Source organism: Solanum lycopersicum, chromosome 10, assembly GCF_036512215.1.
Source record: "Solanum lycopersicum chromosome 10, SLM_r2.1".
Taxonomy (NCBI): Eukaryota; Viridiplantae; Streptophyta; class Magnoliopsida; order Solanales; family Solanaceae; genus Solanum; species Solanum lycopersicum.
Window position 1 is genome coordinate 11,078,855 of NC_090809.1, and position 134,734 is coordinate 11,213,588.

General features: G+C 33.5%; 5 protein-coding genes and 3 long non-coding RNA genes across 11 annotated transcripts; 4 read left to right on the forward strand and 4 right to left on the reverse strand.

The window, feature by feature from the left end:
* Positions 1 to 2,681: 2,681 nt before the first annotated feature.
* On the forward strand, positions 2,682 to 9,810 carry LOC104649538 (uncharacterized). Of its 3 annotated transcripts, XR_003244066.2 has the most exons (5): positions 2,855 to 3,130; positions 3,213 to 3,283; positions 3,582 to 3,617; positions 5,162 to 5,310; positions 6,637 to 9,810. It is a non-coding gene; the product is annotated as an uncharacterized lncRNA (long non-coding RNA). The 3 variants fall into 3 exon arrangements; XR_743462.3 differs by lacking the exon at positions 6,637 to 9,810 and adding an exon at positions 5,939 to 6,623 and having other exon boundaries at positions 2,682 to 3,130; positions 3,582 to 5,310; XR_743461.3 differs by having other exon boundaries at positions 2,683 to 3,130; positions 3,582 to 5,310.
* A 794-nt stretch (positions 9,811 to 10,604) lies between these two features.
* Positions 10,605 to 11,885, reverse strand: LOC138339072 (uncharacterized). Its single transcript, XR_011212102.1, has 2 exons — positions 11,572 to 11,885; positions 10,605 to 10,945 (listed from the first exon to the last, which is right to left on the reverse strand). It is a non-coding gene; the product is annotated as an uncharacterized lncRNA (long non-coding RNA).
* Positions 11,886 to 18,620: 6,735 nt separating this feature from the next.
* On the forward strand, positions 18,621 to 36,262 carry LOC138338702 (uncharacterized). The gene is made up of 2 exons (XM_069289783.1): positions 18,621 to 18,892; positions 35,689 to 36,262. The coding sequence occupies exons 1-2, from the start codon at positions 18,621 to 18,623 to the stop codon at positions 36,260 to 36,262; spliced, it is 846 nt and encodes a 281-aa protein (XP_069145884.1).
* A 12,714-nt stretch (positions 36,263 to 48,976) lies between these two features.
* Positions 48,977 to 50,844, reverse strand: LOC101266170 (cell number regulator 6-like). The gene is made up of 4 exons (XM_004248498.5): positions 50,684 to 50,844; positions 50,223 to 50,337; positions 49,890 to 50,155; positions 48,977 to 49,423 (listed from the first exon to the last, which is right to left on the reverse strand). The coding sequence occupies exons 1-4, from the start codon at positions 50,780 to 50,782 to the stop codon at positions 49,184 to 49,186; spliced, it is 720 nt and encodes a 239-aa protein (XP_004248546.1). The 5' UTR covers positions 50,783 to 50,844; the 3' UTR covers positions 48,977 to 49,183.
* A 9,896-nt stretch (positions 50,845 to 60,740) lies between these two features.
* Positions 60,741 to 64,325, reverse strand: LOC104649537 (uncharacterized). Of its 2 annotated transcripts, XR_011212104.1 has the most exons (3): positions 64,139 to 64,325; positions 61,860 to 62,009; positions 60,741 to 61,358 (listed from the first exon to the last, which is right to left on the reverse strand). It is a non-coding gene; the product is annotated as an uncharacterized lncRNA (long non-coding RNA). The 2 variants fall into 2 exon arrangements; XR_002028689.3 differs by having other exon boundaries at positions 60,741 to 62,009.
* A 29,309-nt stretch (positions 64,326 to 93,634) lies between these two features.
* Positions 93,635 to 94,413, forward strand: LOC138338703 (uncharacterized mitochondrial protein AtMg00860-like). The gene is made up of 2 exons (XM_069289784.1): positions 93,635 to 93,983; positions 94,235 to 94,413. The coding sequence occupies exons 1-2, from the start codon at positions 93,635 to 93,637 to the stop codon at positions 94,411 to 94,413; spliced, it is 528 nt and encodes a 175-aa protein (XP_069145885.1).
* Positions 94,414 to 94,628: 215 nt separating this feature from the next.
* Positions 94,629 to 95,720, forward strand: LOC138338704 (uncharacterized). The gene is made up of 3 exons (XM_069289785.1): positions 94,629 to 94,780; positions 94,865 to 94,946; positions 95,430 to 95,720. The coding sequence occupies exons 1-3, from the start codon at positions 94,629 to 94,631 to the stop codon at positions 95,718 to 95,720; spliced, it is 525 nt and encodes a 174-aa protein (XP_069145886.1).
* Positions 95,721 to 107,207: 11,487 nt separating this feature from the next.
* LOC138338705 (uncharacterized) lies at positions 107,208 to 107,930 on the reverse strand. The gene is made up of 3 exons (XM_069289786.1): positions 107,627 to 107,930; positions 107,447 to 107,524; positions 107,208 to 107,329 (listed from the first exon to the last, which is right to left on the reverse strand). Exons 1-3 carry the CDS (start codon positions 107,928 to 107,930, stop codon positions 107,208 to 107,210), a joined length of 504 nt encoding a protein of 167 aa, XP_069145887.1.
* Positions 107,931 to 134,734: the final 26,804 nt, after the last annotated feature.

Here is a 134,734-nt window from a genome sequence, read left to right on the forward strand (position 1 = left end):
GTTGCATTGTTGTAAATTGTGTCTTGTTGTCAAAATGATTATCTCCTCATTTTTATTTGAGCATATCATTTGCATTGATCTGAGACATGGTTGTGATAAGTGTTATGTGATAATAGGATGTATCATTTTGAGGATCATATCGTGCGCCGTGATGAATATTATATTTCAAAGGACGTATCGTCATCGCGATGGTTAGTATTATCGAGGATCGTATCACACTCCGCGATGGATGCATGGACAAATATGTCCACCATGGGTCCCAAGAGACAATGTGTGTATTTGTATCATAGGTCAGACATGCATCACTGTATTTGACATTGCATTTAGTGGCATTGCACATTTTGATCATTGATGAACTTGAAATTGAGTTTTGTTGATCTTGTAAGTGATTTTCTGTTAAACTTGTGACTGACGAATATTGAGTTGTTATTGAGAATTGTAATTTGTTGGAGTGTTGTTATTGAGCCGGTTGCTTGTGAACTGTTAGGATGAGCTGGTTTTATGCAGGTTGTAGTGTGGAGGTTCAGATAGGGTGTAAGGAGTACCCGTATTTTGTTCTCTTATCTTGTGATTAGAGGTTTGCTTGTTGGGTACCGTGTGGTTTGATACTCACCCCTTGCTTCTACAAATTTTTGTAGGTTACGAGCCTGGATCTTTGTGATACCTTATATTCTCTTCCTTTCTGAGGCATCTTGTGGAGAATTATGAGGTAGTTGTTTGTCATCTCAGCGAACCTTTCTACTCCTGTTTATGACTTTGTTTTTACTTGAAAGACAACTTCATTTTAGACTTGTGTGTTTTATTTCAATTATAGTATTTACATTAGAGGCTTGTGCACGAGACAACCAGTTTTGGGGTTTGAATTAAGTTGAATTATTATTGAACTTTTGTTTTATGTCCACACTTAATTATGACTGAGTTTTAGATTGACTTGTCTTTATGGGATAAGACGAGTGTCATCACATCTATTATTGGATAATGATAAAAAATTGATGCCGTAAAATTATTTATCGCAAGTCATGCGCCTCGTAAGGTGCGTGACATACAATTAAAAATACTTTAAAAAATAAACGTTGTCAATTGAGTGAAATTGGACCGCACTTTTTGACTGAATAAAAGAACTATAGACTCCCTGTTGTTCTTAGTAAGCAAATCAATTGATGGAGACTTTCAAAATATAAAGTATATTTTTTAATTATATCCATGTCTTTTGCTGCCCTTTTTATATATGAGAAAACAAAAATTAATTTGATAATATAGAGTTAAATTTACACTAGGTTATAATTATATATTTTTTGAAAAGAAGCGTTATGTAATAATTTTGCCAAATATAATATGAACTTATTTCAATTACGATGAAAAACAATATTTTTATAGCCTAGAAAATTATTTATCTTTTATCTCCTTTTTTTGATTTTTTTTCTTATTCTTCTCATAAATCAATTTAATTAATAATTTAAAAAATTCTATCATAATTATTAATCTAATTATATATCTCGTGAGTTACAAAAGATCCCATCTTTTTATTTTGAGGAAAGACATAAATTTATCATTGAAGTTGTTTTGAATTTTCAAAAAGACCCTTTAACTTTGCGAGTGTCCTATAACCCCACAAAACTATCTAAATCTATGATAAATATAACATTTTGACTAATTTTTATACCACTCGTGTTGTCACAACATATGGGCGAGTGAAGGACTGTTGATACAGCTTGCTACCAAGGTAAAATTGTCATTTGGCACTTCCAATTTGCCTTATTGAAAAAACTATTAAAACTCATGTATTATTTAACTTTATTAAAAATAGTTTTTAATTTTTTAAATCTTTTTTCTCAACTTCCCTACCATCATTAGCTTACTGATATTTCTTGAGAATCTATGACTTCATTTTTTTTCTTTTTCTATTTTATCCTTTTTGATGTTTTATATTTAAACTAATGTTATTCAGTTTTATTTTTAAAAAAATAAATTAGTTCAGTGATTTTTTCTCTCTTACAAATCAAGATTGGAATCTGGAGTAGTTAAACTATGAAAAATTCAATTAGAAAGTAAGAGTTAGAGAAAGTGATAATTTAAATGTCAGATTTTGACTTGGTAATATTTGAGTACTTAAATTTTAATTAATTAACGATATTTATTTTCATAAATAAATTAATTGATAGTAATTCAACTGAAAATTAACAGTGCTGTTGCGAGATCTTCTCAGTCACAATGGATTTGATGTTGCTGCAGCACAAAGAGAATGGAAAAGAACAACTCAGTTGAGATGAAGAAGAAAGAGAAAAAGAAAGAACATATTTGAGGTGAAGAAGAAAGAGAAAAAGGAAAAAAGAAAAATAAAAGAAATACAAAAATTAGATAAAAATAATTAAAAATTATTTCCACACGTGGCAAGTGATTATTAGTGCGTGACATACAAATATTTTTGAATAAGTGGTATTTAGTGAAAAATGAGGTATATATTCTATTTTGAAATTGTTTAATGAGATAATAGGATATCCTCAAAGTTAATGTGTCTTTTTAAAAATTCAAAACAACTTCAATGATAATTTTATGTCTTTTCTCATTTATTTTCTCTATTTAAGAACACATATTATCAATTCTTTCTACTAGACTCTTATATTACATATAGTTTAAAGCTAGACCAAAAAAAGAGTGATGCAACATCTTCTATCTTCTTTTGACTGACAATAATATTTATTTTTTAAAAATCAATTTTTGATTTTACTAATCTCCCCCTATATGTAAGTGACAGTCAGAAGGACGAACGCAACATGAAATAATTGTACCAAACGTTCCGTAAGTTGTACATAAATTTGAGCTTATTTTTTTTTTTTATTTTCTACTTAACCACGTGTATGCATTTGAATTTACTATCCCTTTTTTCATAGACATGTATTTGTTTTTACCTTTGTGGGCAACAACTGGTCTCCACATTCATTTTCACTTAAACCCCAAATACTATTCTTCCAACTTCTCTCTTATTCCCTCACTAGGTCGTATCTTTTCTCTCCGACAATGAATTCTTCCGTCTCTCTAATTTTATGTGGATAATTAATATAAATCAACTTTTTGGTTATGTTTTGAAGTTGATGGAGGATGCGATGAGAGTACTTCGCTCCGTATAAGGGTAATGGAACATTTTCTTGTTGATAAATTAGTACTTCTCTCATTGTTATTAATGTATCTCCATTTTTCATGGCCTCTTGCAGTTTGAAGTTTCTTTAATTGGGTATTTGTCAGGAGACTCAGATTATGAAATGGCTATTCAAAGTTACTGTGTGTAAGTGTTTCATCAATTCTTGCTTATATTTTGTTCGAAAGTTTCTAAAAGTACTCAAACTATATCGGTTTAGATATTTGGTCCGTTCTTCTTATTTTTCATTCAATCAAATCTATCAGTTAATAATTTTAATGGATGATATATATATTTTTTTACTTACGTCATGCTTCTTTGTTAATTACTTACAGGAGATTAATTATTTTTTAAACACTTCTTATGAATTAATTTTATGTTTGATATTCCTAATGTAACTAAAGAAGTATTTCTTTCTTTTCCCTTTTTTTTGTTTTTAAAACAGGACTTCTATGTAATTTAGCACTACTGGACGATATTAGTAAGTAATATATTGTTTAATTGAACCGAGAATTTTGGTTTAATTGGTACTAATCATTTTAATAAATTATTTTCGTCTTGTGTACCTTTTCCGCTCATATTTGGGGTTTGAGAGTATATTTATTGCCCAACTCCATTAGATTTTTCTGTGAATTTATGAAAAGGTTAATATATATGTAACGTGCAATTCGTCTTTCATTTAGCACTTTTCTCTATTGGGTTTTCAAATTTAAAAATTGATGATTGCCTGCATTCTACTATGTTATTTTGGGATTTGTTGGGAAGTAAAGCTAAAAAGGTTTGAGCCTCTTATTTTGATTTCTCTAATTGAGATCCTGATGCATATAAATACAAATGGTCCAATGGGAGCAAGAGTTCCAAGAACATTTGGAATCTTTGGACTATTAATTTGCAGGTTACTAAAATATATCAACAAGTCTTATTTTCTCTATATTTTTTTTGCACAAATTTTCTTGAATTTAGAGTCTGTAACTTAAAGATATTTGTGTTTATCACTTTAAATAAGTGCATATTTTGGTTATAATGACATAATGTTTTGTTCTGTTAATTTCTTTCACATACTTGATCTACCTAAAATAAACACTATTTTGTGTCGCACATAAGCTTTTGCTTTGAGTAGCAAGGTATATGTCTGTCAAACAGCAATGTGCAAAGATAGAGATATTTGTGAGATACTCTAGATGATCTTTATGTTTTGGTGACAATGAGCTGAAAGGGTTCCCTAGGAATATGTTACGTTAATAAGACTTTTGTTACTTTACTATCAAGTACCAACAACTCTGGACGAAAAAGAAAATGTCAATTAACTTGGAGACTATGTGCAAGAAAAATAACTTGTTGACCGAACACATGTAGAACTATGAATACCAAATTAAGAAATCACAAAATTGAGGTGTGCAAAAAGAGATAAATGTGATGCTGAAGATGTAAACGACAAAAGACAATCTTCTTTAAGTGGTAAAACCTTTAGTTTCATGGACTCTTCACTTTTGATGCCGCACCCGTATCGGATTCTTCAAAATTACACTATTTTTGACGAATCCGACGCACCCCTTGGCATTTCGAAGAGTCCGAGCAACATAGGTAAACCCTAAGCATAAGTGAAAGTGGATGCTTTTGTTACTTTATACTATTTTTATGAGATTATGAAATCAATAGTGCAAATATATTACTATACTACTATTTAATTGTACTGTGTGGAAGATTGCATAAATTGAAGAAGATTATACAACATCAATTCTCATGCTACAAGATAGCTCGTCCAATTGTCATATTGTCTAAAGACCATGTTACAAAATTGACTGAACAAACAACACCTAATTTCAATAGCAACTTCACATCACTGCCATGGGAAGAACTTAATAGTATGTGATGTTTTTGTGCTACTGCCCAAGTGATGAAGGTCTGATGGCATGGCTTTGTGCAATATCAATATGATCACATAGATCATTCATATTTTTGTCTCTTACGTCCTGAAGAATTGCCTCTGATGAAACCTCCCTGTATGTTTCAATGCAACAACAGTCTACAATGTCTTCAACAGAGGACAAAGTTCAACAGGAGCTACATGTTTGTTTATAATTTTCATCAGGATGCAAAACATTTAAACTGGACAGACTGAGAAGTTCATAGAAAGCTTTTATTGCTGAAACTCCCTGCACAAATTCATACAGGTTAGCATTTTCCACGTAGTAATAAAACTCTATTAATTTTGTTTTCCATCTTTACGATATAGTATAGGAGCCCTGCCTTCCGACTAGCAGTTATACCTTTTCCTAAAGTCCTTACTAAACCACCAGGAAGTAGAATACTTAGATATAGACGTAAACGTTTTCTAGCTACCATTAAAATTATAGTCGGCAGAGCTTAAAAAGTTCAATTTACTTTCGGACCTTGCGTTAATAATGAAGGAAAAACTTAGGTCTTTTTTTTTATAAAAAAAATAAATTTTCTCAGTGTTTACTAGTAACTTTCTCACAATGAAGAAGTGTTTATTACGTAAGAGAAGAACCTATTGTTGTAACAAGTGAAAATGCTTGATCAGAAATACCTAATATGTTATGATATTAAGAATTCTTGATAAATGACATACAAAGTAACCATGGGAATCTACCACAAAAAATTGAGCATTAGTTATTTTTATGTACTCTTGATAAAATAATGATCATTTTTTAATGTACCAAGATGTTTTTACACTCTCTTTTCCTACCAATTTTTATAGAGTAGAAGGGCATATTAGTTTGACTTGTTTGAGAGCTTATTACAAAACCAGCTGAAAAATAAGTTGAAATGTATTTTTAGGTTTTAAGTTGCTCAGCCTCTTCACAATCAAAAAGAGAAAGTAAGACTTGAAAAGGACATGCTGATTTTAGAATCATACATCTATTTGAAGTATGTAAATGCTACTATATCTCCATTGGTAATATGTATTGTTGCTATAAGATCTTTCTTTTTTGGCGTGTAAATCAAGTAAACTTATAAGAATGGTAACAAAAATAGAACAGTAGAAAGGATGGATTGTTTTTTTATGAAAAAAAAAGTGAAATGCGCATGAATAGTAGTCGTTGCACTTGGGTGAAGGTCCTTTTAAGACTAATTGCTCAGATAAATCTGTAACAAATGAACAAAAGGTTTTCTAAAACATTCTTTGTTGAAAACATCTTCTCTTATAAGTGAAGTAGTCAATTGATTTTAAACTCTCTGTGAGATGGGGTAAAAGGAAGTAAGTCAAAACATTTTACCCACACTCCTTTATCTCTGTTTTAATATGTAAAAGAGTATGGTTCTTTTGAGCTTGATATAGTGACATGAGAATTTTACAAACGTACTTAGTTATACTATCCATTTGCTTTTTTTTTTCAAATTTTCTTCTGTTGTACTTCACAATTTTGTGATTGTTTGACAATCTAATAACTATTTTGCAGAGTAATAGTTGATTATTTTTTTTTAGTATACTCTTGATTGGCGACATTAAGTTTCATATTGTTCACAACTTGCAGTAATAGAAGCAATTACAGTTCTCAAGGGAATGGTGAAATATGCGTGCGCAAAGTTTTTAAAGCCTAATTACATAATTCTATGAAAGATGAACCTGAAACAAAAACTTTTGCGGATAATACTGTTCATAAAGAGGGGACAAAATGAATAAATTATTTCAAAAGGTGTTAACATTTGTCTATGCAATGGAGCTCGTTTCTTTGTGTTACTCACAATATTAACAGATTTTATGTGAAAGCTTACCTTTAATGCAATATTTCATTATTCTCAATGAAACCAACAATTGTTAAATATAACTATGATGAGTCATTAAATAGTATAAATTTGTTCAACCGCGTAATTTTTTTCACAATTATTTTAGTGTTGGGCCCGTGCTTAGCACGGACTTTGACAATCTAGTATATAATATATAGAAGAGTCTAGGAAGCAGGTGTTCGTCAACATGCTTACTTCCTAGACAAGGGTAATTTGGTAAGTTACTAGCAAATCTGTTTTATACTTGTTGTCAATGCTTATACCATTTGCTTTTGAAATTGTGCGCTTCATCATTTCTTTCCCCTCTAATTCTTATTGTGTCCTTTTGTTGATAATACAGTATATTTCAAAACTTTATTTACCCCTTCTTTTGTACCTTTTTACTATAAATTCATTGGTACATATTATAAAATATATTGAAATATGAGACTTTTTTAATGCCTTAAAGGCATTAAAGTGCGATGTTAGCACTTACTCGGACCCACAGGTTCCATCAATAATATTTATATTTTTTTGGTAGACATATTTAGCACTTATTCATTTCTAGTTATTTTAGGCTTTCTTTGTTATTGTGTTTGAGATCAAGTAGAACAAAGTTAACTAATAAATTTAATATTTCATTACTAAGGCTACATTATATGATTGTTCATTAATGATATTTAAAAATAGTATTATAAAATTATCCACACTCAAAATTCTATTAAAGACAAAAAAGTTGGATAGAAGAAATAACATATACTATTTATAAATCATACAAATTTCATGTGCATCACATTAATTCTTCACTTTTTCTTGTTAATTTTGTCTTACATTTCTTAAGTCAGTTATATATTTGAAAATTGCGTTAATTGTATTTTAATTTACAATATTAATAAGTTAAAATAGTTCAAAGTAAATATTTTTTTTTTTTAAGTTTCAAAATTCTATGAGTGACACACATAAAATGGTTTAGAGGAAATGACATATATCATTTGATAATGACTTAAAAAGTATTATAAATTACAAAAACTAACAACTTGGAAATCTAAAAGACTTAAACAAAATTGATTGACTCTCAAAATTATATCTATACAACAATAAATTGGGACATGAGAAGTAACAAAAGTTCACTAGTAAGATATATAAAATGGAAAAACTACTTAAGTAGACATACATCCCTATCTTTTATACTAAAATTACATCTAATTTCAAACAATTACATATATTACCACTTTTGATATTTTATATCATATATTTTAAAAGATACAGTTAGATAGATAAAACTCTTTTAACTATGATTGATTAATTATCTTTATATTTAAATACTAAAACTAATGGTCCAATTGCAATTAATAATTTTTTGTCCCTGATATACATTTCCTGTGTCAATCCCCTATTCCAATAGTATCTCTATTCCCCCACATACTTGTAACACCTCTAAAATGATTTAGGTGAAACTAGAGCCTTACACTTGATTCATGAGGTTCTAAAGTAATAAAATGACTTATAATGATGTTTATAGGCAGTGTGTAAAGTTTCATAAAGTTTGGAGGTCAAACGTCCAAGACGATCGAAAGGTCTGCCTTGAAACGTGCTTGTGTGCCTTAGTGTGTTTTGTTAAGTTTTACGTGTTCGTTTTGGATGAAATTGATGTGTACGAATATATTCGGGTTGAAAACGTCCGGACAAAACTCCCCAAGGACCAACCACATGGTCCTTGAGGAGGACCCAACATGTAGCCAAAACTGTCCAAAACCAGCCCAACCAACGAGGGGCAATCAACGGAGATACATCAACTCACCGTCATTTGAGGCGTAGGTTGATACTTAGTTTTTGATATCAATCTCCCAAGTGAGGAGCCTCTTATCCTATCGACAGATTGCTAGAACGTCCCGTAGATGGACCAACGAGGCGTCGATTGTGGACCATCGATGACACATGCTGAAATTCTGCAGGTGTCTCGGCCAAGGCTAGGAGCATTTGGGTAATTCACCTAGCATTCTTAAAATAAGTTGGACGACTTCTTAAGGGTAGTTTGGATATTTCAAGTGGGTTTATAAGTCTTAAACACTTCGATGAATTCATTATTTCAAAATCAAAACTCAAAATCCCTAAAGAACTCTCTAGAGCACCATTGAAGCTTGAAAGGAACCTTAGAACTTGGAGGGTGATTTCTCCATCAAATCTTCTCAATTTTCTTGGTCTAGCATCAATTAAGGTATGACTTTCATCCTTGAATCTCTTTTCTACAAGGATTCAAGCTTCAAATGTGGTTTTCAAAGACTTCTAAAAAAGATGAATTTCTAAATTGTAATCTAGCCATGTATTCTTGCATAAAACATTTTGAATCATTGTATTATGATTGAATTGATGTAAATTTGATGATTTTAGACTAAAAAATCTATGAAACCTTGCAAATCATGCAACCCTAGTTTTGACTATTTCATGGATGATTTGATCAATGTCTCTATGTTATTAAATTCTTATGTAGTTCGATTAGGGCTATTGAACTATGAAAGAATCATGCTAGAATTGTAAGTAGACAGTCCTAAATTTATGAATTCATATTGTATTATCTTTCATTCATTGTATATTGTGACTATTGAATTGAATTGGTGACTATGCCTATTGGTAAAAGCATTTGTGTATTAAGTTGGTTGAATTGACTATGGATTGAAGTTGTGAGATTGGAATGGTGGTAGGCGTAAGGTGAGAGGCATCTTGAAGCAAAGCTTCGAAACTAGGACTCATTCAAGCAAAGTTGGGTTTGTCCTCACTTGATTTGAGGACAAAAATATTTTTAGATTGTTTTCGTTCAAAGTATTGTAATAGACATTTGTTTTCTATGTTTCGATTGTATGGGCCGTGTCCCAAGTATTCTTGAGTTTAAGATTGACATATGTTGAGACTTATCATCATTTTATATGAAAAATACTTTAAGATATTATTCGTGTGAAAATTTTTAATTCCACAATATTTTTCATACATGTATGCAATGAATGATGTCTAAGGGCTTGTACAAGACCTCCTAGAAGTCAAGTACATTGTGCCATGATTCGAGGGAATGTCATATCTTCAAGGGCATACTCTCGGGTCGTGATAGTATTCCAACCTTTCTACCATTTCTCTCCCTTCCTTCATGCTCTTAATATCAAATAGATTCTTGCTCATTTTCCCGCTAAACTGTCAAGTAAAAGAGGTCAAATTTACACTACTAAGAAACTGTCAAAGAGACGGATAAAATAAACACAGTCTGTCACTTTTTTGGCCAAAAATGACGGAAACACGACGCAATCACTATCTTCGCTTTCTGGCTCAAAGCTTTTCCAAAAGAGAAGGAATGTGTCACAATTTGATTTTATTGTTTTAAATTTTTGCTAGCAAAAACGGCGGATTCCGTGACTCAATTTTCATTTTCATTTTTTTTAATTTTCAAAAAGAGACAGTACGTCGCTTTTGTTGAGATTTTATTTTTAAAAATTCCATAAAAGTGACGAACAAAAGGATCCTATACGTCGCTTTTCTAGATTTTTTTTGAATAATCTAGAAAAGCGGCATACATAGCCATGTTATCTGTCGCAATTCTGGGTTTTAAAAAAATTAAAAATACAGAAAAGTGACAGACAAAACCACGTCATCCGTCGCATTTGTTACCACCTGCAAATTCAATTCAGTTAAATTCTATATTATTCAACCTAATCAAACACACACAATTATAAACAATCTACACAAAACATAAAATAAGAAACTTTAAATAACATTCAAGAGTATCTAAATCAAAATCTAAAGACTTATAAAGTCTTTCAAAATATGTTTCAAAATTTCAAAAAGTTCATAAATGTCCAAAGATCTAAACTAGAGAGTGGGTTCAATGCAGTCATCCTCATAATCAGTACTGTCGTCATCGATTTTCTTGGAAGTCGAAGTATATAGTCGACGAGCGAGATTCATCACTTGTTCTTTGATTTGCTGAACGATATTTCTCATGCTTTGTTGTTCAACTACTCATCTCTGCTCCGACTCTTTTAGTGCCGCTGTAGGTTTTCTATTTGAGCCGACATAGCAACAATCTAAACACTGTCAATTCAAAGTATACTCCTTGAATTCAATCTAAACGATCTAAACTAATCTTAAAATTACAAATTTAAAATATACTCCTAGAATTAAAAAATCGAACTAGTTCTAAATTTTCAAATTAGAACTATTAGTAGTCCTAAAATCTCAAGTATAATTGAAACTAGTCCTAAATTCCAAATTCAAACTAGTCTTAAAATCGTCCCATGACTAGTGCTAAAATCCTAAATTCAAAATAGCTAGTTATTCATAATCCCAAATTCAAACTATTAGGCTAAAATATCAATAATAATTCAAATTTTAGTGAGTCCTAAAATACTAAAATAAAAAAAAAAACTCAAATAATATTGAAAGTCAAACATTAAATTATACCCTAATTCAAACTAATCTTACAATTTCAAAATAAAACTAATTAACTCAAGAAATACATAAATCAATCAAATGCTAAGATACCCTAATTCAAACTAACCCTAACAATAATATTTTCAATTAATTCATTAACTAATAATCCTAATTCAAACTAACAATCAATAAACACAAATTCAATAAACTAATTAAAATTAAATAGCTAACAATTATAAATTATAGTTCAATTTGAAAAAAAATTTGATGTATTATTAAACCCTAACCTTAAAGGAGATGGAGATATTGAAGAGAGAGGAGAGGCAGAGGCGGTGGTGGCATCAACAGTGAGCGGCAGTGGTAGCTCAGGAAAAGCAGGCGGCTGCTAGCGAGCGGCGGGTTCAGCGGCAGTGGTGGTGGTGAGGAGTGGAGAGAGTTTCACAAATGGGGAAAAATTGAGATTCTATTTTAGACTTCTCAATATCCAATACTTTTTTAAAAAAAGTTGACCAACATTTTGACCAAAAAGCGACGGATTAAAATACACTATCCATCACTTTTTAAAAATAGTTGACCACGTATTTTAACTAAAAGCAACGCACATAAAGATGTTTTCTGTCGCCATAGTAAGAAAAAATAGGTTAAAATAAATTAAAAGTGACGGACATCGTCATTAACATTATAATTTATATTAAATTAACTTTAATAAAAGCGATGTGACGTTGCTATTTATATTAGAAAAATAACTTTTCATTATACATATTTTGGATGCAAAGATCCGCTAAAAAAAGCGAGGGATTATGAGATACTGTCCGTCGCTTTTTGTCAGATAATTATTTTTACTAAAAGCGACGGACAATGTTACAAAATTCGTCTTTTTTTCAAGTGACACAGTCAGTCATCCCCCCCCCCCCTCCCCCAATTTTTTTAGTAGTGTTATCTCTCTTATTCTGGCAAAACTATGACGATGTTAAGTCTCCAAAGGGATTATACTCAACTATTGCTGGAGGTTAACATGGTCTATACGTTCATCATCATGAGCGAGGTGATGTACTATATATTTTTGGCAAATACGGTGTTATGAGGCAGATTCATATTGACATAACTAAGGATAAGCATGGAACTACTTTCGTCGTTTATGAGGGATTTATATGATGCAAAAACTAAACCATCATCGATCATCTCTTTGCCTTGAATGTCGCTATTCGATACTTGATAGTTCTTTATTACCAACAAATTGGATATGAGTAAAAAATTTGACTAAAAGAAGAAGGAGGACGAGATACATGTTTTTGGATATATATATATGTATACACACTTACCATGTATTTGTAATACATGTTTTTGGAAATAACATATGAAATTGATAAATCAAATTAATACTAGATATATATAAATAGATACATGAAATTATACTAGGTCATAAAAATAGATACATAAAATTAATATTAGATACATATAACAAATACATGAAATTAATATTAGATATTTCCATGATACATATGAATGTACTTGTACGCCAATACATCATAGTATACTTATTCAGATGGAAGATTTATATGTCATCACGATACACTGATTGTATGTATTTATGCCCATCTGATCAAATTCCATTAGTTTTTAATGTATCTAAGAGGCTAGTACATGTCCATGATACATATAAATGTATATGTGCAATTGTATAGTATGTGTTCATTATACATATAAATGTATACGTGCAACTGTACATTCATTTACCTAAGTGTTTAGTTTGTTAGATACATCATATACTGATATTAGATACATTAAATTAATGAATTTATTATTTTAAAAATAATAAAATAAATAAATCAAATTACATAATAAAGTATAAATGTTTTGGAATTTTATCAATAATATTAATAAATTTATTATTTATAGGTAATAAAATGAAATCAACTAAATATATATATACTCCTTGATTTTCGCCTTATATTTTGAGATTCAATAAATTAAATTTCAAAATTAATTGTTCATATATTCTGAAGATCTTCAATTACTCCTTTAATTAGGAAATCAATTATAACAATTCTATTCAAACAAATAAACCATGTATCTCAATTTTTAAAACTGTGGATTACATATATCTGACGAGTAAATGATACATGTATCCAAAGGAAGAAATATGGTACAAGAAATAATATTTGAAATGATTGTAAATCCTAGTAATTATGACCTAAACTAGTGGAATTTATGTAGTTTGCCCATATAAAATAGAAAAATTAATTTGAAACTTTTCAATGAAATTATAGGAGCAAGATCAGTGATAAAAGTTAGCATCAAGAATAATTGTCAAAAAAAATTCAAGTGTGTTCATGGATGCACTTATCGACGAAATACCATCAAAATTATTATGAAGTTATTTTTAGACTTTTAATATAAAACATGAATCATGAAAATAAGAAAAAATTAATTAAGAGAATTGATTTTTGACATTTTCCATATATTATTAAAAGTTAAAGATAAGCTAACTTAATTATTTTAAGGTGTGATGATAGTTCATTTTGATGTTTTCTCGGTGGAATTGAATAAGCAAAGATGAAAAAAATGAAAAGGAAGATAAGTAAAAAAGGGAGAATAGAAAAATAACGTTGGAACAAATTAAAAACAAATGAAATTATATAAGAGAAATTTATTAAGGATTTTTTTTAAAAAAAATACAGATTAAAAAAAGGGAAAATAATCTAAAAAGGTCAATCAAATGGAAAATAAAAAACCTAATATAACTTCAACTTTTTGATTGTATCTTTGCTTGTCATGTATTTACAAACATTGTTGGTTCATTATAGAGAGTAATATAATTCAGTTTCTCCTAAATGTCATGCTTCATCTTCAATTGTTTTTTTTCAGCAGACATGAAGTCAACTTATCAATGTGCATATTACGCTACTGATATCTTGAGTTGAAGGTATTAACACTTTGTATTTGTTGATTGCTTTATGCTCTTATCACATTTTACTTTCTACATCTCAATTGCATATTACAACTGAGATTTTGCTTCACATTACCTTTCTTTGCTTATTGTGTGTTTAATTAATTTCTTTATGTAGAACTACTCTTTATCTAAGAGAAAAAATGAGTTTATGTTAGCTACTCTTTGTCAGTATGAAAACCATTGCTACTTTGAATTTTTTTAACAAAAGAAATGGTGAAAACACGTGATCATGTAGAGTGTTGTTCTTTTCACCATCTTCTTAAAGAACATAGTAGTATTTATAGTGTTTGAAAGAAATTGTATCTGCCACTTGTCCAAATACTTACGTGCAAAGTGACATATGGAAGTAAAGGTGTAAGGATGAAATAAAATCTTGCCTTAATAAAAGAAATTGTCATTTCTCCAAATAATGATTTCAAAACAAGTTAATTATTTCACTTTGTAAATATATATAATAAAACAATCTTTTGAAATAAAAATATTTGCTTACACATAATAGTGTCTACTCATTTGGATCAGTAGCAGAGGGAGAATTTTCATCAAGGAGGTTTAAAAAAAATTAATCACATAAATAATGTTCTCAAATAAACGAATCAAATTAAACGGTCGAATAAAAAAGAAAATGATTTTTTAATATTTGACTTTAAAATTACGAACTAAACTAAGAAATTCTAAATTTCCAATTAACATTTTAATTTTTTGGAACTAAACATCGTTTTCTGATTGCATTATTATTATTATTATTTTAAAAAATAAAACACCTTAAAATATGAGCTGATTAAAATATCTCTAGCCCGAATTCAAACACGCGACCTCACGGGCAGTAGAGCGAATTTCTGAACCCCAACGCCACTGAGCTACACCTTTGGTGTATGTTCAAGGGGTTCAATAGTATATATATACACACATAAATTAAAATTTTAATCATATATATATTTAGTGTAATTTTTTGACAAACTCTTAGTTTAACATAAATCTGCCCCTAATTTGGATAATGATTATATATAGTGTAGGCCAGTTACATCAATTAAAATTTTAATCATATATATATTTAGTGTAATTTTTTGACAAACCCTTAGTCAACAAAAATCCGCCCCTAATTTGGATAATGGTTATATATAGTGCAGGCCAACTACACTCTTTAGACGGCGAAATCTATAATGTTAAAGTATGCTATCATTTCACATTTGATTATTATTTTACTATTCCTCAACCGTTGAGCTATTTCATATATCATAAACATCTTACCTTTGTCTTAGTGTACATTTGGTAATAGTGAGATAATTTGACTAATCATATATAACCAGTTGGCCTTTGAATTGACAATTCTTATAGATTTGGATGCTCATGTTTTCGGCTCAAAATTTTTCTCGTTGACTTTTCTTTAAAGACAAAAATCGATTGTTACATCATATAGTTTGAATGCTTCTTAAATTGAAGATATACAATCATACTCTCAATCATGAGATGCCCAAAGATTGTTATTTGTGTAGGAGTAAATGTATGCTTGAATATTATAATTTCTAGAATCGCATAATATTAATCCAAAGATGGAACTAAAGTATATTTGTGCATAAAACTATTGGCATATCCTATTATGTACGTGGTTAATTTAAATTTGTAGATATAGTAATCATAGAATTTGGCTCTTTTAGTACTGGCAATACTCTCTCTAGTAAATTAAATAATTAAGAAGGAAGTGTTAAAATTATGTATTTTTACATATTAGTGTCATGTGATCGCGACATATGAAATTGGAGGGTCTTAAGTAAGTACGAATCGCTAGTTATATTGTATTGTATAAATTTTAAGAAAAATGTTTTGTTTGATGAAATTTTTGTTAAAAAATTAAATACAATATTGTGTGGGTTCTTAATAGTTCATATAGTTAATGATTTATTTTTTAATTAACATATCTGATTTTTTCATATTTCAAGTAAGGACACGCACACACAATCACGTGCTCACACACACAACACACACGCTCATATGCATACGCACACACTCATGCACACACACATGCACAAGAGTTTCTCGATACATGTATCCCATGTTAACCATTATAACTTTTTAAAATGACTATAGTTTTGTTCCTAAACTCTTCCAAATAGTTCAGTGATCTTTGTTGCATTTTCTTGACCATTTGGCTAAAGACTACTGCTTTTTTTGGTAAAAAACAATAAAATAAAAGTCACAATTATGCTATTTCAAATAGAAATGCATCATTTAATAAGAAGGGTTAAAATTATGTATTTTGACCATATTAATATCATGTGATTGTAACATATGAAATTGGAGAGTCTAAAGTAAGCACGAATCGTTTGTTAGATTTTTTTTGCTACGTATAAATTTAAGAAAAATGTTTAGTTTGATGAAATTTTTGTTCAAAAATTAATATATGATATTGTGTTGGTTCTTAATAGTTCATATAATTAATGATTCATACTCCAATTAAGGACACACATGCACAGACATACGCGCGCACATACACGGGCACATACACACACATACACGCGCACACGCACATACACATGCACGCGCTCGCGCACACACACAAAAGTTTATGTATACGTGTATCCCATGTTAACTAGTATAACTTTTTAAAATGACTATAGTTTTATTCCTAAACCCTTTCAAAATAGATCATTGATCTTTGTTGCATTTTCTTAATCATTTGGCTAATGACTATTTTATTTTTTGGTAAAATAAATAAAATAAAAGACACAATTGTGCTATTTCAAATAGATCATGCATCATTACAACTTGCCATGCATGGTCTTAAAATTTCCAATATAATATTATCAAAATATTACTATTGAACTTTAGACACTTCTCTGAAATATAAAAGATACCTTCTAATTAAAAAAAAAAAAAAACATATCAATACTCTCTTTACAAAACTAAAGAAAAATACTTAAAATTTCCAATATAATATTATCAAAATATTTCTATTGAACTTTAGACACTTCTCTGAAATATAAAAGATACCTTTTAATTAAAAAAGAATGAAAAAACATATCAATATTCTCTTTACAAAACTAAAGAAAAATACTCTCTATCAAACATTATATATATATATATATATATATATATATATAGAGTGTGTGTGCGCGCGCGCGTGCGTGCGTGTATGTGTTAAAAGAGGGTATCAATTAAACAATTCTGAAATTGGATACAACTTAAATGACAATATCAAAATAGGTGTCTCGTAAAACTTCTACATATTGAATTGACCTACATTGACTACACAATACAAATATGAACTATCGATCCTTAATGTGGGGCTTTATTCAAGTTCTAGAAATTTCCGCACATACGTAATAATATAACTTACAAAATGATGCCTCGTGAAACTTTTATACAATTGCCCCTTAAATGAACCTACGTGATGCAAATGCCAACTAATCAAGCCTCAATGTGAGGCCAAGTCCAAGCTCTAGAACTATCTGCATATTCACAACTAACAATACAACCTGTAAAACACGTGCCTCTTGTATCTTTTACGTGTTTTCCCTAAGTGGATCACAATGTAAATATAAACTAATCGATCCTGAATTGGGACAATCTGGACACTCAGGTGACAATACAACCTTTTACAAAACGAGAAACTCATTAATGTTTTATGCATTTGCCCCTAAATGAATTTATGGTGCAAATACGACCAAATCAAGCCTTAGTGTGGCCCCCGTACCAAGCCCTACAAACTTCCTCACAAAGCTAAAAATACAACCTATAAATCAAACACCATCCTTCAACAAAAAAAAATCCTCTATCTCTCCTGTTATCATTTAGTAAACTATGGGTAAATATTTTCAAATACCTACATACATGTAGGTGACATCAAAGTTTATTCCATATCTTGAAGGGCTAAACCTAATGAAGCCATATCAATATTTTTTACTCATATTCTTCTATTCACCATCTATATTCCGCCACTAGAAGATGTACATAATATTATGACAGTGGTGGACACAACGAACAACTCAATATCATTCTTTGAAGATTATCAATGCAGAATTTATTTTGGAAAGGTTCTCACCCGCATCACCCACACCCATCAAAGCAGTACCAATGGTTAAGGTTTTAGGTGAAGGGATTTATTGCTTTATTTGTTTGTCAGATTTTGAAAGTGGCGAGGAAGCTAAGGAGATTCCTTGTAAACATCATTTTCATTCTATCTGTATAGTAAAGTGGTTGGGGATCAATGGATCGTGTCCGATTTGTAGGTATAAGATGCCCGTGTACAAAGAATGTGAGAAGAACGATGAAGGATGGTGACAGTGATAGAGCAAAGATTGAGTGATATTTGTTTTTTATATTGTCATTACACCAGTAACTACACACCAACTAACAATACTGATAACAAAAAAACATAGAAATTTGATGGAAGTTAGAGAGCATAAAGATTTTGAGGTATCCAAAGCTAGAAATGATGATATATCCGAAGTTGGTGATAATGCCAATGTATCCGAAGTCGAAAATTGTAATGTATTTAAAACTGTAAATAATGATGAATTTGAAGCTAGAGATGGTGATGTATCCGAAGCTGGAGATGACAGATATGACGATGTGTCCGAGCTAGAGATGACGGAGATGGCGATGTATCCGAAGCTAGAGATGGAGGAGATGTCGGTGAATCTGAAGCTTAAGATATGGTTATTAATGACAATTAATTTGGTTATTTTCCTTATTTATTTTCGACATCTTATGTTTTAACTAAAATATAAAAAAATTATTTGTACAAAATATCGGGCTTAAATATAAAAAGTTGTTTGTACAAAATATCGCGCAATTTTCACGAAGATGATGACAAGTATTTTGAGACGACCTAGCTCAACATATGGTCATTGACAGCAAACAATTTATTTGTTTATGTATTTTTTTGGACATCTTCTAATTTCATAGAAGTGAAGTATTAAGATTATATTCCTAGAGTCTAAATAGAAGCTGACACCAATAAGGTGAAATTTCATGTGATAAAAAAAATGGACTGCAATCAAAATTAAATGCTTTGAATCAACTTCTCTTTAGCTAAGCTATTCATAATTTGGTTAGTATCTCCTTATTAAGTAATATAATTCCTGGATGTTATATATGACAATTATGACAATAAGTTCACCAGTTCTATTATCTCTTTTGACAAGCATATATGTTAAACATCATTGAACTTTTAACTCCAACAAATGTCAACATTATCTCTGGTCAATCCAGATATGTTAGCCTTACTAGTATAAGGAAACTTATATGTCTATATTGATTGTAATGAGTGGATTCAAAAATTGAATTATCCATTGCTTTATTTTATTTTTTTCTTAAATCGATGTTGCATATTTTATCTCAACTTTTTTTTATCTTCATATTTACAAGACATGTATTCTTACATATTGACCATGATTAGAGCTACTTATGTAGTAGATAGGGGCGAACCCAGTAAGCCTGACGCGGGTGCTCGAGCACCCATTGATTTTCGAATTTTTTTTGTATATATATATATAGAAAATATGATACATATGTTATTATAATTTAAATGAGCACCCATAGAACAAAAGTAGCTGTGGGTGAGCTCATTTAAACCTCTGCAATAATAGGCGTGCAAAGCCATTGGCGAGGGTTCAAATCCCGCCAGTAACATTTTTTTTAAAAATTTTTCCAGCGAATTTTACACCTGTTTTTAATGGAAGTGAGCACCCACAACCTTTAAATTCTTGATCCGCCACTGATAGTAGAAAGTTGTGTATCCCATTGAGAGGTTTAATCCTCCATTAACTCTGCAAAGTGCATTGATTCCTAACATCTACACATAGTTAACACTTGTTTACCAAATTTAGTCAGATCTTCATTAGAAGTTAATTTTTTTTCAACAACTCTAAGAGAAGAATGATGTATTAAATGAAATTTTACTATTCTACATATGGTTTATCAAGTTCATTCTAGTTTAGAGAGTCATATTGATTTGTCACACTCTCCTAGAAAAGTACTACTCATAGAGTGGTTTACATTGAAAATCGATCTCATATTTGTGGTAGTAATTTTCCTATGGGCTCACATTAATATATCACAAAATCACTTGAATTCATTAACTTTTATACATTCCAAAAGTCATTGTTACACTTCTAAAATGCATGTATTATCAAAAGTTAATAATCAAAGATCAAATCAAAGGTTGCTAATGTTTGGATTATTTCCACGTATTTGTTGTTCCCATTTTTATTTTGATGTTAATTTTTTTTGGTTATTTGTACTAAGTTTGTCTTTTTGATATGGTTAATATTTAATTAATTAAATAATATATGTTATGAATTAGTATTTTATTAGGAATATAATTCTATTAGATTTTATTTTAGTTAGTAAAATATTTTTCTATTTTTTGTTAGGAATTATATTTACAAATGTAAGTCTTTGAATTATTAATGAAATAATTTACTTTCACAATATTACAATATTTTTTCTCTCAAAGTCTTTCTATGTTAATTTTCTTATTAAAAAACCAACAAGATGAATGATATTTAGTTTGTAAATGCTCCAACTCTTTTGGGGTGAGTTTGATGTTTTCAAGATGCTCAAACTCTTTTGGTTATGAATTTGAAGTTTTTTTTACTACATATATAAAGTAAATAACTTTTTATTTTTTCTCAGATATTTATTTTTCATGGTATCAGAGCTCAATCAACTGGTATTCCTAGTTGAATAAATCAATCAACAATTCTGCTAAGATTGATCGTTCACAAATGTGAAAACAAACGCAATGACGAATGAGACAAATGCTACAACAGTTGTTGACCCTAATGCAGAATCAAGTTCAGGAACTCGAAGTTGAAATTGAACTTAAGTCATTGATTAAAATCATCCCATGTTTCTCCATTTATCTAATGTAAGTGGAAATCAGATTATTTTGTTTCAATTAGCTAGTTTTGAAAATTATTCTATGTGGTATAGATCGATGAAAGTAGCCCTGTTACGAAGAAATAAAATGGGGTTAGTAGACGGATCATGTGCAAAATATTAATTTCCAGCATTACAATGTATCTGAGAAAGAGTGAATGTTGTAGTACTGTCCTTACTTATGAACATTGTAGAGAAAGATCTTCTTGGAAGTATCATGTATGCAACATGTGCTAAATATATTTGAGAGGATCTGTATGAACGATTTGACATAATAGATGGGTCAAGAACATTCAATCTCCATCAACAGACTGCCACTATTAATCAAGGAACAAGTTCTTTATCTATGTATTTTTCAAAATTGAAAGGGTTGTGGGAGGAATTTGAGGTTGTGGTGCGTACTCTCTCACGTGAACGTGATAGATCAAAAGTATGTAGTACACCTGTAGAAACTCAAACTGTTTAGTCCTTATGGGTTTAATTGAATCTTACCTACAAGCAAGGTCTCAGATCTTGTGAATGATCCCACTTCCATTGGTAAATCAAGCATATTCAATAAGGGGCTATTTGGTTACTGGTTAGAGTTATGAAGGTATTAACTATACAAGGTTTAGTTATACATGTATTAGTTATGCAGGTATTAGTTATGCAGTGTTTAGTTATGCAGGTATTAGCTATGCATAGTTTAATTATGTAGGTATTAGTTATGGAGTATTTATAGATTACAACACATGAATTATTAACTATTGAATATTAAACTTGTTGTAAATTATAAATATATATAATTTACAAAATAATAATACATGCTAATAAAATGTGAAATATATTGAATAATGTATAATGCTAATATTTGATTAGCAGATGTACTGTTAAAAATATACAATCAATTTCTAATATTAAAAAAATATTTATATTTGCATAAATCAATCAAAACGGTGAGTATATAAAAAGAAATGAAAATAATCTATATATAATAAGAAATAAAAACAACACATGTTGATAGGAAACAATAAAGTTTTCAATTAAAAAAATAAATAAAAATGGTCTAAATATAAAAAACAAACAAAAACAACAAACTTATATATAGGAAAACAATAAAATTTTCAATTTAAAACAATAAAATAAATTGATAGGGTAAATATGTAATTTATCACTTTAATACATGTATAACTAATACCTACATAACTTATTCCACCTTTGACCCTGCACAACTTTATACATAGATTACCTCATAAGTTATGTTGGTATTAATTATGTAGGACTACAAAAATGCAACCAAACATGATATAAGTTATGTTGACTTTTCTACCTAAACATAAAATTCTACCAAACATGGTTTAACTTAATACATTGTTTTATACATGAATAAGATATCTCTTATACCATTATCAAACGACCCCTAAGCGTATGAGTTAGCTATGTACTCGAGAAATGGTGGTACTCAAAAATTCAAGAAGAATAGGAATTAGCATTGTGATTATTGCAAGCTTAAGAATCACACTAGAGATCAGTGCTACAAGTTAATAGGGTATCCTCAAGATTTTAGATTAAAAAAATAAGGAGCCTAACACTACATGTAATGCAAAAGGTACAGGGTCTCAGGAATAGGTTCATCACAAACATCTAACTATAGGTCATTCTTCTAAACTCACTGCAAATGGCTATGGGAAAACTTCAAATGAAGGGAACAATCAATAGAACTGTGTCTTCTATCAAAGGATTAATGTCAACAATTGCTTCAGTTTCTAAACAAAGATCAAGAACACGTTCATTATGCTAGCAGGTACAAAGACTTGTTTCAATTCTACTATCAATATTGTTTCTACTCCTTGTTGGATTATTGATACAGGTGCCACTAACCACATGGAAGCTAATTTGAGATCTTTAAACAAGTTCACTGTTTGCAAGGTTGATAAACCAAAGAAAGTACATTTACCGAATGAAGATGTTTCCTAGTTGAATTTATTGGCTCAAGTGTCCTACCTAACAATGATGTGGTCATTGGAGTTTTTCAAATACCACAATTCCAATTTAATCTTTTATCAGTATCCAAACTCACTAAGGAACTATATTGTTCTGCTACTTAGTTCCTTAACTTTGTATATTTCAGGACCTCTCACATGGGAGGGTGAAGATGATTGATAAAGAAGATGGTGGACTTTACATACTATTAAGAAATACAACTTCAAGAGATGTCAATATTGTAACTACTTGTGTTATTCCATTAGTAAGAGTAGATTCTAAAGTAGATATAGATTTGTGGAATAGAAGATGTGGGCATGTATCTAGTTTAGTTTTGACTTAAATGTTGTCATCAAATTTATGTAGCATAACCGAGACATTTAACAAATGACTATTTGTCCTTGTGCTAAGCAAACAAGAATACCTTTCACAGTTAGCATCTCAAAGAGTTTTGTATGTTTTAATTTAGTTCACATGGATCTATGGGGTCTTTATAAAACTCCTACTCAATATGGAAACAAATACTTTCTTACTGTGATAGGTGACATATCTAGGTATACATGAATATTCTTCTTAAAAGTGAAATCTGATGTATGTACTATTATTAAATAATTTCTTGTTCATGTTAAAACACAATTTTATAAAACTATGAAGCATAAGAACTGAATACATAATCTTGAATAATGTGTGTCCAACCATGTTTACCTCTTTAGGCATTATACATCAAACTTCTTGTGCTTATACTCCGCAACAAAATGGTGTGGTGATAGGAAACATATGCATATTGTCGAGCTTACAAGAGCTATTAGATTTCAAGAAAACATTCCTATTAAGTTTTGGAGTCTATGTGTTCAAGCTACAATATATATTATAAACATAATTGCTAGTTAATATATATTATAAACATAATTGCTAGTCATGCTATTAATAACAAGACTCCTTTTGCACAATTATTTAGAAATCAACCTACATTGTCACATCTTAGAGTGTTAGGTTATTTATGTTTTGCTAAAAATATACAAGAACCTGATAAACTAAAGAGTAGGTCTAAAATGACTATTCATTTTGGCTATGCCATTAATCAAAAAGGTTACTTGTTATATGATCTAACTTCTCATGTTTCCTTTGTATACAATGATGTAATATTCAAGGAAGATATATTTCCCTTTAAATCACAAGATAAAAACATAATATGAATTATGTTTAACGTGTACCACCATGGGAAAGAGATCTTATATCCCCAAGGAGAAGGCAACTATAGCTATGATGAAGACAACAAAAGATGGAGTACAAGCAAAGAAGAAAGATAATAAGACTAAGTCTATTGTAGAAGTAGAAGGGAGTACGAGTTCTCCCGAAGCTACTGCTACAGGAACTTAATAAGTAGATAATAAAGTACCAACAATACTAATTAGAGGTGGAATTCCAAATTCATTAACAATGATAAAAGGGTAGAAGAAGGCACAAGATCGCAGGGTAAAAAAATTGCAAGGCGGTGGAACCATAATTTCTGAGGAACCTGCTGCTACAGAAAGTCAAATACAAGAGAAATGGTCTAAAACGAAGGCAGCAACTGAGAATCGCAAACTATCACGGGTAGAATAGGTTGAATCAGATCTAAGGTTAGCAAAGAAACCATCCATCTAGGATAATTTTGACATCAGGAAGGTATCAAATGTTGGATTTAAACTTGATTTTGTGTCACCTAAAAAACATGGAGACCTAAGTAATTGTGAAATTGACATAGAGGACATAAGTACAACACTCCTCTGTTGGAAGAATGTTGTAGGTTTCTACATTTTGGGGGCACCCCCATTTTCTGTATTGAATGGATTTATTCTAGGGTTGCGGGAAAAACACGACATCAAATCTATGCTAAAAAATGAAATTTTGTTAATGAGGTTTGAAAATGAAAATGGGAAGAATGAAATAATACAAGGGGGAATATGTCTATTCGATAATAAGCCTTTCATAGTAAAGGCTTCAAACAAAGATATGGAATTCTCTCGAGAAGAATTGCTCACTGTTCCTATATGGGTAAAGCTACCTGGGTTAGAGTTTAAATATTTGAGCCCAAAAGGTTTGACCAAAACAGGAAGTTTGGTTGGAAGACCACTAATGGTAGATACAATACTGAATGGAAGGAGGGACTAAGCTTTGCCAGGCTACTGATTGTTGACACCCAATTTTGACCCACGTCGGTATAAATTAATTATCGAGCTTCCTAAATTTTCCAAATAATTTAAATTAATTAGTTTTATAATTTTGCAAAATATAACGATTTAACGTTTACATAGTGGTGTATATAGCCGGTATATCTTGTGTATATTCGAAACCAACCCAAACTCTTTCAGCCCACTTCCTTTCCTCTATACCAGGCCCAATTTTCCCAAATCCAAATCAGCAACAGCCCAACATTTTCAGCAGCCCACCCTCACAACCCAAATTAATTCCCCATCCAGCCCAACCCTTCCCACTTGCCCGACCCAACACCTAATACCCGACCCGGCCCTCTCCCCTCTTCCTTCTTCCCCTCTCACGCCCCAGAAACAGTACACCCATCCAGAAAACGCCAGAAGACGCAGAAAAGTAAGAAACCCAGAAAAAAACGTCAAAAACAGAAGCCTTACGCGACCTCTACTCCCGCGTCTCTCCCCACGCTCTCTCCATCCTCGCGTTCCCCTCTCCCAAACCCCAGACGCGACCCCAACAGATTCTCCCAAGCTCAATCGTCCTCCGCGTCTCCTCACGCGTCGCGTCTCCCTCCCCTCGTCTCTCTCATCGCGAACAGAAAGAAAAAAGAAAAAGAAAAAAGAAAATTCCAAAAACCCCGCGTCTCCCTCATCTCCCACGCTCCTCTCTCTCTTCTCCTCTCCCCATCGTGACGCGCGACTCCTCCAGCGAAAACAGAGCTGCACATGATAGCAGCTGTCTCTTGTCGTTTCTCTCGCCACGTCTCTCTCACTCGTACGACTTCGCAGTGCTAGGAGACGCGGGTCGTCCTTCTTTGTCCTTGATAGCACGGGATTGCGCCACGTAGCTCGCAAGGACGTCGAATCTATCTTGTCCGTCCACCTCGACCTCTTCCCGTTGGAATGGAGCGAATCTGGGGCATCAAAACAGCATATCCCCTCATTTGGATAAGGACAGAGGGGAGATTTTCAAATTGGGATTTGGGCGGAAAAAGGATTTTTGGAGCCATTCTCTTGAAAACCCTATCTTTTTCCCCTTCTATATAAACCCCGCCTTCGTCAGGGAGGGGGTGGGAATTTTTTTGGAGGAGGGAAATCTTAGTTTGTTCCATCACATTTTGAGAAAAACGAAACGAGATTCTGGGTTGAGTAAATTTTGAAGAGTTCTTTTGAGTTGTTATTCTTCCGACGTCTGTCTCATCTAGCGAAAATAGATACGAAATCGTAAAAAAACAGGTCACACATTTATGTGTTGAGAACTTAGGGGAGAAATCGTCAAAGATTAAAAGGCTTCCGGTATCGATTCTGCCTTCGACATTAGCTGTCTCGTCCGTGGTGGAAGTCGCTGTCGAAGTCGCTGCTCGTAGCTGTTCCAGTATCGCTGCCCAGGAAAAGGTATACAACTTCGCCCCTCTCGCGGTTTTGTTTTACTTTTGGCTTATTCGAATGTGCTTTTGTTCGTTTGGTTAGTTATGTCGTGCTGATAGTTTCTGAAGGATGATGGTTCTTTGTGTTTTAAGGTTGTTGGTTGGTTGTTTATGGAATGGGAGATAAGAATGTATATGTAGTTAATGTATGTTTCGAGTTTGCTTTTCTGGTTCGAGAGTTTACTGTTATTTTGATTCTCACAGCTGCGTTCGGTATAATCTTAGATCATTCCTTCATCTTGATTTATTTTCATTCATTGTGGTTCTTCAATATTGTTTGATATTCGACATCGTATTGTTCGTTCTTTCACCTCAAGTTGAATGAACGAACTAAGATGTCAATATTCTGAATCTAAGTGACTGTGTCTGCCATGTTTGTGAGTTTTCATATTGTGTATATTGTTGTTCATGTCGATACTTTGCCGGACCCTCCTATGGGGGAGGGGGTTGCTTAGCGTCTGCTGGTGTATTCGTCTTAGTTTGCTATCCGTTTAGTCATAGCATGTAGTTAAAGTTGGTATGGATGACATTGTAAAGGAAACAATACATGAGTATAATTCTTCACTGGTTCCAGTTTTGGCTCAAGAGTGAATATTAGTATATGTGATCATTTTTCTATCAGATTTTCCTTTTATTTGTACTCTTTTCGCTGTCCTCCTATTCTTATATCTGGTATTAACTGACATGCAAATTCATTGTTTTTAAGTGATTGTTATGTATAGGTATATCTTATTTTGTCTCTTTGTTATTATTGGTTTTATCAATTTTCTTCATCAAATACACTTTCTAGTATGCCTCTGTGTGATCTCCTTTAGTGGAATCATTTGTAAATATGCATTTTTCATGGATAAAGTGCTTATTTTCCATCAAGTAGGTTTATATTCTTGCAATTACGTTACTTGGATTATATATTTACTTTTCTTCATTTTATTTGTGGCATGCTAAATCTGTCCGAGTTTGACAAAAACTCTCATCTCCTCATGCGTTTTGAGAAAGTCATAAAGGCTTAAGTCCTTTCGAGTCAAGCTGAGACATCGGCGAGATGATTTGAAGTTCAAGGAGTAAAAAAGAAATCCAAGGCGGATTAGAAGATTGTCCTTATTTTTCATTTAGTTGCATTGTTGTAATGGGCATAAGCCCTTTGGTTGTTTCTTTTATTTTTCAATTTCTTTTTTTTTTACATGTTTAGGCTAGGACAGGCACAAACGAAAAATGGGTCAAAAACCCAAAAGCAGATGGGTCCAAGTTTCGGCCAAGGCGAACAGAAATCGAAAACTTGGACCCGAATCTCTCTCTCTCTTTATTATTTACTTTACGCTTTTTTACTTGAATGCCGTTAGTCTAGAATTAGGAAACTTCAATCCCATCGAACGTCTTTGTTTTATCAAACTCGAGTAAAAATTTTTTGGAAATTTTAAAAGATCGATGTTTAAGTTTGGAAATCGTTTAGAGTTAAAGTTTTAACTTTAATGAAAAATTCTAGAAATTGGAGAATTCGCATAAGAGTTTCTAATAAAGGTTAAATTTATAAATTTGCAAAGTTTGAAACAAAAATAGTCAAGTAGAGTTAATCGTCGGAAAATCGTAGTTAGCGGAGTGTCTTAGGTGCCTTACACCTTTCTAAGACACTAATAAGAATCTCGAATCCCCTAAAATGTTTTCAAAACAAATTTTTCTGTTTAAGTTGTTTTGGAAATAATATGGATAACATAATATGCTGGAACACAAGGGTCCTTAATGGCCCAAATAAGCAAAGGGAAGTCAAACTTCTTTGCAACAAGGAAGGAACTGGTTTAATTAGTCCGATAGAAACAAAAATAAAACAAAGTCGAATCGAGCAGGTGGCGAGAAAAATCTTTAAAGGATGGCCTTATGTTACCAATCTTGAAGAACATTATAATGGAAGGATCTGGTTTACCTGGAGACCTAATTATTATCAGGTTCATTACAAAACTGGCAATGCTCAAGCAATCACATAAGAAGTACATAATCTTAGACCAAATTTCAGGTATATATTAACTGTGGTATATTCTTATAATACACGGGAAAAAAGAGGAAATTTATGGAGTTATATGGAGAATGTTAATATGGGATGTACATGGACTTGGATAGTGATGGGAGACTTTAATTTAGTCCTTAATATGGTTGACAGATTAGGAGGGAAGTCTATAAACTCATGTGAATTGATAGAACTGCCTCCAAAAGGAAGCAAATAGACATGGAGTGTTAAACAAGGAGAGAATATATTTTTTTTGCAAATAGATTGGGTCTCTGTCAACAATAAATGGCTATTACAAATTCCTACATAGTGTGCAAACTTCCTACCACAGGGGATTAGTGACCATTCTCCCATCAAAGTAGAGCAATTCAATTCTAAGAGAACTTGCAGAGGACCATTTAAGTACTATAATATTTGGTCAGTGCACCCAAGTTTCTTGGAGATAGTAAAGGAAGTGTGGAATTCTCGAATTCATGGATGTGCTATGCTTCAAGTAAAAAATCTTGAAAAGAAAGCTAAAGGGACTCAATAAGAAGCATTTTAAAAATATATTGAGTGAGTGGAGGAGGAGAGAGAGGATTTAAGGAACACACAACTAATGTTACAAGGGAATCCTCAAAATAGTGGTTTGCAGAAAGAAGAAGGAGAGAAGTATCAAAAGTATAAAAGGGCATTGAATCTTGTAGAAATGTTTCTACAACAAAAGAGCAAAGTTACAAAATCAAACCGGGGGACCATAACACAAGATATTTCTACTATGTTATTAAACACAGGAAGATGCAACAAGCAATAACAAAACTGATGGATAAATAAGGTGTGTGATGAGGAACGATCTTGATGATATAACCAGATATTTGTTGACTTTTATCAAGAGTTACTAGGTAAGAAGGAGGTAAAGAAAACCAAAGGTCTCAGAAGCATTATTAAAAATGACATTATTAAAACCATTGACAAACAAATTGAGCTAGTGCGGCCTTTTAATACTAAAGATGTGCAGTCTGCTATGTTTATCATTCATAGTAATAAAAGTCCTGGTTCTGATGGGTATGGAAGTAATTTTTTCAAGAAATCTTGGAGGGTTATAGGAGAGGATGTGATTAAAGTTGTCTTACAATTTTTGGGGAATGGAAAATTACTAAAACAAGTTAATGCAACAATAATTTGCCTGATTCCAAAGATATATGTCCCACAAATAGTCAACCAATTCAGACCTACATCTTGTTTTAATGTGCTTTACAAGTGCATATCTGAAGTGTTGTGTGTGAGGATGAGGAAGGCCTTATCAGATTTGGTCTCAAAAAATCAAACGACATTTGTAGCAGGAAGATCACTTGTGCATAATGTTCTTATTTGTCATGACTTGATGAAGCACTACAAAAGAAAGAAAACTCCTAGAAGTTTGATGAAGATTGACTTGAATAAGGCATATGATATGGTGAGTTGGGATTTATAGAGGAGGCTTTGTATGGATATGGTTTTCCAAAGTCATTTGTCCACATAGTTATGGTTTGTATTACCTCAACTAAGTTCTCAGTTAAGGTCAATGGAGATGAACATGGATATTTTGAAGGAAAAAGGGGTTTGAGTAAAGGTGATCTAATGTCACCCCTTATTTTCGTATTGGTAATGGAGTATTTCACCAAGATGTTAAAATGATGAGCGAACTACCCGATTTTAACTATCATCCTATGTGTAAGAAGCTAAAGCTCACCTATTTGATATTTTCAGATGATCTCATGATTTTTCGTAGAGGTGATGTGAGCTCAGAGAGTTATGAAGGCACTTCGATTAGTGTAACTGTGCTATTTGCAAATGAGGAAAAATCTAATATATTCTTGGCTAGTATTGAGGATAGTCTACAAGCAAAGATACATAACATACAATCATTCTTAATAGGTTCACTACCTATAAGATACCCGGGGTTACCATTATCCTCAAATAAATGGGGAAAATGGATTGCTATCAGTTGGTTAAAAAGATCACATATAGGATCACTGTTGCTTATATTAGGAAAATATCTTATGCTAGAAGGCTGCAAATCATCAATGTTGTCTTATTTTCCATTTATAACTTTTGGACTGTTGTATTCATATTTCCCCAAGTGTTATGAATAAAGTTGGAAGTGTAGAGATTATCTATGGGGAAAAATGATGAACATTTGAAGATATCTTTAGTGGCTTGGAAAAAAGAATGCACACCAATGAAATGTTGAGGGCTTAACATTAAAGGATGCAAGAAATGGAATGAGGCATCTGTTGGAAAATAATTGTGGCAAGTGCAGGGAAACAAGATATATTATGGGTGAAATGGGTCTATGAATTGTATATAAAGCAGGGGAGCATTTGGAAAAATAAACCACCTGCAGATTGTAGTTGGTACTGGAAGAAACCTAATGGACTCAAGATGATAATGCAAGGTTGGTACTAAAACGGTAGGTACATACTCACACAATATAGTATGTATTCCGTTACATAGATCTATAAAGATTTGATTGGAGCACAAAAAAGACTGGCAGAATCTGCTCTCATTTAGTCAAGAGTAATGCAATCGAAACATAGAATTTATTGTCTGGTTGGCTAACCAAAATAGGCTACTCACCAAAGATAGACTAATCATGCTAAACATTCTAGTAAACAATCTTTATATGGTATGTGTTCGAACGATCAACTTTGAGACCCCGACTCATCTGTTTGTTAAATGTTCTTGGATAGCTGAGGCCAGAAATGGGTTATTAGATTGGACATGTTTCCAGTACAAGAAACAAGGAGTATCACAGAGCATAAGGTTGGTCAAAAGACAACGTTGGATTAAAATGAAGAAGGATCTACCTACTGCTGTGTGGGGGGATATGATATATCATACTTGGCAAGCCAAAAACTGGACAATTTTCAGGACCAAAAGTAAATACCAGCCTTGTTATTAGGAAGTTTCAACAAGAGATAAGGGTTAGAATAGATGGGTTGAGTAGTTCTAAGAGAGTCTTACACAACCAATATCTAATACAACAATTGTATAACTAGTTGTAGGTTTTTTTTACTATCCTAGAAGATGGTTGTCATATTAGTGTGCTTATTTTTGTGTTTTGTTTTAGAGTTGTAAACATTTCGATTGTCAATGATAATATTCGAAGTTGTTACAAAAAAAACATACACCTCTGATCAGATTCACTGTTTAAATGATGGACAATCATCACATCAATTGATCATTACTGGTCAGGATCAAGGAATAGGTTCAGCTTAGGAGGTCCCCGCAAAAATCCATAATCCCGTACCTAATATGAATCACGTTCCTGAACCAAGTTCATTGGTGGTACTGTTGCGCCCCATTTTTTGTAAAAACGGGTTTTATCACAACCTAACAACTCTTTTGGGATTTTGAGTTTAAGGAGTCGCCACCTAACGAGTTAAGGCACGTTAGGATACTTATCTAACCTGACTAAGTCGAGCTAAGGTCAAAGAGCTAGAGATCAGGGTAAGAGTTCAAATTATCTCGAGAGGAAGGTGTTAGGCATCCCTCGAGGTCCACAAGTGTGGGTCCCGGTCGTATCTCATGCAACTTATGTGGGGGTTACAAGTAGCAATAGGGTCACTTCATTATTATTTATTAATATGCTAGCTCAGTGATGACATAATATTAAGCAATTAATTTTTTTTTAGTTTTAGTTAATTTAACATGCAAGGCTAGGTGATAGAAATAAATTAATCATTAAACTCATTTTTATTTAATTTAGCATATACGAGACTATGTGATGAACAAATCGAATAAATAGTTCATGTTATTATTTAATTTGATTATTTAAGCATGCTTAAAAGGTGATAGAAATAATAAACACAACAAATACTAATCAATTAAATAAAGATAAGCGAGGAGACAAAATAGACAAATAGATAAGCCAATAATTTTTTTTAATTTTAAGCTATCCCAAATAAATTACTAAACAATTAAGATTACTTCAATTATTTATTATTTGAGCATATGATCTATGTGATTAAAATATTGACCAAATATTAAGTACTTAATAAAGAGATTATTAAAAAGGCATAATATGCACAAATAGATATAAAAATAATTCAATTTAATTTATTATGCCGCACCAAACAAGAATAAGATGCGCGAAAATAAAATTTTGAAAAAATGAGCAAATTTTGGATAGAATTTTATTTAAAAAATGTTTGTTTCTTTATAGGGATGATGCCACGAGATTGTTAATCACGCCCCTCCACCATAGAAATAATTTTGTTTTGAGGTCGGTCTTAGAAAAATAATAAAAGTTTATACTTTTGAAGATGATAAAAAAAAGATTTAGTTTGTATATAAGCACATAAATATTTACATATAAGTACACATGAGCCCTTTTGATAATCATGGGCAGGTGGTACTCCCGGGAACGCGTCGGCTTAATTTAAAATATTGGAATTAGACCTCGTAATTCCTTTGACTTTTCCACTAACTATATGTTAGGATATATATATATATAAACAAATGTCATAATCAATCCATAGTTTGAAAGGAGGATTGAACAATGACTAAGAAAAGCATGTTATAAATCTTTGTAAAAAAAAAAAACGAACTAGTAGAGTATTAATATAGTCGATAAATTAAATGCAAAGATTTTACCATGAAATGTATTTAAAAGTCAAGAAATTTGTTAAATGCATCAAAACTTTTCTTTTTATTATCATTATTTTTTTTAAAAAAAACGTATTGCATTATAAGTGCGAAAATCTTCAAGAGGACAAATAAGATTACTAATTAATAATATTAGCTAATTTAAAATGACAAAAATATGCACAACAAATTTTATTTGAATTATGGATATGCTAAAAATTTATTCACAAACCCATAAATATGATTTATAGGTGTTCAGAATGGAGCAACACATAGGCATGATCTTGTAACTCCAAATGATTTGAACATTTTGATCCTTAAGCATGATTTCTACGTGATAAGACAATGCTGAAAAATTATGACATATTTTTAACATCTAACCAATGAGCCTACAAAATTATTAGGATTTGATTATAACATTCCAAATTTATTAGAATCTAGTTATTTTAAAACTCATTAACAAACAAAGCCTTAAGCATGTTGAAAATTGGTTAGATTACAACACCTATAAACAAGAATTTTAGGTGATTAAAAGATTTAAAATAGAATAAACTTACAGGCATGATTTCTAACTTTGAAAATTACGGTAAACAAGTAGCATGTAAACTCCCCCCCCCCCCCCTTAAGTGATCCACCCCAAATTTATTTTTTATATATAGGTAGGGTTAGATAATTATACACATTGTAATAAAAGTAACGAATAAAAATATACATAATATTAAAATAAATGAAGCTTTGTCCGAAATTTCTTCTAGGCTACTCTTCATCATCTTGATTTCTAAGTTCAAAACTTGCTAGAATAGGTAAGGTAACACATATACAATGAAGAAATAATTGTAATATAGTAGACTTATAATAGCAAATTACTCTCATATATATGTAAATAACACACAAAAAAAAAAAGAAAAAGAATAACCATAGTTATATTATCAAACGTAAAAGGATAATGAAACTAACTTGGATGCTTCCTTGCTGTTTCGTTTCTCAACACAAAAATATTATAATTATGTAAAAAATTAAATTAAAATCAATAAAGAGGACAAATCAGTTCTGCAGAAAAGATTATCAACTTGTATTATAAGAATGAGTGATGAGTTGAGAGAATGAATGTGTGTATGAGTAATGAGAGAATGAGAGAAATTGTAGCAAGAGTAGTGTATCAATGAATGAGATAAGGGTGTACTTATATAGCAAAGAGGGGTGCACTTAATCAAGGGAAATAAATAAATTTAAGGAATCAATTATTGTACCATTTTCCTTGGAGAACCAATCAGAAAATTCTAAGAATATTTCATTACCAAAAATATACTTGTAAGAATAAAAGTTAGGAATACAATAATATTTTCTCTTAAATAAAGAAGAACTAAAATTAAATTATTATCATGCTACCAAATATAAAAAAATAAGAATAAATTAGGAAGAACACAATTATTTTTTCCTTAACTAATGAAGAGTCAAAATTGATTTTTTTTGAAAAATGATTATTATTTTGCCATATATATGAGAAACTAAATATTACAAGGGAATAATTTAAGGTCAAACACTTACATAATTACAACAAAATAAATATGTAAGAATCACTTTAGGCAGACATTAAAGGAAAACGAGATCGATTAATATTTTATTTTATTTTAAGAGACAGCTAAATTAGAAAATCAATATTTTCAGAATGTGTAAATATCCTCCAGAAAAAAAATAGGTAAGTAAGAAACCCCTTTTTTTAATCATATGGGCAAAGATTTAATCTATAATTTTAGCAAATTAATTTAAGCATATTTTATCACATATAAGCATGTCACATAAGTCAATCAAGGATAGCCATAAATAATAGTATACTAACAATATCATTTATATATTTAACATAAAATCAAATACCAAAATATACTTTGTAATCATATCGATCCATTATCAAGTAATCTCCACTAAAGCAATCTAGATTCGAAACGAACGCAAAGATTAAATTTAAAAATTCATGGACCAATTTTAAATCAACACAATAAGCTAATTTCTAATAAGTTAATAAGGATGCAACATCACACGATATTCCACACCAAAATTCATTTATGACTTATTGAGAGACAAAACTAACTAGCATATAATATACACATGCTTCGACAAGCTTCAAAAAATCAACAAGAATAGTCCATAAGGTCAAGCAACTCATAATTTATTTTCTCTCATCGATAAAACATGCATAACATTAGGCAAATTGACAATTATAAAGGAAAATTAAAAGAGAAACTAACCCGGACGGATCTGTTGAGATCCGTCTTAAAACCAACCAAAATATTGAGACTTTACGCTATTTATTTGTTAGGACTGCTGACCAGAAAATAAGGAAAAGAAAGGGAGCAGGGCTAGCCAGAGTCCCTGCCTTCTAGCTGTTTCTCGCCGGCTGGAGCTGCTGTTATACCTGCAATGAGAGAAAAGAAGAGGGAGGGAAGATCGGAGAGGGAAGGAGAGGGGGTTCAGGCAGGGAGAGAGAAGGGAGGAGGAGCGACGGGAGAAGGGGAGAGGGACGGCTGCCAGCGGCTGCTGGCTCTAGGTGACTGGTGGCTGGAAAAAAAAAGAGAAAGGGGAAGAGGAAGGGGAAGAGAAGAGACGGTAAGGGGGAGGAAGCATAGGAGAGAAAGAGTGAGAAGGGGGACGAGGGGAGAGGGGAGAAGAAGAGGAGAGAGGCGGCGGAAAGAGTGGAGGGAGAAGGGAAAAAAAAAGAAGAGAAGAGGGAGGCGGAGAGTGGGAGGAAGGGCAGAGGAGATAGGAAGAGGGGGAAAACAGGAGAGGGGAGAAGAGGAAGACGAAGGAGGAGAGAGAGGGAGAGCTCACCGCCGATTGTGGCTTTTGCCGAAAAGAATGGGGAGAAAGAGAGATGGAGGTTGGCGGCTTGAGAGAGGGTGGGGCGTCGCCACCTCTTGCGTTCTCCGGAAAAATTGGAGAGGAGAGGGGAGCGGCTGATTTTTGGAGAAGAGTGGGAGAGGAATGAGAATAAATTTTAGGTTTAGTTATTTGATAGTTTAAAAGAAGGATTTGATCTCAACTGTTGATCTATTTTGAAATGAAGGGCTAGGATTAGATCTCGGATTTATTTTTGATGGATGAATGAGATGAAGTCTTAATATTAGATGGGAAAATATATGAAATGACTAAAATTGCAACTAAATTGGCTAGAATTGAAATGAAAGAGTGGCTATGATTATAATAAAATTTGAATGGATTGGCCAGAATTGAAAGAAATTATAATAGAATAGGCTAGAATTTAAATAATTTTGAGGAAAGTGTAGGAATTACCATTTAATTAAAATAATACATATATTAAAATATTTTTTTTAAAAAAAATTAAAATCACTTAAATTTTAAGACATTCGAAATTCATTAATAATATTAAAATATTTAAATAATATTTACAATAATTTTATATAGTAAAACATACTAAGATATATAATTTTCAAGCAAAATCGACTAAAAATTCTAAACTTTAAATACGTATTTAATCGAATAGTAATCCTATGGATGAAAGATTTTACATCTCTCCATGTAAACATAGCCCATACTCTTTAGACAAATACCTATCATATGATCAGGTAAACCATTCCTATCAATCATATCTGTCTAAGATTCCTACAAGTATATAACCTACTAGCTACAAAGAAGTTGTCTCTAATCCTAAGTGGGATGAGGCATGCAATCTGAGATTGATGCACTGCAAAATAATTATACATGGGAAGTAGATTCTTTCAAAAGGAAAGGTGCCTATAGGTTGAAAATTGAACTATAAGATCAAATATAAGAGCATAGGTGAAATAGAGAGGTATAAGGAAAGGCTAGTAGCAAAAGGTTACAGCCAAAAGGAAGAAATTGATTATAAAGAGACATTCAGTCCAGTGGTGATGATCAAGACTGTGAGAACAATACTAACTATTGCAACTCAAAGGCAATGTAACATTCATCAGATGGATGTATTCAATGCTTTCCTACAAGGGGACCTACCTGATGAGATTTACATGGATCTTCCTCATGATAAATTATTCAGGGGGAGAATAAAGTGTGTAGACTCACTAAATCCCTCTATAGACTAAATCAAGCCCAAGACAGTGGAATGTTGAACTATCTCAGGCATTGCTCAAATTTAAGTTCAAACAAAGTGAACATGAACACTCCATATTCATAAAGAAGACAACAATGTGCATGGTTCTGGTTCTTATTTATGTGGATGACATGTGTCATGACCGCAGTCTAGACCTCAGACGAGACCGGTGTTGTTGACCTCTCAGAGGTCGCAGACAAGCTTACATATGTCATCGTTACTTCATCAAGGTTAATTTTAGCGGAAATTTGAACTTTTTTTTACTTAAGATTCACATAAGACATTCTACTTAAACTCATAAACGTTCACAATCAACCATATAATATTAAGATCATCAAGTGAAAGAAATAGTTCCATACTACATTAAGTGTATACTAGCCAAAATGACACCAATACAATGTCTGAAATAAGATGAGAAAGAAACGCTAGTGAAACATACTCCATTACATCAAACCTATATCTAAGCTAGAATATAATGGACAAGTGTCTTCAAAAGCATGAGGTCCTAACAAATCCGTATGAATGCTCCATATCGGGATAACTTCAGCGTCGACCTGTAAGCTCTAACGTCCACCTGTGCCTGCACCAAAAAATGTAGAGTTGTATGGGATTAGTACAAAATTGTACTAAGTATGGGTATATGCAAGCACACACCAAGGACATGCATGATTAAAAGGAGATCTTTCCTATCGATATGAATTATGGAAAGTCAAGTCAGCGGACTTGCCAATTTCGGATTAGGAAAGTCATGCCATGAGAGTAACATGCATCATCATACTTATCATGTTGCAAACAACACATAACATATTACACATATCATATCGCGTATTTCATATCATTCTTTCATATGCCATGAGACCTTGGAATCATGGACTTGACACTAGGACTTCCTAAAATGAAGGCTCAACATATGGGACCTCAACAAGGGAGCCTTCTTTAACAAACACAGAGTTTGCTTCATTCATTTATACGTACTTCATTTTCATTCTTTCATATACTAGTGCAGCCACCAGTCATACCTAGGATGTAGTTTACGACTCTCATCGGATTCGCTATTCAATGATCAAGAATATTCTAGTGTCATTACATAAGGCTAACTCATCTCTTGATTATCCTATCCTAACACCTTTGGTATCGTTCATTTCATTATGTGCATTATTTGAGGCTCTTTGAAAACTTTAACCTTAACCGATATAGATCATGTGAGCATCATGAAATCCAGTTCTGTCCCACACCAAAAAGAGGTGGAATCACTGGTCAAAGTGACCCGAACATGCTAGCGTATATATAGAGTCGAACCTTGCTAGATCCCTATATTGGCAGTATAGGTTCAAAGACTAGGAGATTTAAAAGGACCCATACCCGACATGCCGAACAGTCTCATCTCATGAGAGTTACGTGAACCTCCGCCCTTCTTGAAGTAAGGCATCACCGCTAATAGCTAGCCTATCGGCGCTTCAATTACATTCAACTCATACATCATGGAAGGTGACTTCTAGCATGATGACATCATAGCTCATTAGATGATTACTCATCTCATCATTAGTATTAAGTATGCATTAACTTCAACACTTTCATTAGAGTGTTCATAGAGACTGGTCTCTTCATTAACTTTACAGTCTCAGAGGTGAGAACGTTTTGGTAACATTTACTTATACTCATTTGAGATTGCTCTCATCTTTCACATTAGCCTCTTATCATATTATCACCTCATTTATTAACTTTAAAACATTTGCTTTTCATAATTACCCTCTCCTTCACGTGAATGTTCATTTCACCATATGCCAATGTACTTGGCCATTTAGTTTGTTTCACACTCTTACGTAACCCTTCTAGGGTTAAATTATTTTATCACATACATCTTAGGCTCACTTACTTTTAAACGTATGCTAGACTTATGGTTCCACTCATACAAGCCATGAGGCTTCATTCATAGTTTGTCTAAGTGATTCATTTTTACCCAAGATTATGTGGTACAAGACTAATGCATCTTGTAGATATGCCAAGATATTGATTTAGATCTTTAGAGGCAACATTCACTAAATATTTACTTACGTATGAATTATGTGTCAATACGAAATTGGGAAAGGGATCCCGATTTCTAATCCCTTGGACAACACTTAATCTTATTTTAAACTTGATAATTGCATTTTTCAGATTTGGGGGACCCTAGTTCGATTTCCATCAACCCCATAATATTTTCTTTCTGTTTCCCTTCTCCTTTTCGTTTAAGTCAAGGAGGTTGTGGGTTCAATCCCCCATAATCTTATTATTTTTATTTTAATTTATCTATTAACTTTCTCACCTATTTAAGAGGTTGTGGGTTCAATTCCCACTCTTCACATTTATTTTCTCCTTTATTTTTCTCCTAACTCTCTCATCCATTCATAAGGTTGTGGGTTCAATCCCCCTTCACCACATCTATTTTTCCTTACATTTTTCTCACAAAATTTTTATGAAATTTTCATTTAGTGAGGTCATGAGTCAAATCCCCAATGACCTAACATTTTTAAAAAAAATTAAATGAAGTTCATTTTTTTAAAAGTTGGCCGAGACTACAATTTCCAGCAAGTTGGAAATTTAGTCTCCTCCAATCCATTTTTGTCTTAATCTTTTGTTGATTTTTTTGTAGCTTTCATGTAATGATTTCTTCGGTTCAATCCTTAGTTATTTCACTTATTCTACATACATTTTTTATTGCATTTCATACCACTTTGATTGGCCGAACCCAACCTACCAAATGCTGGAAATTTGTTCACTATTTTCAGCTCCTTGTTATCATCATTTGTTCATTAGATCTTAGGACGTTTCAAGAAGCATTTGGTGCATCTTCAAGTATATTTTTTTCATGGTTATATTCAACCAAGAATTACCATTTAATCTAGCAACATTACACCACTTTTGCACATCATGATTTACACAAACATTTGCACAAACATCACTTTTCCCATAGTTTCGATTGACATAAATTAACATGCTTATAATTCCAAACACATAATCATGAACACATTATCATAAAAATCACACTTCATACTTAAACTACCAGCAAACATACCAGCACCATGATCTCTAACCTATTTCAGATTGAAATCAGAAGGATACTAGGGACAAGGAATTTGACAAGAATGGAAAAAACCCTAGTTTCAAAATGCGTTGAATTTGTGGAACGAATATTCTCTTGGAAAAAGGAGTCCAAAAGAGAAACCCATACATGACTTTAGTGTTGTTCAACACACGTTCTGCTGTCCTAAACCCTCTCCAAATTAACGTTCAGGTCTCGAAACTTCAACACAAAACTCGACGAAAAACCCTTCTTTTTGCTTTACGTTTTTTATTAGCTTTTTGTCTATGTTTTTGACGTGTAAATTCTTCAAGTATGAAGAGCTTTTGGTTGTGTTTTCTATTCTTGTATTTTGTTAGCAGATAGAACGCAAAAGTGAGAGAGTTGATCGTGAAATAGAGAGGATAAACGTGAGAAGTGAGTGGTTCCTTAGGATTAAGATTGTAGTTTTAGACTTAGTCAAAATAAGGTTTTGTTAAATTGTAAAAATTTGATTTATTTAAATCACACGTGAAAGGACCTTATTGCCCTTACAAATAAAATCAGGTTTTAAACCCTATTTTAATTCACTTGGGCGTCGCTTCCGTCGAGGATCGAACCCGTGACATTTCCATCGCAAAAACTGGTCCCTTCGGGTTGAGTCGACCCAAACCGCCCCATTAATTAACTAATTGATTAATAATAATCTAATTTTATTTTTTCTTAAATCAGCATTTAAATATTAACTAATTGAATAATTCTCCAATATAAATAATCAAGTAAAATCATTGCTCCCACCTAGGTTCGAACCCGGGTGGAGCAAGATTTTGGTCAATGAGCAAATTTCGGCCCTTTCTACCAGAAATGCCCCTCCACCATATTAATTTAACAATTAATTAGATATTTTGGGTAATTACGATACTACCCTTAGCCTTGAAAAAGACCATTTTACCCCTAGATCTTCCAAACCTAAGATTTCCCATTTTCAAGTCGAGTAAAGACTCATCCGGGTAAATATTTATATTCGGGAGCCCTTCATGGCTGGACCCAAACTTTTCTAGCTGAACTAACTCACCAAGTTAGTTGGCTTGGATTTTGCAGAGGTTTAGAGGTCTAGTTCTTCGCGAATCAATCCGTGTGAACCCTGTCTTATCTAGGCATTCTAGATACGTTAGACATTACTTAGTATAGTCATTTTTAGGGTTGTTACTTTATTCCTCCCTTAGAAAAATTCATCCCCGAATGACACTACATATCATTTTAAAATAAAGAGGGTTATTTTCGAAAATATTTTAACATACTTGAGACTTTGCTCTTTCTGAATTTGTGTTTCAAACTTACTCTGGATAATGTATATTAATCAAGCTTATCTAAAGCTTCATATTTGATATTGGGGAACTTCCTTCTCAATCGCACTTAACTTGATGCACGTCACAACTCATGCAACAGAAAAATCATGTCCATGCTATACAAAAACAGCAACATGACAAGCAAACATGGATTCATTTTAACTCACATAGTACAATTATTACACATATGATTTTGGACTTACAACACCAAGTCGACTATTGCACAAAAACTCAGAGTTTTGTAAACAAAACCAGCCTTAGGAGGAGTATATCTAACCCCTTAGATAACATCTTGTTGGCCATAAGATTTGAAATTATATGGCTTTGTTGGGTTGGTCCACGCCCTGCCCATTTATACCCTATCTCATTTGGCAACTGAGACCTCACTACCCTGGTTTGATAGTCTATGGTAGCATAAAACTTATGGATAAAATCAATACCTAAGCTATTCAATTCTTTTTATTGGCGAATATCTAATTTACATATTAGTAGGTTGGTGCACATCCTTGAAACTTACTAGCAACTTCGCATTAATAGACTAAGGAACTCCTTCCTAAACTAGTCTTATCAAAGCATACAATATTAAATAAACACATAAGTCACATAAGTCATTAACTAACATGATGACTTCAATATGTTAACTTTATACTAGTGCATAAAACCATACACATGAAAAACAAATTTAGGCTACGCACCCGAGACATCACCAGAGGTGTCTTCCACTACACCCCCAAACTTGAGTGTGAAGAATTGTTTCCTCCTTGGAACCTCTTCACTTGGACCATTCAACTGAACTGAACTTTCTCCTTTCCTTTTTCTCGAACTCTCATATACGGACAATCCTTCATCACGTGACCCGGTTTTCTACAACTGTAACAAGCGTTAGAGCCCCTTCTACACTCTCCTCCATGAAGTTTGCCACACTTCCTACAAGGTGGCCTCTCCTGATGTGTATCTACTTCGCTGTTTCTCTTAAATCTAGGCTCGAAATCCTTATCATATCAACCCTTGGATGAACTTGACTCCCCTTGGTGGGAGAGTCCCTTCTTAAACCTGGGCTTATCCCTGATTTCAATACTAGTCTTCCTTGAAAAATTCTTCTTAGCTTTCCTTGACCTGTTCCTTGCCCTAGTATGCTTCCTCTTCCTACTTTCCTCCACTTGTTGGACATGGACCATAAGCCTGAAAGGTCCATGCTATCACGCAACATAGATGCCCTACACTCCTTCTCTAGATCCTCAACAATGTTAGATCAATTGTAAATGGGAGGATTCACTCTCGTGAAGTCCCTTAACATTCTAGCCATGGTGTTGGAATGTGGGTTCTTCTTGGGAACACCTTGTTGCTCTACCTGGGCTATCATAACCTGAGATTGTAATGTGATGGCTTGGTCCATCTGTACCAAGGCTGTCCTCACTTTTTCATATGTCAACCCAGTTGGGTTAACATGCATCTCCATTCCAGCAGCTGGAGCCTGGAGAGGAACTTAATTTACCCCAACAGCTGCTCCTCCAATCTCTTCGCCTGCGTTTCTCCTCATATTCATCTTTCTGAATCGCAAGAGTTGATGTTATATATGCTCTTAAGACCAAGAAATCAGACATTGGAGAAGGCATGATAAGATTAAAAAGGGAATTTTTCCTATACATTATGCAGTCTCTAATTCAGGATAGTGGTGCACTTTACTACCATGACATAGATTCTAATCAATTTGGTTGCTGTGAACTTATTTTTCTCATAATTTAACCTAGTTCTCTGATACCAGCTTTGTCAGACCAGAGTCTAGACCCCAGACGAGACCGGCGTTGTTGACCTTCTCAGAGGTCGCAGACAATCCTACATACATCATTGTTACTTCATCTAGGTTAATTTTAGCAAAAATTTGAACTTTTTGTTACTTAACATTCATATAAGACATTCTACTTAAACTCATAAACGTTCACAATCAACCATCTAATATTAAGATCATCAAATGAAAGAAATAGTTCCATACTACATTAAGCGTATACTTGCAAAAATGGTACCAACACAATGTTTGAAATAAGATGAGAAAGAAAAGCTAGTGGAACATACTCCATTAACTCAAACCTATATCTAAGCTAGAATATAATGGGCAAGCGTCTTCAAAAGCATGAGGTCCTACCAAATCTGGATGAATGCTCCTTGTCCGGATAACATCAGTGTCGACCTGTAAGCTCTAACGTCCACCTGTGCCTGCACCTAAAATGTAAAGTTGTATGGGATTAGTACACACTTGTACTAAGTATGGGTATATGCAAGCACATACCAAGGACATGCATGATTAAGAAGAGCGCTTTCCTATCGATATGAATTATGGAAAGTCAAGTCAGTGGATTTGCCAATTTCGGATTAGGAAAGTCATGCCATTAGAGTAACATGCATCATCATACTTATCACTTTGAAAACAGCACATAACATATTACACATATCATATCACATAGTTCATATCATTCTTTCATATGTCATGAGACCTTGGAATCATGGACTTGACATTAGAACTTCCCAAAATGAGGGCTCAACATATGGGACCTCAACAAGGGAGCCTTCTTTAACAAACACAGAGTTTGCTTCATTCGTTCATACGTACTTCATTTTCATTCTTTCATATACTAGTGCAGCCACAAGTCATACCTAGGATGTAGTTTAAGACTCTCATCAGGTTCGCTGTGCAATGATCAAGAATAACCTAGTGTCATTACATAAGTCTAGCTCATCTCTTGATTATCCTATCTTAACACCTTTGGAATCGTTCATTTCATTATGTACATCATTTGAGGCTGACCTCATTCTTTTTTAGGAACTTTAACCTTAAATTACATAGATCATGTAAGTATCATTAAATCTAGTGTCTTGCCCACACCGAAAAGAGGTGTAATCACAAGTCAAAGTGACCCAAACATGCTAGCGTGTATATAGAGTCAAACCCTTCTAGATCCCTATATTGACAATATAGGTTCAAATACTAGGAGATATAAGGAGACCCATACCCGGCATGCCGAACAGTCTCATCTAATGAGAGTTACGTGAACCTCTGCATTTCCCGAAGAAAGGCATCATTGCTCATAGCTAGCCTATCAGTGCTCAGTATAATGTTCCATTACATTCAACTCATACATCATGGAAGCTGGTTTCTAACGTGAGGACATCATAGCTCATTAGATGATTTCTCATCTCATCATTAGTATTAAATATGCATTAAGTTTAATACTTTCATTAGAGTGTTCATAGAGACTGGTCTCTTCATTAACTTTACATTCTCATAGATTAGTACGTTTTGGTAACATTTACTTAGGCTCATTTGAGATTGCTCTCATCTTTCACATTAGCCTCTTATCATATTGTCACCTCATTCATTAACTTTAAAACATTTGCTTTTCATAATTACCCACCCCTTCACATGAATGTTCATTTTATCATATGCCAATGTATTTGGCCATTTAGTGTGTTTCACACTCTTACTTAATCCTTCTCGGGTTACATTATTTTATCACATACATCTTACGCTCACTTACTTTCAAATATATGCTAGACTTATGAGTCCACGCATATAAGCCATGAGGCTTCATTCATAGTTTGTCTAAGTGATTCATGTTTATCCAAGATTATGTGGTACAAGACTTATGCATCTTGTAGATATGCCAAGATATTGATTTCGATCTTTAGAGGCAACATTCATTAAATGTTTACTTACGTATGACTTATGTGTCAATACGAAATTGAACAAGGGAACTCGATTTCGAATCCCTTGCACAACACTTGATCTTATTTCAAACTTGATAATTACATTTTTCAGAGTTGGGGGACCCTAGTTAGATTTCCATCAATCCCATAATATTTCATTTCAGTTTTCCTCTCCTTTTTCGTTTAAGTCAAGGAGGTTGTGGGTTCAATTCCCCACAAGCTCATTATTTTTCTTTTAATTTATCTCTTAACTTTATCATCTATCCAAGAGGTTGTGGGTTCAATCCCCACTCTCCACATTTATTTTCTCATTTGTTTTTCTCCTAACTCTCTCATCCATTCAAGAGGTTGTGGGTTCAATCCCCACTCACCACATCTATTTTTCCTTGCATTTTTCTCACGAAATTTTTATGAAATTTTCATTTGGTGAGGTCATGGATTCAATCCCCAATGACCTCACATTTAAATTTTTTTTAAATGAAGTTCATTTTTTTAAAAGTTGGCCGAGACTACAATTTTCAGCAAGCTGGAAATATAGTCTCCTCCAATCCATTTTTGTCTTAATCTTTTGTTGATTTTTTTGTAGCTCTCATGTAATGATTTCTTGGGTTCAATCCTTAGTGATTTCACTTATTTTACATTCATTTTTCATTGAATTTATACCATTTTGATTGTCCAAACCCAACCTACCAAATGTTGAAAATTTGTTCACTATTTTCAGCTCCTTGTTATCATCATTTGATCATTAGATCTTAGGACGTTTCATGAATCATTTGGTGGATCTTTGAGTATATTTTTTTCATGGTTATATTCAGCCAAGAATTACCATTAAATCCAGCAATATTACACCACTTTTGGACAACATGATTTACACAATTATTTGCACAAACATCACTTTTCACATAGTTTCGATTGACATAAATTAAAATGCTTATAATTCCAAACACATAATCATGAACACATTATCACGAAAATCACCTTTCATACTTAAACTACCAGAAAACATACCAACAACATGATCTCTAACATATTTCAGATTGAAATTAGAAGGATACTAGGGACAAGGAATTCAACAAGAACGGGAAAAACCCTAATTTCAAAATGCGTTGAATTCGTGGAACGAAAATTTTCTTGGAAAAAGGAGTCCAAGAGATAATCCCATACCTGACTTTAGTGTTGTTCAACACACAACCTGCTGTCCAAAACCCTCTTCAAATTCATGTTCAAATACCGAAACTTCAACACAAACTCGACTGTTTTGGTTAGCGTTTCGTCTATGTTTTTGACGTGTAAATTCTTCAAGCATGAAGAAATTTTGGTTGTGTTTTATGTTCTTGTATTTTGTTAGTAGATAAAACGCAAAACTGAGAGAGTTGATCGTGAAAGAGAGAGGATAAATGTGAGAAGTAAGTGGTTCCTTAGGATTAGGATTGTACTTTTAGACTTAGTCAAAATAAGGTTTTGTTAAATTGTAAAAATCTGATTTACTTAAATCACACGTGAAAGGACCTTATTGCCCTTACAAAAAAATCAGATTTTAAACCCCATTTTAATTCACTTGGGCGTCGCTTCCATCGAGGATCGAACCCGTGACGTCCCCATCGCGAAAACGGGTTCCTTTGGTCAACCCGACCCAAACCGCCCTATTAATTAATAAATAAATAATAATAATCTGATTTTCTTTTTCCTTAAATCAGCATTTAAATATTAATTAATTAAATTAATGGTCCAATATAAATAATTATGTTAAATCATTGCTCCCACCTAGGTTCGAACCCGGATGGAGCAAGATTTTGCTCAATGGGCAAATTTCTATCCTTTCTACCCAAAATGCCTATCCACCATAGTAATTGAATAATTAATTACATATTTAGGGTAATTATGATACTACTCTTAGCCTGAAAAAAGACCATTTTACCCCTAGACCCTCCAAACCTATTATTTCCCCTTTTTAAGTCCGGTAAAGACTCATCCGGGTAAATCTTCATATTCGCTAGCCCTACATGGTTGGAACCAACCTTTTCTAGCTCAACTAACTCACCAGATTAGTTGGATTGGCTGTTGCAAAGGTTCAGAGGTCTAGTTTTATGTGCATCAATCTGTGTGAACCCGGTCCAATCTAGGCATTCTAGATACGTTAGACATTACTTAACATAGTCATTTTTAGGGTTGTTACAACACGCTAATAACTTAGAAGTAATCTGCTCCTAATTGAAGAAACAAAGGATCATTTGAAGCATGCTTTCAAGATGAAAGACTAGGAGAGTTAAGGTATTTCTTGTGAATTGAATTTGCTAGATCAAAGCAAGGCATTCTATGCCTCAAAGAAAGTATGCACTTGAATTAATTTCTGAAAATGGTCTAAGTGCATTTAAACCAGTTGGAACTCCAATTAACACCAACTCAAAATTGATAACCAAACAGTATGATGAAGAGACAAAGATGACAGAACCTGATCCACTAACTGATCAAGGAGCTTATCAAAGGATAGTTTGCAAATTACTATATTTAACTATGAAAAGACCTGACATCTCCTATAGAGTTCATACATTTAGTCAATTTCTACAACTACCTAAGAAGTTACATATGACTGCAACACTAAGGAATGTGAGATGTGAAAAACCAACCAGGACAAGGCCTACTACTGTCTAGTTACTCAAAGAATACAATCATTGCTTATTGTGATGCAGATTGGGCAACATTCCCTCTAACATGAAGATTAATAAATTGTTACTTTGTGCAGTTTGGAGGGTCTCTAGTTTCATGGAAGTCAAAGAAGCAAACAACTGTTTCTAGGAGTTCGGCTGAAGCTGAATATAAGAGTATTGCTACCATTATGATAGAGTGTATATGGCTGAAAGATTTAATGCAGGAACTCAGCATTGAAGTGTCACTACCTATGAACATACATATTGATAGGAAAGCTTCAACGCAACTTGCAGCCAATCCAGTCTATCATGAGAGAACCAAGCACATTGAAATTGATTGTCATTTTATAAGAGAAAAATCACACAAGGGTTAGTGTCTACCAAGTACATTCCTTCACAAGATCAACAAGCTCACATTCTCACTAAAGGACTTACAAAAGTACAACTCCAACATCTCAGCTCCAAGCTGGGAGTTCTAAACATCTTCTCACTTCCTAGCTTGAGACGGAGTGTTGAGAATGTGAAGAATGAACCAAAGTCAAATGTGTGAACCTAGTCCTTGTACGTGTTCCCTAAATCACTGTTATATTGTAACTAAATTTCCATTAATTTAGTTAGTTAGTTATGATTAATTGTAAGTCTATTAGAATAACTAAGTGTGATCAAGATATCAACTACTATAAAGAGGAGCTCTAGAATGTAATTACGCTAAGTTTGGAATAATAGAATATTCTTCTCCTTATTTCCTCTCTCTATGCTTCTTCTGCTAGTTTTCTTCTTCTTCTTTGCTGTTCATAAATCTTCAGAATGAAAGTAAGAACTCATAAGGTGTGCAACAAATAATACTAAGAAAAGGAAATAAATTCTATTTTATTGTCAAATGACTAAATTCTTTAATGCAAAACAAAGAAATATGTTCCCCCAACAACATTAATTCTCAGTATGACCTCACAAATAAAGTTCGAAGCTGGTAGAGTGTTTCACAGACTGTAGAGAAAGTTGTTTACGATAAATCTCAGCTTAAAAAAAGTTAAAAATGTACAAGATGGGTATTTAGGGGGATTCTATATCCAAATCTTCATATGGTACAATTTCTTTGCCAGAAGAATCAGCTACAACCTGATCATCATTATTTTCAGTTGTAGTGGTCATTTCTTGAAGTGGAGGTGGATCTACAAGTGTTGTTGTTGGATTATCATTACATGATAAATGAAGCTTCATCTCTCTGTGTTCTTGACACATTGCACACCAATGTAAACAACAATGTACCATACATGGATCACATGGTGAATCCTGTAATCGAACAACACCATCAATCATCATCATCATATATATTATTGCAAATACGATTAAAGTTTACTAAGCAACTCATTATCATGATCACCATTCATATTTACTTCCTTTGTTTCACAAAGAATGATCTAATTTGACTTGACACGGAGTTCAAGAAAATAAATAAAACTTTTGATCATGTTGTCCTAAATTAAATTTATGTCAAATGTACAAAATTGCGCTTTAATCTTGTGGCCTTCAACATGCCACGTGAAAAGTTGTTACCAAAAAAAGGAAAGGAGGTCATTCTTTTTTAAGTGGAGGGAGTATATAGTTTGTTATAGCATGGTTGCTATGCCAAATATCTGAATGTACCATAACACATTGAAATCGATCATCACTTCATCCGTGATAATCTCAATGGTTGCCAACATCAATTTTACTTTGCATAGAATGGAAAAAAAAGAAGAGAAGTTGAGTAGTTCACCTTAAGATGATATTTTCGTTGCAACATTTGTCTCGCCATGCCAGTATAGATACCACAAACCCACCAAGAGAAGAGAAGACCTTCAGTAATAAGGCATGCAGTATCAGGATCAATGCCATGAAATGCTGCAGTAAGTGCAGCAAGAGCAATGCCACCTTCAATGCACACCAAATGACCAACACAAGCTCCTCTGCTTGATATTTCATCATTCAACGTCTCCATGTGTCGTCCAAACAAAACACAAGGGCAAAATAGCCCAACCAAACCTAAAAATTATACATCAAAAATCGCAAAAAAATGATTCAAGTTATAAATCTTAAAAATGTCACTTACAACTATCAACATCTTCTGTACACCCAAATATTCCAGTTGCCCAATCTTCATCAGCAGGAGGTTCATATGATGGAGGTAGATTTTGCCCACAATGTTCACATTTAGCACATGATTGCTGTCAAATATTTAACAATTTCACTATTATGAGGGAATAAAACTCTCTCACACACACACACATATACATATATATATATATATATACAATGCAAATTCTTCACCACCTTTTAGATGAGTTGTTTTTTTCTCCATCAATTTACTCGATTACATAAACATATAGTCTGAATAATTTATAATTGACGATGCATGCATGCATATATAGTTAAGGGGAATATACTTTTACATTCGTTCAACTCTCACATGCAGGGCAGGGCGAAGATCAGATCCATTTTTTCTCTATTCATCGACTTATTAATTCTAATTGAATATAATTAGAAGAAATGTAAATGAAAGAGTGAAATAACCTTTTGGACATCAATAGGTTGATTAAGCTCGCCAGGAGTAATATTTTGCAATGAAGATTCTTGATCCTTTGTTAATCGAACATAAGTCCCCGTTGCCATTGTCTTAGATTTATTTGATCATCAATTAATAACGATAATTAAGTTGGTGTTACATATATACCTTCATTAAGGTAATGTTAGTTACAAACAAGTAGATAAGAGAGGAAAAAGGGATAGGGAAATTATACCGTAAGACTTGGATTTTTTTTTAAAAAATTTAATTGGAAAATACTAATTAATAAATAAGAGAGTACCAAATCAAGAGATAATAATATTGAAACTAACTTTTTGAAGAATTAATGAAAATATTGTATTGCAATGCTTGCTTAACATGGTTTTGCGCACCCGACTAACGTGCTAGTGGCATGCTAATTACTATCGAGGAGTACCATGCATTGTGAGATCGTATATACCTATTAGTCGATTTTAACTACACGCTTATATTTTAGAAGGGTCCCATTACATCGTTTCATTTTATGTGTCACTTTTCGTATTTTGAGATTCAAACAAGTTTATCTTAGACTGTAAGTTTTTCATAGATTATTTTAACATTTTGAATCATCAATTATTGTGACTTATATTACTCTTTACGTAGTTAACAAATATATAATTTTCATTTCAAAATATTTAAAGATTTCATACGCAAATATCTCGTTAAAATTAAATTGTATTACTAAAAAAAATGTCACATAAAATGAAATAAAAGAAGTAATAGAATTATTTGCTCCCTAATGCTAAGTTGGCAAAGAAAATGTAATTCACGTTCTCAAATAGAGTGAGAGACGGGCTTCTTACTTTTTCTTTTTCATATTATTTTTTTTTGATTTTTTAAATTTATTTATGCTACCGTTTACTTTTATTTATCTTTTCCATTTTACTTTCTTTTTCTCCTTTTTCTTTCTTTCTCTATTTCTTCAACAATTCTGATTTAAGTTGTCTGAAAAAAGTGTGAAACAACCTCACAATCAATACTCTCTCCGTTCGGTATTATTTGTTATGTTACATTTTTTGAAAGTTAACTTGATTAACTTTTAAAGTAAAATTAGATTATATTAATTTGATAATTTAAACAAAAAAAATTAGATATTCTAAAATTTTATGAAAAATAGCATAAATTGCTTTGCATATTAATATGATGAAAAACACATCTTAAAATATTAGTTAAAATTTTTATAATTTGACTCTAAAAAGAGAAATCATGACAAATAATACCGGACGGAGAAAGTAATAATTACTACTAACGCTATCTTTTTACTTCTTTCTACTTCACTTAAATATTATTAGAATACTGAAATCAAATTAAAAATCAACACTTCTTCATAGCTAAGTGTTCATAAGTTCAATCACAAGAACACAAAATTGAACAATATAGAGGAAACTCAGTTGAGTAAATAAAACAACAAAGCATCAATATCAAAATTAGTATCTTTCACAATTAACTTTCTACTACTTCAAGTACAACAATGCACAAAGTTGATGAAACCCATATTCGAATCAGATGCGACAATTGATTAGTGATTACTATACAAGTATATCCACATCATATTCTTTAGAAGTTTTTGTCCTTAAGACAAATCAATATGCTTACGACTTTGAAAATACGTAAACGTTCAAAGATTTCCCCAATCAAATTCATATCTCATTTAAATATACTTCATTTTTTAGCTTCCCAAACTCTAACAATATTCTCATCAGAGACCCATAAATTACCAAATCTAGATATTCAAGATTGGCTAAGTTATTATTTTTACTGGAAATATAACGTCATATGCATGTATAAGATTTACAGTTCCGTCAAATTCTTGATTGGCGGTGAATACTAGCATTGTACCCCATATTATTGAAGATTTTGAAGTCGATAATTATCCAATGGTATGAGAACTACAAATTAAGTCTGAAAATGTCCAAATATTGTATATTGAAATAGTTGTATAAGAAAATTGAGAATTTCTCTGGAAATAATTCAAACAAAAATTAATAGACTAAAATTTTTGAGGTTAGAAATGGAACTCGAAAAATCTACTTCAATGACAGAAATTTTTTTAAGTCAACGAAAAGAAAGAAATGGGCTGAAATAGAAAAGAAAACAAATATAAAAGGGAAATAATAAAAAGAAGAAAAATAATATTTTTATTTAAAAAGTACAATATGTTTATTTGGCAATGTTAGGATCGAAATAAGCAGGTGTAAATGCGGAAGCTAGCAAAACAAACTTCAAAAGCCCATGAGTAAGAAGACAACGAGAAATATACCAAAAGACACAAAGATTTAACGTGGCTCGATCAACCGACCTACGTCCACAAAGGAGATGAGCAATCCACTATAAATATGAGAGTACAAAATACAGAGAGAAACAACCTCAACCAATTCACTCGGAATACATGGGAGGTTCACACAAGTGATAACGTATCAAGCTTGTGACGCATAAATTCTCCCTCTGATCAAAACTCTCAAAGCCTTTAAGACTACATTGTGAATGCTGATTAAGTTAGAAGGAACATGCCTCTATTTATAGAGTTCTAAACCTTTTCCTACCAAAAAAGAATTAGTCAATCCAAAACCTTTTCCTAAGAGGAAAACCTATTTATGGTAAGAAATCAGGGCAAATAAAACCCAACAAACCTCCCCCTTGGCCTGAATTTCTGACAAAATAAATTTGTCCACCTTCTTCACTTAATCTTCAACAACTTGCTTCTCCTCTCCATAATCTCCTTTGCAAAATTTATGTCTCAACACAGAGAACCTCTCTGAAACAATTTCTCCAACAAAATCTTCATTACTGTCAAAATGGTTGCAGCTAGAACAACACCCGCCAAGATGAACACCTCTTTCTAACCTGGTTCAATCATTGATTATCGAACCACTGAACCTGACTCCGTCATTGAATCTGGCTCTGATACCACTTGTTAGGAAAGAAAATAAGCAGGTGTAAATACGGAATCTAGCAATGCAATCCTCGAAAGACTACGAGTAAGAAGACAACAAGAAATATATCAAAAGACACAAAGATTTGACGTGGTTCGGTCACTCGACCTACGTCCACAAAGGAGATGAGCAATCCACTATAAATATGAGAGTACAAAATATAGAGAAAAACAACCTCAACCAATCACTCGGAATACATGGGAGGTTCACACAAGTGATAACGTGTCAAGCTTGTGACCCATAAATTCTCCCTCTAACCAAAACTCTCAAAGCTCTTAAGACTACATTGTGAATGATGATTAAGTTAGAAAGAATATGTCTCTATTTATAGAGTTCTAAACCTTTTCCGACTATAAAAAGGATTAGTCAATCCAAAACCTTTTTCTAAAAGGAAAATCTATTTATGATAAGAAATCAGGGCAAATAAAACCCCACAGGCAACGCCTGTGCAAACTACTACTTACCACAAATTTGGGTGTAACCTTTTAAGGGACAAAATATTCTACTTTTAAAATGTGAAGGGGATAATAGGATCCTCGTGAAATATAAGTGTGTATTCAATAATTGACTAATAAATTGAGAAGTCATTTAACCATAAACTCTAAAATATAATAATTTACTTCTTGAATTGTATACATATTCTAAAAATTGAGTTTAAATCCAAACGCCATACAAGAAAAGATAAGTAACACCACCTTTAATGTAAATAATTGCGTGTTAAATTATATATAGTCCTTTATATTTTAACAAAAAAAAGAAGAAGATCTACTCTAAAGAACGAAATAAGTAGTGGAAATCCTAAAATTGGTCTTTCAAACATTATCAAGGAGCTAATTAGTTTAAAACTCAATTGACTGCTTCGATGGAGAAGGTGTAGCGTCCTCGCTCATCATTATAACGGATAGGGCTTCAATGCTATAACAACGCTTTGCTAAACACCTAAGAATCTAGCTTCGCTGACGCTTGGCTAAGTCTTAAACCTTCACGATGACTGTTCACCTTCTCAGTAGCAAAAATGTTTCTCTTTGCCCTTAACAAAAAGTAGAAGGACAAGAAAAGTATTATTGACTTTCTTGCTACCACTTCTATATGTGCGCTGCTCAAGCCAACTATGCTCTTTAGTTCAGTCTTGAGGATGGGATAATAAGGATGTAGCATCGAATATGTAGGAGTAGTCTCACCCTTTCTGAATCATATCGTAGGTTTTGTTTGGATGATAAAGAAAATCCCTAGCCTCTATCCTTAATTGGGTGCGTCATTGCCCCTATGCAATAGCTACGAGCTCGATCCATAAGTCAAACCCTATGTTTTCACTGACAAAGGGTTTTAAATTTGAGTCCAAACAACTAGGCGATCCTCATGGGTTCATACCAAAGGTTTTTCCTTTAAACATATGTGCACTTGACATATACAGCAGTAATATAAATATCATTTCTAGTATAAATATGGTGCCTTTTGATAGAATTTGTTGGTTAGACCAAAGTAAACATTTTACATTATTGGTCTATGTTTATATATATTTTTACTGTCATATATATATATATATATATATATATATATATATATATATATATATATATATATATATATATATATATATATATATATATATATATATATATATATATTAGTCAAAGTATATTATAGACGCAGTTATCTAAAAAAAGGTATAAGATAATGTCACATTATGAAGTATATTTAAGTTTAACCTTTTAAAACAGTTAAATTTTGATACACGAATAGTGTGAAAGAATTTGTAGACTAGTAAAGATCACTGCCCCATAATAATTAGTGGGAGGAAAGTCACATAAAAATGTTTACAAGTAAAATTCTTTTTGAAAATCTGATTTTTATCTAGTGAATCCTAATGGTTTGTTTTACTACTTACTATCAGCAAGTTTGGACATAAAATAAAATACTTTATAAGCAAATGAAACTTGGACAATGAAATAAGGGTTACAAAAAAATTTCAAAATTAGGAATTGGTGTCTCAAGTTTTAAGTATTGAGTAGGGGTGACAATTTTTAATTAAGAACTAAGGGGTTAAATTGTTCATTCCTAAGTTTTTATATTTTATACTTTAGTCCATCTAATTTAAAAACCCTAAATATTAAGAAATTGAGTGAAGAAAAATCTACCAATGGCTCACATTTCCCTCTTTTTTCTTTTGCTTATTCTTTCTTTTTTGGGGACCATTGTTCTTCTTCTTCTTCTTCTTCATTCTTCTTCTTGTTGTTCATCACCGTATTATTTTTATTGTTCATCAGTGTTTTGTTCTTCAATGGATATTAACATTGTACTGCTGCTTTAAGAACAATATTCATTCATATATTTGAGCATTACATCATATGCGATTTTGGTATGTAAACTAATGATTTTTACTTTAAATTTTTATTTTGATTGTTTGAGTATTTCTTCAAAAAAGTACAATCGCGTACCCAACAGGTAAGTTATCTGTTGCAACATATAGATTACTTGTTGGATACATATTATCGTATCATGTCAAGCTGGGACTGAATCAGAAGTAAGTCCCAACTGATAAGTCATGTATTGCAACCAATGAGTCATATGTTGCACCGGATTAGTCATTTGTTGCAACAAAAGGCTTACCCATTGGATACATATTACACTATCAGGCCAGTTAGGAAAAGAACAAAAGCTTGTCACAACAGATGAGTCATTTATTGTAACATATGAGTCATCTGATGCACCATACGACTCATTTGTTGCAACAAATGTCTTACCCGTTGAATACACGTTACAATACAAGGCCAAACAAGGACAAAACCAGAAATATATCCAAACAAGTAAGTCACATATTGCAACAGATGACTCATCTGTTACAAAAATTGACTTACAAGTTAGATAAGATTTTGGTTCAGGACATGCAAGTGAATCATCAGTTGCAACAAGTGCATCATTTGCTGCAATGGATGACCTACTTGTTGCTATAGATTATTGACTTGTTGGGACAATGATCGTGCATATGATTTTTAACTGTATATATCCACTTAACTTTTCTATACAATCATTACTAAATATCTTTAATAAATTCCTTTAGGTACCATTAATGGAAGAATCAATAACAATAGTTGTTGATAGTTATGGTGTATGGATTGAGAAGAACACTCGATTTATTTGGCGTTGGAAAGATGATGACATGTCAGAGTCAGTACTAATGAACGTCCAAAGGGATATTTTGTATAATGATTTTGTGAACTCAATCATTAGCCATTGTGAACTAAATTTTCAACCAAATGATCTTGTCATCAGACATGCATAAGTCTTTTGAAAAACAGAGGGTCCTATCTTTAAAGATTAACAATCAATTCTGTTTGCGTGCTTATCTGAGTGATGCAACTATGTCCATTTTAAGGGTGTATATTGTTGAAAGCCGAGAGAGAATGAAAATGTAAAACAAGACCAACAAAATTTGTTCAATAATGAATTGAATGAGATGAACATGAATATTTCAGATGATGAGATCATATATAATGTGGAGGATGACCAAACACCTAAACCCATTGTTGATATAGGGGGAGTTCTCAGTTAAACCAGTTGAACAATCTTCAAGATGATGAGACAGGTTTTTACATAGGAATGAAATTCAAGAACAAAGAAGAACTAGCCACTTCATTGCATATTGATTTCTTGAAAAAATATTTCAGACTTGCAAAGGTGATTAATTCGAGTAGTGTGTATTGTTTTAAATGCGCACATCCACAGTCCAAGTGGTGGTTGAGGGATCTGAAATTCATAAGCTCTGACATATTTTGTAATAAGATTTATAAAAAATATCACACATGTGGTTCAGAGAATATTATAAGTCATAATCCACATGCCACAACAAAAGTCCTTAGTAAGTACTTAAAAAATAACTTTCTCAATGGTAAGGTCCATCTACAAGAGATATGACCAATCAACTCCCCACAGAATTTGGTTGTAAATTGAGTTATTGGATGATATATAAGGGTGTGGAGATTGCAAAGTCTTTGGTTAGGGGAACACATGAGCACGATCATGGAGTTTGATGCATACCACTTTATGCTTTAGTCCGCAAATCCAAGAAGTAAGACAACATTGCAGGTTGATGAAAATGGCAAGTTCAAGTACTTTTTTTGTAGCATATACAACTTGGATTCAAGGTTTTCAACAATTGATAAAAGTCATAGTTGTTGATGGGACATTCTTGAAGAGCACGTATGAAGGAGTTTTACTATCGGTAGTGGCGCAAGATGCAGCGCATCATATTGTATAGGTGCTTTTTGTATAGTGGATAAAGAATGTGATGCATCATATCAATATATTTTTGAACAAATGAGAGGTTATGTAGATAATACTGATGAGCTATACATAATATCTGATAGGCATTCAAGTATCCGAAAGATGCTTTCAATTGTGTATCCATCAGCTCCTTATGGTTGTTGCATGAGGCACCTTGGAGAAAATATTTGAAATAATTTTCACAATGCAAAGATCATATCTCATTTTTATAATGCAACGAAAGCGTACAATAAAGTTGAGTTCTATGACAATTTCAATCAAATAAGGAATATGGTATCCAAGGCAGCCAAACATATCGAATAAGTTGGAAATCATAGATGGAGTAGAGCATTTTGTCTGAAAAATAGGTACAAATATTATATATTGAGAAACTTGTTTAAGCTTTATATAATTATATGTCTTATTAAGTTTTTTTTGTATATGTATAATATTATGACCTCAAACATTGTTAAATCCATGAATGCAATGTTTGATGTTGAAAGAGAATTTCCTATCGTCACTTTATTTGATGAAATAAATATGAGATTTGCAAAATTATTTCATGAGAGGCGTATGGAGTTGTTCAACTCAACAAACATACTTGTTGCTTCAATGGAAAAACAAATATAAAAGAATAGCAATTTGGTAAACGTGTTATTGACCCATCAAATAGCCAATTACAAGTTTAGTATCAACGGTCATGGTGATGTTTTCACAGTCGATCTTCAAAGAAGAATGTGCACATGTAAAGTTTTTGACTTGGAAACAATATATTGTCCACATGGTATGGCAGCTCTTCGATCCCAATATGGTGCACATTTTGGAAATAAGATCTATGAGTACTCGTCTTCATATTATTCGGTGAAAGAATACATAATTGCATATTGTGAGGAGATTAATCTGGTGCCTCCTGAAGATTTTTGGATTGTTCCTTTGGAGATTTTGGAGAGAGAAATACCTCGTCCATATTTTTACCCAAGCAAATTGGGAAGAAGGCGAACTAAGAGGAGGAGTGGAGTCGGGGAATCATTTTCAACAAGAAAAAAAGTAAGTGTTCAAAATATGTAAAAAATATTGGACACAAGAGAACAACATGCACAGTTCGAAAAGCTCTGTAATTAATAGTGAAATAACTATTTTGTACTTAGTTATGAATCTGATAATTTTAACTCATTTTGATTTATTATGTATGTTCATATTTATTATAATATATTAGTTATTCTCATTCGTTGCAACAAACTTTGCCTATTTTGCATTTTATGCTTTGTCTATTGCATTATTTATTACAATAGCTAACTCATACGTTGGAAATAATCAAATAAATATGATCATTTGTTGCAACAATATAGAAATTTAATCTGAATGCATTATTTATTGCAATAGATAACTCATATGTTACAATAAAATGTCTAATCTGTATTATTTGTTTGCAATAGATGACCTATATATGCTCATATGTTACAATGCATGATTCCTCTGTTGCAATAATTATACAAATTTGTTATAATAAATGTCTAATATGTTTTATTTGTTGCAATAGATGACCCATCCATTGAAAATAATCAAGCATATATGCTCATCTATTGTAGAGTAATTACATGATCAAGTAACTATATTCGTCTTAAATAAATGATCAATTGATATTTTGATATTAAATACTTCATTATCCCATAATAGTGATAAGTAAAGTTACTTAATCATAATTACCAATTAACTAATAAGTTCAATTATATTTCAATGTATCATAGGGTAGTTACATGATCAAGTAACAATTTTCATCTTAAATAAAGTGATTAATTGATTATTTTGATATGAAATACTTCATTAGCCCATAATTAGTGATAAATAACGTTATTTAATTATAATTATTTTTTAATTAATAGTTCAATTATATTTTCAATATATTGTAGAGTAATGACATGATCAACTAACTGTATTTGTTTTAAATGAAGTGATCAATTGATTATTTTGATGTTAAATGATTCATTAGCCCATAATTAGTGATAAATAATGTTATTTAATTATAATTACCTTTTAATTAATAATTTCAATTTAATTTTCAATGTATTGTAGATTAATTACATGATCAACTAACTGTATTCATTTTATATAAAGTGATCAATTGATTATTTTGATATGAAATACTTCGTTAGCCCATAATTAGTGATAAATAAAGTTATTTAATTATAATTACCTTGCAATTATAGGTTTAGATATAATCTCAATGCATTATTTGTTGCAATAGATAACCCATTTATTATAACGAATGTCTAATTTGTATTATTTGTTTGCAATAGATGACCCATATATGCTTATCTGTTGCAATGGATGATCCATCTGTTGCAACAAATATAGGAATTTGTTACAACAAATGTCTCATTTGCATTATTTGTTGCAATAGATGACCCATCCATTGGAAATAATCAAGCATACATGTTCATCTATGTAGAGTAATTACATTATCATCTAACTGTCTGCGTCTTAAATAAAGTGATCAATTGTTTATTTTGATATGAAACACTTCATTAGCCGATAAATAGTGATAAACTAATTTATTTAATTATAATTACCTTTAAATTATAAATTTAGTTATAATCTCAATGCATTATTTGTTGCAATAGATAACCCACCTGTTACAACAAATGTCTAATATGTATTATTTGTTTGTAATAGATGACCCATATATATTTATCTGTTGCAATGGAGGATTCTTCTGTTGCAACAAATATATAAATTTGTTACAACAAATGTCTAATCTATATTATTTGTTGCAATAGATCACTCATATAATTTAACATTTTGAAGTCTAAAAATATGATGAAATTCGTGATAAAATAACTGAACATCTATTAATTATAAAATATTGTCATCAGGAATTATAAAATATGATTAACTAAATATGACAAGCCTTCATAAATTACAATGCATATTAGGTTCTTCAGCTTACAAAATATGACTTTAGCAGCCTCATAACTTCTACAACTTCTTTTGCTCTTCCATGGCTCCTAAAGATGACTCAACATTACAAGGAAGAGGAGTTGTTGCAGTTTGTTGTCTCTTTTTCATATTTGACAATATCTTGAAAATTGATTTTTTTTCTTCTCTTAATCTTCAATGGTGTGAATAGCTCTGAAATTTTTCGTGATGGAATAAAACCTCTCTTAAATATCAATTCCTTAACAACATTAGTAAGAGCATCAAGTGACTTCATCACATCTTCACTAGTAGATATTAATTGAACCTCTTTATTTTTGCGTTCTTCATATTTACATGCAGAACATGATCTAGAAAAAGGAGTAAAAGATGTGGTACGTCTACTGAATGGAGTGAATCCACCATATGTACCACCAACATCATCAACATGCTCACCACCAATTTTAGCACCAACATTACCAATATCAACACCAACATCAATAGAAAACGATAGAGATTTCGTCCAAGAAATGACCTATTTATTGCAACAAATAGGTCATTTGTTGGACGTAAGTAAATCCGTAGAAAATGATTAAGTTTTAATCCAACAAATGACCTATTTGTTGCAACAAATAGGTCATTTATTGGTTGTAAGTAAATCAGTAGCAACCGATTGAGATTTTGTCTAACAAATGACATATTGTTGCAACAAATAGGTCATTTGTTGGGCGTAAGTAAATAAGTAGTAGATGATTAAGTTTTCATCAAACAAATGACCTATTTGTTGCAACAAATTAGTTAATTGTTGGATGAAAGTATATCAGTAGCAAATGATCAAGTTTTCGTTCAACAAATGACTAATCCATTGCAACTGATTAGTCAACTGTTGGATGAAAGTAAAACAATAGCAAACTCTTATGTTTTCTTCTAACAGATCACCCATCTATTGCAATAGATGACTATAGATAAGTCATTTATTGGAAGCAAACCAGATAATCAATTAATTTGAATGAAGATTATTCTATAGAAGACTTACTATATCAGGAGGAGGATTGAAGAGATCAACAAAATTTATTTTTGGGTTGTTTTTGGCAGATAACCACCTAAGAATCCTAGGTTAAGAAATTTCTTCTGAGTGATCCTTGAATAGCTTCCTAATGTAAGGTATTGCTTCAAATGCTAAAGCCTAAAAATACAAAGATGATGAAAATAAAAATTTAAAATAATTATACAATAATATAAATAAATAAAACACTAAAATTAGAGGTGAAATTTACCAAAAAAGTCCAAGGAAATTCGTATAAATTGTTTGTATTCTAAGATAACTTTGACAATAAATATTCGACAGTCGTGAAATATCTATCATTACCCCATAGATAATTGTTGAATTCATCCAAATCCTGAGCAAGCACAAACTAACCAAGATCTAAGACATTGTTGATGTTTGTAGGCCATAAAATGTCCTGCACAAGCCAACCTAAGCACAATCGTTTTTTGTGCTTCTTTAAAACTTTTTTGCTCTTGAGATCTTCTAACAAATCTTTGAATTTATAACTTGGTCCAATAATAGTCAACAAATCATTTTTATTATTATTTTTTCTTTGCCTTTGTTGATTTTGGTGTTGACTGTCTTGGAGGGATTTTTATCTTTCTTGCCAGTCTTTACTGATTTTGATATCTTTATTCTCTTGACTTTCTTAAGGGTGTAATTTTTGGAAGAGGTTCAGAAGGAGGATGACATTTTAATTTAATTACTATGGCAAATTCTTTCATGCCAAAACATACCGGCATACCACAATAGTTTATCCAAATCTCATCCATTTTCTTGTTCTTATCTTTCAAAGCATGATCATTATCACCCTTATACTTGATCCTGCGCTTGAGAAGATCATACAACATGCTCATTTGAAAACGTGCATTGTTACTATCCGGCAAATAAAAAAAGTATCCAAAACAACTCGACTTGAAGAAATCCTCCAACTTTTCATCCATCAGTATCATTCTAAAAATACAAACATGGCTGATTTTACAACCAATTCACCTTTCAAATCTGTAGGGTCATCTATAGGCATCTCCACCCGAAACTTGTCAATATTAAAAGTTCTAACAACATCTTCATCTCCTTCATCACTTTCAATATAATCTCCTTCATCATTTCCATTTTTATCTCCTTCATCACTTTCAATTTCATCTCCTTCATCACTTTCATTTTCATCTCCTTCACTACTTTCATTTTCATCTCCTTCCTCACTTTCGTTTTCAACTTCCTCATAATCTTCTTTATCATTTTCAGTTTCTTCATCATCTCCTTCTTCATCATTTATTTCCTTTTCTTTTTTATTTTTATCTTCCTACTCTAAAATTTACATATTCTTATTTTGTTTTTGCACATCTACAGAAGGTAAAACATCATCTTTTTGTGAATTTACTTCTTCAACAAGTTTTTCTAATGGTTTTTTACTTTAGCTACTTTACTTGATTTATAAGAGAGTCATTCACTTGTTTTTATTTTGGAAATCATTTTATTTACAAATAAAAAAATTAAAAACAAATTACAATCAACTCGTGCATCATACAAAAAACAAAGCAATAAACAGTGAAGATTTATATAGCCGACACTAACTAGCTTGGAACTGAGGTATTATTGTCATTGCTTAACTAGAGACAATTTATTAATCGGAGATGAAAAGTAACACATAACAAACTATATATGAACGTTTGACTAATCACCAGAACTAGGAAAAATTAGCAGCAAAAATGCATCAAGATAACACCAAAAACAAATTAGCATAAAAATTGCACTATATCGTCTATTAAAACTAGAAAAAATTTGCAGCAATTGTCATTCCATCCATGAAATTGTCAAAGGCAAGCCTAAATATACGAAATAGTTAACATCCTGAGAATTTTTCTCTTTCTAGGGCCACACCAACATCATCAAATATGAGCAATGATATTCTAGAGACACTCTCGTGTCTATTACCACAAACATGCATCAACTTCATCTATATATGATAACATGTTGTTAATTAAATAAGAAACAAGAACTACACCTCAATATGCCATTAGATAGTTGAGGCGAGCTATATAATCCTCAATGTTCATTTTGTTGTAATTGGGTCTCATCAAAGAATCCACAAATATTAATATTTCATCACAATATCAAAAAGAATGAAATCAATAAATAAAACATAAACTAAAAAACTCTAATTTTTAACAGAAAACACCAACAACAATTTGTTCATTCCAGTATTACTTTAAAATAAATGAACTAAAAACCCTAATTTCTTTCCAAAAAAAAGAACAAAGTCTTACCTGCAAATCGATGTTCCCTTGGCTAGTTAGAATAGATGAATAAGCGTCGAAAGTTGAATGTTGTCAAAGAAATTGGTTGGAAGAAGAAGCAACTTCAATTTTGAGAAAATATTGATGCCAACAAAGAGAGAAAAGGAGAACCCACCGTTTGAGAAGAAAGTGTTTGAGGAGAGAGAGGGAGTGAAAAGTTTTTTTTAATTTGATGTGTGGGTTGTTTTGCATTTATTAAAAGATTATAAACTTTTAAAAATATTAATTGAGTCCCAATTAACTTCATCAACTATTTAAGTGTCTTTGACCTATTTTTGGTCAACATTGTCACCAATAGTTAATACATGACTTAAATAATACCTTTCTTTCAATTTTCTGATGAAACTTATTATATAACTTTTCATGCATGAAATATTAAAGCATAATGATCATAAAAATAGAAAAGAGTAAAAATGCAAAGGTCATCCATCTTAAAAGTACAAGGACAAAACAATTTTTCTTTCTCAGCTAGATGTTCATACTCATTGTATGCTTGATTGTTCTATTATGACCAAAGTTCTTGCTTCATATGCCACAGTCATTGTTTAAGACAATATGGTTCTAAAGTTTTAAAAAAAACAATCATCTTAACCTAGACTAACAATCATCAATTTTTTTTGAACATTTTTACTATAATCTTCAATATTGTTTTATATGATGTTAAAATTAACACTACAACAAACATGATATTTAGCTACGAAATTATTAGGTACGACACATAATTCGTCACTAATTATGCACTTTCTATGACAAAAATTATATTTCGTATTAAAATATATGAACCACACACTTCTAATGAAGAAACATAAAATTTTGTAGAAAAATTTTGTCTAGTTGAGTTTCCCACCAAAATATAGTTTGGCGCCATTTATTAGGTACCATTAGTGACAAATTTTAATTTTTCAATGACAAATTATCTTGTCACTAATAATGTATCCAATTTGTGACAAACTATTATTTGTCTTAAAGTTAGTTACAATTTTGGGCACAAAAAGGCTTTGTCACAATTTTTTTTCTTAAAATAGCGACAAGTTAGTGTTCGTTATTAAATATTGTAAGCTTTTCCCACAAAATTTTATATTAATTGTGACCTTAGTTTTTGTCACTAATACTATAATCTATCAGTGATGATAATTTTACTGTCTTTAATCAAAGTGTGATGTAGTGACAACATAGTTTTGTCATTAAATATGTAATGTTTAAATAACGACGACTTAAAATTTGTGGCTAAATAAATTAACTATTTGTGACGAAAAAAGTTCCATAGCAACATATAATATTTTTTTGCTACGCTTGTTTATGATTACATTTGACAAATGAAGTATAATAATTTCATTGTTAAATGTAGAAATTTCTTCCTATTATACCATCAATGTATAACATTGAGTTAATGTCTTTCTAGGTATAAGGGCTGCCAAAACTGGATCTTTATCTAGATACGATTTGATACATCAAAAGGCATCGCTATATGTGTGGTCCCAATTAAAAGCAACACCTTTATTCATGAGATGACCGAATTGTTGACATCTTCCCGCTAGATTTGAAATGAACCTCGTCAAGTATGCTAGCTTTCCTTGGAAACTTTTTAACTAATGAATATTTCAAGGTTCATGAATCTTAGATATTGCATCAACTTTGGTTTGATAATTTTAATTCCTCGTTGTCTTACAATAAAGACAATAAAATTGACAAAAGTAACTCCGAAGGCACATTTCAATGGACTCATCATTAGTTTATATCTTATAAGCAACTCAAACATCATTCTTATGTCTTTCAAATAATCACCCCTCCATCTAGACTTTACCACCTAGTCATCCCCATATTATTCAACATTTTTGTGGAGTAAGTCATCAAATATATTTCGCAGAGACCTTTGATATATGGCACCAACATTATTTAGACCAAATGATATCACTTTGTAACAATACATACCCTTAGGTGTAAGAAATGCAATGAGTTCTTCATCCTTTGGTGCCATGCTGATTTGTTTATAGCCAGAAGAACCGTCCATGAATGAAATCGCCCCAAAAGCAGTGGTGACATCAATCATAAGCTATGGAATTGGAAGGGTAAACTCATATTTAGGGCATGCATTATTGAGATCTCTAAAGTCAACACAAACTCAAATTTGACCATTCTTCTTCCTTATATGAACAATACTTGAAATCCATCTAGGATATTTTACCTCACGAATAAATCTTGCCTCTGCTAACTTCATTTTTCTATCAATGTAACCAAGTTTGGACTCAAACGTCTTTGAGCTTTCTTAACAGCATGAGAAACTTTTTTTCCTACCAATTGATGGACCGTTAATTTAGAATTCAATCCAGACATTTTTTTTATAACTCCAAGCGAATACATCCCTATATTCTTTGAGTATATTTATATACATAATTTCTTCATCAACTTCTAGAAAGGAACTCAATTAATTTCGACTTGGGTATTCATCAATGCCAAGGTTAAATTCCTTCAAAGGATCTATTGTGGTCTTTACTTCTTCTTCAAGTTCTGGTGGAGCATCTCCAATATCTTTCTTTTATAAAGGATCATTGTCACTGACAGATATATGACAACACTTGACAATGTATTCTAAATTATCATCAATCTTCATTTGAGGCAAATAATGGTACTCATTTTGGATTGTTACATGATATGAGAAGCCAACACTTTCTTCATCTTCCTCGTGCTCCTTGATGTAAACCACAATGTGTGCCTTTGCTTTGAGTTCATCTTTGCACGAAACCACAAGTTCCACTTGTCGCCTCAATCAAACTTTTGAAATATTTTATAATCAAATATGAAGGAGTTACAACTTTTAAATAACTTCTCTGATTTTTGTTATTCTTCTTCAATGGACCTGACCTCTAAAACAAAATTTCTTGCATTCCATTCTCCAAGTCGATCAAAGACGAAAGGCTTTTAGGGAGTAGTGACCTCATCTTTGAAAGTTATATAGTTATTGCTTTCCTTTCTTATGGAAATATGAATTGGTGGTGGTTGGCTATAACATAGGCCTTCCCATGTTTGCCTAGTTGTATCTTCTTATGGGACTTTCCTTAACATTGATGGCTCATTATGGTTAAATCCATCCTTCACAAGTAAATTGTAAGCATTGGTATCAAAACCTTGTCCTCTGCGTTTTGTAAGGAGAACCATATCTTGCACTTGATTTAGATTGACTTCCTTACGTATTCAAAGGCAAGTTTACTCCACCGATTCATCTGATTGGAAGAGTTACCCTCTCAATACATTTTCTTTAAGGTTAGATGGTCGACCTTATTTTTTCTTCTCTTTTGTCACATAGCGAAGTCCCGAAGTTATCTCTTCTTTGAAGACATGATCTTTCCTTCACTAAGAATTGGACAAAGTTCTTTAGAGTAAGCTTTTAACTTTCCGACAACCACATCAACTTTTTTGCTTGTATCTTATCAGACTTGATTGATTTGACATATGTTTTTCAGAGGGTGAAGGGGATATAATTGACAAGATTTCCCTTATTGCCCTTTCGTTGTCACTAGGAGACACATTTTGTGAGGATTCACTCATTGTTCCTTCTTTGTTAGTAGTAGGCACCTTCAATATTTATGCTTTATCTTCATTGAAATATGATGCCTCGACATTGTATTGAGTAGACTTTATGTCGAATGAACTTGGTAAGAATTTTTCTAGAGTCAAAGGACGTCGAAGTTTCTTGCGCTTTTACCTGTGCCCTCTTTGGGTGCTTTATTGATTTCTGCTTCTCTAATTTCTTCACCATTTTCCTCTAATCATTCGCTTGGATGATTATTTTCATAAGCTTGACTTGTTGTGTCGATGCCTAGCTATAAGAATCCAGCCTTCATCACTATCTATATAATTTTCCTGCTCCAATGACTCGTCTTTATGATTTTCAGAGATATATAATTGGACTGGATTGAGTGAGCTGAATGTGATAGAGATTTTTCATCATCAATGACAATTTCATTTCGTTAAGCAATCACATCACTTTATCCTTGAAGACAAAACATTTTTGAAGAGGATGACTCACAAGTCTATGATACTTGCAATAATTTGGTTCATTAGCTTTTCCACCTTTATCGGGTCACTTTATATCTAGAAAGTCAATGATCTTTAACTCGATCAACTCATCAAAATCTCATAAATGTCAGAATCAAAGAAGGGATATTTTTTTCCTTGTATCTCACTTAGTTTCGAATTTTTATTTGGACGTGCTTGGAAAGTCGTTCTCTCATTTCGCTTCTCCCATACCACCACCTACCCTAAATAGTGCATTCTTTTAGGAGACTTAGTTCATTCTTCCTTCTGTGGGGGCTATCTTAACCGACATAGACCATGAGAGCTAGACAAGGAATATCGATATTAGCCCTTATCGGATGAGGTATTCCTACTTGCCTAGAGTAGGGTTATTCTTTTAGCTTTTACATGACTTTTCCAATAGCTAAACCTATGTGGGTGCATAGTTAAGGGATTAATAGATTGCTACTAAGTAACACATTTTGTACTAACGAGGTGTACTCATCTAGTGAGGTACATTGTAGTACAACATCTGAACTTACGAAGTGCAACCACCCCTTCTTCATAGCCTGTTTATGCTAATCATAACTTCCCCACGGAGTCTCAACATTATATACTATAGGTTAAGGATAACTAGTTGACACCACATCTCAACTCACGAAGGGAATCCATCCTTCGACCTATCTTAGAAAGCTTTTGGGAGATAGTTTGATTTCTACTAAGCACTTCATCTCAACTCACAAAGAGTGTTCACCCCAAAACTCCCCTTAATCACATTTGCTAACTTCATTCCTTCATTCAAGTGTTGAGTGTGTGAGTGTACATGTGAGTACACCTTTCACCTAATCACCATTTTATCAACATTTAATTCTAAACATGCTTGAACCTTAATTTATCATATTACACACTTAAACATGCTTCACATAATCATATAATTCTTTAGACATTATCTCTAGCATACTTTACATAACAAGCTTCATAAAACACATCAACAATAACAACATCATTATTATCATATTTCACATAATATGCCTTCATGGACTTATTCACAATACACAAGTACATTCACATTCATATATTTCAAGTAAACACCGCCACCAAAGGTGGACCGTATTACACAAGAATATTTTATAATAAGAGCTAAACAATGAGACCAAGTTACCATTATTCCAAGATTTAAACACATATTCATAATTTACCCAACAATTCATCATAAAATAGCCCATTGGGGAGTATATAAACCATAATATCAACATGAAGAAACCACAACTCAACCACTACACAATCATTTTTATTTAACCAATTTCTTAAGTTATAAATTTGAAATATGCATAAGCATGGATTCATTAGGGTTTTGATGTTAAAATTACCAAATAACAATAAAAACAACACAGTTGAATCATTAAAACATTTTTGTATGAAGACCCATGCTTAGAGTCAAAGATAGAAGAAGATAGAGTTTGAAAACATTTTTTGAAATATTTTAGATATCACTCCTTGAATGGAAGAGAGTTAAAGGATGAATATCATACCTCAATGAGAAGAAAAACCACTAATTTTGATGAATAACGCGTCCACCACCAGCCCTTCAAGCGCTTCCTTGAGTCCAAGCTTCTATGGGTTTTGGGAGAGTCTTTCTTTAGAGAGAGAGTTTGAATATTTGAAATGAGGGGTTTTGTCTAGTTCTAGGACTTAATTTTATATACCTTAAACACCCTAAAATAATCATCCTAGGTTCATAAAATACTTGGGGTGAATTTACATAAACACCCCAAGCTTGGCAACAAATCGTCAGGTGCCTATCGACTACCCCAAGCTACTGGGTGTCGGTTGATCAACGACCCATCCTGATGGGGCGTGGATAATATCCCACTAAGTTTGGTACTACACCCCCTAAACTTTAGTGCGTCGTTGAGACTACGGCCAGTAGACCGTGGGCGTAGATTGCCCAGTTTTGGTAGCTTGGTTGCCAAGTCTTGGGTCCTCTTCTAGGACCCCTTGTGTGTCCTAGGTGGAGTTGCACCTGGACGTTGAACCCCTGAACATGGTCATCTCGGTCTTTGGAATATTCCACATCAATTTCACTCAAAACGAAAACGTAAAACTTGTTTAAACATATGAGGACACACAAGCACTTTCTAAGGCATACCTTCCGAACGTCATGGACATTTGAACTCCAAACGTCACCAAATCTCATACAGTGACTAAGGAAATCATTATAACTCATTTTAACATAAAATTAACTAATGAAACATTTATGAATCTCTAGTTCACCTTAGTTTGTTTTAGGGTATTACAAAACTTTATCTTGACTTTGACTTTTACTTAAATTTAAGGTCTTCGAGATTGTTATTAAGTCCAATGCTCTTGATCCTGATCATTCTTGAAGTTGAATGCTTGAGTTCTTAAACTTGTAGGTTTAAAAAGAATTTTATGGCATTAGTACCATAGATTTTCTCTAGCTTTTTGTTTCGAATTACAAATCATTTTTTTCCACAAGGAATCGTGATATTTTTCTACACAATTGCGGGTCTCTTTATTAGATCTTATTTGTGGTGCACAATTTCAATTTTTTGTCCCTTTTATTAATTATGAGTACCATATTTATAGTTTTATAATAGAGGAGTTGCGATTGGAATAGGATTCCCTTCGACCAATCAGATTTAAGTGACATGACATATAGACTTTATGAGTGGGTTGGTCGAATTTGACACGTGTCATGATGCTATTGGTTTCTTATTTGACTTGGCATGCAACATTATTTGCACACGTGACGCTAAGATGGGCCTCAAGAATGAGATTAAATTGGGATTAAAAAATTGTGTTCATCTACTGTTCGCACAAATCAATTAATTTAGATTTTAAGTACATTCATATTTGTTAGACTTAAATATTTAACCCAATTATATCAATCCATAATATTTATTTGGATAATATATTTATGAATTTAATATAATCCGAATCATTTTATAAATTTATATTCAATAAATTTTAAATGATTAAGCTTCCTCTTCCTTAAAAGAATTCGTTGATGAAAGAAATCTTTTTTATTGGTTTATTTTCGAAAAAACAACCCTTTTACCGTTTTATAACTTCTTATTCGTGTGTTTGAGGTTCTCCTTATCCTGGTTGGATTCGGTATGAAAGGGACATCTCGACTCAAGCGGTTCCTTTTCTCTTTTCCTCTATTTATCAATTGTCAAAATCTTTCTCGATCTAACAAGTTCCCTTTTTTGGATAATGAAAATCCATTCCTTCTTAAGTGAATAGATCAATCTGTGTTATGTCAATTTCTTAAAACTCAATACATAAAGCAAACACATTAGAGGATTAAGTAATTAGACCAATTGGGTTATGAATATTACACAAGCATACACTTTCCTTTTTCACATCATAAAACACTGTGAAGGCATACACTACACTAAGAGAAGCAAATTCGATACTCATAGCCATTGAGGCTTTAACCTACACAAAAACTTAAAAATCAAGAACTCAGTTAGCTATAACACAACATTTACACAAACATAGGAGATAGACACGAACCAGAAACGCAAACCTAACATTAGTATTACTCAAGAAGTTATACACCACAAATGTAATCAAAATTAAATATTGAATCAAGCACCGGTGATGTGGGAAAAGTAGGAAGGTCAAAGGCTAGAGTGGATAGACAATAACAAAAGATCGTACATGAGAGGGTAAGTAAAAGTCTTTTTTAACAACACAAAAAACATCTTTTGTATTAACTAATACTCTCAATTGCAAAGTTAGTCTTGGTCTATGCAAGCTCAACCTTGAGCTTTGTGTTTCATTTTTCTTTAGCAAACCTACATGTTCAAGATCAAAGTTCATATGCAGGTGGTCCATGACATTCTGGTGAGTGACACATGTGACTTCAATTTCAGCTTATTTTTTCATTTTGTATCACCTTTAAGGAACTGGTTGTTCAATCAATCATTTGCCCTCCAATGACACAATAGTTAACTCATGTCTAACCCACAAATCAGTAATCACCTTGCCTAAGAGCATTGTTGGCTTCCCAAAGTTTAATACTCTAATTTCAGTAGGGTCATATTTAATTTCAACAGAGTTAATTCGATGAACAAATTCAACATAATTTGTACAGGAACGTGTTCTACAAGTCTGATCCTTAGACATGGTACTATCAGGTGCAGCACAAACTACAATAAGAGCTAGGTTCGACAGAGAGGTCCCCTATTGATTCCCTTCACTAGATGCACCCATGTTGAGTCGAACAACTGAACTTTGTTCAACTGTAGGGTCCCCAACATATTTCTCTCACAAGTTACATCTTCCAAAACATCCTCGATAATTTTATACACACCTAATACAGATTCCTCCTAAGAACCAATACTACCTACTTTCTACACCCCAACCTCAATTTTATAAAGCACCAAATTAGAGGTGTTATCTACCAAAGTCATCTCAACCATAGACCATCACATTAAAATAAGGCTTTAAATAGACTTTTTAAAAAGATATTTGTTTAGTAGTATTGAGGGCTGATATACCATGGTTTCACGGTATTTTTAATGCTTTTTCCTTAAGTTTAGTGTGTGTCCAAAAGTCTTTTTGTATTAATTTTTATGTAAGTTTCTCTTTATTTGCAGGAAATCTGTTTAAAGATGAACGCAAAAGTCTTTTTAGCAAGAGATGCAGAAAAAGTACTACCTACGGAGCTTGTGACGGTCCGTCGTGCGAGTGACGATCCGTAGGTGGCATCATAGTGAAGCTGCTGAAGAAAGATGGAATGTCTGACCAAGTGTGGGGATACGAATTGTGTGACGGACCGTCGTATCCATGACGGTTCGTTCTGCTAGTTCGTCATGAAGATCAGAGAAGTAGTCCTAGTACCCGAATTCCAAGAGTTCAAGTGTTATGGAACGGAGACCCTCGACGGACCGTTGTGCCTGTGACGATCCGTCATACCTGCAGTCGAGGGTAATGAAGAGAGCAGCAGAAGAATTTGCAAAGTATGGGACGATGGAGTCCATGACGGCCCATTGTGACCACGATGACTCGTCGCGAGGTCCGTCGACCCAGCCACATTTTGACAGATTTTCAGCAAATAGAGACCTTCTTCGATTAGGTTTTTTTTTAATAAATAGTTCGAAAGACCTCATTTTTTGGGTTAGACTCTTGGTTATTTCAGCTTCTTTTGTGGATTAGACTTTGTGATTATTATTATACTTTTGGAGAATCTTTAGTCTTCGATTAATTTCAGTAATTGATTGTTGGTGATTATATTGATTAATCAAGTGAATTTCTGGATTTTATTCTTTCTCATTGAAGTAAGTGCATGAATTCTTATATTAAATATTTGAATATTGTGATTATGACTATGGGTAACTAAACTCCATAACTAGGGTTGTGGGAACCATGGGTGAATAATAAGATAAAATCTAACTAAAATAACAATTCTAGAATAGTGTCTTGCATGTATTTATAATTCTTTCGCTTAGAACTTTTTTTAACGGATGACCAACGTTAGAACTCACCTTAATGCTACTTGCCGGACCAAGGTGGTAAATAATAGGAAAAGAATTATCAACATAGATCTAGTGTATACTATCTAATAGGCTAGTATTGATTGGTACGAGGTAATAACTTAGTCAAATATCGAATACAATGCTTAATATGAGGTAAAGGTAAGGGTTAATATAGCAACACATAAAACCGGACCAAGTTGCGGAGTGAAACTTTCTAGATGCCGAACCAAGGATTTAGAAATACATAACCTATCACTTTGCATGCAAGATACTAGGAAGGAATTTTTATAGTTAGAATTATCAAGTTAGGAACCTGCGGGGAACACGTAAACCCTAGTTACTTTTATTAATTGATTAAACTCCAACATTTTGAATCTGTTAGTTGTCTACTTTAATTTAGCTAGTTATTTTCATTCATTTAGAAGTAAAAAAACCCCTTTTATTGTCTTTGTTTTCCAAGGAAATAATTGACAAAATAGTAGTAATAATAGATTGAAGTTAAGTCTGAACTATTTTCCTCGTGGGAAGGATCCTAACCTCATTAGTTGGGTTCTTTACTTGATACGACCGCTTTACTTCTTATTTGAGAAGTAAGTTTGAGCGTATCAAGGGCATGTATATTTCTTTTTAGGACAAATGGAAGGAACAGGTACATGTGTATTGATTTAATATATAATTATGTATAAATGTAGTGCACGTACCTTATATCTCTGGGTAATACTGAATTTTTCTCCAATTTTATTAAGTCTCTCTCCTCTCTTGTGATAGATGAAAATATAATGTTATGATGTAGAGTAACATGAATTTAAAAGTGATAAAGATACATACAACTAAGTGTATAAGACTGAGCATAAAATCCATGATCAAAAGGTAGTATGCATAATTTTCATTAGCCACTGAGGTATACTCGTGTGATTTTAATCATCCTCAAATTTGTTTCGTTGTAGTAAGTCAGAGATTCGATTAAACTCATGTGGTCCAACTCCACATACAAGGATTCTTTGCAACCATTCTATAATCTGCTTCTCCGTATTGTACCTTGGGCTTTGTAATGTATTTCCCATCATCATCCTTCATCATAGGAATAAGAGGGTCATCAGTAACTCTCATCCATAACTCATACTCCCGAGCTTGTAGAAAATCCTCCATTATCACCTTCAATAATGCGTTGTCTATTGAATAGTGGTGGTATGTTGATGTGTTGACCTTCACTATGTCCAAGAGAAGGTGCAGAATTCATAATGATCTTATCTTGAGTTGTTAGACTCTACAGAGATAACCTGATTTGATACCAGTTAATTAGGAGTCCGAAGTCAAAAGTGTAAAATTTGTTTTTTGAAAATTCCAAACGGAAACAAAATTAATTATCATGCCAAAAGGGCAACGTAATTGGAAACCATTTAAATTCACCCGATTCTTTCTCAACTTAGCAAATTTGTTGAGTTGCTACAAGACGAGGAGAGCTAGAAGGAAGAGAAAAAAGAAGTGGTGGAGAATAGTCTCAGCTTGCCTATGGTGGACAATACAAAGAAATATGACAGGAGATGATGTTCTTAGTATATGTTTACATCCATAACAACAACAACAACAACAACAACAACATACCAGTGAAATCCCATATAGTGGAGTCTAGAGAGGTTGGAGTGTACCCAAACCTTACGACTATCTCGTTAAGATAGGGAGACAGTATCTGAAACATCTGCGGCTCAAGTGAAAAGAGGTGAATTCTAAATAGTTTTTAGTTGTTTTATGAATTTTATTGCTGGAAAGAAGTGTGTATTTTATTAGTATGTATGATTGTTTATACAAGAGAGTAAACAACAAATACGGAAAGAATCAACTAATAAAGTATTTTAGAGCCTTTTATTTTGAGAGAGAGTGTTTGTATACGATTTCTTACCTTGTGAAAAAAAATCTCTAGTTTTAGCGTTTTTCAATTTACACTTGCAATTGACAATTGAAAGTTTAAATTATATTGGGTGTTGATTATAATTGCTTAATTTTCAGAACATCACACACATATATATTTTCCTTATAACCAAAACTAAATAAAGTAAAATAAATCTAAATGTTGAGGATACAATATATGATTATGACATCATTTCTATATCTTTTTATTTTATATTTTATATTTTTATTACTCTTAAAATCAACGTCATACACTTTCTAATCCAAACAAATAATAACGAATTGTAAATATAATTTTCCTTTTTGTTTGATAAAATTAAAAAAAAATATATTATTTTTAGCCTAACAAAACCTACTTTATCATTACCGACATCTAAATCAAGACGAGAACAACTCCATGACCCTTTCATTTTTAACTCCATGACCCTTTCAATTATCTTTTCAATTTTAATTTAAAAATTTACTATAGTTTCTAAAATTTCCTATCATTTCAAAAAATTACAAAAAATTCCTCTAAGCTATGTTCCTATCCTCTACATACTTCATTATCTTCCGTCGGATACATCTCTATCCTCTCTCAAATACATTTTTATCCCCTCTTGAATACATCTCTATCCTCTATTGAATACACATCTCTCCTTTCAGATACACCTATATTCCCTCTCGAATACACTTCTCCTCTCTCAGAGGACCACGGACCATGAAGGTCCATGTGGTCATCACTTAGGCTGAGGTCTGGAGGCTTAGGTATTGGACTCTACTCGTTAGACTTCAAGGACGCCCCCATGACCCATGTAAATGATCACGGACTTTGAGGGTGCCCGTGGTCTTTACTTGGGCGTAGGGGTCTCAAGGAATTGATAGAGAGTCTACTGCTTAACTCTAAAGGCGTCACAACGGCCCGTCATCAAGATCACTAACTGTGAAGGTGCGTGTGGTCTGATCTCTGGGTCTAGTGACTTCCATGTCATGAACACGAGCATGCTAATGGATCGTGGACTCTATCACTATACGTAAACATTGTCGTGATTCACTGCTTCAGGAATTTTTCTACAATTTTTTCTATATCTGTTTTTCGAGGTGTTACAAATTGATTTAGGAAAACTATGTTGAATTGGAAAAGTAAAATTGTCAACAATATAACTACTTGTACACAAAAGGAAAAATATTAAAAATTAGCGGAAGTAAATGTACTAATTAATAATATGGAAATGAGTTAACATATTTAATTATTCATTCAAAAAATTTTGCCGAATTTAGAGAAACATATTTAGGACCTGAACGATGAGATTCGCATGCCTTGCTATGGAACCTACCCTACTTTTAATAGGCATTTTAAAACTACAAATATGCACAATTTAAGGCAAAAAGAAATATTAATTCATAATTTTTTGTAAATAATATTAGTAACCAATCGTCAATGAATGATAATGAAATTTATAGTAAAATGTCTAATCAATTGAAAATACCTTTATTTTAATCCTTTTGTTTTGAAACCAATACTTGACTTGCTTAGGTTTAATCCCTACTTCCCTAGCCAGATGCTTTCGTTGATCCTCATCTGAAAATGGACATTCCTTAGAGAATCTGTAGTTAAAAATTCACAAAAAAGTCAATCGTTATTGATCAATTTTTTTATATAAACTAAACCTAAATATAAAAACATAAAAAAAGAAACATTATATATCAAAAATATATAGTGAATTGGTAAGTAAATTTTGATTGATAATATTTTACCATCAAAATGGGACCTAATTTTTAATGATAACTTTGATTAGTCAGGCCCTAGAGAGGTACCAAATATTCATCAACGAATCGAGGATTCATAAGTACTCTTTTCAATTTTTGCAAAAGGCAACTTGTTTGTTTTGGATGTTGATTCATCATCTTTGGTTGGGAAATTTTTTCCTTATACTGAGACTTTTAAATGTGAATCTTAGTTAATTGGTCCCCCCTAAAGTTGGACTTTCTAACATAGATCTAGATTTTTTGGACCTTAAAGTAGAATTTATTGATGCGGATCTAAATTACTAGAATACTAAATTAGGGTTGTTTAATGTATTCTAAATTAATGGAGCCCCTCAAAGGTATCAAACATTGGAAGAAAGAGATTTTTTTCTTTTGTGAAAAAATCAGAAGAACAATTAAGTTAAAAGAAAGTCATTACCTTATGCTTAATTTATTAATCAATAATCAAGAACAGCATAACCCATTTATAAAAGATGTATATACATGGTAGACCAATCATCCATAAATCAAATCGGAAAATAAAAATTCAAATCATCAACTGAATATTATTGTGAATTATTAAACAACAAAATAAAAACAAAGGAAAATATGAAACCAATAAGAATCAAATACAAATAAATGCCCAAATCGCTATATTAAAAAAGTTATCATATCGTCGATGAATTTTTATATAACACTTATCTCTTAAAGGAAAAGACCATCATATTTAGAAAAGCAAATTCAAGAAAACAATTGAATATATATAGAAGCTTAGTTTTTTAAATATTAATAAAAGTTAATCATACGCTTCAAGGGGTTGAATTTTCTTGACTGGGTGTCTTGTGTACTGTCTTTGCCTTTTTGACTTTTTGGGGGATATTGATGATTCTCGAACTAATTTTTCTCCCAGATCTGTCATTTTCCTTTTCTTAATTTCTACTCCATAAAACTAAAATGAACACAAAGATCGAGTGTTAATATCCGTTGTTTATTGTTTACCCAATTAATTACACAAAAAAAAGGAGATATATAAGAGATATATGTGTACATACCTTTCGATTGATGAATAGAGGTAGAGAGAAATGTTAAAAGTTCATAGTAAATGATATATTTATATAGTAGAAAATATGTTGACTTAACATATGTGAATGTGATATCAGAAAATATTTATCATGACCAGAAATTGGACTATTATGGAGCATAAAACAACCCATTAGGCAAGTCAAATAAAAATAATGAGTGATAAATATAGTTAGAATTTTCATAAATCAAAGTGTAACATCTCAAACTTAAAAAATTGGCTAAAAACGAAAACATGCAAGTCCACGAAGAAGAATTGGACCATGGACCCTTCATTAGACCTTAGACATCCTATTTAGGGGATCATGACCCATCTTCGGCATCGTAAAAGACTGACCTAGACAACCAAGGTGAAGGTCACCTGGACGAGCCACGAAACAACACATGGTAACTTGTATAATACATTTAGTGATCCGAACAAGTCACCCATTAGATTTTTAGTTTTTGGTACACTATAAAAAATCATCTCTCACAAAAAAATACTAACCTGTCAAATTAAAGTTCTTTGAGTCTTCTTTCCAACACCAACAAGTTTACCAAATTCCTAGCCGTTAGTAAAAGGTTAAGCATATTTTAGTGAAGCCCTGTCGGGTAGGGCATCATCACGACACGGTAAATGATCTGTGATGCTTCAAACTACCCGCAAAGTTGTAGACGACACTTGAGACTATACGTTTGGGGAAATATTTAAGTTTTAAATTTGGGGTCATTTTGGTAATTCTCCCTATGGTTTGGGACTTAAGTGTCAAGGCACAACTCTCTACACCCTGCGGACATCTACTATAAAACATAAGTAGGATAACCCTCGATTCCCAAATGTTTTAACATACGAAAAATTAAGAATATTAGAGATAAAGGACACTCAAGGGTTTATTATAAAATAAAGAGTTTTAAAACATCATACAAAAAAGTATAACTTAACAACACCGCATGGATACAAGATCTTCTAAGATTACAAGGAATAAACATAATAATAAATGAAGAAACTCCCACCACATGGATGGAAAAATAGGAGTTGTTGGAGATTTTCTTCCTTTTCACCTATGACACATCAATGACCCTACAACTACACTTTTCGCAAAGGCATAACAAGAGTAATACCAGTACAAAGAACACGTACTGGTAGGCATTATCGGTCAAACCGATACCAACTGCATAATATAAAGAAATCAACTAACAAGAAACATGCAATAAAACCATTCACCCCTCCACCTTTAAACTTTGGGCTTCACCATTCCGGAATACTTTAAAAGATACTATAATATTCAACTCTAACCCTCTTCTCTATCGCCCTACTTGCTCAGTTCTTGATCATAGTTTTACCACTATAACTCATGGAGGAGTTCCTGAATGCAATCACTACCAATTTAACAAACCTCTAATGACATACCCTTGCTGATCCTTCAGTACAACTCACCGCTTGACCACATGTTGCATTCTATCAAGGTTTAATAAACGTTCAAAATACAGGTCCTCTATGAAAAGTAGGGCCTATATATTTATTTATATGACAATACCATCCCACTTTCTTTTACCTTAGAACACGTACAACCTCTTTAACTATTTTGTAGTAACTCTTGCACTCCACTTTCCAGACAACATACCGAATTGGAATGATCATTCATAGTCAAATCCTAGTAGACGAGGTATAACCCATTTAACATACAACCCTAAACACATGCATATATAAAGAATATATAGATCAATTGTCATATGATTAGTGATGTAAAATTCCCCATTATCAACGACAAACAGACAGGAACACAATAATCACAAGTGTTCCTCTGATGGAACACACATCCAAAATTTTAGTGTGTTGGAATTTGACATCTGATTCAATATATATGTGTGTGTGCGCGCGCGTGAGCCATTAGGTCACACCTGATCCAATATATTTATATGTGTCAATACATGATATATGATACAAAGTATTTATATATGTTGGTAAGTGACACCTGATCCAATGCATGTATATTTATCGGTAAAATATGATGAGGCTGACCACGTCTCCTTTCCTTGACCATGAAAGGGACAACGGACTGTGAAGTCCCCCGTGGTTTTCACTTAGTCCGGTGGTTCTGAAAGCTTGGTACAATAGCCATTACCACGACCCATTTGGAGGACCACAAGGACCTTCACTTGGGTTAGATGTGGAGGCTTAGGTCTTAGGTCTGAGAGTCTACTCCTTAGTCTTAACGGACTCCCCCATGACCCGTGTGAGGGACCACACTCTGTGAAGGTGCACAAGTTTAAATGGGCGTGAGGATCTCAGAGACATGCTAGAGAGGCTACTGCCTGGACTTTACGAGTGTCACCACGGCCCATCATCAAGATCACGGACTGTGAAGGTGCATGTGGTCTTATTTCTGGTCTTGATGACTTGCAACTCATGACCACGATCACGTCAACGGACCGTGGACCATATTACTTCGGTGAACGCTTCCATGGTTCACTAGTTCACGTAGTTTTCTGCAAAAATAATTCTTGATCTATTTTTTGAGGTGTTACAAATTGATTTAGGAAAACTATGTTGAGTTTGAAAAGCAAAACCGTCAACAACAGAATTACTTGTAGACAAAAGGAAAAAGATTAAAAATTAGAGGAATTAAATTTACTGATTCATAGTATGGGAATAAATTAACGTATTTAATGTACATTCAAAAAAATTTAGCCAAATTTACAGAAACAATTTTAGGACCTAACCCATGAGATTCAAGTGCCTTATTATGGAGTAGGCCCTACTTTTAGGTAGTTATTTTACAACTAGAAATATGCATGATTTAATGCAAAAGGAAATATAACTAGTAATTTTTGTGTAAATAATATTAACAACAAATCATCAATGAATGATAATGAAATTATAGTAAAAGAACTAATCAATTAAAATTAGCTTTTCCTTAATCTTTTTGTTTTGAAACCAATACTTGACTTGCTTAGGCTCATGCCCAACTCCCCTAGCCAATTGGTCGGTGGTCCTCGTCTGGATATGGACATAACGTAAAGAATCTTCAGTTCAAAATTCACAAAAAAATCAGTCATTATTGACCAATTTTTTAAATATAAAATAAACCTAAAAATAAAAATATAAAAAAATAGTACAAGTCATAAAATATATAGTGAATTGATAAGTTAATTTTCATTGGGAATATTTTACAACCAAAATGGGACACTATTCTAGTGATAATTTGGATTAGTCAGCTTTAGAGAGAGTACCAAATATTCATCAACTAATTAAGGATTGATAAGTAATCATTTAATTTATTCAAAGGCGACGTGTTTGCTTTTTGGGAGTTGATTAATCATCTTCTTTCCAATGTGAATCTGAATTTATTGGGCCTTAATGCGGGACTTTCCAATACAGATTTAGATTTGTTAGGCCTTAAAATAGAATTTTTGATGCGAATCTGAATTACTAGGATACTAAATTAGGGATCTTTAGTGTAATTTAAATATAATCGAGCCCCTCAAAGGTATCAAACATCACAAAAAAGAGATTGTTTTCTTTTGAGCGAAAATCTCAAAGACGTTTAAGTTAAAAGAAACTCATTCCCTTATGCTTAATTTATTATTGAATAATCAGGAACAACGCAACCCAATTATAAAAGATGTATATACATGGTAGATCGATCATCCAAAAATTGAATCGGGAAATAAAAAATACTGATCTTCTACTATATCATTGGAATTAATAAAGAACAAAAGAAAACAAAAAAGAAAATAAGAAAACAATACGAATCAAATATAAATAAATGCACAAATAGATATATAGAAAATAAATTATCATATTGCTAATGAATTTTGATATATCACTCATATATTTTAGGAAAATAACAACATATCTTTCGACAAGCAAAATAAAGAAAAATTGAACATACATGGCAGCTTAACTTTTTAAAATTGTAAATGAAATTGATCTTACGCTTGAAGATGTTGAATTTTCTCCATGGGGTGTCTGGTGTACTGTCTTTGCCTTTTTGATCTTTTTTGGGAGGTTGATGATTATCCAATTAATTTTTCTCCGGGATCAGTCATTTTTCTTTTCTTTTTTTCTATTCAACAAAACAAAAATAAACACAAAGTTGAGTGTTAATATCTTTTGTTTATTGTTTACCCAATTAATTGTACAAAAAATTAGGTAAATAAAAAGCAAATATATAAGAGATGTGTGTAGACACATTTCAATGATGAATAGAGGTAGACAGATATGTTAAAAGTTCGTAGTAAGTGACCTATTTATATACTAGAAAATAAGTTGACTTAACATATGATAGACACATAGAATGTGAAATCACAAAATATTTATCATGACAAGGAATTGGACTGTTATGGTGCCTACCATAACCTAGTAGGCAAGTCAAAAAACAAATAAGGAGCGATAATTAAAGCTACAATTGACATAAATTAAAATGTAGCACCTCAAACTTCAAAAAATGGATAAAAATGGAAAACATGCATGTCCGCGAACTAGAATTGGACCATGGACCATTCACGAGACCTTAGACGGCCTATTTAGGGGATCACTACCCATCTTGTTATCTTGAAAGACTGCCCTAGGCAGCCAAGGTAATGGTCACTTGGACGAGCCACCAAACAACCCACGGTAACTTGTATGGTCCATTTAGTTGTCCGAACATGTCACCTATTAGATTTTGAGTTTTGGATAAACTGCAAACAATCATGTCTCTCACCAGAAAATGAGTTATGGGGCCCATTACCTATAAAATTAAAGTTGTTTAAGTCTCCATTCCAACACCACTAAGTTTACCTAGTTCCTAGCCCTTAGTAAAAGGTTATGATATTGAAGCCTTGTAGGGCAGAGCATCATCACGACCCGCTAGACGATCTGTGATGCTTTAAATGACATGTGAAGCTGTAGATGGCCCGTGGGACTGCCTTTTTGTGGAAATATTTCAGTTTTAAAATTTGGGGTCATTTTGGTCTTTCCCTCAATTTCCAAATGTTTTAACATGCTGAAAAATTAAGAAAATTGGAGATAAAGAATATCAAGGACTTTTTTTATAAAATAAAGATTTCTAAAAAATCAAACATAGAAGTATAACAAAAAAAAACCACAAGATACAAGAGATTCTAAGATTACAAGGAACGAACATAATAACAAATGAATCAACTTCCACCAAATGGAAGAACAAATAGGATTTATTGGAGATTTTATTCGTCTTCACCTATAAACATCAATGATTCTACAACCAGACTATGCCTAAAGGGATAGCAAGAGTGGTTTTAGTACAAACCACATGTACTGGTAGGAATCATCAGTAAACTTGATACCCAATACTTCTTTTTAATGAAATTGAATAGCAAGAAACATGCAATAAAATCGTTCACCCCTACACTTTTAATCTTTTGCCTTTCACCATTCTCGAATACTTTAAAAGACACTAGAATACTCAACTCTAACCTCTACTCTATTTCCCTACTCAATCCATTCTTGATCGTAGCTTTACCGCTCTAATTCATGGAAGAGTTACCGAAGCAAATCACTACAAATTCAAATAACCATTCACAACATACCCTTGCTAATCTTTCAACACAACTCACCCCTTGTCTACATGGTGCATTCTATCAAGGTATAATAAATGTTCAAATAAGAATCCTCTTCCTATGTTAGAGGCTGTCTACTTATTCATATACAATACCATCCCACTTCTCGTTACCTAAGAACATAGATAACCTCTTTAACTATTGGTAGTAACCCTTGGACCCTCAACCCCCACTTTCCAGACAACATACCGAATTGGCATGATCATTCATAGTCAAATCCATGTAGATGATGTGTGTGTGTGTATATATATATATATATATATATATATATATATATATATATATATGTATGTATGTAAACTAATATTGTTGTATTTGAACTATTTATTTAACTAATTTAAGAACTTTTCATGCTAGGAAATTGAGGAAGCTCAACATCTAAAAACGTTGAATAAAAGATGTAAACTAATATTCTTGTATTCGAAGTTTTTATTTTACTAATTTAAGAACTTTTCATGCTAGGAAATTGAGAAAGCTCAACACCTAAAAATGTTGATAAAAGAGTAGATTGCTTCATTCATCAATGTAGGAGTTAAGGTTCGTGCGTCTAAATTTCTAAGTTCAAGTATAATTGTTTTCATTAATGTTTTTGTGTCCATCTAGTGTTGATACATAGCTTTAATTTTGTGATAATTTTATTGTGCCCATCGAGTGTTTGTTACGCATAAGTACCAACACTAGTTTATCCTTTTGATGACAAAATTGATTTTATTAAGAAAATCAATTTGTATCCATATAGTTATGATATGAAGATTTAATTTAGGAGTAATGTATTTCTTTGGCATAAGTACCAACACTAGTTGATCCTATTGATGAAAAACTTGATTTTCTTTCAAAATCGATTTGTGTCCATTTAATGTTGAAACATAGCTTTAAATCTAGGAATAATGTATTTGATTAGCATAAGTATCAACACTAGTTGAACTTATCTATGACAAAATTAATTTTCTTGCAAGACCAATTTATCTCCACTTAGTGTTGACACTTAGCTTTAAAAATAAACTAGTTAAAGTTAAATTTTTTTTATTAAGTTGTTTAAATAAATTAGAAAAAATAATGTTCTTAAGTTGGTGGATTTATTTGTTGGAATTAAGTTAAAACTAAACTACTTAAAGTTAAAAAATTATTAGGTTGTGTAGATAAATTAAAATAAGTAATGAGGTTTAGTTGGTGAATTTAGTTATCAAGATTAATTTAAGACTAAAGTAGTTAAAGTTCTTAAATTGTTTAAATAAATTAGAAAAAATAATATGGTTTCGTTTGTGGATTTAGTTATTGGAATCAAGTCAAAACTTAACTAGTTAAGGTAAAAAGTTGTTAAGTTGTGTAAATAAGTTGAAATAAAGAATGTGGTTTAGTTGGTAGATTTTGTTGTTGAATTTTAGTCAAAACTAAACTACTTAAAGTTTTTAAGTTGTTTCAGTAAATTAGAATAAATAATGTGATTTAGTTGGTGGACTTAAATATCGAAATTAAGCCAAAACGAAACTAGTTAAAAATTTTAAGTTGTGTAAATAAGTTGAAACAAACAATGTGGTTTAGTTAGTTTATTTAGTTATTGGAATTAAGACATAACTAAACTTGTTAAAATTGTTAAATTGTTAGTTGTGTAAATAAGTTGAAATAAATAATATAATTTAGTTGGTGGATTTAGTTGTTGAAATTATGTCAAAACTAAAGTAGTTAAAAATTTTAAGTTGTGTAAATAAGTTCAAATAAATAATATAGTTTGGTCGGTGGAATAAAGGAAAAAATAATTGAATATATATATTTTATAGATGGATCATCGTTTGTGGATGTATAATATGCCTTATGAAATTGGTGTTGGTTTTTCAAGAATAATGTGTTGGTAGGTGTCCTAGTACTGCATGCAATTACTTAAAATATTTGAACCAGATAAGGTTATGGTTTATTTGTATCGTAATGGAATTAAGCCTAGATATTTTATATGGATTTATCATGAAGAAAGTGATGGAATATGGTATGTTTCATAATTTGATGCATGTGATGTGTATAATATGGTTGTACCACATGGTCAAATTAGGATTGAACAAGTTCGGGTTGAACATGATGCGGTTGAACATAATAGGGCTCATGAAATGATTAATGATGCCTTCGGCGTTTAAGGTGGGATTGGAATCGGAAAAATATTTTGATGAAGCTCCTAATGAAGAAGAAAGAATCTTCTATGATCAATTAGAAGAGTCTAGTTGTCCACTATAAGAAAGCAGTCCACATTATGCCTTTTCAGTTTCAGTTAGATTAATGAATATTAAATCATATTGGACTGTTCCTAATAAGGTTATCGACTCAATGGTTGATATTTTTTGTGAACTAGTTAATCCGAAGTTTAACATACCAAAGAACTTATATCAGGCAAAGCGTTTGGTGTCCAACTTTAAATTTACGTATGATACAATTCATGGTTGTGTTAATGGTTGCATGTTGTTTTACAAGACTTATAGTGAATTAGAAAATTATATGTTTTTGGACATGCTTTTTATAAGAAGACTCAGGCTGGAGAGATGATCCCAGTTCAAGCGATGCATTATATACCTCTCATTCCTAGGTTAAATACGTTGTATGCATTGATGAGGTCTTTCTCCATATGTGAGATGTCATCATGTATATAGAAGGTTGTCAGGTGTCTTGTCTCATCCATATGATGGTTCAACATGAAAAAAATTGATAATGTATATCCTAATTTTTCTAGTGAACCAAGAAATGTGAGTTTGGGATGGTGTTCAGATAACTTTACATCATTCTATAATGCAGCTTTGCCTTATTCATGTTGACCGATTTTTATTATGACGTATTATCTTCCTCCTGAATTGTGCATGACCATTCCTTACATCTTTCGAAGTTTTGTTATTCCAGGTCCCCGTGATCCAAAAAGTTTGATTGAAGTCTATCTACAACCATTGATAGATGAGCTCAAACAATTGTGGTTTGAAGGCGTTTTGACTTATGATAAATTAAATAAGTAGAATTTTGTTATGTGTGCTTCTTTAATGTGGACTTTTAATTATTTTCCTTCATACGGGATGTTACTGGAAAGCCATCATGCATTTATTGCATGAAAAATTAGAAAGACATTCACATTAAAATATGGACTAAAAGTATACATGGTTTGATTGTCATCGATAGTTCTTGCCAAGAGACCATGATTTTAGAAATATGAAAAATTCATTTCGGAAAAATAAGGTTGAAATTTAACCCCCACCTCCATTACTCACAAGGCTGCAAATTAGGGAGAGATTTTCTCAATTACCTAAAGTTACAGAAGCTTCACCTTCTAGACTTCGTAGATATGGTGTTGAACATAATTAGACCAAACAAAGTAGATTTTAGGAGTTGTTTTATTGGAAGGACACACTGCTACAACATGATCTTGATGTGATGCACATTGAAAATAATTACATTGATAATTTGTTTAACATGGTGATAAATGTTAAGGGTAAGACAAAAGACAATTCAAAAGCAATAATGGGCTTAAAGAAATATTGTAGGAAAAAGGAGTCATGGCTGCAGGAATTACCTAATGGTAGAATACTTAAGCCAAAATTTAGATTTTGATTCACATTGGATGAGAAACACGGAATTTGTGAGTAGGTTAAGAATTTGAGGATTTCAGAGGGCTATGCTTCGAATTTAGAAAAGCGGGAAGATATGAATGAAGGAAATTGATAGGTATGAAAAGTCATGATTGTTATGTGTTCATGGAAACTGTAATTATCGCTTTTAGTGATCTACCAGAAAGGATATGGAAACCAATCAGAGATGTAAGTCTTTCTTTTAAAGACTTGTGTTCTGGAAAGCTGTTGTAGAGTATTTTAGGCAGGATGGAGGAAAATATTGTTGTTATTACTACTAAGTTGGAGAAGATATTTCCATGTGACTTCATTGATGTGATGGAGCACCTTCCAATTCACCTTATACAAGAGGCCCAACTCGGAGGTCCGGTTTAAACAAGATGGATGTATCCATTTGAGATATATCCATTTGAAATATTCCCTAAGTTATATATTGTCATGACCCTCAAGTACAACCTAGAAGTTAGAGTATCGTTGTGATCATCACACGAAAAATGAGACCGCAAGAAGTCTCATCTAAGCCTCTCCTATCATTAATTGCATAATAACATACTAAAATGAGTAAGAATTTAAAACTTTCTTTACACACGAAGAACTCTTTTATAAACAATACACAAGCGGAAGACTTTCATTAAGACATTTAAATCTTTACAATAACCCGTTGCACCATCTTCACTTTAGAGTACACAACACTATGGACAAAACCCATACAATACATAAACATAAAGACTTAAGACAATAAGGAACGTGTGGATATTTTCCTCGAATTAAACTATTTCTTTCGTTTGATGATCTTAATAATAGATGGTTGATGGAATAGTGGCAATTCCCTTTAAATTAAGTTGGGCATCATTAGTTTCAAATCTTAAGGCCAAGAAGATGTTATCGAGGTTAGATATACTCTTCCTAAGTCTCGTTTATGTTTAAGAAACTCTAAGTTTAAGTGCTTTAATAGATTTGGTGTGGTAAGTCCTTACTCATATGTCTTATAATAGCACTATTTGAGTTAAAATGAAGTTATACATCATCCAAATAAGTGTGAATCAAATATGAAGCTTCAGATAAGCTTGAAGGTTTTACATCATCCAAATAAGTGTGAATCAGATATTCACAAAAGAGAACTGTTTAAGCATGATAGAGTAACTTTTAGAAATCACCTTCTTTGTTTAAGTGATGTATAAGTGTCATTCGGGGACGAATGTTCCTAAGGAGGGGATAGTGTAGCATTACGGAAAATCATATGTCTAATGAAGGGCTAGTTACCTTTAGGATAGCCTATTAGGGGTACATAAGCACCCCAATGCCTAATATTGCGAAGTATTGGTCATAGTATAGAAAAATTGGCTAAGAGATATTAGCCACCTTTCTATGTACGAATAAGAAATATACTTTTTGGGTTGTCATACCCCTAAGCTAAAATTCAATATTCAACCATACCACCACACAAAGTACTAGGCATCCAAGTGTCAAGCCTAGTACCATAACACATGATCATTTAAAATTATCATGTAAATTAAGCAATGCCCAAGGACATAGTGAGGTTCCTTGGGACAATAAGTAAATATTCCCAAAATGAACCATCCCATTTTCAAGCACATGTACTAGACATGTGAAGAAGCTGCCAAAGGAGGGGACCACCCTAACCGAATTCGGTTAGGCTAGTCAAGGGGATAAACGTGCACAAGGGACCACCACATGTGGGGCCTAACTTCCTAACAAACTCTAGGTCCTAAATTACTAAATAACCTAGGACTAACCAAATGGGACCCATTAGTTCACCCAACAACCTAGGATCAAAACCGGGTCGACACTAACCTAGTACTAGTTAAAGGTACAACCTAGTACCTAACCTAGGATAGATGAGAGCAATCTCAAATGAGCCTAAGTAAATGTTACCAAAATGTACTCACACATGAGAGTGTAAAGCTAATGAAGAGACTAGTCTCTATAAACACTCTAATGAAAGTATTGAAATTAATGCATACTTAATACTAATGATGAGATGAGAAATCATCTAATGATATATGATTTCCTTATGATAAAAGCCACCTTCCATGATGTATGAGTTGAATGTGAGGAAAATTTATACTGAGCACCGATAGGCTAGTATGAGGGGTGATGCTTTCCTTCGGGAAGGGCGGAGGTTCACGTAACTCTCATGAGATGAGACTATCCGACATGTTGGGTATGGGTCTCATTAAATGTCCTAGTCTTTGAACCTATACTGTCAATATGGGGATCTAGCACGGTTCAATTCCCTATATACCCTAGCATGTTTTGGTTCACTTTGGCTGATGATTCCACCTCTTTTCGGTGTGGGGATTACATACTGGATTTCATGATGCTCACATGATCTATGTCGATTAAGGTTAAAGTTCCCCAAGAAAGAATGAGGCCAGCCTCAACGAATGCACATATTGAAATGAACGATATCAAAGGTGTTAGGATAGGATAATCAAGAGGTCAGCTAGACTTAATTAATAACACTAGGTTATTCTTGGTCATTGCACAGCGAACCCGATGAGAGTCTTAAACTTCATCCTATGTATAACTGTTGGCTACTCTAGTATATGAAAGAATGAAAATAAAGTAAGTATGAATGAATGAAGAAGACTCTGTGTTTGTTAAAGAAGGCTCCCTAGTTAAGGTCCCATATGTTGAGCCCTCATTTTGGTAAGTCCTAATGTAAAGTCCATGATTACAAGGTCTCATGGCATATGAAAGAATGATATCAACTATGTGATATGATATGTGTAATATTTTATGTGCTATTTTCAAAATCATAAGTATGATAATGCATGTTACTCTCATGGCATGACTTTCGTAATCTGAAAATGGCAAGTCCACTGACTTGACTTTCCATAATTCATATCGATAGGAAAGAGCTATTCTTAATCACGCATGTCCTTGGTGTGTGCTTGTATATACCCATACTTATTACAAGTGTGTAATAATCCCATACAACTCTACATTTTTAAGTGCAGACACATGTGGACGTTAAGCTTACAGGTCGATACTAAAGCTATTCGGACGTGGAGCATTCATACGGATTTGCTAGGCCCTCACGCTTTCGAGGACGCTTGCCCATTATATTCTATCTTGGATATAGGTTGAGTTAGTGGAGTAAGTTCCACTAGCTATGTCTTTCTCATCTTATTTCAGACATTGTATTGGTGCCATTTTGCCAAGTATACAGTTAATGCAGTATGGAACTATTTCTTTCATTTGATGATCTTAATATTAAATGGATGATTGTGAACATTTATAAGTTTAAGTAAAATGTATTATATGAATGTTAAGTAATAAAAAGTTCAAATATTTTGCTAAAATTAATCTAGATGAAGTAACGATGACGTATGTAGGCTTGTCTGCGACCTTTACGAGGTCAACGACGCCGGTCTAGTCTTGGGTCTAGACTCAAGTAGTGACAAAGTTGGTATCAAAGCACTAGGTTAAATTCTGAGGATAATACGTTCACATCAACCACATTGAGTAGTTTCTAAGTCATGGAAGTGAAGTGCACCACTATCCTGAATTAGAGACTGCATGATGCGTAGCAAAATTTCCCTTCATCTTATCTTATCATGCCTTTTCCTAATGTCTGATTTCTTGGTGTTATAAGCGTGTCAAACATCACTTCTTATTGTTTTCAAATAATGAATACTAGAAGAAATGTTGGTCAGAGGAGAGGAGGAGCAGCTGCTGGGGGCAATCGTGTTCCACCCCAGTCTCCAGCTGAAGGAGTGGCTAAGCTTGTTAACCTAGTTAGGTTGACTAATGCGGAGGTGCGGGCATCTCTGGCCCAGATGGCACAGTCCATCATTATGTAGGCCCAGGCCATGACTTTTCAGGTCAAAGGGCAGAATGTTTAGAGGGAGAACCCACGGGTACGTAGCATGGCTGACAGGCTACGAGACTTCACGAGGATGAGTCCTCCTTTTTTCACAGGGCTCAAGACTTCAAAGGATCCCCAGGAGTTCAATGATAAGGTACACAAGATTTTGGTGGCCATGAGGGCCACAGATACCTAGAAGGCTGAGCTGGATTCCTATCAGCTCAAGGATGTTGCATAGACATGGTGCAAGATGTGGAAGGATAGCCGAGCTTTGGGCGAAAGTCTGTCACATGGAAGCTACTTAAGACAGCTTTCATGGAGAAATTCTTTCCCAGGGAGATGAGGGAGGCCAAGGTTGAGGAATTTATTAACCTTAAGTAAGGATCTATGACAGTTAGGGAATATTCCCTGAAGTTTCTTAAACTGTCCAGGCATTCTACTTCCCTTGTATCTAGTAGAAGGTATGAGATGAGTAGGTTTCTCACATGAATCACAGGAGATCTGGAGGATGAGTGTTTCGGGCTTTGATTCTCCATGATAACATGTAGCTCTCCAGGATGATAATGCGTGTCCAGTAGGTAGAGGACAACCGGAAGAAAAGGGGCGTCCGTGATGCTAGGAGGCCTAAGCCTTCTTATCAGGTAGGTCCTAGCAATGGAGGCAACAGGAACAACTTCGGCGTCTGTGAGCAACCCAGGTTCAAAAAGGGGCAACAGAGTTCAGGGAACTCTATCTTTTGGAGGAATGCAGCACCTAGAGAAGGCAGACCCGAGCCCAAGAGGAGAAATGAAGGTGATATGTAGTGTTCCAGAAAGGACTATTCTAAGTGTGGCCGTGCTCACAGTGGAGAGTGCAGATAGGGCACTGATGCCTACTTCGGTTGCGGTAAGAGCGGGCACATGGTTAAGAACTGCCCACAGAACAGGGATCAGGATAGAGGTAATGCTCAGCCTAGTCCTAATCCACAGGGTACAGCAGCAGCCAAGCTAGGAATAGGTTCTACGCTCTGAAGGGCATGGAGGAGTAGGAGAAGTCCGCTGATGTGGTCATAGGTATGCTGCAAGTATTCTCAAAATTTGTTTATACTTTACTTGATCTAGGTTCTATGTTTTTCTTTGTAACTCCTTTGATTGCTCTCGCTTTTGAGATATTGCCCAAAGTTCTACATGATCCTATAGTGGTTAGTACAGCATTAGGAGAAAATATAAGAATTGATAGAGTATACAAGGATTTCCCAATAGTTGTATGTGGTAAAACTATGTGAGCAAACTTGGTTGAGTTACTAGTGCATGATTTTGATGTTATTCTTGGCATGGACTAGCTTCATAGTTGTTATGCTTGTATGGATTATCGTAGTAGGGTTGTGAGATTTCGTTTCCCTAATGATGAAGAGTTGGTCTGTGAGGGGTATAACTCGAGTCTTCCTAATCCCTTGATTTCAAACCTCAAGGCCAATAAAATAATTTCCAAGGGGTTATTGTGTCATCTTGTGAATGTTAATGATTCAGATCATGACATTACTTCCATAGACTCATTACTTGTAGTGAATGAGTTCAAAGATGTATTTCTAGATGATTTGCCTAGAGTTCCTCCCCCTCAAGAAATTGAATTTGGTATCGACTTAAAACCTGATACTAAACCAATTTCAATTCCTCCTTATAGAATGGATCAAGCTGAACTCAAAGAGTTGAAGATGTAGTTAAAAGATCTCACTGATAAGGGTTTCATTCGGCCGAACATATCCTCTTGGGGCGCTCCAATGTTGTTTGTGAAAAAAGAAAGATGGAACCCTTAAAATATGTATCGATTATTGCCAACTCAAAAAAGTCACTATCAAGAATAAGTATCCACTATCTTGAATAGATGACTTGTTTGACCAACTCTAGGGGCCTAGATTCTTCTCGAAGATTGATATTCGTTCAGGGTACCATCAACTAAGGGTTATGGATGGAGATTTTCCAAAGATAGCATTTCGTACCCGTTATGGTCACTATAGGTTCGTAGTTATGTCATTTTGTCTCACGAATGCACCTGCTGCATTTATGGATCTCATGAACTGAGTTTTCCGTGAATACCTTGAATCTTTCATCATAGTATTCATTGATGACATTCTCATCTACTCTAAGACCAAGGAAGAGCATGAACAACATTTGAGACTTACCTTGCAGGTACTTAGACAACATCAGCTGTATGCCAAATTTAACAAGTGAGAATTTTTGCTCAGTCTGTGACTTTCATGGGTCATGTTGTGTCCGATAAAGGTGTAGAGGTAGATCGCAAGAAGACTGAGGCTGTTAAGAACTGGCCAAAGCCTCTTACTCCCACAAATATTTGTATCTTCTTGGGATTGACTGGTTATTATCGCAGGTTCGTGGAGGGTTTTTCTTCCATTGCTGCTCCACTCACAGCCTTGATGAAAAAGAAAGTTAAGTTTAAATGGGCGGAGACTTGTGAGAAGAGTTTCCAGGAGCTCAAAGATAGACTCACTTCAGCCGCGGTGCTTACTTTGCCTAAATGTGGGGAGAATTACACTATTTATTGTGATGCATCTAGGGTTGGTTTGGTTTGTGTTCTTATGCAGGGTGGTAAGGTGATAGCTTATGTGTTAGACAACTCAAGGTTCATGAGAATAATTATTCCACTCATGCCCTGAAGTTGGCAGCAGTGGTGTTTGCACAAAAGCTGTGGAGGCACGACTTGTATGGAGTGCAAGTGGATGTGTTCACAGACCATAATAGTCTCTAGTACGTGTTCACGTAGAGGGAGTTGAATCTACGTCAGCGGAGATTGTTGGAGCCGTTGAAGGACTATGATATGAATGTTCACTAACATCCAGGTAAGGCTATTGTTGTAGCTGATGCTTTGATCAGGATGAGCATGGGAAGTACGGCCCATGTTGAGGATGAGAAGAAGGAGTTGGTGAAAGATGTACACAGACTAGCCAGACTGGGTGTGCGGTTGGTTGACTCTACTAGTGGGGGTGTTTCAGTTCATCCTAGTTCTGAATATCCTTGATAATTGAAGTCAATCAGGGTCAGCATCTCAATCATGTGTTGATGGATCTAAAGGACTCACTGTTGATAAATATGATTGAGTCTTTTATTTTACGAGATGACGACGTACTTAGGTACCAGGACAGGCTGTGCGTACCAGATGTGGATGATTTGAAGGCATGTATGATAACATAGGCCCATGGTTCTAGATATTCCATACATCCAGGTTCCACCTAGATGTATCTTGATCTTAAGCAGATCTATTGGTGGAATAGCATGAAGAAAGACATTGCAGAATATGTGGCGAAATGTCCTAATTATCAGCACGTTAAGACAGAACATCTTAAGACTGGTGGCTTTACTCAGATTATTGACGTTCCGACATGGAAGTGAGAGGACATTAATATGGACTTCGTGGTTGGTCTTCCAAAGACTAGGAGACAGCATGACTCCATATGGGTTATTGTGGACAGGATGACTATGTCTGCCCACTTTATCCCTGTGAAGTCCTCTTACAGAGGCGAGGATTATGCGAGACTCTACATTGATGAGATTGTGAGATGACATGGGATTCCTTTGTCTATCATTTCAAATAGAGGAGCTCATTTCACTTCACATTTCTAGAGATCCTTCTAGAAGAGCTTAGGCACGCATGTAAAGCTTAGTACCTCCTTTCATCCTCAGATTAATGGGCAGGTAGAGTGCACCATTCACACATTGGATGACATGTTAAGGGTGTGAGTGATTGACTTTAGGGGTAATTGGGACAACGATCTGCCTTTGATGGAGTTATCGTATAATAACAGTTATCACTCCAGCATAGGGGTGGCACAATTCAAGGCGCTATATGGTAGGAGGTGTAGGTCTCCAGTTAGGTGGTTCCAGGTTTGAGAGTCATCCTTTTTTTGTCTAGAGATCATTCATGAGTCCTTAGAGAAGGTCAGGGTGATTTGGGATAGGTAATTTACTACTTACAATTGGCAGAAGTCATATACAGATAACAGGAAATGGCCTTTATAATTTGATGTCGGTGACCAGGTCTATTTGAAGGTATCACCTATGAAAGAGGTGATGAGGTTTGGCAGGAAGGGGAAGTTGAGACCGAGGTATGTTGGTCCATATGAGATCCTACAACGTGTGGGTGAGGTGGCCTATGAGTTGGCATTGCCTGTGGAGCTATCTTTTATCCATCCAGTCTTTCATGTATCCATGTTAAAGAAGTGCCTAGGTGATCCAGCATCGATTCTACCTGTGGAAGTTTTGGGGGTTGATGAAGACTTGTCCTATAAGGAAGTACCTGTTGAGATCTTAGAACGACAAGTCAAGTAGTTGAGAAACAAGGAGATTTCCAGAGTAAGGGTATTGTGGAGGAACCATCTTTTTTAGGGTGCTGCGTGGGAGGCCGAGGCCTATATGAGATCCCTCTATCCCCATCTTTTAAGTCGTTGAGGTTAGATTCCTTACTCTTAAGTCGAAGTTTCCTTATCTGTCCATTCCTTGTTGCTATTGCTTGACTGTGCATAGTGATTAAGTTATTTTATGACTGGCATTATTCTAGATAGTTAGTAGTTTCATTCGGGGACGAATGTTCCTTTTGGGGGATAATGTAACAACCCTATAAATGAATATGTTAAGTAATGTTTAGTGTGCCTAGAATGCCTATGATTAGACCGGGTTCCCATAGATTGATGCACGTAGAGCCAGACCTCTGATACAGCCAAGCCAACTAACTTGGGGAGTTATTTGAAATAGGAGAGGTTGGGTCCAGCCATGTAGGGCTCCCGAATATCAAGATTTACCCGGATAAGTCTTTACCGGACCTAAAAAGGGGAAATCTTAAGTTTGGAGGGTCTAGGGGTAAAATGGTGTTTTCCCAGGCTAAGTTTAGTATCATAATTTCCCTAAATATGTAATTAATTATTTAATTAATATGGTGGAGGGGTGTTTTGGGTATAAAGGGCCAAAATTGACCATTTAGCAAAATCTTGCTCTACCTGGGTTCAAACCTATGTGGGAGCAATGATTTAACTTTCTTATTTATATTGGAGAATTAATTTAATTAACTAATATATAAGTTCTGATTTAACAAAAAGGAAAATAAGATTATCATTATTATTATTAATTAATTAATTAATGGTGCAGTTTGGGTCGGGTCGACTCGAAGGGACCCGTTTTCGCGATGGGGACGTCACGGGTTCGATCTTCAATGGAAGCGATGTCCAAGTGAATTAAAATGGTGTTTAAAATCTATTATTTTGTAAGGGCAATAAATTCCTTTCACGTATATTTATATAAATCAGATTTTTAGAATTTAACAAAACCTCATTTTGACTAATCTAAAACTACAATCCTAATTCTAAGGAACCACTCACTTCTCACATTTATCCTTTCTCTTTCATGATCAACTCTCTCACTTTTTCATTCTATATGCTAACGAAATACAAGAACAGAAAATGCAACCAAAAGTTCTTCATACTTGATGAATTTACACGTCAAAAACATAGACAAAAAGCTAACCAAGAACGAAAAGCAAAAAAGAAGGGTTTCCCATCGAGTTTTGTGTTGAAGTTTTGGGACATGGACCTGAATTTGGAGAATGTTTTGGACAGCTGGTCGTGTGTTGAACAACAATAAATTCAGGTAAGGGTTTTTCTCCTGGACTCCTTTCTCCAAGAGAATTTCCTTTCCACGAATTCAACGAATTTTGAAATTAAAGTTTTTCCCGTTCTTGTCGAACTCCTTGTCCTTAGTATCCTTCTGATTTCAGTCTGAAATAGGTTAGAGATCATGTTGTTGGTATGTTTGCTGGAGGTTTAAGTGTGAAGTGTGATTTTCGTGATAATGTGTTCATGATTATGTGTTTCGAATTGTAATCATGTTAATTTATGCCAACCAAAAGTATGTGAAAAGTGGTTTTTGTGCAAAATGTTTGTGTAAATCATGATGTGCAAAAGTGGTGTAATGTTGCTGGATTTAATGGTAATTCTTGGATGACTATAACCATGAAAAAAATATACTTAAAGGTGCACCAAATGATTCATGAAACGTCCGAAGATCTAATGAAAAGATGATGATAACCAGGAGCTGAAAAATGGTGAACGAATTTCTAGCATTTGGTAGGTTGAGTTCGGCCAATCAAAGTTGCATAAAATGAAATGAAAAATGAATGTAAAATAAGTTAAATCACTAAGGATTGAACCAAAGATACCATGGCATGAAATCTACAAAAAAATCAACAAAAGATTAAGATAAAAATGGATTGGAGGAGACAGGCAACTTTTTTAAAAAATAAACTTCGTTTAGTTTTTTTTTGAAAAATGTGAGCTCGTTGGGGATTGAACCCATAACCTCACCAAATAAAAATTTCATAAAATTTTCGTGAAAAAAATGCAAGGAAAAATAGATGTGGTGAGTGGGATTGAACTCACAACCTCTTGAATGGACGAGAGAGTTCGGAGAAAAATAAAGGAGAAAATAAAATGTGGAGAGTAGGGATTTAACACACAACCTCCTTGCCTTAAAACAAAAGAGAGAGGAGAACAAGAAATAAATATCATGGGGTTGATGGGAACGGAACTAGGGTCTCCCAAATCTAAAAAATGTAATTATCAAGTTTAAAATAAGATCAAGTGTTGTTCAAGGTATTTAAAATCGGGTTCTCATTCCCAATCCCGTATGACACATAAGTCGTACATAAACAAATATTTAATGAATGTTGCCTATAAAGATCAAAATCAATATTTTGGTATATCTACAAGATGCATAAGTCTTGTATCACATAATCTTAGGAAAACTTGAATCACTTAGACAAACTATATATGAAGCCTCATGGCTTGTATTTGTGGACTCATAAGTCTAGCATACGTTTAAATGTAATTGATCCTAAGATGTATGTGATAAAATAATGTAACCATAGAAGGGCTAAGTAAGAGCGTGAAACACACTAAATCGCCAAGTGCATTGGCATATGCTGAAATAAACATTCACGTGAAGGGGTAAGTAATTATGAAAAGCAAATGTGTTGAAGTTAATGAAGAAGGTTACAAATGATAAGAGGCTAATGTAAAAGATGAGAGCAATCTCAGATGATCCTAAGCAAATGTTATGAAAACATACTCACCTATGAGAGTATAAAGCTAATGAAGAGACCAGTCTCTATAAAAACTCTAATGAAAGTATTGAAGTTAATTCATAATTAATACTAATAATGATATGATAAGTCATCTAATGAGCTACAATGTCCTCATGCTAGAAGACAGCTTCCATGATGTATGAGTTGAATGTGATGGAACTTTGTATTGAGCACTGATAGGCTATCTATGAGCGGTGATGCCTTCCTTCGGGAATGGCGGAGGTTCACGTAACTCTCATAAGATGAGACTGTCCGAATTTCCGGGTATAGGTTTCCTTATATCTCCTAGTCTTTGAACCTATACTGCAACATAAAAATCTAGCAGGGTTCAATTCCATATATACGCTAGCATGTTTTAGTTCACTTTGACCGGTGATTCGACCTCTTTTCGGTGTGAGGATTACACACTGGATTTCATGATGCTCACATAATCTATGTCGGTTAAGGTTAAAGTTGCGAAAGAAAGAATGAGGCCAGCCTCAACGAATGTACATAATCAAAAGAACGATACCAAAGGTGTTAGGATAGGATAATCAAGAGCTGAACAAGACTTAAGTAATAACAGTAGGTTATTCTTGGTCATTGCACAGCGAACCCGATGAGATTCTTAAAGTACATCCTAGGTATGACTTGTGGCTGCACTAGTATATGAAAGCATGAAAATGAAGTACGTATGAATGAATGAAGCTGACTCTGTGTTTGTTAAAGAAGGCTCCCTAGTTGAGGTCCCATATGTTGAGCCCTCATTTTTATAAACCCTAATGTAAAGTCCATGATTACAAGGTCTCATGGAATATGAAAGAATGATACAAAATATGTGATATGATATGTGTAATATGTTATGTGTTGTTTGTAAAATGATAAGTATGATGATGCATCTTACTCTCATGGCATGACTTTCCTTATTTGAAATTGGAAAGTCCACTGATTTGACTTTCCATAATTCATATTGATTCGAAATAGCTCTTCTTAATTATGCATGTCCTTGGTGTGTGCTTTTATATACCAATACTTAGTACAAGTGTGTACTAATCCCATACAATTCTACATTTTTAGGTGCAAGCACAGGTGGATGCTAAATCTTATAGGTCGACGCTGAAGCTATGTGGACATAGAGCATTCATCCTGATTTGGTAGGCCCTCATGCTTTCGAGGACGCTTGCCCATTATATTCTAGCTTAGAGATTTTTCATCTTATTTCAGACATTGTATTGGTGCCATTTTGGCAAGTATATACTTAATGTAGTATGGAACTATTTATTTCATTTGATGATCTTAATATTATACAGTTGATTGTGAACGTTTATGAGTTTAAGTAGAATGTCTTATATAAATGTTAAGTAACAAAAAGTTCAAATTTTCCGCTAAAATTAACCTAGATTAAGTAACGATGACGTATGTAGGCTTGTGTGCGACCTCTGAGAGGTCAACGATGCCAGTCTCGTTGGGGTCTAGACTCCGATCGTGACACAATCAATCTTAAGTCTATCATTAGTTTCATGAAAGATACCATTACGGCTTACAACTTTAATTTCATAACCTTACCACTTGTTCAAGGTTCCATAAAAAGGACTTTCATATCATCATTTATGGTCTCACTTACATTCATTCATTAAAGACTAAGACCTTTTAGGTTCGTAAGTCAAGACATCACATATTCATGTAAGCATTAAGTAAGGGACACAAGTCTACTTAAACAAGACACAAGATACTTCCATTTAACGCATATAACCTATCTTTCTTTAGATGCTTAGGAATGATCCTTAACCTTATTTATTCAATCTATTCATTACCTTAAAATTATCAATGTAATTATTATAGACTTTTATATAAAAGTTAGGGATAACCATGTATCAACACTAAGACTACACATACAAGCACATAGTCACGGTATAACATGTTTACCTAACAACTTCAACACAAGATCACATAATTCCACATTACTTCACATAGAAGTAGATATAATAATAATTCACATAATAAACTACACAAATAGCCATATAACTTCAAGTAGTGCCGACAAGGTCATGATCATCAATGTACTTAAAATAACGCCGACAAGGCCACATCAATTCACATAACACCACCACCAAACGTGGACTATACCAATCACATATAAACCAAAAGCTAATTTACAATAACTATACAGAATAATAAGAGAGTTAGGGAAGCATACCACCCACTTGATGTCATCACTTCAATCCAAATCCAAACCATTCAATTCAATACCATAAGGCCCTTACCCATGGACATGATCATCAATTCAAAGCATAAATCTTAATAATCAATGAATCTAAGTTAATTCAATCTAGAATTATCAATCTAAAACCAAATAGATATTAATTGAATACAAAAAATATATCAATAAAAAGCCCATAAGAAACTACAATAGAATCTATAATCATCAAGGTCATATCAAATCAATAAGCTTAATACTCAATTGATCAAATTGAAAAAGCCTATACACCATACATACATAATATATACATAATTTAAAATCCCATATCAGTCTCCACATTAATTCATAAATCTCAAAGCATAATCAATTCACCCATATTTTTGTGAAAATTAGAGAATTGAGAAGATCAAGGGTTCATGGATAATTTCAGTGGAAAACATCAATTAAACATCAATAACATCATATCATAACGTTGAAAACCTTTCATGCAAGAACCCATGATTTAGAGTAGAAATTGGACTTTTTCATCATTTTGAAATCCTTTGAAAACATCTTTGAAATTTGCTCTAAGGTGATAGAAAACATTAGATGAAGAACTCACATACCTTATTTAAATAAAACGATTCTAATTGAAGAAGAAATTCCATTGAAGATCCATCTTCAAGCTTCATCTTCACCTTGAACTCTCATCAAGGTTTTTTAAAGAACTTTTGGAGGGAATATGTTTTTATCTTAGTGTTAGGGTTTAATAGAGTGTTTAATGACTTATAAACACTTAAAATACCCAACAAAAACTCCTTCTATATACTTATAGGGGCGTGGGGTGAATTTACAACATCACCCCATAACTTAACAAAAACTGGCAGCATCTCACTAACCCATCGACAGAGGTATCGACAGACTGTGGTCGCAACCACGTCCCGTCGATGGGGTCTCGTTGGTTGGTTCAGAGAACCCTAAACAAGAAGGCAATTTGGATCGATCGATGGACCCATAAACGGACCATTGCATTGTCGATGGGCCATCGATAGGTCTATCGTTTGGCCACTACCTGGCAGTGTTGGTCTCCAAGTTGGGGTCCTCCCTTAGGGACCCTTTGAGGTCCTATGTCGAGTCTTACCTGGAAGTTTCAAACCTCAACATGTTCGTAAACGAGTTTATTACCTACCACATGAGTTTCATCCAAAAATAACATATAAAACTCGACGAAACATGCTTAGGCACACAAGGTCATTTCAAGACACATCTTTCGAACATTATGGACGTTCTTGAGCGTTTGACCTCCAAACTTCACCAAAATCATATACACTGCCTACATACACCATATAAACTCATTTAAGGACCATATAAGCTCATTAATCACACATAAACACATAGAACCACAGATAACCACATATGAGGCACTTAGGTGACTTAGTCGTCAAAAGTCTTGGTCGTCCCTTGACGTTTGACATCCAATGCACCTAAACTCTTAGATAATGTCTCAATAACACTTAATGACAATTTTATAACCTCACCTAAGTCATTTTTGGGATCTTACATTCTCCCCCACTTGGAAAACATTCATCCTCGAATGACACTTTCCACCCTCCGAACACTTCCAACTATAGAGATTTATTTATCAACTCATAATCATACCATGTAACACTCAATAAAGGGGAAAACATCATTTTCACATAAGCAAGAGATTCATAACACAACAAGAAACTAGGATAGATTCTATAACTCATCATGCTACAAAACTCATATTCTTTTATCCCAAATGGAAAAAACTCTTTCTATACTCATTAAATTCTTATATACATAAGTTCTAACCATATAACAACAATTTTAGACAAAAGAATACATTAGTCAATTGTTGAAAAATCTCATAGTGAATTGGCAGTGCATTACATTGAAGTGTGCAATTTTTTTTCAGAAATGTAACTTTTAGGCAATTCATGATATAGACATCCTAATATGAAAAGTAAAATCATATAAACATATTTTACAACATGATCATGGACTTTTGAGATACACAATGCAAAAACATAATAAAATCCAATTTCAACCAAGCATGCTTATCATAAGGAGAATGTTTGGAACTCATCTTCCACAAAAGACTCCTACACAAATCAAGTTACTAAGAACTCCTTGTTTTAGGCTTGAATAAACACATATAGAAATGTTAAGGGTACTTCACTCCCAACAACCATACTCTTCACCATACTCCCCCACGTGGGAGAAATCCATTCTGAGGTCTGCATAACATCTACCTCAAGGAACTCCCTCAGGACACCTTAAACCTTACTTATAATTTTTAACCCAATGTCTAGCTAATGAAAACTAAAGAATCTCAAGGTTCAAACATAGAACCATTACATCCCCACTTACTAGGTGAAAATCACTTTTACTCTTTCAAACCTCTTCACCCTCCCTTCTATGATTGAGTCTTACACCACTTCAAACCATCTCACAAAGACTCCTTCACATTTCTAACTCTATACGTTATCAATCTTGAAAACTATACTACCTTTCAAAGGCAACCAAACCAACCTAGGCTCGTAAACACCATATTTCACACCTTATCTAGCAAGTCTCATCTCACCCTTTTCTCTCCCTCAACCCAAACACACTAACATGACTAAACACATAAGGGAGAAAAGGGAAAGATACCATACACAATCTCTTAGGAACGATAAGATAAATGAAGAAGTGAAACTTTTCCTAGCACCCAATAGCCTCTTAGTCATAATATGGCACGCTTCACATTATAAACAAGGTTGTATTAGATATGGTTCATAAGACAACTATGAAACTCTGAGACCTTATGCCATGATACCAATCTTGTCACGACCCTCAAGTACACCCTAGAAGTTAGAGTATCCTTGAGATCGTCATACGGAAAATGAGACTTCAAGAAGTCTCATCTAAGCCTCTCGTATCATTCATTGCATAATAACATACTAAAATGAGTAAGAATTTAAAACTTTCTTCACACAAGAAGAACTTTTTTATAAACAATACACAAGCGGAAGACTTTCATTAAAACATATAAACCTTTAAAATAAACCCTTTAACCATCTAAACTTTAGAGTATACAACACTTGGTACAAATCCCATACAATACATAAACATAAAGAATTAAGACAATAAGGAATATGTGGATATTTTCCTCGAATCGATGAGGACTCACCAATACATCATCTTCAATTCTTAGAGACCTATTCCGTCATCACGGTAAATAAATATTTCCAATTCCCCACACTTTTGTCACACCTCGAGCAACCCCTAAGACGCGGACACGGAATTTAGAACCACAAGTGATCTCAAGCTAATGCTGTTGGCATGATCATGAGCATACTAAAGATAATAAGCTGATGCGGAAGCTAAATCATAACTTATAATGAAAAGATGGGGAATACTAATATGCTAAAACAGAGATATATGAAAAATCGATAAGTTTAATACAAAGAAATATTAACTCACTACTAAGCTGAAACTAACTATGTCTGAAAATATCCTCTAAACTGGACTAGAAATAATGGGACAAGCCCAAGCTAAATCTAGCAATAACTGAAAATAAATGACTCAAGACTGAAATGAAACTCATGACTGTTGTCCTCAGAGAATGAGGAATCACCACTGAATCTGCTGAACTGGAGATCGGGAAATTGATTTATGTGTGATCTGGATGCTCAAAACCTAAACCTACATCAAGAGAAGATGTAGCGCATGTATGCATCAGTACTTGAAAGGTACTCAACATGTAGGATAGAAATAAGCTGAAATAAACATAACTGAACAAGCACAAAAGCAAGTATAATAATCTGAACATTATATACTGAATCTGTGAGCTTACTAAATGCAATGACCAATTTATAACATGTTGAAACTGAATACTGAGTATACTGATAAACGGTCAATGCAGAGATTCAGACTGATTTGTGGGATATACTAACAACCGATAGTAAAACCACATGAGCTAAATGTGGAGTCTAATGTATACGCCCCATCGAGAGGACCCAATATACTCTGCCAAAGTTATAAAGGCATGCTGGCGTGATCAATAAACTGATTTCCCGCAGAGGAGACTTATAACCTACTTGGCTAGTGGTTCTAGGACTATTTGGGTACAGTGAAACCTAGTCCAACTCAGTATTATTCTACTCCCATGAATCTTGAAAATATACTGATTATGTCGGAGTTTGTGTAAATACTTGATAGCTTGAAACTGAACATGCAAAATGAGAATTCAACAATTAATCTGGTAATTATGCATTTATAACTGAGACATGTATATCTGAAGTGTCTGAAATATCTGACCTACTATGTGTAATTCAAAAACTAAAGAAATACAACGGTAAGGTTCTGAAATTCATGCAATAAACTTAATAATAACATGATAATATGATTTGGAACATATATTTAATAGGTTCATGAAGTTCTATTAAAGTTCTACAAACCTTAGGTTGAATAATGATAATGAAATCAAGAAAGTGACTGAAAACTAGAGACCCAATGGGTGAAAGTAATCCACTAGTAAAATCCCACATACGTGGTGATGAAATTCACGGAAAAATACTTAAGTTGTGGCTGGAATTGGAGGACACTTATTCCGTTCTTGAACTAGGGTTCTTGATCTTTTCACTTTTATTGCTTCTAGTTTTCTAACTTTTGATTTAATAATTTGACTTAGATAAGTTTTAATTATGCTTCTACGCTAAAACTAACTAAAATATGATGATTAAGGGTCAAAACGACGTAACTTAACGTTTAAGCGGAGTGGGAAAGGTCTAAAAGACCGCTGGAAAGGTTGTTATTAGACCAAACGACGGCCAAGAATGACGGTCCTTTATCTACCCGATACGGCGTTATTGGGTCCGTCGTTAGGACCTGTTCGACATGCCTCCACTAAAATGGGCATAACTTTTTACTCAAAGATCTGATTTTAGCAAGGTCGGTGGCTTTGGAAAGACAATTCAATTATGTATCTGTGGGTAGGTTATGCGACACCTTATTCATTTTTTTCTAAGAGTTATGACCATTTTAATTTGACCCAATTGCATTTCCCTGAACGGTCTGCAAATTTTCCACCTACGAACCGTGCTGGTCATCCCTAGCTCTTGCCATAGAGTGGGTGAAGGGACTTTTGATCGAAGGTCACGGACTACAGACCATCGTCTGACCTATGGATCATAAGTTTTTCCATTGTCAAAGACTTAACAAATTTTTCTGGACTGAAATTTTTGGGAGATTTTGATCCCATCGATGGTTGTAAAGAACGGACAATGGTTCAGGCTATGGTCCATCGATGCCACCGTTGGTAGCACCTACAGATTTTTCTAAAAAACTAATTTTTAGCCTTTTTTGGCTATGGGGTGTAACATTATCTCCCCCTTGGGAACATTCGTCCTCGAATGAACACTAAACTAGCTGAAATAGAGGGAGAGAGTTGCGAACCCCACTACTAAATGTTGATAACTAAGTTTTTTACTGAATTGAGTTCTTAGTACATGCAATTATGCTGAAAATGCAAGTACAAACTTGAGGGAACATGATTCTAAAATTGAATATATGCATGAATGACTGTAAAACTAAAGAGGAACTATTACCTCAAGATGGAGTGGAATCAGAGGAAAGAGGTAAGGATACTTGGCTTTCTTGGCTGCTTCTAGTAGCTCCCTCTATGGACTGACTCCACCACAAAACCTTGATTGAAGCAATTTCTTTGTTTCTCAACCTTCTAACCTGATGGTCAAGAATCTCAACTGGTAAATCCTCATAAGAAAGACTATCTTTCACTGCCACACTCTCTAAAGGTACTACAGAGGATGGCTCACCCACACACTTCTTCAAGAGTGAGATGTGGAAGACCAGATGCACTGCTACTAATTCTGCTGGCAACTCTAACTCATAGGCCACCTTGCCAACCCTTTCAAGATCTTGTAAGGGCCTACATATCTAGGGCTGAGCTTCCCTTTCTTTCCAAATTTCATCACCCCTTTCATAGGTTAGACTTTCAGAAAAATCCAATCATTAACTTAGAACTCTAGTTCCCTTCTCCTTATATCTACATAAGATTTTTGGCGACTTTGGGTTGTCATAAGTCTATCTCTAATGAGTTGCACTTTCTCTATAGCATAAAAGACTGAATTTGGCCCTATCAAAGCTGCTTCACCTACTTCAAACCAACCAAAAGAAGATCTACATCTACACCCATATAAAGCCTCTTAAGGGGCCATCTGAATGGTGGAATGATAGCTATTATTATAGGCAAACTCAATAGGAGGAAGGTGATCATGCCCACTACCTTTGAAATCGATCACACAAGCTCTCAACATATCCTCTAAGATCTGAATGGTACACTTTGTCTGCCCATCCATTTGTGGATGAAATGTTGTACTAAGGTTAACTTGAGTACCAAGACCTTTCTAAAATGACTTTGACAAATGAGAGGTAAACTGAGGACCTCTATCTTAGATGATAGAAGAAGGAACCCATGCAACCTCACAATTTCATTGATTTAAATCTTGGCATAGTCCTCCTCCAAATCTGCAGTCTTGACCTCTAAAAAGCAAGAAGATTTAGTCATCTGATCAACTATCACCCAAATGGAGTCAAGTTGATTGCGAGTACGAGGTAACCCTGTGATGAAATCCATATTGATCACATCCCACTTCCAAGTAAGAATATCGATCTCTTGAGTCGTACCTCCTGGTTTCAGATGTTCTACCTTGAATTTCTAGCAATTGGGGCACTTACTCACCAAATCTTCTATATCCCTCCTCATGCCATTCAACCAATAAACTTCTCGCAGATCGCGGCAAATCTTAGTGGCACCTGGATGAATAGAATACCTAGAGTTATGGGCTTCTGCAAGAATATGATGTCACAACTCTCCCACATCTGAAACACACAATCTACCCTAGTAGCGAAGTACACCATCTCTCCATTGGGAAAAAACCTCCACTCTCTGATTATGGATTGCACCCTTCACTTCAAGCATGATTGGGTCATTGTCTTGCTTTTCCTTAACCTCCACTACCAAAGACAATTCTGCCCCATTATGAACTGTTACACTGTTGTCTGATATGCTCATAATGCAAACTCCCAAGCGAGCAAGCCTCTGAACATCATTCACTAGATCCTTCATTTCATCCTCAACATGGGCTACACTACCCATAGATAATCTACTAAGATCATCTGCTACTACATTTGCCTTACAAGGATGGTAATACACACTCATATCATAATGTTTAAGGAACTCAAGCCATCTCCTCTGGTGAAGATTCAAATCCTTCTAGGTGAACACATACTGAAGGCTCTTATGGTCAGTGAACACATCTACATGAGCACCTTACAAGTAGTGTATCAAGATATTGAGTGAAAACACCACAACTACAAGCCCGAGGTCATGAGTTGGATAGTTCTTCTCATGAACCTTATGTTGTCTAGAGGCATAAGCTATCTCCTTACCTCGCTGCATCAACACACAACCTAGGCCAACTCTAGATGCATCACAATAGATCACATACCCATCTGAACCCTCTGGTAGAGTCAAGACATGAGTTGTAGTCAATCTAGTTTTCAATTCTGCAAAGCTTTTCTCCCAATCATATAACCATTGGAACTTGACGATCTTCTGAGTCAACTTAGTCAATGGTGAGTCTATGGATGAAAATCCTTCCATGAACCTTCTGTAATAACTTGATAGACCTAAGAAACTTTTGATATATGTAGCAGAGGTAGGTTTCGGTCACTATTTCGTTGTTTCTATCTTCTGTGAATCCACTCGGATCCCTTTGCTAGATACAATGTGACTGATATACCATAGTTTCATGGTATTTTAATGTTTTTTCGTTAAGTTTAGTGTGTCCAAAAGCCTTTTTGTATTGATTTTTATATAAGTTTCTCTTTAATTGCAGGAAATCTGTCTAACAGATGAATGCGGAGGTTTTTTAGCAAGAAATGTAGAAAAATACCACCCACGGAGCTTGTGATGGTCCGTCGTGCCAGTGACGGTCCGTAGGTGGCATTGTAGTGAAGCTGCTGAAGGAAGATGGAGAAGTCTGACCAAGTGTGGGGTTACGGAGTGTGTGACAGACCGTCATAGCCATGACGGTCTGTCGTGCTGGTTCGTCATTAAGATCAGAGAAGTAATCCAAGTACCAAAATTCCAAAAGTTCAAGTGTTATGGAACGGAGACCCCCGACGGACCGTTGTGCCAGTGACGATCCGTCATACCTGTAGTCGAGGGTAATGAAGAGATCAGCAGAAGAAATTGCACAAGTATGAGATGACGGAGTCCATGACAGCCCGTCGTGAGGTCCGTCGACCTAGTCGCATTTTGACAGATTTCAAGCAAATAGAGTCCTTATTTAATTAGGTTTTTATTTTTCATAAATAGTTTGAAAAACTTTATTTTGGGGTTAGACTCTTTGGTAGTTAGATTTTCGTATTGTTAGACTCTTGATTCTTTTTAGACTCTTTGTTAGACTCTTGGTTATTTGAGTTTCTTTTGTGTATTAGACTTTGTGATTATTATTACACTTTTGGAGAATCTTTAGTCTTCAATTAATTTCAGTAATTGATTGTTGGTGATTTTTGTTGATTAATCAAGTGAACTTCTGGATTTTATTCTTTCTCATTGAAGTAAGTACATGAATTCTTATATTACATATTTGAATATTGTGATTATGACTATGGGTAACTAAGCTCCATAACTAGGGTTGTGGGAACCATAGGCAAATAATGAGGTAAAACCTAACTAAAATAGCAGTTCTAGAATAGTGTCGTGCATGTATTGATAATGCTTTCGTTTAGAAGTCTTTTTAACGGATGGCCAACGTTAGAACTCACCTTGCCGGACCAAGGAGGTAGATAATAGGAAAAGAATTATCAACATTTATTTAGTGCATACTATCTAATAGGCTAGTATTGATTGGTACGAGGTAATAACTTTGTCAAATATTGAATAGGACGCTTAATATGAGGTAAAGGTAAGGGTTAGTATAGCAACACCCGTAGCCGGACCAAGGTGAGGAGTGAAATTTTCTAGATGCCGGACCAAGGATTTAGAAATACATAAATTATCACTTTGCATGCAAGATACTATGAAAGAATTGTTATAGTTAGAATTAACAAGTTAGAAACCTGTAAGGAACACGTAAACCCTAGTTACTTTTATTAATTGATTAAACTCCAACATTTGAAGTTGTTAGTTGTCTCCTTTAATTTATATAGTTGTTTTCATTCATTTAGACGTAACCCCCCCCTCCTTATTGTCTTTGTTTTTCAAAGAAATAATTGACTAAATAGTAGTAATAATAGACTGAAGTTAAGTCTGAACTATTTTCCTCGTGGGATCGATCCCAACCTCATTAGTTGGGTTCTTTACTTGATACGACAACTTTACTTCTTATTTAAGAAGAAAGTTTGAGCATATCAAATTTTGGCGCCGCTGCCAGGGAAAATAGATTTTGGATTAACTTAAACATATTACTATAGTTTAGTATTTTCTTGATTCTACTTTGTTTTATTGTTTTTTATTCTTGCAGAACCATCTTCCTTGTATGCCAAATATACGGAGAGAAAGAGAACCTTTGTTTCCCTATGATCACGAATTAGAGTGTACACTACGCAACATGAATCAAAACTTGGGTATTAATGATGATGATCCAAACCAGAACATCCAAGCTCCAGTTGATGCTCATGGTCTGTTATTACCCGATGATCCTGGTGAAAATCAACAAAGGGGACAAAATCCCGCTCCACGTCCTCAAGAATACTACAGAGGTTATGATAATATTGCAGACTCTAATGGGCCACTTGTCTTGCCCCATCCACCACAAGGTCACACCTTTGTGCTAACTAGTAGTCTTATGCAAAAGCTCACTGCTAGAGGGTTGTGTTCAGGGCTACCTTCTAAGGACCCACATGCCCATATAGTTAAGGTAAGGGCAGTGTGTAAAAGCTTTGTAGGGAGGCCTGATTTGAATTTGGATGTAATAGGGATAAGAGTATTTCCTCTCTCAGTGACGAGAGAGATGTTATTTGGTTCACTGAGCTCCCTTATAACTCAATTTTCACTTGGAACCAACTAAGGGACGTTTTCTTAGCACGTTACTACCCGGCCCTCAAGAAACTAAATCATAAACACAGAGTGAACAACTTTATAGTACTATCAGGAGAGTCAGTTAGCAGTTCTTGGGATAGATTCACTTCATTCTTGATAAGTGTCACCAATCACCACATAAATGATGAGTCACTGAAGGAATACTTCTATCGGGGACAGGCAGATAATAATAAAGCGGTATTGGATACTATAGCGGGTGGTTCTTATGGGGAGTGTCCTCATGCCGAGATTGCCGAAAACATAGAGAAAATCTCCCAGAATAATAAAGCTTGGAGTACTATGAAGTTAGATACTGGAAAAAATACCTACGCAGTGCAATCCACACACAACCCAGCCACAGACGAGATTCGTGAAGAGATGGCTCAGATGAGAACTGAGCTTCGGTTGTTATCAAAACATGTCACTAGGGGTGCAGAAAAGATAAATACAGTGAACTACTTGTCTAAACTACCACCACCAAATGATGAATATTATTATGAGGAGGATTTCTATGTGGTAAATGAGCAGACAAGGGGTTTCCGATTGAATGCCCAAGGCTCAAATAAAGAGAACTGGCGCCAAGGTCAAAGAAACCAAGGTCGGAACTATGGTAACTAAAACCGTGAGGGAAATTATATCCGAGATGGAAATTACAGCCGCGACAACAACTTCAACGTGGGTAATTATGGTAACATAAATAATAGGAATGGGCCCTATGTTCCTCCTCAAAATCATGAAGTTTCTCCTAGGGATGGTGGAGGTAGTATGGCGCGAGTTGAGGATATGTTGCACAAAATGATGAGAAGGTTCGATGCTAGTGATGAGCATACTAAAGAGTTAAGGACTGATTTAGCGGGTATTAGGCAGAAAGTCGATACACATGCACTATCGATTAAGCAGATCGAGTTGCAAATGGCCCAATTATTTGCGACTTTGAACACACGACAACCGGTCACTCTTCCTAGCAACACTATCCAAAATTTGAAAAATAATGCACATTGTATGGCAACTACTCGGGGTGGTAAGCATACCATTGACCCACCTATGCCGTCTAATGAGGAAAAGGTGAGAAAGAATAATGATAAGGGGGTAGAGGGTAGTGGTGAAGCAGAAGATAGCACTGGAAAAAATGCAGAAATCCCTATAATGGTAATTCCCATGCCTAGACCACCACCACCCTTTGCTCATAGATTAGTGAAAAGACCAAGGATGGTAAATATCGGTGTTTTATAACAATCTTGAAGCATCTTTCTATAAATGTCCCTTTGGTAGAAGCTATAGAACAAATGCTCGGTTACGCCAAGTTTATGAAAGATCTGGTTACAAAGAAAAGATCGATCACTTTCGAGGATGATGGTAGAATGCAGCATTGTAGTTCTATTGCTACGAGATCTCTCGTACAAAAAAAAGAATATGCGGGTGCGTTCACTATTCCTTGTACAATCGGGTCATTACATTTTGCGAAAGCATTATGTGATGAAGGAGCAAGCATAAATCTCATGCCCCTCTCAATTTACAAGAAGTTGGATTTGGGTGACCCAAAGCCCACTGCGATGCGGCTACTAATAATTGATCGAACAGTGAAAAGGCCTTTAGAGATACTCCACAATGTGCTAGTAAAAGTGGAGTCGTTCATATTTCCGGCAGATTTTGTTATTCTTGATTGTGAAGTCGATTTTGAAGTGCCTATTATTCTTGGGAGGACATTCCTTGCTACGGGTAGAGCCTTAGTTGATATGGAAAAGGGGCAAATGAAATTTCGATTGAACAATGAAGAAGCGACCTTCAACATTTGTAGGTGCATGAGTCAGAGTGATGAGCTCCAATCAACATCTGCTATATTCCACAAAGAAAAGATGAAGAAGGATAATGACCTAAAAAGTGAAAATGAGAGTTTATGATTAGGGATTTTGTGCTTTTAGATAGTTCTAGGTTGCGTTGGCTTCCGGGCAAGCTCAAGTCCAAATGGACAGGCCCTTGCTTGATTACCCAAGTATTCCCTTGTAGAGAAATTGAGTTAGAAACCAAGGAGGGAGTGCGGTTTAAAGTGAATGGAGAATGAATAAAACTCTATTTTTGGCATACTGCATCGGTGAATGAAATGATAGAGGCATACCATCTTGATAAAGGCTGAGTAATCATGTTTCTTCAGTCGTGCCACGACATTAAATGAGGCGCTTGTTGGGAGGCAACCCAATACTTATAGTTTTTCTTTTTAGTAATGGTAGCATTTTCTACTAATGGGTTTTAAATTTGTAGGCACATCACCAGGAAATTTTGCAGAAAATCACTCTACAGCAGTCACTGAAGGACCCATCGACATCCCATCACGACCGCAACGGACCATCGCATGAATCGGTCGTACCAGGTACGTCTTTCTATTTTTTTCAAGACTAGGGCACACGCGATGGAACCAACGACGGACCGTCGTCGGGGACTCGGCACATCATTAATAAAGCGCACCCGACCCAGTTGGGGTTTTTAGAAATTCTTAACATTTAAAATCCCCACCCCCTTCATTTCACCCATTTCTTTCACTCTTCCTCCCATTTCCCTCCCTTTTCATCTTCCAATTTCCTACCTCTCTTTTTTTGAACCAATCATTTCCCAAATTCTATAATTTCTAAAACCCACTCTCTACTAGTCGGAGTATGCTTATGCCTGAGTTTCTGTAAATACTGGATAGCTCAAAACTGAACATGCAAATTGAGAATGCAACAATTAATCTGGTAATTATGCATTTATAACTGAGGCATGTATATCTGAAGTGTCTGAAAAATCTGAATAATAACAAGATAATATGATTTGGAACATATATTCAATAGGTTCATAAAGTTCTATCAAAGTTCTAGAAACCCTAGGTTTAATCATGATAATAGAATCAAGAATCTGACTAAACACTAGGGACCTAATGGGTGAAAGGAACCCACTAGTGAAATCCCACATGCCTGGTAATGAAATCCATGGAAAAGTACTTAAGTTTTGTGGATAGAAATGATGGACACTTTTTTCGTTCTTGAATTAGGGTTCTTGAGCTTTTTCTCCTTTCTTGCTTCAAGTTTTCTAACTTTTGATTTAATTATTTGACTTATATATGTTTTAATTATGTTTCTAGGCTTAAACTAACAAAAATTTGATGATTTAGGGTCAAAACGACGTAACATAGGGTTTAAATGAAGTGGGAAAGGTCCAAAAGACCCCTAAGAAGGTTGTTGTCAAACCAAACGACGGTCAGGATTGACGGTCCGTCGTCTGCCCGATGCCCCGTCGTTGGGTCTATTGTCAAGGCCTGTTCGATAAGCCTTTACTAAATTGGGCATAACTGTTTTCTCAGAGATCGAATTTTAGCAAGGTATGTGGCTATGGAAAGATAATTCAATTATCTATTTGTGGGTAGATCATAGGAAACCTAATTAATTTTGTGCTAAGAGTTATGACCATTTGAAGTTAACCCAATTGCATTTCCCCTTAACTTTCTGAAAATTTTCCACATATGGACCATGCTGGTCATCCTTAGCTCTTGCCAGATAGTGGGTGAAGAGAGTCTTGATCGATGGTCATGGACTATGGATCATCGTGTGACCTACGAATCGTCAGTCTGTCCATCGTCCAAGATTTAACCAATTTTTTGGGGTTGATATTTTTGGGAGTTTCTGATCCCATCGACGGTTGTGTAGGACGGACCGCGGTTCAAGCTATGGTCCGTCAATGCCACCATTGGTAGCACCTACAGATTTTTCTGAAAAACTAATTTTTGGTCTATTTTGGCTACGGGGTGTTACAACTTTAGTTAAAAAGAAGAAAGAAGGGGTTAGGATATTAGATGTACTAAGTATGGAAGTCATGCAAAAGCCATGAAAAAAGGGACATTTAGTAAATAACATGCTTTTCCAGAATTCCGGTTAAAACATCATAGTATAAATATATGAACATCATTTAACTACTTAGAATCTCATAAGAAATCATTTAAGCAATTATCATAATTTAAGAATCAACATTACATTAAGTCGATTCAATGTTACAGTAAATTTTTCGCCTTCCATCAATTTAGACACCTTATACCATGTAATCTTCTCACTCAAGGTTATCATAACATTCACTTAAGTCACACAAAGCGAGACTGCCCATACACCCCCTCTAGATATTCCTACACTATCCTTAAGACTACTTAGAATGAGACACATACACACTTACAATACATCAAACACATGAACATAAGATCCTCCTACCAAAGGTGATTCCAAGGTTCACCTGGGTGAGTGTGGAGCGACCTCCCACACAATCCCTATAACACACACACAAGGAATCCTATAGACTAGCTTGGATAGAATTGTTATCACTTAATACAATAACATACATCAAGCATGACATTCTCCTTTCAAAGGTTATCCAAAAACCTACTCAAGTAACTCAAGAAGATAACATCCATGATTGACCTCTTCAAAATTACCTAACTAGTCCTTAAGACTTACCTTAGGATCGTGTCCACATAGTCAAACATATTCACTAACTAGAATCTTTATTAAGACTCATCTAAGTAAGAGATGAAGTAACCATCTCCGTTCCCCCTTCACACCTAAACTAGAAAACAATTAATTACTCTAGAACTTATCCATTTAACATGATTTATTTAACTTAAACCATTTCATTACTTAGTTCATTTAAGAGATATTCACCACATAAAGAGATCCACATAATGGTCTTAGAGAAGACCTAGGGACTCTCACTAACATCTTCAAAGCCTATTGTGTAATGTCTAAATAGCGTCTCATACCACCACTTAAACTTCATAGAACTTCTCTAATGCTAATGGGTATCCCACATGATGAGAATAGACAATAACCGATATAGAGCATGGTAGCAAAGCATGGAATACGGAGTTTTATCCTACTCTGATGAGGTGTTCTACTTGCCAATGATAGAACTTAAACACATCCCATGTAGGCACATGGTTATGTAATATGAAGGGCATGCTTTTTATTCTAGTCTCATACTTAACTATAACTACTTCCCTTTACCATACTCACTCGGTGCTAGCCTTAGTTCTCATAGATCAATTCACATTAAGGTTCATATAAATGGATCCCATATCTAGTTCATAACCCAATAACATTTATCCTACCAAAGCAAGGTCCACTGCGGCTATCTAACTATGGAGACAAGAAGCTCATCATGACTTTCCTAAGGTATGATATGATGTCATTCCATCCATCAACCTAAAGTCGATCTTTCATTTCATGAAGGATACCATTACGGCTTACGACTTCACATTTCATAACCTTACCACTTGGTTTGATGTTCCACATAAAGGACCTTCATATCTTCATTCAAGGTCTCACTTACATTCATTCGTTCAAGACTAAGACCCTTTAGGTTCCTAAGTCAAGACATCACATATTCAAATAAGCATCAAGTAAGGGACACAAGTCTAGTTAAACAAGAAACAACATACTTTCATTTAACACAAATAACCTATCTTTATTTAGACATTTAGAAATGACCCTTAACCTTATTTAGTCAATCTATTCATTACCTTAACACCATAAATATAATCATTATAGGCTCATATAGCAATGTTAGGGACAACCATGTATCAACTCTAAGACTACACAATATAAGCACATAGTCATAGTATAACATGTTCACCTAATAACTTCAATACGAGATCACATACTTCCACATTACTTCACATATTAGTATAGATAATCATAATTCACATAATCAACTACACAAATAGCCATATAACTTCAAGTAGTGCCGACAAGACCATGATCATGAATGTACTTAAAATAATGCTGACAAGGCCACATTAATTCACATAACACCGCCACCAAAGGTGGACCATACCAATCACATTAAACCAAAAGCTAATTTTCAATAACTATACACAATAACAAGAGAGTTAGGGCAGCATACCACCCACTTGATTTCATCACTTAAATCCAAAGCCAAACCATTCAATTCAATACCATAAGGCCCTCCCCCGTGGCCATGATCATCAATTCAAAGCATAAATCATAATACTCAATGAATCTAAGTCAATTCAATCAAGAATTATAAATATTTAGATATTAATTGAATACAATGCTTATATCATTAAAAAAACATAAGAAACTACAATAATGTATTATTATAAGTAGGAAGCTTCTAACCTCAAAGTTGAATTACTATTTTATCCTCATTATACCTCTAAAATAAATTAATATTAATATCTATTTAATTAATTAAATATCAAGTAAAAATTATATTTAAATTCATGCATCAAATAAGATTTTAATGCATCATATATTCATGTACTAATTAAATGTAGATAATGAAGAGTCTAATAACCTTTCAATTATAATTTATAAGATAAGTGGGAGTAATGAAGAGTCTATCAAACACACTCACACCACATTCTAACACAAGATTTTCATGTTATATTTTATGCAGAGTTATATTCTTATGTTAAACTTACATATGAAAGGACTTAGATTTGAACTTAGCTATATAAATTAAAATTTTGTAATATCAATTAGGAGACAAACGTGCGATGCACGTTCCGAGAACTAGTAGAATCTATAAGCATCAAGTTCATATCAATTCAATAAGCTTAATAGTCAAAATATCTAAGAATATACAATACTCAATTGATCAAATTGAAAAATCCTATAAACCATACATACATAATCTATACATAATTCAAAAGACCATATCAATCTACACATTAATTCATAAATCTCAAAGCATAATCAATTCACCCATATTTTTGTGAAAATTAGAGAACTGAGAAGATCGAGGGTTTATCGATAATTTCATTTGAAAACATCAATTAAACAAAAATATAATCATATCTTAACGTTTGAAAACCTTTAATGCAAGAACCCATGATTTAGAGTAGAAATTGGACTTTGTCATCTTTTTGAAATCCTTTGAAAATATCCTTGAAATTTTCTTTTAAGTTGATATAAAACATTAGATGAAGAACTCAAATACATTATTTGAATAAATCAATGCAAATTGAAGAAGAAACTCCATTGCAGATCCATCTTCAAGCTTCATCTTCACCTTGAACTCTCATGGAGGTTTTTGGAAGAACTTTTTGTGGGAATATGTTTTGATCTTAGTGTTAGGGTTTAATAGAGTGTTTAATGACTTATACACCCTTTAAATACCCAGAAACACTCAAAACAACCATCTATACACATATAGGGGTGTGGGGTGAATTTACAACATCACCCCTTAACAAAAATTGGCAGCAACTTACTGATCCATCGACGGACCGTAGTCTCAATCACGTCCCATCGATGGGGTGTTGTTGGTTGGTTCAGAGACCCCTCAACCTGAAGCAAAATTTTCTCCATCAACTAGACCCATCAACAGACCGTTGATTGGTCCGTCGTTTGGCCATTGCCTCGCAGAGTTGGTCTCCAAGTTGGGGTCCTGTCTTAAGGCCCCTTTGAGGGTCCTATGTGGAGTCGTACCAGAACGTTTCCAACCTAAATACGGTATTAAATGATTTTAGGACCTATCACATGATTTTCATCCAAAACGAATACGTAAAACTGGACGAAACATGTTTAGGCCCACAAGGTCATTTCAAGACACATCTTCTGAACGTCTTGGATGTTCTTGAGCGTTTGACATCCAAACTATATGAAACTTGACACACTGCCTTTATACACCATATAAACTCATTTAAGGACCATATAAACTCATGCATCACACATAAACACGTAGAACTACACATAACCACATATGAGGCACTTAGGTGACTTAGTCATCGAAGATACGGCCTCAATAACAATTTATAAATCATAGTAGGATGTTAGACATTAATAACAAGCACGTTAGCCTCTATCTTGACCTAATTTATTTTCGGGATCTTACATATATATTCTCAAGTGTTATAATTATCATATATATACACATATACATGCAGAAAAATTAGCAGAATCAAGAAAACACTACAAAAAAGAGGGATTTAGTGGCAATTAGAAATGGTTTTAGCGGCCATCACAATGGTTGCTATAGCCTTTACCAGCTAATGGGCTTTGGCCCTGGTATCAGGGGTCGGTAATGGCTTTTGCAGCCTTCCGCACGAGCGCTGGTAAAGCTAAGCTTTGTTGCCGCTAAAACTCATTAATTTTAGCAGCCATATTTTGTGGCAATTAAGATGGCTGCTAAGTCCAACACAAGGCAGTTAAATATGCTTATGTAACAGCCATATTTATAGTTGTTAAATCCAATTAAATTGTCGCCAAAACTAGTTTGTTACAGAGGCTATTAGTTGCAGCAGTTATGATGGCTACTAAATACAATCCAACATAGTTAGTTTTGCTCATATAGCATCCATTAATACATCTAGGAAATCCAACTAAATTGCCGCTAAAACTAATTACTTTTAGTGGTGATTAAAACATCTATTAAATCCAATTTGAAAAAACTAATTATGCTCATGTAGTTTCCATTTAATAGCTGGTAAATTCAATAAATTGCCGTTAACAATTCATTCTTTTAACGAGAATAATTTGGTGGTAATTATAAAGGCTAAAAATCATTGTAAAACAACTTAATTTTCCCCTTTAGCGTCTAAATTTTATATCTAGTAAATTCACTTTGTAGACGCTAAAAGTCATAAGTTTCAAAAATCAACTGCTAATGACAAGTACGTCCAACAAAATGGTCATAAAACAGATGCTACTAGAGATGACAATGTTAGTCAAATGATAAAAAAAACATATAATGTTAATTCATAAAACATAATAATATATCTGATCGTATCTAAACAAGAAAAAGGAAGTACCAATCTAAACTATAGTATCACAACTAAAAAATAATAATATAAACGAAATAGCTAATATAATGATATAACCAATCCAACAAAATAATGTCTTCAAAAAATTTCCACAGTTTTCTTCATTTTGAATATGTTGTAGGCAAAGTTTGCAAAATTCAGCATGTATGACCTAAAATAGTAAAATAAATGTGTTGAGAAATGAAATGTATTGGAAAAAACAAAAAGATTTACAACTTATAAAATATCAGAATGATAGGAAAATGACAAAAAATCTAAATGATCCAACAACAGTTGGATCTCTTATGGGATCTAACAACATGTTCTTCTTTTGTATCCAACAGACGTAGTGAGCTTGGATACATATTTACAGATCCACTACAGATACAATAGGAATTCCTCAAGTTCTTCAAAGGTTTTTGACAACAAATGTAACTACAATTTAGCAATTTTCTGCATCTTTCTCTATTCTTTATATCAATTTAAATTAACACATCAGAATGCAACCATGCAAATTATTCTGGAATAAAAATCAAGGGTTGACAAGGATTCAACAAGAGTTCTCTCAATTTAAAAATACAGAATCGTAACAAGAGATGGCCCTACCTTACACTTGATTATCAAACAACAATTGAAAATGTAACACTTCGGAAATGTCATGACTTAGACTAGAGCTTAATCTATTAAAATGATGTTTTCAGACCTATATTAATGTAATAAACTCATTTGGAAAAGGTTAGATCCAAAACGACAAAGAAAGACCTTGACGTCCGGAAACTAGCTAATTCAAACTAGTTGACGTCCCTATGTTTGGTGAAGGTTTAGAGGTGCCAAATGGAGTCCAAAACTTATAATGAGACCTTGTATAAGTAGTAGGTAGTACAAAGGGTCCAAAAGTCCGGTAACGACACCCCAACGACCATCCGAAGGGTCCTTGGGAGGACCCAAACATGGGTGAGCAGGCTGCCTAGAAGCCTGCGAAAATGCAGAATTGGACGCAAAGCGTGCGACGTGAGCGTTCCACTAAGCTCACTGCCTCAACGTTTGAGAGGCAGCCTCGCTACGCGAGTCCGACACGCACCTTGCTTCCTCAACTCAAAATTTAATAAAATGATGGGATTTGACCCCGTGACGCGCAACTACTTTCCGAAATCATTAAACTCATATTTTTGGTAATTTAACATATTAAAAAGACCCATTTAAGTGGAGGGTCTTTTGGTTAATTCATAGTACAACCATATATTAATATTAGGTCAGTTTTAAAACACTTTTACACGTCCCAAATCAAATCAAACAAGTTTACTCTCATCTCTCAAGAAACGTTCGCTTTTCCAAACTCCATTGAAGAACAAGAAAAGCTTAAGGAAGAAGACGAAGGTTTCAAAGTTTCCAATCAGTTTTTGTGGATTCTTCATCTATAAGGTATGAGTTTTTCATTCTTGTGATCCTTTCCCCAAGAGGTCCTTTTAAAGATAAGTTTTCGAACTTCAAATACTAGGACTTTTAATCTACAAAACGGATTTTCTTCCTAACTCCAGATTCATGATTTTGATGAAGTGCAATTGAATTTTATGGTTAATTATGCATGAATTGTTGAGTGTTTGACTTGTAATGATATAATTTCGTGTGAAGCATGTGTATTATCTATTTTATGGTTTCGAATGGGTTATATTTACTGCTTGATGACACAAAAATGTAGGGATTGAAATTAAGACTAGAATAAACTCTTAACTGACCTGGTTCTTTTATCCTACATAATGCATTGATCTTGTATATGATTTTAAGAGTTGTTATTGACTATGATGTTGATTATTTCACTAAGTATGGTTATGAATATTGTAAGTTGAACTAATTTCTTGAATAAGTTTCTTGGAAGCAACAGGTAAGTCTTCTAAAGTTGTGATTACTCTCCAATGTTTATGTTAGCCTATAAATCATGTTGTCATGTTATGAAAGTATGTATCATGTTTCTATGTGTATATGTTGGTCTATGAACATATTACTTGTGATATCATTATAATAACACGATAAACGCATGTTACGAAATTCTCTTGTATGCTTTACACAAGAGGAATATGTTATGTTAATCTCACAAACGAAAGGTTAGAATGAAAATAAATTGTAATCTAATCTTACTAAGCTCACAATCATCTTTATACAAAGAGTTAATCTCCAATGACCTATTATAAGTTTATGATAAAAGACAACTTAAAGGTTATTCAAGAAAGGGACTTAAGCTAAGCACTGATGAACTTGATATCAGTGGTGTCCCTTCCCTAGTTGGAAGATAGGTTCACAATGACTCTCATGAGATTGAGGCCGCCATGTAATGTGGAACTATGGGTCTCCAATACATCTCCTAGTTCTTGAACTATGTTTTCACCATAGAATACTATTTACTGGATCCACCTAGAAAGTTATGTCATGTTGAGTTCTACTTTAGCTGGTAGACCACCTTCTTTCGGTGTGGGGTTTTATGACACCGGATTCCATGTTGAGCTCACATGGTCTATGTCGGTTAAGGCAAATGTTCCCTCATGTTAAATTAAAGACAAGTAAATGAACGTTGACTAGGGTGACTTGAGGAGTCTACTTAGTATAGGTAGGTGTATGGGACTCTACCAAGACATTGCACAAGTTGACTCTAACGAAAGTACTAGGATATTGTTATTATGTAATATGATAACATGGAAGGCATGATGCTTATGATACATGATGTTACTCTTATATGATGTTTGTGAGTATGATGAATATATTATTGGGTTATATTGCTATATGAAGTGATGACTACTTATGTTACAAGTTATATGAAGTAAAGCTTAACTCATGATCTCCTATCTTATCTACTTGGTTGTGTGGGATTATGGGGCTCCACATGATTATTGCACTTGTATGTTGGGGATGAGATCATTAATAAGTGTTTTGTGTGTTATGTTCAATGATCCTTTGAATATGTAATGTTAACATGACTCTATGATAATATGTCTTTGATTGATCATGCTTTAAGTTTGATGGAATCCTTAACTTGTGTATGTTATATGGTATGTGCATTGAAGACTTTCATATGACTTAGCATGTTTTCTAAAGAGATGATAAATTATCCTTTTTCATGCATGTCCTTGAATGTTATGTGCATATACCCATACTTAGTACATGTGGTGTACTAACTCCATTACATTATATTACAATAACTGTAGGTCCCGGCCATTGAAGTTTAAGGAGGTCGATTTGAAGAACCTTGGAACTCTTTCTCCAAGTCTTGGTAGGTACTCATGTTCGGGGATGGTATCTTTTTCAACATTCTAGCTTACACAAATTTTCAGTAGCTTTAGGAATACGCTACTTCCATAATGTTTTTTGGATTCTTTTGTATTAAGGTGTAGATGGCATATTGACTATATATTAGCTAAGTCCAGATTTGCATTCTTTAGATAGTTTTATATATGTGAGACAACTTTTAAAATATTGTATGCTATTATGAATGTTAGATATGAAGTCTAAGTATACTTCACATACGTATGTAAAAGTTTTAAATTTTTCGCAATTTTACTGATCACATGTTATGACGAATGCTAAGGACTTGTCTGAGTCCTTTGAGCCGCCGCCGGTCTCACTAGGGTATGCTCTCCGGGTGTGACAGAAAGTTACAGATTCACAGCAAGAGATGGTCCCTGCTTGGTGTGAGTTCCTCACGTTCAGATTTTATAGAAGGGTGGAGCATTTTGGAAAATTCTAATATAGCAGCACTTCCCATCACAACTGATATTTTCTATCATATTAACATATCACAATGCAATTACTCTAATGGTTCTTTAATATTAATCAAGGGCTAGCAAGGCATCAGTAAGAGTTCTCTCAAATGAAAAACAAACAAGCATAACGCGAGATTGCCCCTGCCTTACACCTAATTATCAAAGACAATGAAAATATAGAACCATAACAAGATATGACCCCTACCTTATACTTGATTCTCAAAGATTAATTGAAAAAAAACAGAACCATATCAAGAGATTTCCTCTGCCTTACACCTTATCATCAATGACAATTAGAATAGAAGACAAGTAGGGAAGAAAGTGTTGTAGGTCTTCAAGTATTGATGGCTTCCAAATAGTGTTTTTGAAAACTTTTGGGGGAACAATTAGGGAGGTGATGGAAGTTGTGATACAATTCTTTGAAAATGAAATTGTGTTGACTAGGGTAAACTATATATCACATTGGTATCATAGCCAAAAATTCCTAATCCTATTTATGGATAAGCCTATTGTACTACTATCTACAGACTAATAGCTATGGTGTTTCTAGATTTTTACTTGTTGTGGACTGCTTGGTGGTGGTTCGTCATAGTCAGATTTTATAGAATGGGTAGAGCATTATGGAAAATGTGGATATAGCAAAACTTACTGTCACAACTAATTAATATCACAACTGATTCTTTATATCAATCAGATTAACACATCACAAAGTAACTATGTTAATAATTTTGGAACAAAATTCAAGGGCTAGAAAGGCATCAACAAGAGTTCTCACAAATAATAAAGAACCATAACATGAGATGGCCCCTGCCTTACACCTAATCATCAAAGACCAGAGGAAAAATACAAAACCATAACAAGAAATGACCCCTGGCTTGCTTATAATTATCAAAGACCAATTGAAAACACATGGTATTTGTCCGTTAGAAATGTCGGCATTAGGGAGCTGATAAATATTACCACATTAGTTAATACAACTATTATAGTGTTGAATATCGTTACACACATGCCTAAATCTTATGGAATCGAGTTACCTCTCCACTTAAGGTTCCATTAATATTTGAAGCATGGATTCATTACAAGCATATTTGCGCATGAATTGTCTCATTTAGACTAATTCTGATTCCATATTATCTTGTTTTTGCTTCATCATATATATATTTCTTCATTTTGTTTTTTCTTTAATTCAGTTATCTCATGTTCTAACATTTGTACAACTTCATTAGATGAATCTTCTTCGTCAATATTTCCCAAGGAAGATCTACTACCACATAGAACAGAAGGAGTTGGAGCAATTCCTAAGCCTCGAACATATCCATTTCTTTCATTTCCCAACACTTGAGAATACACATCGTGTTTCCAAGCTACACGATTAAGAGGTTGGTCAATAGATCCCTTTCTATTGATCATTTGCTGATTGATCATGTCCTGGCCAAAAAATACATATTAAATCAAATTTGAAATTGATTTATTCGCTTTTAATATTTTTTTCTTACTGTTTTCTGATATACAATATAAAGGAATGAAGAAATCTTACAATTACTTTCGCAGAAACATTATCCACTGGTCTACCATTCACATGTTTTTTATCAGTCAACAAATTTTTTTTTGCACGTGTAGGCTCCATACCATTTGAAGCCTAATAAAATAAAATCAGTGTCATCTATGCTTGACATGAAAAGTTAAATTATTAGTTAGTAATATCAACAGATATACCTGCTCATTCATCAATTTAGCAATACTTTTGGATCCTCCTGTGTGAGGCATCTTTTGCTTGGTTGTGTTATTTTTATTTGCTTGGGTACGTCTATGTCATTGAAAAATTAAACGATATCTTATGAATTACATTGGAAAATTGATCATAAAGTAATCTAAACACTACTAAAATTAGCAACAAGGAATATGTTTTCAAGGATTTTTTATGCCTTAGATCTCTCAAAAAGCCAATACGAAACAAGACCACTCCATTGATCTCTCGGTATATGACTTGGTATATTTTTCAACAAAGCATCATTAGTCTTATACTTTGGAAGATAGTCACCTTTTAAGGAGCACTAGTATTCTTTCTATTTCTTTCGTAGACTTTAAGACAAAGTCTTCTCCGTATTTTGGGAAAGTGAACTTCTTTTGAAAAAAATAAAAGCCAACATTTAGGAAATAACATCACCTATAAAAATATTATCTTCTTCACTTCATAATAATGACTACATCATAATTCATACCCTCACAAAATTCAACAATTTCTTCTTTTGTTTCATTGTCAAAATTTCTCCAATCATCTACGTGTAAAGGTATTAATTCTGGAGTCCTTGCAATGATTCCTACAAAGCTAGAAAGCGTTCGACCTTCTTTTCCAACAGGCTGGTTGCGAATATTAAATGACACGTCAATTGTCTTCCCTGGAGGAAGTTCCACGCACATTTCTTGTCTCTTGATTACCTAGAAAGGAAAAGATCTAAAGGCAATCAATTGATAAAAAAAATACATCGTAAAACAATTGAGAGACTCTTTAGAATTTGTTTAATAATAGTATCATGACATAAATAAGAGGCAGTCTTATTCATGAACAGCCAACTATTGAAGTTTGTTGAGCTTTGGACATTTTAATTTGTAGCAAAGGAAGTATTAATGGCTTCAAGATTAAAAAAAATGGTTGATTCTAGAATTTTTTAACATAGTTGCACTACAATTTCCGAGCATGTAAAACTAATAAGAAGTATAGAAAAACTATTACCAGATTCTTCATTGCCATCGACAGAAATATTCAACTCATTAGAATGAACATCATGATCTTGAGTTTCAAAGTGATTCTGACTACTTATTAACTGCTCAATAAGATTGGGCTCAATCTATGTTCCTTTCATCTTGAAACTTCTCAACATATTGTCGTAGATCTTTATCATTTTGTAGTTGCATGTCCAGTTTGTTGTGACCTCTAGTTCGCATACTTCCTTGTCTAGCTGCACTTAGTTTCACAGATTGCATAATAACATGACACATACTAAAAGAACTGCCATACTCATCTAACGTTGTGAATCACATACAAATGAACTAGAAATTTAAACAATCCAACTCATAACAACACATATAAACTTCACAATCACATGAACAAAATAAAAAATATATGTTTCAGCAAGAACCAAACAATCAGTCTAAACATTCAATAATCAATGAACCCAAACATGAAAATTTCATATCCGACTTACATGCATCTTTTATAAAATTAAATAAATTGAATGAAATTTCAAAAAGATATTTTATTCGAATTTCTCTATAAAAAAAATTCCTAAAGGTTATTCAGTAACATCTATAAAAAGTATATTTTGTAACATCAACCTATTATTCAGGATCCCTTTCATTTTCATTACAATATCCTTCCTCAAGATTAGCTTCACCATCATTTGGAAAAAATTGAGTATGGCCTTCCGTATCAATTACTATCCCATCGACTACACTTGTAACCCAATAATGATTCTCATATTCCGAAATATGAGAATTTTCTAAGATAGTCAAGTTAATGCAATCACTCTGCATTGATGACTCAAATTGTACACTATTTTCCTCTCACATATCAAAAATGACTCTAGGTTTAATAATCTAGGGACAAACCATTCATGATATTGAGGATCTTTAACATATATTACTTGTTGCGCTTGTTCTGCAAAAATAACGGGTTCATGATGTTCTTGATCACCAATATTTGCCAGGCATGAAAAATTTACAAGTGTGAAACCTAAGCCATCTTCCATTACTCCTCTACCTTTGGTTACATCAACCCAATCGCACTCAAATAATACAACCTTAAATTCCTCATAATATTTGAACTCCGCAATGTCATTCAATCTTCCGTAATATGACATTTGTAAACTTATAGCATTGTTACTTGAACTTGCATAGCTCGCAGTCATTGAAAAGAACATAACACCACTATTTTGTGTCTCTAAGGAATCTTCACTTTGTTTTGTTCGAAATCGATACCCATTATTTACATTGTATGCACTGAATCTTTTTGCAATGTAACTCAACCTTTTTGCAAGGACTTTAACATTCTTTAAGATGTCAGATGTGCCCTCCGACTCATTTATCTAATAAAATAGAAAGATACAACTATGAATGTTGATATAACTATGAGTACAATAATTTGAGAAGAAAAAAAATATGATTTAGTCCTATTACTCACTTTCTCATTGAACCACTCACTAAATGTATCGAAATGCATGCGATCCAATTGATGTTGTGTCAAACGGCGCTTGCGAAGCGATCTCTTAATTTCATAAATATGTTCTCGATTGGTGTAAGTCAAATATATCAATTTTGTTATACAATAAAGTAATAAAAACATAATCAACCATAGAATTAACACTTACTTTTTAAAATTTTCAACCACCTCTAACTCACAATTGAAGAGAACATGTCGATGTGCTTGCAGTGATGTTTTTTCATCCATTTCAAATACATCTACTCCACCATATGACTCTCCAGTAGTGGGAATAAGGCATTCTTCCCTACTAGTCTCATTATCAATTTTCATCATCGCAAATTGTTGAACAATAAGACCTTGAAATTCTACCCTCCAAATATCGAGAGCAAAATGCCAAACACTCATTTGCTATATATGCTTCTGCTATTGAACCTTCCGTACATGCACGATAACGAACATATGATTTTAAAGTGCCCAAATGCCTATGGAATATAGCAATGTTATTAGACTGATATTATAATATTTAACTTTTAAAGATATTTACAATAAAGATTCGATGATATTCTACATACCTCTCAATTAGGTACATCACGATAATGTACTGGATGAGCAAGTTTAGCCTCAGTTACTAAGTGACTAACTAAGTCTACCATAATAGAAAAGAAATCCTGGGGGAAGAGTTTGTCCATAGAAAACAACGTTTCTGGAATTTTTTTTAATTGAATTTACGTATTCTACTTTCAGAACTTTGCTACACAAACACGAAAGTGTGTACACAGTTCAATTAAAACAAATTTAACTTTTTTTTTTTGTTGATCTCCGCAAGGCGAGAGGAAGTTCTTACTTTATAACATGACAATCATGAGCTTTTAGCCCAGATAGCTTTCATTTGCGAATCCAACGTGAGATATTAGACGCATAGCCATGTGGAAATTTGGCATTTTGTAATACTTAATAAAACATCTCATTTTCATTTGAAAAAATTGTAAAATAAGTAGGAGGAAGATATGCTCTCCCACTATCTCAATATTACGGCTATAAGCTTGGTCTTATTTTCATCTCTTTGAAGTCCAATCGTGCTTCCAGATTGTCTTTTGACTTTTTACTAACACCCAATTATGTATATAATACACACATTCTTTTCTATCTGCATTACATTAAGATTATGGCACACAAAGTTATACTCCCAATAAGGAAGATAAAAAAAATGCTCTTCTTTTTCCATGTGTTTTTTATCACCTCACTTACCTCTTTACTTAAGTAGACAAGAGTAAACTTTATATCTTTAAATTGATCGAACACTTGTGACCCAGATACTACGCAAGGAGCGTAAACTTTATATCTTTAAATTGATCGAACACTTGTGACCCAGATACTACGCAAGGAGCATGTATTGTTTATTTAGCACCATCAAATGATTGTGCATCATTTATATATTTGTGATTAGACTCTAAGAAACGTCGATGTCCCATGAAAAAAATTTTCCTGCCATGTTTGAGCAATTAAAATTGAGTGTTTATATTGCAAGAAGGGCATGCAAACTGACCATAAGGGCTCCATCCAGAGAGAGTACCAGATGCTGGAAAATCATTTATGGTCCACATGAGAGCTACTCGCATTTGAAATCTCTCCTTTGTAGAGGCATCATACGTGTCAACCCCAACGTCCCACAATTCATTTAACTCTTCTATTAAGGGTTGTAGAAATACATCAATATTATTTCCAGGTGATTTTGGTCCAGGAATAAGTAAAGACAGAATGAAAAACTCTTCCTTCATTGACATCCATGGTGGAAGATTATATGGCATTAAAATTACTACTATGTACTATGAACACTTCGCATTGTGCAAAATGGTTTAAACCCATCAGAAGCTAATCCCCAATGTATATTTCTAGGATCTCTAGCAAATTCATGATATTTACTATCAAAACATTTCCAAGCTTCATAATCTGCAGGATGTCGTAGAATTCCATCTTTTTTGCACTCGTCGTGATGCCATCGCATTTCATTATAAGTTTTGAAGACATAAATAATCTCTGCAACCTTAGTTTTAAAGGAAAATACCTTCAGAACTTTGCTGGAATTTTTTTAGCATATTTTTCCATCTATAAGCCCCAAAAAAAATCTTACATTCATTGACATCCTTAGCAGCAACTTTTCTGAAAAGCATGCACTCGTTTGAACATGCATGAATCTTTTCATACGTTAATCCCAAACCTTCAACTATCTTTTTTGTATCATAAAAATAAGGAGGTAATTTTTCCCCTTCAGGCAACATATCCTTCAATATTTTAAGCAAAGAATCAAAAGATTCATTTGACCATTTGAACATGCATTTTGTACGATAGATATGTAGCAAAATGACAATTTGCTAAAATTCTTACATCCAGGATATAGTTCTTCATTTGCCTCCTTCATGAGATGTTCAAATGTATCCATCTCTGGATGAGTTTTATTTCAAATTTTTTTGTAGTATATGGAATTATGGTTTGATCCATCTCGCCCTTTTCATTCGCATCGTTATTCATGAAATGTGTATCACCTCCAAAAACATCTCGTATCATTCCTCTCATCACCACTCCTCAAATTTGACTGGTTGCAATTAGTTACTTGAGAACTTTCTGATCTATTTAGAGACTCTCCGTGACAAAACCAAGTATCATATGATAACAAAATGCCATTAACCACAAGATGGTCGTATATTGTGGCCTGATCTACTTGATGGAAAAGCACACATCCTGTACAAGGACATGCAATTTTCTCTCCATCTTATTTTTTAGAAAAAGCATGATTTATAAAGTCATTACACAATCAATGTACTCTTTACCAACTCTATCACAATACATCCACTTTTTATTACTAGGACTGTCCATAAAGTTCAAGATATTATTTTTTCAGCAATTACGGTTAAAACTAAAGATATGTTGGTAAAAAATGGTGAAAATACATAATTAGTATAATTACATAACTCAAAGATTTCATTTTAATAATTCAAACTATCCAACAAAGATCTGATTCTAATGATATTCATATATTAAATTATCTCAAAACAGATGAAAAACATAGAATGCTTTATTAAAAGAGTTTTCTTTCAAAGACACTCAACTTCAAGATTGTATATGTAAAAGATGCTCATTTAAACAAAGAACAATATTTAGAAAATGAACTGAGAAATCCTCAAGCAGTAATATCTTTCATATCTAAAGAAAAACAAAATGCACAAGACAAAACATATGTTCTATTGGAATCAAGTTATGATAAGGTTAGCAAAAGATCTTCATGGACTACTAAAAAGAATTTGGAGGCCAAAGACGAAACTACTACTACTAGATTAACATATAAGGAAGTGATGAATATTGAGAACGTGGGTGTACAAACTGACCCTGGTTGTATGTTTAAGTATCAGACACTTAAGACAATTGATCACCTTTTTCTTTAAGTGACAGTTTATCGATATCATTTGGTCAAGACAGATAGGATGGCTAAATGTGTATTGGTTGGTCCGTGGAGGTCAGCTGGGCGACACGAAATTATTGAAGTAGTTCTAGTAAAGCTGAAGTCATTATAATGTTACAAGCAAGTTGTGTCTACCATATAATTGTATCTTCAATTTACAGATTTTAGTTATTCATATTGAAATAGAAACTACTGAAACTAACTCTGATTTTTAATATGGAATTAATAGATTTTAGCTTTTGACAGTTTAGGTTTAGAGAGCTTTTGATTTAAGTTACATGTTGATTGATAATAACTCAGTTCTAGAGTAACACTACATCACAAAAATGATATTTTCTTATTCAACTTGATCGTCTTATAAATCACTACCAGAACAACCCAAAACCTTAAAAACTACAGAACAGAACTTCATCTTGAGTCATGTTAATCAAATCTATAAATTAAAATAGGATAAGGACTCGCTTGATCCAAGCGACAAACAAGATGCAGAAGACCATATCGTTATACCTTGGAGAACTTCATTGCTTTTATAGCTATATAGTTTAAAGTGATACCAAAACTTGTCAAACTTCTAGCAGCGAAAACACAAAATTTCGTCAAGAGTAGTACTTTAGAGAGAGACAAACAGAAAAATTGATACAGAACAGAGAAACACAAAGTCAGATTTCAAAAACATTATAGAAGAAAAGGAAAATTTGAGAAAAATAGAGAAAAATTGTAGATTGTGATATTCACCCAATACAATTGATAAAATTCGAACAATCACGAATGGTTGAATATATTAACATCAACCTTAGACATACAGTAATCAATTCAATCAATTGCACATCAAATTAATAGCACGCAGAAATTACAAAACACGCTTAGCAAATATAGGAAAAAACATACTGTACAAATTTCCCTATCTTATTTGAGTACATGTAAGTGGATTTTGTCCAACGAATAGTGAGTGACAAGGTGAATGCTGTAAAACATACCATTTACAGATTTTGTATCTAAATTTACAGATTTTAGCTATTCACATTGAAAGAAAAAATTACTGAAACTAAATCTGATTTTCTATTTGTAATTTACAGATGTTAACTTTTGACATTGAAGTAATGCAGAGCTTCTGACTTATTTGAATAATGCTAGGTTGGCGATGAAAATAGAATAATTTTAGCTTGACGATGAAATAAATTATTCAACTCAAAATATAAGTCAACAAGCTGATTGATAATGACTCAGTTCTAAAGTAGCACTACAGTTAAGGTATACAGAGCCTATGATATATCCGAATAATGTTAGGGTGAAGATGTAAATAGAAAAATTTTAGCTTGACGATGAAATAAATTTATTCAAATCACAATTTAAGTGAACAGGCTAATTGATAACAACTCAGTTCTACAGTAGCATTACATCACACAAATGGTATTTACTGACTCAACTTGATCGTTTTATTCAAATTACTACCATAACTACCTATAAACTTAAAAACTATAGAACACAACTTCCTCTAGAGTCATGTTTATCAAACTTGGAAAAAAAAGAAATGTAAGGGCTCACTTGATCAATGAAAAAATATAGCCCATTACAGAAAAATCTTGGCGGTCTCTTTGTGATGAACGGTCATTTCGGTTAGACCGTGCATATAAAATTGAAACCTTATATTAATTCTGAAGATGGAGAGTTTGAAGTCTTACCTTAATCGTTTTGCATTGAGAAGATGAGCAGAGCATTAGAGAGAAGAGAATTATCGATGATACAGAGGAATAGGTTTTGTTTTTATTTTTTCTTATTAACCTTTGGAGGGAATAGCTGATTGTAGTACAAAAATTGGAGTGAAACCTAAAAAAAGAAGATGAAAGTTGCGTTTATTAGTACCTTTTATGAGATAATTATTTTAACTCACTTTAAAAATATCTTTTACTGGCTAATATTTTAATTGTTACTAAAACAACACCTTTTACTAGCTATTTTTCATATTCCACTAAAATTTCAACTTAAAGAATTAATTAGCGGCAAATCATTATTTGCCTCTAAAAAATTGCCGCAAAACCCCCATTTTGTATATGTTAAAGGGGAAAGATCGCATATCATTTGTTCAAGGTCATATTGGGAGAGAAACTAGTGATTTTTATTATGACTTCTTTGGTGATGATGTGTCAAGGTGAAGAAACAGGACCAGTCAGAATGATGAAGGCGATATTGATCCTTCATTCTACTGATATCAATTTTTAATTAAAATGTTCGAGAATCTAAAAAAAGTGAAAAGCGGGGCTTTACTTATATGGAAATGCAATCGATTGTGATACATATTTTTCTTAACTGTAAGGAGATTCACCCATCTATTAAGTGCTAAAATTGTCACCTGATATTACATATTAATATATAAGGGTTCATTAACTAACGAAATACTTGAATATAAAATGGTCAACTTGTTCGTAAACACATGGGGTAAGGAAACCATCTGTATAGAATTTTTCAAATATGGCTATAAAACTATGTAAGTGTGCAATCACTAGTATTTAATAATTTGTTACACCAAAATATATAACTTGAAATAACAATCACGTAGGTTTACGATGAATACTCAAGTGTCCAACATTTGCAATTAGTGAAAGAAGTAGCACTTGGATCGAAATCTCATATACTGACAATGAATAAGTATTGTGTCAATGGGTTTAAGTTTCAAACTGAAGAAGTTTATAAGAACAATAAAACAAATTATAGTGATGTCTACATACAAGATAATGTTGATGGTAGTGACAAAACATGAATATCGTAGTGTCATTCATGACTCATGAGATTATTGAAGTGAGATATCCAGGTTGGCCTAAGAAGAAAATTGTATTGTTTCGGTGTGAGTGGTTTGACCTATCACATAGAAGAACAAAGGTGTACCATAAACATAATATAATTGAATTTAATCACACCACGAAATAAGAAGAAATGATCCTTTTATCATTACACAAAATGCTAAACAAGTGTATTACGCTTCATATCCATTGCATAGAGACAACACTGATTGATGGATTGTAATGAAAAGTAATAATGTGGGAAGAATTGAAATTGACAATGTCTTATAAGTGGAGTATCAAAAATATGTTACAATTGTTCAACAAGTTGATGTTGGATTGGAAAACACACTACAACATCCTCAACACATATTAGAAGAAGTATCTGATGTTGAGATATTGAATGTTGAGGAAGAAATATCTGAGAATGAAGAAAATGAATCATTTGATAATGAAGAATAGGATAATAATGAAAATGAAACAACCGAGGAGGAAGAAGGGAGAATGATGGTATTGAAATAAGCGAGGAAGAATAGTCTAGAATGAAAGCTAGCTACTGGATATGTATGTATGTATGTATGTATATATATATATATATATATATATATATATATATATATATATATATATATATATATAAGTTAGTGTATTTTGCTAATTTTATTGAATTTAAGATTTTTATATATATTATACACATAAATTTGCATATAGATGTTATTAGGCGATGATTGTGATAGAAAACGCAAACATCTTGGAGTTGGACAAACTAAATAGGCTAAAAAGAAGAAGTCTATGAGACCCATAGATCCTAGGGATATTAGGATCTATTTGTTCTGCACCAGAGCGCATCAACCATGATACATATATAATTGTTGTTTCGTTTGGTATTGTGGATCCTCAACAATATTATAATTATTTTTGACCAGTCAGTGCTTCCTCTACTTCATAAACATTGCCTTCAGTATGCTACGAG

What these genes read in the sequence shown, in the direction of transcription:
- LOC138338702 (XM_069289783.1), top strand. Translation starts at nt 18,621, where the DNA reads ATGGAAGTTAGAGAGCATAAAGATTTTGAGGTATCCAAAGCTAGAAAT. An exon ending in AATCTGAAGCTTAAGATATG is followed by an intron (nt 18,893 to 35,688) that starts GTTATTAATGAC and finishes CCTGCCTTCTAG; the next exon opens with CTGTTTCTCGCCGGCTGGAG.
- LOC101266170 (XM_004248498.5), bottom strand. Translation starts at nt 50,782, where the DNA reads ATGGCAACGGGGACTTATGTTCGATTAACAAAGGATCAAGAATCTTCA. An exon ending in TACAGAAGATGTTGATAGTT is followed by an intron (nt 50,156 to 50,222) that starts GTAAGTGACATT and finishes TATAATTTTTAG; the next exon opens with GTTTGGTTGGGCTATTTTGC. An exon ending in AACGAAAATATCATCTTAAG is followed by an intron (nt 49,424 to 49,889) that starts GTGAACTACTCA and finishes GTTCGATTACAG; the next exon opens with GATTCACCATGTGATCCATG.
- LOC138338703 (XM_069289784.1), top strand. Translation starts at nt 93,635, where the DNA reads ATGGGTCATGTTGTGTCCGATAAAGGTGTAGAGGTAGATCGCAAGAAG. An exon ending in TTGTGTTCTTATGCAGGGTG is followed by an intron (nt 93,984 to 94,234) that starts GTAAGGTGATAG and finishes ACTAACATCCAG; the next exon opens with GTAAGGCTATTGTTGTAGCT.
- LOC138338704 (XM_069289785.1), top strand. Translation starts at nt 94,629, where the DNA reads ATGTATCTTGATCTTAAGCAGATCTATTGGTGGAATAGCATGAAGAAA. An exon ending in ATTGACGTTCCGACATGGAA is followed by an intron (nt 94,781 to 94,864) that starts GTGAGAGGACAT and finishes TATTGTGGACAG; the next exon opens with GATGACTATGTCTGCCCACT. An exon ending in GACTCTACATTGATGAGATT is followed by an intron (nt 94,947 to 95,429) that starts GTGAGATGACAT and finishes GTCGGTGACCAG; the next exon opens with GTCTATTTGAAGGTATCACC.
- LOC138338705 (XM_069289786.1), bottom strand. Translation starts at nt 107,930, where the DNA reads ATGAGTGTGTATTACCATCCTTGTAAGGCAAATGTAGTAGCAGATGAT. An exon ending in TTTTTCCCAATGGAGAGATG is followed by an intron (nt 107,525 to 107,626) that starts GTGTACTTCGCT and finishes CTATTCATCCAG; the next exon opens with GTGCCACTAAGATTTGCCGC. An exon ending in GGATATAGAAGATTTGGTGA is followed by an intron (nt 107,330 to 107,446) that starts GTAAGTGCCCCA and finishes ATTTCATCACAG; the next exon opens with GGTTACCTCGTACTCGCAAT.